General features: G+C 40.0%; 4 protein-coding genes across 4 annotated transcripts; 2 read left to right on the plus strand and 2 right to left on the minus strand.

Annotated features, from left to right (window-relative positions):
- Window positions 1-17,523: 17,523 nt before the first annotated feature.
- LOC140230939 (tubulin alpha chain, testis-specific) lies at window positions 17,524-19,799 on the plus strand. The gene has a single exon (XM_072311080.1). The coding sequence runs from the start codon at window positions 17,665-17,667 to the stop codon at window positions 19,018-19,020; it is 1,356 nt and encodes a 451-aa protein (XP_072167181.1). The 5' UTR covers window positions 17,524-17,664; the 3' UTR covers window positions 19,021-19,799.
- A 16,404-nt stretch (window positions 19,800-36,203) lies between these two features.
- On the minus strand, window positions 36,204-48,709 carry LOC140230927 (tubulin-specific chaperone A-like). The gene is made up of 4 exons (XM_072311067.1): window positions 48,548-48,709; window positions 40,647-40,752; window positions 38,211-38,297; window positions 36,204-36,480 (listed from the first exon to the last, which is right to left on the minus strand). The coding sequence occupies exons 1-4, from the start codon at window positions 48,604-48,606 to the stop codon at window positions 36,394-36,396; spliced, it is 339 nt and encodes a 112-aa protein (XP_072167168.1). The 5' UTR covers window positions 48,607-48,709; the 3' UTR covers window positions 36,204-36,393.
- Window positions 48,710-66,036: 17,327 nt separating this feature from the next.
- Window positions 66,037-81,506, minus strand: LOC140230403 (U3 small nucleolar RNA-associated protein 15 homolog). Its single transcript, XM_072310550.1, has 11 exons — window positions 81,416-81,506; window positions 78,385-78,477; window positions 77,568-77,752; window positions 76,968-77,143; window positions 75,647-75,772; window positions 74,865-75,000; window positions 74,076-74,160; window positions 73,431-73,586; window positions 72,924-73,025; window positions 67,079-67,271; window positions 66,037-66,439 (listed from the first exon to the last, which is right to left on the minus strand). The coding sequence occupies exons 1-11, from the start codon at window positions 81,503-81,505 to the stop codon at window positions 66,087-66,089; spliced, it is 1,695 nt and encodes a 564-aa protein (XP_072166651.1). The 5' UTR covers window position 81,506; the 3' UTR covers window positions 66,037-66,086.
- A 3,907-nt stretch (window positions 81,507-85,413) lies between these two features.
- LOC140230558 (tRNA-uridine aminocarboxypropyltransferase 2-like) lies at window positions 85,414-106,949 on the plus strand. The gene is made up of 6 exons (XM_072310702.1): window positions 85,414-85,558; window positions 97,381-97,566; window positions 98,568-98,775; window positions 101,718-101,846; window positions 103,771-103,876; window positions 105,277-106,949. The coding sequence occupies exons 1-6, from the start codon at window positions 85,434-85,436 to the stop codon at window positions 105,315-105,317; spliced, it is 795 nt and encodes a 264-aa protein (XP_072166803.1). The 5' UTR covers window positions 85,414-85,433; the 3' UTR covers window positions 105,318-106,949.
- Window positions 106,950-131,549: the final 24,600 nt, after the last annotated feature.

Here is a 131,549-nt window from a genome sequence, read left to right on the forward strand (position 1 = left end):
CGACTTACGGGTACTGCGAAGTACCTGCGTTGGAGTTGCCTGCGAGGTGCTGCCGTTAAGCTTGGGTCGCCTACTGGTGTTCTGCGTGTACCTCTGCGGGCAATCCCCCGCGACTCACTCGGAACAAGTTTTGAGCATGCTCAAGGCCTTGTCATACCGTATCTGGGGAAGTTTTGAGGGTTGACTTGCGGGGAAACAAATTTGGTACCTGGAGCTCTCCGCAGTTGGTCCGCACCTGGCAGTACCTAACGCGTATCTGGCCCGTAGTTGCCCGGAGGTGCGCACGCAAGTCCGATTTGCCCCCAGCCAAGTTCTGAGCATACTAGCATGACCAAAACTTTTTCCGGGTGAGTCGCGGGGATTGCCCGCAGAGGTCCACGCAGAACGCCAGTAGGAGGCCCTTAGCGGCAGCACCTCGCAGGCAACTCCCACGCAGGTACTACGCAGTCCCCGTATGCGGCCAAGATAATGACATTCTGTGGGACTTATGCCATTCTTTCAGAGGAATTCCTCCACTGAGTTGTCAGCCCCCACGCTCCTGGCACGCAGGTCACAAAGAATACCCGCAAGTATAGAACTTAAGTAGAACGCTTCCAGCAAGTAAAACACAGGCAAAACTCGCCAAAATCCGTGTCCGCCCTCAGAAATTGTCCGGTGTGCTGGAAAATCCCCACACGCAACAAGCCCGCGTAGCTTCCCCGGAAAGGTGTGACAGGGCCTGAACATGGTTACATGGTTAAAGGCCGTGTCACACCTTTCCGGGCAAGCCTTGCGTGCGACTTGCGAAGAACAATTTTTACTACCCGGAGGTCTCCCCACATGACAGTACCTAGCACGTATCTCACCCGTAGTCGCCCCGGAGGTGCGCACGCAAATCCTTTTCCCCCGCAACTACTCGGAATACACGCAAGTAGAAGGTAAGTAGCACGCGGATAGAATGTGTTGATAAAGCATGCCTACTTTTTTTTTTCTGAAGGAGCAATCTTCTTCTACGTGTATAGATGAATGTAGACTTTGGGATCATTAATAAACGAATGGAAAATTGTGTTTTCAGCAGTTTTCTGGAACTTTTTAAAGAGTATTGTGATTAGGTAGTGATAACTCAGAGGCTCCTCTTCATTAATTCTTAAAATCCTTAAATACTCTTCACTTCAACAACTCTAATAACTTTTGAAAGAATGATGCTACTGCTTTAAAGTTGGTATTGGTAATGAATAGAATGTGCTAATAAAGCATACTTTTACTTTCATCTTAATCTAGTAATTCCTTCATTGTTACTTCTATATAGGGCATTTTATACCCTGTCTATATCCCATTCACAGCATAGCTAACAAGGCTTAGCAAGATTAATTCGCATGGCCGGCGGAACCGTGGGGGCCGTGGGGGCTCGGGCCCCCACACTATACAAAGGAATGCATAAGGTGTCATCACTTTGGGCCCCCACACTTTTTTTTTTAAACCCGGGAGTACGTAAGTGGCACTAAATATTTCCACTGAAGACCTTTTTTTTTTTTTCCTTGTCAGCTGAAAAACTTCGGAAATGGAATGGGAGAGATGAGCTGCGGACCCCTTTTTTTATTTTTATTTTTTTTTTTTTGCTTGTCAGCTGAACAAACCCGGAAATGGAAGGGGAGAGATGAGCTGAGGACCTTTTTTTTATTTTTTTTTTTATTGTTAGCTCATGAAACCCGGAAGTGGGCCCCTACACAGGTCCTACCAAAGAGGTTCTATATATATATTTACATATAGAACCTCTTTGGGTCCTACACACTTTTCAAGAGCTTTCTTTCCAATATTTAGATAGGTCAGGAGAGTCCATTTGAATTGAGTTACACATCATTTTAAAGCTACATGTTTGCTCTTTCAGATTCCTCCCTTATCCATCATGTCTATTTACTTTTGTTGGTTTTGTGACAGAGAGTCATATACCCGAGTCTCTGTTGTATCGAGTTACGCATTGCCATTATATCGGCAAATTTTCGTAAAATCATGCACTGTCTTGTGGATCAAACTATGGTAGTCTCGGCGATTTTAAAGCAATTCGGTTGAAATTCGGCACATGTGACTATAGACCTATGTATAGTGTGCGTGAAAGACACCTTTTTCGTGCGTGCTAAGAAATTTAACTACAGCAACAGCAGTTTGTAAACAAATCCTCATACAAAATTTGGTGAATCGAGCTGCGCTCTCAGTTTTTGAGTATGGGAGTTGGAGCTTGGGACATAATAAACTGTGTGTGTATAATATGCATGCATTGTTTCTTGTTACAGTATTCACACTTGCTACACATTGCTAATTGAACATTGATGCAATCTGGATATTGATATGTTATGTTAATTACGTATCACTTTCGTACTATGTTGACAATATGCTTCATCGTAATAGTAAACAGATATTTACTCAACATACTAGTAGATATATTTTATTGTGATTGATCCACGGGGTGGTCAGTTTATATTACACACATTTCTTATGCATAGTATAAATAGTGTGAGGAAAATGCTGTTATCTCCCCCCCCCCCCCCCCCAAAAAAAAAAAAAAAAATACAACACATGTAGTACAATGATAAAAGCAATGTTGATATTGTCTTTGGATACAGGCAATGTGTTGATAATTATCTCAAAATTGTTGACGTTGAACATTGGAATGTGAATAAAATTCAGAGAAGTACAAAACAACAAAATTTAGGCTTTTTACACAAAATGAATATCATAGTAAAGAAGATTTTATTGAAGAATATGTGTAGTAAATAATGAACAGTGATGATAGAAGACTAGCAGGATGCACACGTAAATGACAATGTGTAGACGCTAGCTAGGCTACATAGACAATTGCACAGCGTATGTCGTAGTTACCGTATCACAGAATGTCAACAGACGAATTCAGAATTTATGACATAGGTTTTGGCTCTTGTAGATCTTTTTGGTATACAAGATCGAATATTGGAAGAAACTTAAGTCATTTGAATGTTTTTACAAGTATAAAATGAGACTATGTGGTTTTACTGTCAAGTCTAAAATCAACCGGCAACGGCGAAACCCGTGTGCTAATTATAGCTCAGTCAGAAAACATAGAATAGTACATGTGGGACTGAGGTAAGATCGAGTGCATTCACGTACGAGAAATGGTATTAAGAAATGTGTAATTTCACTGCTTACCTTTTATACTGAAGAGAAATAAGTTGGTGAATAGCCAGAATTCGTTTTGGGAGTGTAATGTCCAAAGATGAGAGTGTAATTTTTGTTGTATCCAGGTTAATTCCCCGGCGAACAATGGTCGCTGCAGTGTACTTCCCAATTGAATTTGCCGCTGTGCGTGACGTAAAAACTTTTAGCCAATCAGCGTTCAGAGGCGTATTGTCTGCACTTTAGGACTCCGGGTCAAGGGGTATAAAAGGGGGCCCGGGAAGCTTGAAATTTTACCCTGGCTGAGAATTTCGTTGATGATCTTGACCCTGTACATCCTTGATGTCTTGTTGATGCTACATTTGTGATCTGATAAAGTCTGAGGCTATAAAGTTAGAGCAATTAGAGATGGCGATGATGCAATGCAGGGTCTGGGACCCTGGGATAGGGGGTCATGAACGATGTCTCCTAGGATAGACTCAGTCTAATTATTGTTGTTACCCAAGTTGTTAACCAGTTTGTTGTTAGGAAGTTACCCAGATTGGCAACTAGTGTTTGGAATTTAAACTGTGTTAGGATTCTAGTTAGTGTCGTCTAGAATCCAACTTAGTCATTTTCAGAGAAGTGTGACTTCAACATTTTTGACAGTGTCAGCACTTAGAAATTTTTCAAGGGAAGTGTGAACTTAGAATATTTTATGGTGTCACTAGTCAGCACTTAGTCATTCTAAGAGAAGTGTGACTTAGAAATTTTTGACAGTGTCAGCACTTAGAAATTTTTCAGAGAAGTGTGACTTAGAAATTTTTGACAGTGTCAGCACTTAGTCATTTTTCAGAGAAGTGTGACTTAGAAATTTTTGACAGTGTCAGCACTTAGAAATTTTTCAAGGGAAGTGTGAACTTAGAATATTTTATGATGATAATGTGATGTGCAGTGGATTGTAGTTTAACATCTTATGAAGACATGAGGTGGTACCATAGTAACGTTAGTGCTCTTTGCATTTGAATACCGAATAGGTTACACAGATATAGGTGTAGGTTGTGATGAGTGTTGGGCAGATTCCCCTTCCCCTTTCCCCTTCCCCCCCCCCCTTTCCCTTTCATTCCCTGATGAGGCGAAAGACTGACGGCAGATTCTACAGCTTGATGAGTGACGTGTTACCATGCCAAACCAGCAGTTGTGATGTTTGCAGTGTCGGAGACTGGGTTCGAGATGAAAGACAAGTTTGATGCTTTAGCTGAAGGTTGAGTCTCGATGATGCTGAAACTACAAGGGCTTAGGTGCAATCTGGCAATTGATGTCCTACTCCTAGCGTGATGTGGTCATGGCAAGCTGCTGTTCTTTCCTCTCCCCCCCCCCTTTTTTTTCCTCCTTGTGTTTCTGTCCTTTCACTCATTACTTTTAGTAAATTTAACAAGTGTCAAAATCGAGTGTGCCTAGGGCAGGCCTGACTAGTGCACAGTAACGATCGCGGTGCTGATTTAGTGTCAGAAGATAGTTATTTGAAAGCGGTGTTTGTGTCCCACCAGTGATAGGTAGGAGTGTGACCCACTTGATGTCTATGCTATCACCGAGTACCGGGCAGTGAGATACCTAGGTTGCAGGGTCTGACACCGACAGAGTGAGTGCAGAACTTGCAAGGAACTGTTGACAGGGCCTAGAAATGTATTTGTGGAGTGTGTGCTGGTTAAAATCCCGGCGGGGTGAGATCCGGATAGTGTCATGAGACTAGTGGAAAGACGTGTGTTATTTATTCTTGTTGTTTGCGTATTTTATTGAGCCGTGCTTTATAAAGGAGAAAACCAAGGAAGACTGCTTGCAGTCTAGATTTGGAGACAAATGCCAGGAACAGAGCTAAGTAACATCTAGAATGGAGGACCGGTAATTCAATTTCAGTTAAAGACACTATAAGTATAACCAAAACTTGATAAAATCTAAGTTCACACTGAGTGTAGCGTTAATAATACTTAGAAACTGAAGGTGATTTAGTAAGTTAGTATGTAAGTAAAGAAATGCACTCATACTTCTCCTAAAAGGTAATAATATAAGAATTGGGGCACAAAGTATAAGTATCAATACTAGATTTTCTAAAATGGAAACAATCCGCGTGTAAATGTTTGAACTGTACAATACTGTAACGTGTACAGACCGTCAGAGTATTACATGTAACCACACTTTGCGACAATGTACATAGAAGTTTGGAATTAAACGTTCAGTGTTGTTGTGAATTCAATTCCTGCTTGAACAGACTAAGTTACGAAGAAAGTCAAGTGTTGTGTGACGAATGACTGCAAGTCTGTTTAGTGATCTGTGGTTGCAGTTGTGATAGTGAAGTAATTTAAGAGTAGCAGTAAAACAAGACCATCATCCCACGACCGCGTCCATATACTGTGGACAAACGAACCCGTCATCGACGCTCGAGCCAGTTTAAGTAATCAGTTTGATAAGAACTTTGTGACTGAGAGAGAAGGGATTACTAGTAGTTAGGATACACTGTAGGAATGCCAGAATGTGGGTGCCGCAATTTACAAGTGAAATGTACATGACAGTTAGGCCTGTTGACCTTACGCTCGAGAGTGGTTGAGAATGCTTAGCATGCCAGTCTGACTGTGTGTGTGCTGGAAACACGTGTGGCGAAATTGTCGCTGTATGGAGTGTTGTGGTGCAATGACTGAAACGTGCACAGCTGACTCGTGGTATTTAAATATCAACACTAGCTATTCTGACAGTCACGATTATGCACAAAAACACTAAATATCGAATTATCAACTCACCTATATTATGCTGAATGCTTGAATGATGAGATTGTTAGAAACTTGGCATAGAAGTCTTGTTGAAACAGGAGATTTTGGTGCAAAATCACGAGACTCATTGTATTCGAGTGCTTGTAGCAATGGCTTAGTAGGACTGTTTGGCGGTCAAGTCAGTTATCTCATTTGCATGTACGCACTTTCAACCAATAGCACATACAGTGTGATAGTGGCATTCAGGGTCGATTAGGCACTTACAAAGGAGCTTTCCTATTGGTCAGTGTTTGTTATGAATAGAATCTAGTTATTCTCCCTCTCTCTCTGTAGTTCTGCTGACAATAAGAAAGTTATGTTGTTGGCAAGGCGTGGTTTACCTGAACAAACCTGGTGGCAGCATTACCTTCGAATGAGTGATACTTGATGAGATTTGATTGATTGAGCTACCGTTACGGAGATCTAGCCGTGTTACTGTTTGGTGGCAGATAGGACAAATCTTTTAAGATCGCCACCCCAAATTGGTACATGGTCACGATCAAATACCGTTACATATTTTTGGTGGCAGCGGTGGGATGGTCACGCATACTTTCAGAAGTTAAAATTTTTGTAAGTGGTGGGATGGTCACGCTGCACTAGTTCAGATTAAAATTTTTGTAAGCGGAGTGATGGTTTAAGTCTTTACTTCAGAAATTATATAAGCATGTGAGCGGTCTGATGGTCTATTGTAAAGGTCTAAGTCAGACATTTAGTTAGTGAATTTTGTATTAGGACAGTAGAAGAAAATTTGTTGGTATGGTTACAAACAGGTTGTTAGTTTTGGAAATAGTACTTAGGCTTATAGCACTAACAAGTACTTAGTGGTTAAAAGTGAAGTACAGAATATGAGGTGATTGTGCTATCTTGGACGCTGGTATTACATGACAAATCGTTGGAGTTTTGGAGAACTTATGCTGTTGTGGAGATAAGGCAATGTAGTGACGTTGAAGTTGTGAGTTAGTAGTAGGTGAACAGCAGGGAGCTGTGAGACCTAAGATATTGATGTGGAGAAGTTACAGTGACGTTGATAGTGAAGTTTGAGGTTAGGACAGCTGGTCTGTCGAGAGGCTCATGTAGTACCTGTGCTCTGAAATAGACTGAAAATTCTGAGTACCAAGTAATAAAGTACTGTTCTTTAATTTGGTTGGGAGTGTAGGAGAGTATGAGTGCGTATTACCAAGTATTAATACAAGTAAGATAGTTGAGTATCAGTAAAAATGCACACTTCTACCTTAGTGTAAGTTACAACTCTATTCACAAACTGGTTAGTTAGAGTTAAAGTGAAAGAGTAGTACATAGGTGACTAGTTGCATAGGGGAGCTTGCTCCTGATTGTTTGTAAGAGACACGTTCACAAACCCCATTTCTACGCTAAAAATAAAAAGGCGGTCATGACTGAAGCTAGTCCAGTGAGTCCTGTGACGATGACAGAGGGTACTGGTGGGGGTGATGATGTAGTCACTAGAAGTTGGGCTGTTGATGGTACGGATCCAGAGATAGCTGTCGGAATGAATGAGTATGGTGATAGCATCCCGCCAAGAAGACGACGTGAATATACCGCTAGTCAGTTTGATGCCAACCCCCGCTATGTTGCGAGTGATGTCCCAACTGAAGTGATGATGCGAACCACAGATGTACATCGCAAGGATGTCATTCCGGACAAGTTCAGTGGCAAGATGCCGTGGGCTGATTATCGCCGTCATTTTGAGGTTTGCAAAGAGTTGAATTCGTGGACTGACTCTGAGGCTGGGCAGTATTTGGCGACTCGTTTGCAGGGACCTGCTTTGAAGGTGTTGTCAAATTTGCCTCCTGGTGCACCCATTTCTTACAAGGACTTAGTGAAGCACTTGGAACATAGATTTGGTCCAGGGGAGCATGCTGAAAATTTCTTGATGGAACTTAGAATGAGGCGTCGTGGGAAAGATGAGACTCTGCAAGAACTCGGCCAAGCCATCCGTGATTTGACTGCCTTAGCTTACCCCGAACTGAGTAATGATGCACGTGAGAGATTGGCGCGTGGACATTTCTCAGAAGCAATTGATGACTCAGAGATTCGTAGTGGCATATTCCGTGCACATGCAACGACTTTAGATGAGGCAATCCGTGCAGGGCTCGCGACAGAATCCTTTTTGAAGGTAGAGAAAGCTCGCGAGAGATGTAGGCCAACTCGATACGTCAGGACAGTGGAGAACCAGGTCCAGGCTGCACCTGTGAATGACAAAATGAGACATGAAATTGATGAGCTGAAATCTACTCTCAAACAGTTGACTGAAGTGTTGAGACAGAGTGATGTGAGACCAAAGATTGATAGATCTACTGTCACATGTTTTGCTTGCCAGCAGGTTGGACACTTTAGTAGGGAGTGCCCAAATCGTGGAGCTCAGCAGGGAAACGACAGGAGGTCTTCCCTGTTGGCCAGGGGACGGCCCAACTACCAGCGATCAGGCCCACACAACTAGATGATGAACAGCAGAGTAACAGAACTAGAATTTGCACTATCAGTGATGTCAGTTACACTATGTTCATTCCCGTGATGATTGATGACAGACAGTTGCATTTCTTAATTGACACTGGAGCAACAATTTCATTAATTTCTCATGATGTAGTCAGCACAATGCATCAAGCAAATATGTGTCGTTCTGCAGTACAGCTTTCTCAGGCAAATGGATCTGCAATTAGAGTGTATGGAGAGATTGAAGTAGAGATGAAGATTGGAAGTAGAGTACATGAAGTTGAGTTAGTGGTAGCAGATATTGAGCAAGATGGAATTTTGGGGATGGATTTTCTCCAATGCACCAATGCGAGAATAAACTGTGAAGAGGAGTTAGTTGTGATGGACAACGAGGTTATTTCCTGTGCCAGTATGAGTGATGAACGAAGTCGTGTTCAAAGAGTTGAAGTTAGCGCTGATGAAATAATTGATGATGTACCCAAACACTTGAGAGACTTGTATATCGAGGCAACAGCCAACATTGATGAGCGACAGCATGCCAAAATAGCCGAGATGTTAGCTGAGTATGGAGACGTATTTGCAAGAGGAGACAATGACATAGGTCGAACTATGATGATGTATCACTCCATTCACACAACATGTAATGCACCACTACGACAAGGGCCAAGACGTCCGCCTATGGGTCTAAAAGATGAAATCGACAAACAAGTGAAAGAAATGTTAGAACGAGGCATAATCAAGCCATCATGCAGCCCGTGGTCTTCCCCTGTTGTACTTGTGGATAAGAAAGACGGTACCAAGAGGTTTTGTGTAGATTATCGCCTACTCAACAAACACACTGTGAAAGACTCGTTTCCCCTTCCAAGAATAGACGAGTCGATTGATGCTCTTGATGGTGCAAAGTATTTCTGCACACTAGACTTAGCCTCTGGTTACTGGCAGGTTCCCCTTGATGATGATGCAAAGTTGAAGTCGGCTTTTGTTGTGCCTGGAGGTCTTTACCAATTTGAAGTGATGCCTTTTGGGTTATCAAATGCACCGTCTACTTTTGAGAGATTGATGGAAACTGTGCTGGCAGGACTTCATTGGAAGATACTACTCATTTACTTGGATGATGTTATTGTATTCGGCTCATCAGTGGAGGAGGTGATCGACAGACTCAAACTCGTTCTAGATCGTCTGAGAAGTGCTAACTTGAAGTTGAAACCCAAGAAATGTCACCTGTTCAAGAGAGAAGTCCTCTACCTCGGTCACATTGTGTCTGATAACGGAGTACGCACAGATCGTGAGAAGATAGAATCCATCAAATCGTGGCCTACACCTGCTAACACAACTGATGTCAGAAGTTTTCTCGGCCTGGCATCATATTATCGCAGGTACATTAAGGACTTTGCTGAAATTGCAAGACCACTTCATGTCCTCACTCAGAAAGAGAAGAAATTTGACTGGAGCTCAGAGTGTGAGACAGCATTCCAGACTTTGAAGGAGAAGTTAACAACCTCCCCAATTCTAGCCTACCCAAGAGAAGGAGTACCATTTCTTATGGACACTGATGCAAGCAAGTATGCTATCGGGGCCGTGTTATCACAAGCACAAGATGGGCATGAGAGAGTCGTAGCCTATGCAAGTCGAACTTTGAATCGAGCAGAACAAAACTATTGCGTGACGAGACGAGAGCTGTTGGCAATCATTCACTTTCTGAAGCACTTTCGTCATTATCTCTACGGTCAAGAAGTCCAAGTTCGAACAGATCATGGCGCACTGACATGGTTACTCAATTTCAAGAATCCTGAAGGTCAGCTAGCTAGATGGTTAGAGATAGTTACTCAGTATCGCCTTACCTTGGTTCATCGCGCTGGAAGAGTTCACATGAATGCTGACGGACTGTCAAGACGCCCTTGTTCCCAGTGCGGCCGCCTAAATGATGCCTGTGTAGGAAACAGAGACAGTGAATTAGATACTGATGACTAAGCGTGTCGAGTAGTTAATTGAAATGGTGGAGTAAACTACGAAGTTATTGAAGTTTCAGACATTTGAATTTTAGTGTTGTTGTTGTTGTTTCTTACTTAGGTACAAGTTATTCATGGATGATGGCTGAGAATACAGCTTTTGATGTAGATGAGTTGACAGAGAGAGTTGCTGCAATTACTTTGCTTCCCTCTGTGACGTTTGAGAGAATTAGACGAGCACAGCAGCAAGATGCTGACATCAAACATGTGTTGAGATGGAAAGAGACAAATGATGTGAAGCCAGAATGGAAAGAAGTGTCTGCCCTTTCCTCTGCAGTGAAAACCTATTGGGTGAACTGGGATTTACTTGCAGTGCGAGATGGGGTATTGATGAGAAAATGGGAGTCTGTTGATGGTAGTGATGTGACTTGGAAACTTGTTCTCCCTCGTACATTACGACCAGAGATTTTGATGGAATTGCATAATTCTCCGACAGCTGGACACTTAGGGGTACATAAGTTGCTTCACAAAGTACAGCAGAGGTATTATTGGGTAGGACTTGCAAGTGATGTGAGGTCATGGGTGAGAAAATGCAACACTTGTGCCATGATGAAGAATCCGCCCAAGAGACTTCTTGCCCCTTTGCAGCAATATGGAGTTGGAGCCCCATTAGAGCGTGTTGCGATGGATATCATGGGACCCCTACCTAAGACTGATAGAGGGAATGTCTATGTGCTTGTCATCGGAGATTACTTTACTAAATGGATTGAAGCTTTTGCCATTCCTAATCAAGAAGCTGTGACGGTTGCTAAGGTCTTTGTTGAGGAATTCATTTGTCGATTTGGGATACCCAAAGAGTTACACACTGACCAGGGACGCAACTTTGAGTCCACACTGATGAAGGAAGTATGTAAGTTGTTAGGAGTGAAGAAAACTCGAACTTGTCCTTACCATCCTAAGGGAGACGGCTTCGTTGAGCGATTCAACCGCACTTTGACGACTACACTAGCTGCATCACTTGACCCTGATCGTCATCAGAGAGACTGGGATGAGAGGATACCATTCGCTATGATGGCCTATCGAACGTCAATCCAATCGTCGACTGGTGAAACTCCCTCTATGATGATGTTGGGAAGGGAAACTACTCTTCCGGTAGATTTGACGATAGAATCACCAACACCTGATGATGAAAATGACAAAGATGATTATGCATACAGGTTAAGATGTTCGCTACAAGATGCACATGAGAATGCGAGATCAAAACTGAAGTTAGCAGCTTCTAAGCAGAAACAGATGTATGACAGAAACACTGTGATGCGTACATTCAAGAAGGGTGACTGGGTTTGGTTGCAAAGTATCCAGAGGAGAAGAGGTCTATCACCTAAGTTGATGATGAAGTGGCTGGGTCCGTACCTTGTAACCAGTAAACTGTCTGAAGTAGTGTATCGTATCCAACAGTCACAGAGGACCGCACCAAAAGTGGTACACGTTAATAGACTTAAGACCTATGATGGTTCCCCCCGCAAGAATTGGCTTGATGAGACTGTGAGACGCAATCCCCATAGAGTTAGACTGCCTCCACTAAGATTTAGGAAGGATGATGAGTAAATGACTAACCAGATGATATTTGTTTTGTTTCTACCCACCTGATTGCTTCACAGATGAAGTGCCGTTTCTGTTCCTCGTATTACAACACGTGGGAGGTGTATCGCCAACATCTAAACAATCATCATGAGACAACCATAACGGGGAGATGTAGGATCTGTGGGAGGGAGGTGGAGAATCAGCGAGCGCTCGATCTCCACCATGGAACACACCATCCCCATCGACGCCTGCCCACCATCCAGTATGGTGTCGCTAGCGAGACGTATCGCAAAAACTGGATGAAAAGTAGGTCCCGGATCGAGTTGAGGGGGGAGCGGATAACAAAGAAGGAAAGGCGAGACAAGGAAGAGAAGAAGGAAAGGCGAGACAAGGAAGAGAAGAAGGAAAGGAGAGACAAGGAAGAGAAGAAGGAAAGGAGAGACAAAGAAGAAAAGAAGGAGGAAAGGAGAGACGAGGAAGAGAAGGAGGAGCTAAGCAAGGGAAATGAAGAAAAAGTAACAACAGTTGAAGTGGAAGACGAAGGCGAGTGGGAGGAGATCTTCAGTGATGGTGACTCCAGTGATGAGGGCAGCAGCCACGACGACTCTGACAGCGACTCTGGCAGCAACTGTAGTGATGACGATTGCAGCGTTAAGAATGATGACGACGCTGGCAGCAACTGTAGTGATGACGATGGAAGTGCTAAGAATGATGACGACGCTGGCGGCAACTCTAGCGATGACGATGGCAACGTTGAGAATGGAGACAGCACCCCAGCAAAGCCCAGTACAGAGACATCGAGGAAGCGCACTATTGATCTGCGGGACGACAGCGATGATGAACTAACCATTCTTCTGAAAAAGCCGTGTGTGGGGATCCGCGTAATCACTCGCATCGAAATCAGGAGCAAGGTTTATGTGACAGCACATGGACAGACCCGGCTCCTGAGAGAGACAGTGGATATTGTTCACCCAGAATCAGACCTGTGTGAAGTGAAAGAAGAATAGAGTGTGATATGAACTGTATATAGTTACTGTTGTTGTTGTAAATAAGTGTAGATATATGAGATGTAACATATGTCATATATTGGTGTTGTAGGATATGAGTAGGAACTTTATTAATTCTGCTCATTCAGGAAGATATTAAAAGTTATAATTTGGATCTGTAGGTGGTGGTAATAATCACTGGGACAGTGATTGTCGAGGAGGGGGATAGTGTGAGGAAAATGCTGTTATCTCCCCCCCCCCCCCAAAAAAAAAAAAAAAAAAAATACAACACATGTAGTACAATGATAAAAGCAATGTTGATATTGTCTTTGGATACAGGCAATGTGTTGATAATTATCTCAAAATTGTTGACGTTGAACATTGGAATGTGAATAAAATTCAGAGAAGTACAAAACAACAAAATTTAGGCTTTTTACACAAAATGAATATCATAGTAAAGAAGATTTTATTGAAGAATATGTGTAGTAAATAATGAACAGTGATGATAGAAGACTAGCAGGATGCACACGTAAATGACAATGTGTAGACGCTAGCTAGGCTACATAGACAATTGCACAGCGTATGTCGTAGTTACCGTATCACAGAATGTCAACAGACGAATTCAGAATTTATGACATAGGTTTTGGCTCTTGTAGATCTTTTTGGTATACAAGATCGAATATTGGAAGAAACTTAAGTCATTTGAATGTTTTTACAAGTATAAAATGAGACTATGTGGTTTTACTGTCAAGTCTAAAATCAACCGGCAACGGCGAAACCCGTGTGCTAATTATAGCTCAGTCAGAAAACATAGAATAGTACATGTGGGACTGAGGTAAGATCGAGTGCATTCACGTACGAGAAATGGTATTAAGAAATGTGTAATTTCACTGCTTACCTTTTATACTGAAGAGAAATAAGTTGGTGAATAGCCAGAATTCGTTTTGGGAGTGTAATGTCCAAAGATGAGAGTGTAATTTTTGTTGTATCCAGGTTAATTCCCCGGCGAACAATGGTCGCTGCAGTGTACTTCCCAATTGAATTTGCCGCTGTGCGTGACGTAAAAACTTTTAGCCAATCAGCGTTCAGAGGCGTATTGTCTGCACTTTAGGACTCCGGGTCAAGGGGTATAAAAGGGGGCCCGGGAAGCTTGAAATTTTACCCTGGCTGAGAATTTCGTTGATGATCTTGACCCTGTACATCCTTGATGTCTTGTTGATGCTACATTTGTGATCTGATAAAGTCTGAGGCTATAAAGTTAGAGCAATTAGAGATGGCGATGATGCAATGCAGGGTCTGGGACCCTGGGATAGGGGGTCATGAACGATGTCTCCTAGGATAGACTCAGTCTAATTATTGTTGTTACCCAAGTTGTTAACCAGTTTGTTGTTAGGAAGTTACCCAGATTGGCAACTAGTGTTTGGAATTTAAACTGTGTTAGGATTCTAGTTAGTGTCGTCTAGAATCCAACTTAGTCATTTTCAGAGAAGTGTGACTTCAACATTTTTGACAGTGTCAGCACTTAGAAATTTTTCAAGGGAAGTGTGAACTTAGAATATTTTATGGTGTCACTAGTCAGCACTTAGTCATTCTAAGAGAAGTGTGACTTAGAAATTTTTGACAGTGTCAGCACTTAGAAATTTTTCAGAGAAGTGTGACTTAGAAATTTTTGACAGTGTCAGCACTTAGTCATTTTTCAGAGAAGTGTGACTTAGAAATTTTTGACAGTGTCAGCACTTAGAAATTTTTCAAGGGAAGTGTGAACTTAGAATATTTTATGATGATAATGTGATGTGCAGTGGATTGTAGTTTAACATCTTATGAAGACATGAGGTGGTACCATAGTAACGTTAGTGCTCTTTGCAATTGAATACCGAATAGGTTACACAGATATAGGTGTAGGTTGTGATGAGTGTTGGGCAGATTCCCCTTCCCCTTTCCCCTTCCCCCCCCCCCCCTTTCCCTTTCATTCCCTGATGAGGCGAAAGACTGACGGCAGATTCTACAGCTTGATGAGTGACGTGTTACCATGCCAAACCAGCAGTTGTGATGTTTGCAGTGTCGGAGACTGGGTTCGAGATGAAAGACAAGTTTGATGCTTTAGCTGAAGGTTGAGTCTCGATGATGCTGAAACTACAAGGGCTTAGGTGCAATCTGGCAATTGATGTCCTACTCCTAGCGTGATGTGGTCATGGCAAGCTGCTGTTCTTTCCTCTCCCCCCCCCCTTTTTTTTCCTCCTTGTGTTTCTGTCCTTTCACTCATTACTTTTAGTAAATTTAACAAGTGTCAAAATCGAGTGTGCCTAGGGCAGGCCTGACTAGTGCACAGTAACGATCGCGGTGCTGATTTAGTGTCAGAAGATAGTTATTTGAAAGCGGTGTTTGTGTCCCACCAGTGATAGGTAGGAGTGTGACCCACTTGATGTCTATGCTATCACCGAGTACCGGGCAGTGAGATACCTAGGTTGCAGGGTCTGACACCGACAGAGTGAGTGCAGAACTTGCAAGGAACTGTTGACAGGGCCTAGAAATGTATTTGTGGAGTGTGTGCTGGTTAAAATCCCGGCGGGGTGAGATCCGGATAGTGTCATGAGACTAGTGGAAAGACGTGTGTTATTTATTCTTGTTGTTTGCGTATTTTATTGAGCCGTGCTTTATAAAGGAGAAAACCAAGGAAGACTGCTTGCAGTCTAGATTTGGAGACAAATGCCAGGAACAGAGCTAAGTAACATCTAGAATGGAGGACCGGTAATTCAATTTCAGTTAAAGACACTATAAGTATAACCAAAACTTGATAAAATCTAAGTTCACACTGAGTGTAGCGTTAATAATACTTAGAAACTGAAGGTGATTTAGTAAGTTAGTATGTAAGTAAAGAAATGCACTCATACTTCTCCTAAAAGGTAATAATATAAGAATTGGGGCACAAAGTATAAGTATCAATACTAGATTTTCTAAAATGGAAACAATCCGCGTGTAAATGTTTGAACTGTACAATACTGTAACGTGTACAGACCGTCAGAGTATTACATGTAACCACACTTTGCGACAATGTACATAGAAGTTTGGAATTAAACGTTCAGTGTTGTTGTGAATTCAATTCCTGCTTGAACAGACTAAGTTACGAAGAAAGTCAAGTGTTGTGTGACGAATGACTGCAAGTCTGTTTAGTGATCTGTGGTTGCAGTTGTGATAGTGAAGTAATTTAAGAGTAGCAGTAAAACAAGACCATCATCCCACGACCGCGTCCATATACTGTGGACAAACGAACCCGTCATCGACGCTCGAGCCAGTTTAAGTAATCAGTTTGATAAGAACTTTGTGACTGAGAGAGAAGGGATTACTAGTAGTTAGGATACACTGTAGGAATGCCAGAATGTGGGTGCCGCAATTTACAAGTGAAATGTACATGACAGTTAGGCCTGTTGACCTTACGCTCGAGAGTGGTTGAGAATGCTTAGCATGCCAGTCTGACTGTGTGTGTGCTGGAAACACGTGTGGCGAAATTGTCGCTGTATGGAGTGTTGTGGTGCAATGACTGAAACGTGCACAGCTGACTCGTGGTATTTAAATATCAACACTAGCTATTCTGACAGTCACGATTATGCACAAAAACACTAAATATCGAATTATCAACTCACCTATATTATGCTGAATGCTTGAATGATGAGATTGTTAGAAACTTGGCATAGAAGTCTTGTTGAAACAGGAGATTTTGGTGCAAAATCACGAGACTCATTGTATTCGAGTGCTTGTAGCAATGGCTTAGTAGGACTGTTTGGCGGTCAAGTCAGTTATCTCATTTGCATGTACGCACTTTCAACCAATAGCACATACAGTGTGATAGTGGCATTCAGGGTCGATTAGGCACTTACAAAAGGAGCTTTCCTATTGGTCAGTGTTTGTTATGAATAGAATCTAGTTATTCTCCCTCTCTCTCTGTAGTTCTGCTGACAATAAGAAAGTTATGTTGTTGGCAAGGCGTGGTTTACCTGAACAAACCTGGTGGCAGCATTACCTTCGAATGAGTGATACTTGATGAGATTTGATTGATTGAGCTACCGTTACGGAGATCTAGCCGTGTTACTGTTTGGTGGCAGATAGGACAAATCTTTTAAGATCGCCACCCCAAATTGGTACATGGTCACGATCAAATACCGTTACAATATAATGGAGATGTGTTCATTCTAGAGCAGAAATCGACAGTGCTCGCTATCGATACTTCCCGTAGGTGTATGGAAATTATATTTTACCTATGGAAAAATGGTTTCTCATTCTCATCCTGCACATTCCCTAACTAAATGAGCCAAAAGATCTCATCTTATGCACATTTATTTGGGTAGTAGAAAGATCCTACAGATCTTCGGTAGTAAGTGGAAAGCGTGGGAATTATCGGAGCACAGCATCATCACACGTCCCCGCAAACAGGATGTCAGCATAGCAGCAGCTAGAGATCCATGGAAACGTCACAACATTTTGTGCATTTCTGCCTTAGCTTGCCATCGGCCAACAAAGCAACCCCGTCTCTATTTGCGCATTCTAGAAAGACGCGCATCGCCGATTGGTTCCTGCCATGCAGAATGCGTGATCGCGTGGCAACAAGCGGTGGCTGGGAGGTAAAGTTAGTGACAAAATGCGCGTTTAACGCTGAAAGCAGACATTCGAACTGTTAGCGGGCTTCTTTGATGGTCTAGCGTTGACGGCTCTCTCAAAATCTAACCGATTTTTACCTCATTTTAGAACATTATTTGCAGTGCACGTAGACTAGTCTGAACAAACTACAAAATGCGTGAATGTATCTCTATCCACGTTGGACAAGCCGGAGTCCAAATCGGAAATGCCTGCTGGGAATTGTATTGCCTGGAACATGGCATCCAGCCGGACGGACAAATGCCATCTGATAAGACCATCGGAGGTGGAGACGATTCTTTCAACACCTTCTTCAGTGAGACAGGCGCTGGCAAGCATGTGCCTCGCGCCGTCTTCGTGGATCTCGAGCCTACCGTCGTCGACGAAGTCCGTACTGGTACCTACCGACAGCTATTCCACCCTGAGCAGCTCATCACGGGTAAGGAAGACGCAGCCAACAATTATGCTCGAGGACACTACACCATCGGCAAGGAGATCGTAGATCTCGTGCTGGACAGGATCCGCAAGCTCGCTGACCAGTGCACTGGACTTCAGGGATTCCTGATATTCCACAGCTTTGGTGGTGGAACGGGATCAGGCTTTGCATCGCTGCTCATGGAGCGCTTGTCTGTCGACTATGGTAAAAAGTCTAAGCTGGAGTTTGCCATCTATCCAGCCCCACAGGTTTCTACCGCAGTCGTTGAGCCGTACAACTCCATCCTCACCACTCACACTACGCTCGAGCACTCCGACTGCGCTTTCATGGTCGACAACGAGGCCATCTACGACATCTGTAGGCGCAACCTTGACATTGAAAGGCCCACCTACACAAACCTCAACCGACTCATCGGACAGATTGTGTCTTCCATCACAGCATCGCTTCGATTTGACGGCGCCCTAAACGTCGATCTTACCGAGTTTCAGACCAATTTGGTTCCATACCCTCGCATTCACTTTCCACTGGTGACCTACGCCCCGGTTATCTCGGCAGAAAAGGCCTACCACGAGCAGCTCAGCGTTGCGGAGATAACAAACGCATGCTTCGAACCTGCCAACCAAATGGTGAAATGCGACCCTCGCCACGGGAAGTACATGGCATGCTGCATGCTGTACCGAGGTGATGTTGTCCCCAAGGATGTCAACGCTGCCATTGCCACCATTAAGACCAAGCGTACCATCCAGTTTGTCGACTGGTGCCCGACTGGTTTCAAGGTCGGTATCAACTACCAGCCACCGACAGTGGTACCTGGCGGCGATCTCGCCAAGGTGCAGCGCGCCGTTTGCATGCTGAGCAACACAACTGCCATCGCCGAGGCTTGGGCTCGTCTCGACCACAAATTCGATCTGATGTACGCCAAGCGTGCCTTCGTCCACTGGTACGTGGGAGAAGGTATGGAGGAAGGCGAGTTCTCGGAAGCTCGTGAGGATCTCGCGGCTTTGGAGAAAGATTACGAGGAGGTCGGCGTAGACTCTGTCGAAGGAGAGGCTGAGGAGGAAGGAGAAGAATACTAGAGATAATTGAAGTTGTTGCTTTCCCTTACAACCTGGACTAAGTAGAAAGTTAGGAATGTAGAATGTTGTTTTTTGTTGATTTTAATTCTGCAACTAATTCTGTGACTGTAACGCTTGTGAAATGTCGCCCAACTGTTGACTGACTTGATACCTTTAATTTCTAACCAGGGGCCCGTTGCATAAAAGTTACAATTATGGTAACTTTGCCATCCAATGGTAACTTCCATGGAATTCTTGATTTTGATTGGCTGTTGAGTATTGTTGCCATGGTAGTTACCATTGGATGGCAAAGTTACCATAATTGTAACTTTTATGCAACAGGCCCCAGGAATTGGCCTAAAAAAAAAAGCAATAAAACACGCTAACAATAGAGGTTTTCTAGTATTAGCAATATGGGGCTCGACTAACATGTTAGATATTCTAGACAACTTTCTACAGACGTGGTCATTGCATGGGGCATAGATATGGGTTCTAATCTGAAAAAGAAACAAATATTACTTCTACTCTAGACAAATGTATTCTAGACATTTTCTAGATCAACCAGAGAATCATTTGCAATTGTTTCCTTGAGAAATAGTCTTGGCATTGTTACATTTTTTGCTGTGTTCAGGCACTTTAAATTCGTTCTATCTCATATCTGTTTACAACGTTGGGAGTGAAATACCACAGAGTTATGGGTTTTCACGACCACTTTAAATAGAATTGCTTGATGATATTGTTTGTGATAAAACTCTTCAAAGGAGTGACAAATGAATTCATTAAATTCGCTGTAAATTTCATCCATAAATGTTCACAGTATTCCTTTTAAGTTTTGTTTTCATGCACTCTTTGAAAGGAATTGAGAATGTGATTGTGTGTGTTTTTTTTATGTATGTGTGACTGGCTAATTGTGTATTTCAGTCGAAGTGAGCTCATTTGTTGTACATTACCAAAAAGGCTGTAAAATTACATTTTAGTGTGTGTGTGTGTGTTTCGTAGGGGGTCTAGTAGTAGTAGGTCTACTACTCATAACTAGTACACAGTTCAGTAGTACAAGTACACCGTACCTAAAGATTCAGAGTAATTTCCTGCAATATCTCACACTACAGTACAGTAGTTTTACAGACGTTTACATTCTTCTGTAACACTGTCTGCATTTTCACACTGATATGTGTGTGTGTGTGTGTGTGTGCGTGCGCGCGCGCGCAAGTGTGTGTCAGTGAGATAGGCAGTATTCACAAATACAAGGTGTCGGGAGTAGAGATAAAACGTTTGTACCCATGCCATAGAGATTGCCTCCGGGTGAAGTCCCGTTTCAGGAAACCAAAACCTGTTTGTCTTCATGTATTTAAAATCTTAAGCACGCGTTCGACTATCTCACAAACCGAACACATTCAACTATTTATACAGACAAAAAAAAAAAAAAACAAACAAACAAAAACATTAAAATCAGAATCAAGCAGACAAACATAAAGTTGCATCGGCACAGCCAGTTATAACTTATAGATAATTCATTTAGATTGAAGAAATGAAGAATATTTGACATAAGATACTCAAAGATTCACAGCTACCTGGTCTATGTCTACTCCTCTCGAGAACACCATTTCCGAATTGTCTTTATTTTTATATTCAAATTAATGTCTAGCTCAAATATCAAGAAGGTAAATGAATGGTTCTAACTGTGAGTGATTTGATTCAATTTGTGGGCATATACAAATCAATTCAAAGATAGGACTGAAATTATAATACATGTACATAAAAGTGCATCGAACGCCTAATGGAAACGAAATTAAGGGAAATGTTTTGACTCAAATTATACATTTTCAGACAAAAGTAGTTATGTACATGTACTAAAAAAAACCCACCTTCTATATTCAGAGGTATAAACTACTGTGTGTTTTCAATGATCTCTACTCTGCACAATATGAAAAAAAAAATCAATGTTAGTGTCTAGAACATCGCCTTCAAAAGGGTGAAATAATGATAGAGGGAAATCATTTCTGAGGGATTTCATTTCAAAAGGAAATTAATGATTTCCTTCCAGGTTCTCCCAGTATACTTTGTGTGTGTGTGTGTGTGTGTGTGTGTGTGTGTGTGTGTAAAAACGAAACGTTCCTGGAAACGAGCGTCTGGGATGCAGCCCCATTGCAGTACGTACTAGTATTATTATTATTATTATTTTAAGGGACTGCGCCTGAAATGTCTTCTTGTTTCATAATACTAGACTTTTTCTCTTTTTTTTTGGGTTTTCTGTTTCACACAAACACACATCACACACACACACACACACACACACACATTCACTCACATACATATAGACATTATATGTAAGTATAATTTTGATTTGAGGATTTGGAGGTTTGGGAATTTAGTCTACGTATTGGTTCCAGTACACAAAAGATGAAAAGAAGAAATAATATTGTAATGCATTATCATTGTCCAACCACTTCTTACTGGTTCATTTTTATGATGAATGTGTACTTTCGGAGACTGTTGTAGGAATGAACTCTCCCAGGATACGATCCATGGTATGTAACAGCACGGTTTCTAGGGATCGTGCGCGTACGTGTAAGGAGTGCGCAAAATTTAAGGCTGCTGTATGTAGAGTTATTATGATGACATTACTGTTTATGTGTATACGCTTGTCATCCACTTGTTGCGCTTACCTTAAAAATTTGCGCATCTCATACATATTTACGCGCACGGTACTCTAGTACAGTATCCTAGAAACCGTGTTGTCATGTACCACACAGTGCCGTATAGCACTGACCTGTACCGCCTTGCCTGAGCATGTTATTCGGGGAGAGTTCTTCTTCTTCTTCTTCTGATTAAGTCTGCCTCCTTCAATAGACTGAAGATTCTTGCAGACTGGTGCTATTTACATTATAATACAATTTATTTGTATTATAATGTTCATCCCTGGTTGAACATTATAATACAAATATTATAATACAAATGTTCATCCCTGGTTGGTCTCCTACTTCGTAGCTTCCCCAGGCCGCACAACATTTCAACTCAGCGAACCATTCTCCCAGTGACTGAAGATCTACTTGCTTGGCGGAGGTACAAAACGGCAGAGGAGAGAAAGCGGGTCGAACTCTAAACCATCATCCGTGGGAAAAAAATAATTCTAAAACGACTTCAAAAAATAACATACATAGCTGACCAAGTAATACACGTCAATGACTCTGGAATTTATAGTAGTGATAAAATTTGAATCATATTCACGTAATAGGTATAAACATATTGGAATATTGTAGAAGTACTGGATGGCTTCTTCGTTTTTGTTTCATTATGCATAACACAGCATAATTATTTGAATATCCCGCACATCGTCATATAAATGGGTTTGTGTGTGTGTGTGTGTGTGTGTGTGTGTGTGTACATAATTTGTCTACACTATACATCACTGAAATTATTTGAAATTCTGCTCACATCAAGGAAATATGCTCAGGATTTAAATAACAAATAAAAACTTCAGTGATCGATGCCGAATTTCTAAGCTATCGTAGTGAAACGCGAGCGATGTCATTTGGTTGTGCGCTAAAAATAGGGCCACCGCGCGCCCCCATAAAGCACGTAAAAGGCGCGCCGAAGGACCGTGATCACGACACCACATTTTTTTTTTTTTTTTTTTTTGGTAAAAATAAATCTAAGATTTTCAAGAAAAACTGACTTGTTCTTGCCTCATTTGTTCAGTGGGCTTTGTAGCCAGTTCTTCATAATCTTAGATTTACACAAGAAATTTGTGGTGCGGGTTGAAAGGTGAAAGTTTATCATTCTCGATAACCCGTATTCTGGGTACCGGAGTCCAATGTAAAAACATATACAAACTGAGTTGCAAATATATAAACAAATAAATAATAAAAAAAAACAAAGGAAGGAAATTGTGACTATAAAGAGAGAGATAGAGAGAGGGAGGGGAAATGGAGATCAACAGGGAATTAGAGTGAGAAGGACGCACAAAACTGATGACAAAATACTTGTACAAAATCTAACAGTAACAACAGAAATACGAATGAGAAAATTGAGAAAAAAAGACACAAAGATGTATATATATATATATATATATATATATATATATATGTATGTATATATCTATTATACAGGAATACTTACATATGATAAGTGAACAAAGAATGAATGAAATATGGAGAAGAAAGAGAGAGGAGGAGAAATGGAGAGGAAGACGGAAGAGTGAAAAAGACGAACAAGTTACAAATTAATTGTAAGGAAGGCACAGCCTGCATGTAGAAAAGCTTAATATGGTAACTAAGAAAAGGACAAAAACAAAAATTTTAGATACAGTAATCTAACCATCTTCTTCTTCTTCTTCTGGTTAAGTCTGCCTCCTTCAATAGCCTGAAGATTCTTGCAGACTGGTGCTATTTACATTATAATACAATTTATTTACAGATATTTACAAGCACATAGAAAATTTGACGAAAACAACTAGCCACTGTGATCAACCGTTAGACGGTTTCGAAATGATCCCACAGATGGCGCAGAAACAATGTCTGACGACAGGGAATTCCAGTTCCTTACAGTTCTTGGGAAGAACGAATGGCGATGCGATTCAGTTCTCGAATATGGTACGTGATAGGAGTGTGGTTGCGAGGCTCTCGTTAACTGAGTAGCCTGTTTGATAATATAGTCCTGTGCTGAAAGAGGAGTAAGATTATTGTGTATTTTGTACATCATAATTAGCCTGTCATTTTCTCTGCGCTGTTCCAGAGTGGTCCAATCAAGCTCTTGTAGCATTTTGGTGACACTTGAGGTGTTATGGTAGCGATTTAAAGTGAATCGCGCAGCTCTTCTCTGGACCATTTCCACTTGGTGGATTAGGTTCTTGGTGAATGGGTCCCAAACTGTAGAAGCATACTCAACAATTGGTCGAACCAACGTTTTGTAAGCTGTGGCTTTAACATCAGAAGATTTTATGCGAAGATTGCGTTTTAGAAATGCAAGCACGTTATTGGCTTTATTGACAGTATTATTGATATGTTGGGTCCACTTCAAATCAGAAGTAATGGTTACACCTAAGTACTTCACGGATTCAACAGATTCAAGAGGGGCGTTATTTAGATGATACACGTGTTGCACCTTACTTCTTTTCCTGGATATTGTCAAAACCTTGCACTTATCTGTGTTCAAATCCATCATCCATTTTTTCGCCCAGTCACCAATTTTGTTTAGGTCCTCTTGAAGATTTTGCGTATGATGTTGATTGTCGATGGTCATGTAAGAAATTGCATCATCGGCAAAAAGGCGAACCTTTGACGCGAGACCATCAGGTAAGTCATTGATGTAAAGCAGAAAGAGGCAAGGCCCTAGAACCGATCCCTGAGGCACTCCAGATCCTACCGCTACTGAAGAAGATTTAATACCATCCAAAACAACCCTCTGACTTCTTCCATTGAGAAAACTTTGAATCCATTTCAGATTTTTCCCCCTGATACCGTAGTAGTCCAGTTTACGTAAAAGCCGCTCATGTCCAACCTTGTCAAAAGCTTTTGAAAAATCCATGACTATAACATCCGTTTGACGACCTGCATCCAAGTTCCTTTGTAAATCGCTTGTGAAACCAAGTAATTGTTGTTCACATGACATGTTCTTACGGAAGCCATATTGTAGGGGAAAAATGATGTTATTTTTGTCCCCGTGCTTCATAATTTTGCTGGCTAAAACGTGTTCCATTAGTTTACAGCAAATACATGTCAGCGAAATTGGGCGGTAGTTTACAGGAGTAGATCGATTACCTTTCTTGTAGACTGGTACAACGTTTGCTTCACGCCAATCATTTGGTATTTCACTTAATTCATATGACAACCGGAATATATTGCAAAGAATTGGAGCCAGAATTTTTGCCAGCTGCTTCAAGACTCGTGGAGTTATACCATCCGGTCCAGGGGCCTTGTATGTCTTCAAACCACAAAGCAACTTCTCTACACCCTGTGTCATAACCATGTGTCATTATCATTGTTAACGATCGCCCCGTCACTGTACAGGCATGCTAAGCAGCAATCATTAAACTGCACATTACGTTAATATGAGACCATTCTGAAGCAAATAATTTTCACACAAAAATAGATATATATTGTACTCCTATACGAATCCCACAAGGATTGGAACAATCATCCCCCAGCATTCCCGCTGGGGTGCTATTTTAATGCTGGGGTGCTATGATTGCTCAATCATATTGTGCACAATTATGACGTCACAATGATGCGCATAGATTCTTGCGCACCCCGTCATCATGCGCGCAAAATATCGTGACGTAATTCATTAAAATTAAAATTTTGTTGTAGAGGTGATCATGCTAATATACTAATCTCTTCCTTTCTTGTTATATGCACAGTCGATTATGCTAAGATTGTGCATGTGTATGTGCGTGCGTGTAAACTTACACGATAGGCTTCCTTTATTTATCTTTTCTGCTTAGCAGTAAAGATAAGAATTTTTCTTTCAAAATTGACCCGACAGGAAAATATCATTATCATCTATAGACTTGAAGATCAGTTTAAAATTTTATATCAATTTGTGATGGTTGTACTATACGAGTATGTATTTCAATAAATTTTTTTTTTCTTTTTTTTTTTAGTATCTCTATCAGCTGAAGGGTATATGTACCTCGCACCATCAAAATTCAACTTGATCTCAAACCACTGACTTACACATGAAATGGCAGATCAAGGGTATATCTATAAGCAACTAAAAAAGAAATTCGGTCTTATCTATAAGAGTAAACGTTTTAAACGTTAATCTACCATATCATACATAAGAACTAACAATAATACTATTTCTATTCAATATTTACCCCCTCATGAAAGAAAAAAAAAACAACAACATATTTTTCACATATCCCAAACAATATTTTCACATTACATACTTCAAAAAGTGCAAATTTTGTCCGCACATTGCATGCAACATTTCATGTCAGTGGATGGGACATGATAGATTGTACGGTCGGACCTGGATTTATTAATGTTTCTTAAGACAAACAGGTGTCTTCTAGTACATGACTATTCTATAAGGGATCGTGAAATATTGCTTAATAAAGACAGGTAAATGGGAGGTGAATTCCGCCTCGGAGAATGTAGAGCAAACGAAATTCTACATAATACATATAGACCTGTATTTTTTCTTACGTGTTTTTTTTTTCGGGGGGGGGGGGGACTGGGGTTGTTCCATGTCAGGGAAATTTTGATAGGGGCGATTGGGTATGGTGCAAAGGGACGATACTCATCAAAATTGTTTCGAGGCCAAGTTACATGAATTGAGGGCAAATCTAAAGCGGTTAGACGACTTACAATACATGCAAGTGACGTGCAGAAATCGAGCCACCTCAATTCATCGAAGAACATTTACCTGGGGTAGTATGTGTAGTACAGACGAGCATACCTGTGATATTGAACTGAATTTCCCCTAATGCGTTCATAAAGGCATTTAGAAATTTACATTAAACTTTAAGCACTTTTAGTCGTACTGATGTATAATGTTAAAGAGCCTAAGTGCGTTTTACGTTTCCCTTTTTATCGCCCACTATCGAGTTCTTACACCCTTGACATTCATTTTGCATCATAATATTTTGTGAAATGATGGATTTATTAGGAATGATTTTCCATCTCTTGATCGAGATACACAATCTGATATTGGTATTGTTAGATTCCTATGGATTCTACAGACAACTTCCCCAATCAGGCCTCGTTGAACGAAATTCCATTGCTCATGCGGCGGTGATAATCCATAATTTGTCAGGCAAAACATGGCATCTTCACAATTTCATACAGCCTTAGAAAAAGATGATATGAAGAATCATCATTTCATTCAACTGACGCCAACGGTATTGACTGTAAATGGTCTTTCCTATGTAGTGTGTTGGCGATCCATTTTCCAAGTGTAACTCGAAGGATTGAAATATGATGATTGAATTCTGCCAATTTATAACGAGTATCACACACTACGCTTCGAAAACAACTGCTGATCTAAAGTGCATTGTTCATGTGAATTCCGGAGTAGAAGGGATATGAAACTACCATCATGCTGGTGAGACTGCCTGCGTATCTTTTTTTTTTTTTTTTTTTTTTTTTGGTGCTTTATGTGTTTTTACTAGATGCTATTTAGGCCTATTATTGCGAGGAGATGTCGCTCAGGCCATAACCTATATACTGATTATGATTGAGACATTTGGGATGACGTCATAGATACGACAATGATACTAATTTCGAAAATAGTGATATGAAATCTTAAGATTATGAAAGAATATGATTAAGATTCTATACGGTCCCAGGGGAATCAATCCCCCCCCCCCCCATCAATCTGTCCAGTAAAAACAATGCTATCGTCTGTGTGACTCGGTCCTGTTGCATACAAAGGTGCAATCAAACATAAGTAAAAAAAAAATCAAACATAAGTCAGGTATCAGCCAATCACAATTCAATGTTAAGCGACTTATGTTTGATTTTCTGACTTATCCTGATTATTAGATGTGTTTGCATGAAAAATACAATAGGCAGCTGATAGGATTTGCCCATCTTTCAAACAAGGTTCAGCAAACCTGGTGATGTATTGATATAAACAGCCGAGCTACGCACAGTAGTGAATTAGCATGCAAATGCAGATCCCTTCTCCCGTCATCTTTACATTGATCAAAATAATCAGTACCCTTGTCATTAAAGAGGAATTTCAGTCCAGTTCATTTCAGTTTAGTCCAGTTAGTCAAAAGAGACAGTGAAGTCTTGTGAGTACTACACTGAGAATTTGATCAAATTGGATTAAAATTAGGGAAGCTATGATATTGAGAAGTTTCACTAATTTCTGCAAATAAGTACATAGTTGATATAAATATGCAAATAAGTGAGCTGATGATGTCATCACCTCATAATATTCCATTGATCGTGTAAAAAAAAAAAGAACTGAAGAGAATTCAAAGTTTCTGTTATTGTGATGTTATTATTATGTTATTCCTCGCTGAATAACTTCAAAATAATGAACAGTAATTCTATCAGAATTTGAGACTGGGGCATATTGGGGCGGCGGGAGGTGACTGCAACTCTTTCGAAAGGGTTTGAAAGCGTTCACTAGCATCAGCTAAAAAGGAAAAAAAAAAAGAGAGAAAATTTCGAGAGACTTTGCGTTTTTCCACAAGTAGCAAGCTGCAGCTGCCAGTATATGCATGCTTCTATACATGTACCAAAGCACCTCCTTCTTTTATAATCACTATAAAAGATAGCGTGCATTTCGTGTTTTATATCAAAAATGTTCACGCAGGGAAAATCAACAACAAAAATTAACAGTCCTAAATGTGAAGAATTCAGAAGGAAAGGGTGTTCAGCCTCAAGACGAGTTGCATTTTGGAGAGGAACTCACATTTTGATTAGGTTATAATCAGATCTATGATATAACAGGCATTCCTGATCTTTACAATTGTACTGCAGTATACACTGTATCTTGTGTGACACAGATCAATGTTAATAGGGACGGCAGAACCGGGGTGTGTGTGTGTGGCGGGGAGGGGGGCCTCGGGGAGCGCCTCCCCCCCCCCCCCCCATCACCATGTTAAATACATAACACACACACACACACACACACAAAAAAAACCCAACAACAACAACAAAAGGTTCCGAGGCCCCCGGTGTCGTGATGGAAGCCCTGGGGTGGAAGAAATTCTCACCCATTATTCATGGGTGAGACTATTGAAACAGCAGACATTCCGTGTCCGAAAGATGGCGCCATTCCAGGCAACTTTCAAGCCTTATTCAGTTTTCTATTACTATCATGGGGAGAGAGAGAGAGACAAATCGCACGAACAGATTGGATGTTTCCATCAAATTCGGAATATTATATAAGAAAGTTATGGAATGGTGAATTTTTCTATTTGTATTGTTACTCCCGACCACTTTAAAATGTAAAAAAAATTGCAGAGGTAATGATGTCATGACCTCAAGTCTTTATTCCAATGAACTGCTAAAAAATCTCCACGAAATTCCCTTCTCGGCACGAACTCCGTATATAAGACATATCCTTCACATGGAATTATTCTAGTTTTGCAATAACCTGGCTACAATGACTTTGTTGGGGGAAAGAAATTGCAGTTGTCAAAATTATCAACTAAAACATGACGATAACATTTCGGCCCGTGTATTACCAATAATGGGAAACTTGTGCGGTGACGACATAATCGCCTCTTCCAATTGCGACCAATATACAATGTTAAGTTGAAAACATGTGCAACATTAATATTCTAGATTTTTTTTTTGTTCATTTAATATCTGATTTGAATGAAGTCTCTTTACCATTCCCACGTGTGTCTTTCCTCTATTTATTGAAGCCAACTTGAACAAAGGGTGAAAAATTATCCTCACCGACGACAGTATAAACATGCTTACTGAAATGTCCAGTGCTAGAGTAGGTCGTTTTCAGCATCCAAGAAAAAATACATGATGGAATGTGAAACCATTAACAACTAAAACGGATGGAATAGCTTATGTGCAGTATACACATACATTAAAGGACAGGTTCACCTTCATAATATACATGTGAATTGAGAGAATGCAGCAATAATATTAATAGAACAAATTAGTGAAGGTTTAAGGAAAATAGGACAATCCAACCAAAAGTTATGCAGTTTTGAAGTTTCAGTGCCGTCATCACTGAAAAGATTACTACATCTTGTGATGTCACATAATGGGTAGAAAAATAAAAATAAAATATAAAGAAAATTTAACATATTTTCAATTTTATCGCATAATAAAAGAACACTTGACTTGCCTCTTTTAGAAGGCAGGGGGAATAATATTACCCTTAATAATATACGTCACTGACATGTCAAGGAATGTATACTTTTTCAAAAAGTAAAATTTTGTAAAATTCTCTTTAAATCTTCCTTATACTTTGTACTATATCGTTCTATGCATGTGACATCATAAACTGTAGTAGTCTTCTCATCCAGCAGTGACTGCACAGAAACTGCGAAAATTCATAACTTTTGAATGGACTGATCGATCTTCCTCAAACTTTCACTGATGTGTTCTACATTTTACTAAAATTGCTGCATTTACTCAATCCACATGCAAATGAAGGTGAACTTTCCCTATAACACTGTCTTATTGCCTCACATCATGTCCAAAGCATATCTACCACCTCTTAGAGGCAATTTGTTAGTACTTTTTATAATGCCTTCATTCACTTCAATAACTGGATAGAGAGTGACCTGCTTTTAATGATGTTCATGCAATATTGTACAATGTATTCATGGGTATTCAAGTGCATATTTGCATGGGTACCAGTTTGACATCCAACTCAGTTAAAAAAAAAAAAAACAACAACAACAAGAAAAAGCTTAGAAACAATATCAATTTCATTTTTCTTTTGGACATATAGTTTTAATACATGTTGCATGACAAAGCAGAAGATGGAGCAAATTCAACAGACAGGATTATCATAAGTTCTTCTATGATAAATTTGGTGACTTGTTTGCTTAAGGTACACAGAAATGTCACTGGACAAAGGATGCAGAGTATAACTCAGCACTCTTGAACTGATGCAACTGATCTATCAGTAATGGATAAAGTGAAATGGTCTCTTCAATCACAGAATTTATTTGCAACACCCTGGTGAGAGAACCATACATATGTGATTGCACAATGCACTGTGGACTCCTTGTGATACTGATAGGTGAAATTTGGCGGCACATTTTCCTTTACAAATTAAAAAGTGGCACAGAACAATGTGCGAGAGCAACTATAGACAAAATAGTACAAGAAACCGAGTTTAGAAAGAATGTGCAGTGTTCTTTCAAGGAAATTAGAAAACTTTAGAAAAATACTACACAAATACTGGAGCAAAACAAACACATCCAGATGTACAACTTGTTTAAAGAAGCACAATTTGTTGTCAATATGGGTCAGATGGGGTCAGTGTCCACATATGTGCGGAAAAGGCATTTTACCAACCTTCTGAATCAGTTGACCAACATTCATGACACTGAGTGGACTAGTCCACATTGAACACACAATGGCACTCCATGTGAATTCGAACTGAACTATAAAACCATATGTACTAAGTCAAGGAATGTAGAGGAGGTTATCTAGAGATAATGTGCTGTCCATTGTACACTACAGCTCTTCACCAATTAAAGTGTTCACTGATAGCTTGTGATCTCTTGCATTTCATACAAGTGACATTCCTAAAAGTTACAAATGATTCAACAACAAAAGAAACATAGCATACTCATAACATGGGTCACATGCATCTCCCTCATCATAGTTTTTTTTTTAACAAGAGACCCGCGGGTCTAGCGCTCACCTGAGTATCGCAAGTTCACCTTTCACGCAGTCACTAATCTAAATTATTCACAGCTCTACCAAAATTTGACCAGGCATGCTCAAGAAGAAGATGAAACACTGTACAATAAGGGCCCAAATTTTTTAAGATTCCTTAATTTGGGGGGATTGGGGCCCCCTGGGGCGCTCTGGGTGGGGCATGGTGCCCATTTTTATAAATTGAGATCCTGACCCCCTTGGGATGCTACCTGCCAAGTTTGACGACAATACATCATGAGGTTTTCAGGAAGAAGATGAAAATGTACAATTCAGGTCCCCATTTGGACCTTCCCAACCAACCCCCCCCCCCCCCCCCCCCGGCCCCAAGAGGGGCACCCCTTGATCTCCTATGAACAAACTTGAAAATACAGTCATTAATGTACTCGCTCATAGTATTACCTTACCTCTATAACTTCTGATTCTAGAGAAGATTTTTAATGATTCCTTCATTTTGGGGGTTTGGCGCCCCCCCCCCCCTTGGGGGCCCCCTGGGTGGGGTATGGTACCCATTTTAAGAAATTGAGATCCTAACCCCCTATGGATGCTACCTGCCAAGTTTGGTGAAAATGGGTCATGGGGTTCTAAAGAAAAAGATAAAAATGTACAATTTAGGCCCCATTAGGACCCCTCCTCACCCCCCTCCCCTGGGTCCCAAGGGGGGCACCCCTGATTCTGCCATGAACAAACTTGAAACTACAGTCATCAATGTACAAACTCATAGTATTAACTTAGCTCTATCACTTCTGGTTCTGGAGAAGAAGATTTTTACAGATTCCTTAATTTTGGGGCGTTTGGGCCCTCTAGGGGCCCCCTGGGTGGGGCATGGTGCCCATTTTAAGAAATTGAGTTCCTAACCCCCTAGGGATGCTACCTGCCAAGTTTGGTGAAAAATGGGTCATGGGGTTCTCAAGAAGAGGATGAAAATGTACAATTTTGGCCCCATTAGAACCCTTCCGAAGGGTTCTAATGGGGCCCCACCCCCTCCCCTGGGTCCCAAGGGGGGCACCCCTGATTCTGCCATGAACAAACTTGAAACTACAGTCATCAATGTACAAACTCATAGTATTAACTTAGCTCTATCACTTCTGGTTCTGGAGAAGAAGATTTTTACAGATTCCATAATTTTGGGGCGTTTGGGCCCCCTGGGGGCCCCCTGGGTGGGGCATGGTGCCCATTTTAACAAATTGAGTTCCTAACCCCCTAGGGATGCTACCTGCCAAGTTTGGTGAAAATGGGTCATGGGGTTCTCAAGAAGAAGATGAAAATGTACAATTTAGGCCCCATTAGAACCCCTCCCCACCCCCCTCCCCTGGGTCCCAAAGGGGGCACCCCTGATTTTGCTATGAACAAACTTGAAACTACAGTCATGAATGTACTAACTCATAGTATTAACTTAGCTCTATCACTTCTAGAGAAGAAGATTTTTACAGATTCCTTAATTTTGGGGTGTTTGGGCCCCCCTGGGGGCCCCCTGGGTGGGGCATGGTGCCCATTTTAACAAATTGATTTTCTAACCCCCTACGGATGCTACCTGCCAAGTTTGATGAAAATCGGTCTTGGGGTTTTCAAGAAGAAGATGAAAATGTAAAAAGTTTACGCACGACGCACGACGCACGACGCACGACGGACGCCTGACGAAGGGCGATCGCAATAGCTCACTTGAGCCTTTGGCTCAGGTGAGCTAAAAAGCATATCTATAGTTAGATTTGCATTCACGTTATTACATAACAAAATTGGTACGTTCCTCACTGCATTTCTACAAAAGATGACAGCAATGGATATGGCCTTGCTAACATGACATGGTGGTGGATGGAACTAACACACGGGAGAGAGAAGAAAAAACAAAACAAATGTGATCAAGGGAAGAAAGAGAGCAATGGCAAATCAAAACTACCTTTGCAACCCTTGGCGAATAACTGCTTGGTCTGTTACGTTATTTGTGTAGAAATCCCCACAAGCTTTGGACAAAAGCAAAAAGAAAATAATAAAGGGAGAGATGAATTCACATAAGTTCATCTACCTTGTCTGATCTGCTTTAATACATACTTGATACATCTTGATTAGCTTCATGAAATTAAACTATTGACAGCAAGTGATATCTACATTTCCCTCACATTACATGGAAGAATAAGTGCTTCTGATGTCATGTCAGTAGAATTACACGTACACTGTATTACTAAGAGAACGTCTACTTCTCTGCATCCAAAGTATAAAAATCATTTGGTTCCTTGTCTTAATCATATGCACTAGCTGACAGACAGGAAAAACAGCTTGATATATAATGTCAGACTAGTTAGGAGTATAAAAGTCTGACAAATACCTTGTATGTTCTCTCACGCTTTGTCAGTTCACCAAGCCAGTCACACATTGATTTATCAAAAGTGAAACCACTTTTAACAAACACAAGTACAGTAAAGTATTAAAAGTACTTGCACAAGAAGACATGAAACTCTAATTGCATTCATATAGATGTGATTTCAATATTTTCTTTGTTGCACAAAATCACAGACACATGTGTAACATTCATTACAAGAATGGGTAAACAAATTTATTATCAAAACCATATCATTTTTATGACACAAGCTTTAATTTTCTCGTCAGGTTGATAATCTCTCCCTCTGGTTTATGCCACTTGAGGAGAAACGCCAAACCTAGAACAACTGAGCAAGAGAGAAAAACATGATTTCTCTGAAATGATTTGTATCTCTGAAACTTCTTCCCTTGCTACCATCCCCGTATTAAACATGAACAAGTGAGAGCAGCTCCATCAGCAATAACTGAAGCAACAAGCTGTGTTTACACTGCTCAGATAATGACTTTTGCCATGATAGTGGTTGTGGCTGGAATCAACAGATATGAGAAGATCAAACATTGCAGGCTCTATCTCCCTTACTGAGCATAATCTATGCAATTTTGATGTCCTGCCAAACCATTAATTACAAGATTCATTCAACTCCGCATAATTCAATCTTAACAGGACTGCGGAAAACATATCAACCTAAGGCAATGTTTGACTTCTACGAGTACAGGGGAATAACAGACATGAGGCCATGAATGCAAATTAGGATTTTCTACTTTTGACTTTGCCGATTATTCAACATATGGACCATTGACTTATATTACGTGGAGTTATTCGCATACACTGAAAGTCATCTGGTCATTACTGAATCATTATTTCAACATTACTTTAACCTTGTGTTTACACCTTTAGGTCCAAATTCACAATGGTGGTACAAATGAAAGCATGGTTTAAACCATGGACAAAAACCATGGAGCGCCAAGTGTCGCACGGAATATTTTGTTGCGAAATTGGTCATTTCGTCGACAAAATGACCGTTTCGTTAACGAAATTATCATTTCGTGGACAATAATGTTCATTTAGTTACAAAATGTTGTCATTTCGTTACAAAATAATCATTTCATCAACGAAATGACTGATTTCGTAACGAAATATTCCATGCGACACTTGGCGCTCCATAGTTTTTGTCCATGGTTTAAACCGTGGTTTCATTCGTAACCCCTTTGTGAATTCGGGCCTTAGAGTCCTACACAGAAAGGCTGGTCGCTATATACGACACATTGCCTCTCTCAAGATGTAATACGTATTGGACCAACATGCCTATGCCGGCTTTACTTCACGGAACAAAATAAAATGCTATCCAATGTTCTTATTGTGTTAAACACAGAATAATCCAAAATAAAACAGAACACATGATTTGGGAAATACTGCTCTGATTACAATCATATTGTTGGAGCCATATGTCAACGCAATATTTGGTTGGAAAGACATCAGAGAAATGTTTTGAGGGCTTTTGCCTCCAGAAAACCACCACAAGAGAAAGCTTGCCTTTAATTCTTGCAGGAGCATGTGAAGTTTTAACATTCATGGTGAGTAATGGAGCATAATCATGCAGAGTCAAAACCCATTGCTACTGTAGCATGTACTGGAGAATGCTCTTTTGATTCTCTCTGGTACAGTGTAAACACAAACACACACATGCACACACACACACACACACACACACACACACACATGTACACAATTATAAAATGAATAAATACGGAAATCATGACAACCCTTGTAAATTAGAAATGTTGGCAGGATGTTTCTACTGCACTCCGACAAAGACGTAGGATGCAATTTAACGAAAATCACATTTTAATGACATTATTGGGATGTATTTGTCTAATTACTCTGAACTACTAAAATAAAGAAGAGGTCCCATTTTCTTGGCATTACTGGGAAGTAGAATTCATGTTAATCTGAATGTAATCAATCTTTCAGTGAATCAAGCTCCTGCCTAAGTGGAAACATAGGGCACTGATGGCAACAACTCTTTGCACACTGCAGAACATTTCTGTGTCTACATGCTGCTTTCATCTACTAATGCCATACTGAGCAACTGTCCAAGGTGGGCACAGATATGAACTCATAACTTAAGACTCTGACTCAAGTACGACAATGTTCAAAACATTTTTTTTTTCCCTTGTAAAAACTCTAACTGTCAGACTCAACTCATACACTATATGCACAGGATCAGGGAAACCTTTTTGATATAATGTACATTGTATTTGAGATCACAAAAGATGGAATTTTAATAAAATACAAATCATTTGTTCAGAGAATTAAAAATTCTGCATGCCTTTATATCACTTTAAAATTGTCCCGGTAAGGTCTATGTTGGCCATTTGTACACTTTGCGATTTGGTTATCATGAAAAAAGAAAAAACAAATTCTTCAGACTTCTCTTACTGCACATATATATAAAAAAAAAAAAAAAAAAAATGAAAGTTGCTTGTCGCATTTTTCTCAACAGATTCATGGAAATGAAGAAAAAATAACAAAACAAATAGAATGAAATAATATAAAGACACTTTCTTGTCAAACACTGCAGTCACACTTTTAGGTTCAATTAGGCTCCTGTACAACATCAAGTTTACAAGTTTACAAGACCAAAAAAAAAAGAAAAAAACACTTTTTAGAATGAATGTATTGGAAAAAGGCCCCAGCAGCATCCTTGTTGGAGAGGCAAACAAATGAGAAAACAAGAAGATAGAACGGCTGTACATCTCACTGTTGGGTTGCTGCCTCACGTTCCTTTAGTAATGTCACTGCAATCGTGTATTCTTCAGTCTCTGCTAGCTCCTGCTCTTGATCCTGTACATATGAAAATAAAAAAAAACAGCTAAATTAATAAAAACAACATGTTTTAAGTCATCAATTCATATCTCTTTCACCCTTCAACACCTCTATTACTATAAAGGCTGAATATGATTTTCTGCTTACTTGTCTGTTTGTTTTGAGAGTGGAAACTGACTCCAATCTTGACATTGTAGTCCCTTTGAGAGCATGCACCCTGAATGGCTACACACACACATTTGTATAGGAACGTGTAAGCATAATGTTCCATTGTTCACATCAAAACTGGTCCCTCACATAAAGGCCCTTTGGCCATCTATACCAATAAGGCTCAATGAGCTTACACGTACATGATTTCTTAATGCAGTAGCATTGAGTATTACCCATAAACTTAGCATATTACTATGTATGTAGTGTGCCACATTATGCTGCTACACGTACTGTAATATGGTGTGAAAAACATGCATCACTATTTTGGCACTTTCACCCAATAGATCCTTGCCTCTTAGCAACTTCAAATGCCAATATAATGTATAGCACATTTGAAATATTTGTGAATAATATCTAAGAAAATGCATGAACTGATATTCTTTTTTTATATCTTTGCCTTTGAACCATGAACTTCAAAAATACACTTCCTTCCTTACTTGTAAAATCAATTCAATCAATTGCCAACTTATCCTAGAGCCATGCACCTAAGAGAGAGGCAACCGCCATAACTTCAGTGTTTCTTCAATTACTTGAGTCTATTCAAAAAGCAATTATAAATTGCCTTGACTTTTGATCCCTAGCCATCACAAGCTATTGCCCAAAAATTTAAACAGCAAATTATCTTACCAAACAACATATAACTGTTAGGATTGATTACTTCACATCTAGTGCTCCTTGAATCATGGTTGATTTTTATCAGACTTTGCTACAATTTCATCCTGATCACTGTGTGCACAATGAACATGCACACACACTATCAAATGCAAACATGGACTGTCCCACATACCAGGAGACTATGTCCAACTCATTTAGTCTGTGGCACTTCAAAGAGCCTGTTGTTTTAATTTCTGCTGCTGGGATTCTGATTTCATGGAATATCAGTTGAAAGCCTATCCATATGACTCCAGCAATCACAGTAGGAAACATGGCAAAATGTCTTCTGTTGTACTTGGTATGGTTGAAAACACACTGATTATCATAAATACTGTTACCTTCGCTATGGGAGGAGGTTATGTTTTCATTACCGTTGGTTTGTCCGTGTGCAAAATAACTCAAAAAGTTGTAAACGGGTTTGGATGAAACTTGCAGGAAAGATTGAAAATGACACAAGGAACAGATGATCAAATTTTGCTAGTGATCCAGAAATTTTTCTGGATGTTATGAAGGGTTTTCAATATTTTGGCAGGTAGGGTCAATGAACTTGGGAGTTCAAGCTGTGCATTTTGAGGTTTTCATACGCACAATAAAGTGCGTGTTCTAATTTCTGCTAAGGCGAGGCGCACCGCGCAGCTGGAAGTTGATGATGTAACAAAAGGTTTCAATATTTGTAAATCGGGCGATTTCAGCATGCATACATATGGGTGGAAATCACTGATCTCTATGGAAGAACAAGATTATTGGTGGAAACTAGCTGCTTGGCGGAGGTCTGCGCTCTCGGAGTGCTTCTCTAGTTCAGTATGTATACCCTGTCATTTGAACAAAAGATGCTAGAGTCAGCACTGGCTTATGAAACCTAAGTTCGCACACAATGCACTTACAATCAAATTTTTAAGGTCAGTGTATGCTGTTTTTATCCTTCGTTCACAGTCGGGAATCATCATCTTTGACTCTTGTAGTACTTCAATCTGTGAAAGAAGAAGAAAAAAAAAAAACAGATCAGACAATCAAACAAGAGATCAGGAGGTCTTGCGCTCACCTGAGTTTTGCAAGCTCACCTTCCATGCATTCTTGCAGACTTTTACCTGAGAACATTAGAAACTTGAGGGCGGGGGGTGGGCGCAGCTTTAAGGGCCTCCAGGGGGACATGGTGTAAATTTGTATTTTCTATGACACTGGCAAAATACCTGCTAAGTATTTAGACAATTTGACTATAAACATATGCAGTTTCAAACAAAAAAACAACACCAAAATTTAAAAACTAACACCAATTTGGTGTATGGCCAAGCCCTGGATCTACCTTAAATAACCTCGGAAGTACATTTACTAATGTATTTACTCAAAGTATTTCTGGTTCTAAATAAGATCTGTACCTTTTTTTTTCTTTCAGATTCTCTAATTTGGGGGTTCTGGGGTGCTTGTATCTAATATATATGTCATCCCAGTGATAACAAGGAAAAGTAGAATTTACGCGGTGCGTAATATATGTCCCCGCCGGAAGTAGCATTTTGTAGCAAAATGTACAATACAGGTCACAAATCAAGGTCAAAGGTCAAAGAAATCAAAGGTCAAAATTCTGTGTAGAAGTTTTGAAGCCCTCACCTGCTGCCATCACATAAAGCAAACGGAATCGAAATCGGGTTAGAAATGGTGAAGGAGTAGCATTTTGTAGCCAATGTACAATATAGGTAAAAAATCAAGGTCAAAGGTCAAAGAAGTCAAAGGTCAAAATTCTGTGTAGAAGTTTTGAAGCCCTCACCTAGTGCCATCACATAAAGCGAGCGGAATCGAAATCGGGTTAGAAATGGCGAAGGAGTAGCATTTTGTAGCAAAATGTACAATACAGGTCAAAAAATCAAGGTCAAAGGTCAAAGAAGTCAAAGGTCAAAATTCTGTGTAGAAGTTTTGAAGCCCTCAACTAGTGCCATCACATAAAGCAAACGGAATCGAAATCGGGTTAGAAATGGCGAAGGAGTAGCATTTTGTAGCAAAATGTACAATATAGGTCAAAGGTCAAGGTCAAAGGTCACAACTGAAATTCTGTGTAGAAGTTTCAAAGCTCCCACATAGTGCTATCATATAAAGCAAACAGGATCAAAATTGGCTCATAAATGACAGAGAAGTAGCAAATTGAAGATTTTGATCACACACGGACGCACACACGGACACACGGACACACGGACGGACACACACACGGACACACACACGTACGGAGCCCGTTTCATAGTCCCCTGCTCGAACTCGTTCGGCGGGGACAATAAATACCTGCCAAGTTTGGTGATGAATTTGCCAGATCATGTATTTTCAAGAAGAAGAAAATGTGAAAATTAGGCCCAAATTTGGTCCCCCCCCCCCCCTGCATTGTGCCTCTGGAGGCCCCCTAGTGGCAAATATTATGTCCACTTGAACAAAGATATACTCTACACCAACACCTGTCAAGTTTGGTGAAAATCTGACCATGCATTTGTCATAAGACAAAGATTTGAAAATTGGACCCAAATTTGAAATCCCCTCATCCCTGATATGTCACAAACAAACTTGAAACTACAGTCACCAATCTACCAACTCATAGCACTAAAGATTCCTCAGTTTTTGTTTTGTTTTGTTTTGTTTTTTAATTCCCTCCCACTCCCCTGGACCCCAATTCGTACCCCCGCCCCATGGGGGAACCGCCGGAGCTGCCATGAACAAACTTGAAACTACAGTCAACGATGTATTTCCTCATACCACTAACTTACCTCTATCACTTTTGTTGTAGAGAGGGAGATTTTTAAAGATTCTTTAATTTGGGGGGTTTGTTCCCCCCCCCCCCAGACCCCAGGGGTCATTGAAACAAATTGAGATCCTATCCCCCAAAAGATGATACCTGCCAAGTTTGGTAAAACCCATCATGAGGTTTCCAAGAAGCTGAAAATATAAAAAGTTTACGCACAATGGACGACGAATGCCAGACGAAGATTGATCAGAATTTACCCCTGTATGGCTCAGGTGAGCTAAAAAATAGTGGTAATGATTATAAATTAAAACAGAATAAAAAAAAAATAACAAAACAAATAGATACATACATTGATAGATATTGATGGCTGCAATATATGTATTCTATGAATGATGCTGAGGCCATCTTTTTATTTTGCTTGATTACTCTTCCTGTAAGGATGTACATGTAGATCCTAAAATATCTATGTCAGTAATAATATGCCATTCTATGGGACAAGAGAAAATGATTTTGTAGGGTAGGCCCTATCTAAAAGTGATTCTAGAATGATTTCATCTTGAGTTTTCTTAGCATAATATACATGCCAGATATGACTACTCACCTGTTTTTTAATGTCATGCTCATCCTTTCCTTCGGTTTTCATTTTTTCCACTTTTTTCTCCTGATCCACTGCTTCTTTCTCGTACATTGTCTTCTCCTTCATTAATCTGAGCAAAGATTAAAGATCAAAGTTAACCTTTCAAGCAGAATCCACCAGCAATCTTATTACTCAGCAGTTATTGATGTGATCTAAATAAATCAAGATTTTTGTTCAGGTTTGTAGAGAGAACTAGAAATGTCGCTACGGCGACTGGTATGCCTCCGCCATAATACATTGTTCTTCTAATAGGTCTATAGTACAATGTCTTGACAATGTGTGATGACAGTTTCACATAATTGGCAAAATATTAAAATGACAGGTTTGTCACAAATGTGCTGAATGTTCACTTTCTTTGAACTAGGTTCAATTGGATGAATGACTAAATTGTCAGAGTGCAGGTATTTGGGGATTTGAGGATTTTTACGTGGCTTTTGACCCTTTTATAAGTTTATGCATTTAGTAATCTTCAAGGTATGGGGAAAAAGTGTAATTTCAGTATTAAATGGTAAAATAATAGCATTTAAACCTGGCCTTTGACCCTTGACCTTTGACCTCAAATTTCAAGAGAGAATCACTGTTAGGTAGAACATGCATAAATATGTAATAAGTTTCATGATGATACCTTGAGTTACTTTCGAGATATGGAGGAAGAAGTGAAGTTTAGCACTTTCACTTGACCTTTGACCTTTTGACCTTTGACCTTTTGGCAAGAAACTTCCCACATAATATCTATTGGGTAATACATGCATATATCAAGTTTCAAGAAAAAATCCTGCAGGCATTGCATAAAAATGAGCGAAGTAGTGAGACTTTGACGGGTTGACCTTGACCTTTGACCTCTGCCTCATGACCCCCAACTTCCCTAGGTAATCACTGCCCATCAGTACATGCATATATACTAAGTTCCACAAAGATACCTTGAACCATTTGCAAGATATGGAGAAAAACATGAAATTTCAACCTTTTGACTTGACCTTTGACCTCATGACCCAAGAATCTCTCCGGAGAATCTTTATTTGGTAGTTCATATATAAACAAAGTTTCAAGAAAATACCTTCAGGCATTGCATGGATATGGGGGAAATAGTGAAATTTTGAGCATTTGACCTTGACCTTTTTGACCTTTGACCTTGAGCATGTGCCCCTAAAAGTTGATAGGCACAACTTCGCCCACTCATACATATACATGCAAAGTTTCATTAAGATTCCTCAAACAGTTTTTTAGTTACGCTGTCCACAAAATTGATTACGGACGGAAGGACGGACGGATGGACGGACAGACGGACAACCCGAAAACATAATGCCTCCGGCACCACTTCGTGGCGGAGGCATAAAAAGGCAAATCTTATCTATATCTTGGTGAAAGCGTGATGAACCACAGCTTTACCATCAGAGCCGAAACTTATAACACCTTACATGGAACAAATCACATAGCAAATAAGATATTAGAATGACAGCAGTATTGATGGCTCAGGTGCTTCATATATATCTCTTGAAAGGAAAAAAGAGCAAGTGTAGTGGCAAATACAACACTTCCATAGGCCTCTTTTATACAACCCTATGTATACTTGCTATTGTAGTGATACAGTCATTTACTAATTACCAGTACATTGTACTCGAATCACTGCCTTATAATTTATAAGATTACATAATGATAAATGCTTAATTTACTTGCTCAAGGTATGATGATTTTGGACAGGTCAAGCAACAATGTCTACTCATTTCAGTCACTATCAGCAAAAGATCAACTGAAGCTCCTTCAAGTAATCATGTTTGTGCTCTCATGTGAGCATATATGGTGAGCAATACAACAGAAGAAAGGGACCTAAATTTAAAGCACTGTTTTGCACTCCAGTCAGAACCTGAACTCAACAGTAAAAGTCAACTTTTTTTTCAATTAACGGTATACCAACCCAGTTTTGATCAAAGCATCGAAAGGTCAATTTGATACTGTTACCTACCTATAAAGCAATTAAATTTCAAGGAAAGATCAATTCATGGCATGTTTTATAACAGTGACAGCACACTGAACACTCCTAAAAACACTGGTACAAGACTAAAGGAGGTCAGTAACAGTGACATATGTCATTGTGATGTCATCACATTGTGGTAATGCATTCTGTGAAGTCATACAAGACAGAGTGGTGTATTGTCTTTCAATACATGTACTTTTGAGACAGAACCCACTCTCACTCAGTGGCTACATCAATAAGAGTCACTTAGATATCTAGTTTATATCCACAGATTCATTTGTGTTTGGGTCTCATCAAATAAAACCAGGAAAAGTTATAAAACAACCAATACATCTTGACCAGAACACGAGTTCATAACATTAAAACAACCTATTGAAGATGTCTGGTGGTATTAAAACTTATAGCACTTTCTTGGAATTAACTTTCTAATAGTTTGCTACCTTATGTGTACTGCCTGTTGGGTAAATATGCAAAATCTATTCATTGTTATCTTAACCCAATGAGGACCATCTGATTTTTACATAACACATGCTTCCCATAGACACCTGCCTGAGTGTACTTGGGGCTAGTCTCCAATGGGTTAATCAATTCTTCCATCTCTGAATGAAGCTCCTATGCTTGGTAGCCATAGTGTATTTGTTTGGCAGATTATAAAACTCTGCTAACAGAATTAACTTTTGATATACTTCTTCAGGAAACGGAAAAAATTTTATTTTCTTTTTTTTTCCACTTGAAAGAAAAGCACTGCATGTATTCAGAATCTATATCTGTGATTCAATGTATCTTCACAATCTGATTTATGAGACAATATAATGAACAGAGTACCCAAAGACACATGCTCATTGATGCTGTGTATATGTGACCTGCGACAACAAAAGGATCCTAAAGTCGCTGATGGCTGAGCCGAGAAAATCGAGTTTAAAGTCAGATCATCAAAATCGGTCAAAACTACCGGTTTTCTGTTCTTTGCATAATTTTGTAGTCTAATGTATCGTCTATCATCTGTCAAAATTTCGAAGCTAAATGGTCAAAGGAAAGGCAAGAAAATAATGTTTTTCTGGGCCATGATTTTCCGACTTTCAACGGAACAGAAACGTGTCCGAAGATTTGGATTTACCACCGCAGCTAGACTCCGCCCCTAGCAACGAGGGAGTGATCTTATTGGTCAGTGCGTGGCATCCTGGTTACTGATTGGTCGTGCGTAGACCGCTGGCGCTAAGCTTGAATGAACATCGTGGAGGTTGCTAAGAACATATTTCTATTGTCAAGCGGTGAAGACTGTCTTGCCTCCCCTTGCTCTTGATAGCGTCGGAAGGCAAACTTTGAAGGCGGTTTTCTCGAAACGCTGATTTCCTAAACCACGCGATATGCGCTAATAAAATCATTGATATCTCAGCAACAGAGTACTTTCATGAGTCATGTTATATATGAAATTAAAGTGGAAGAGCAAGGGAATAATATCAAGTCATTTTCAGAAAATTGTCCTTCCCCGACTTTCAGATCCTTTTGTTGTAGCGGGTCACATATTTCATACTCTTCAAGACAAGAAGAGAACACAGCATGGTGTGCAGCATGTCTATGTTGCATACTGCATACAGCACATGTCTAAAACTGCGACCAGCCTGAACGCAAAGTGTGTTCGGGCTGTGGATATAAGGATTTAGTGTCTTATATATGGTGGCTCTGCCCGTGAAATTCAACATCAAAACTTGATTTATTTTAAATTTGAATATTATGTACTGATGTAGTTTAATTGTTGACAACTCATGCCATGCAAAATTTGGTTCTTCCAATAGACCCTTTTTGTTCTTGATTTGGTCAATCATAAACCCGTCCATACTTTAACAACTGATCCACTTGAACCTGTGCACATACTGTACCAGCGCAAAGGTTCCAAACCCTTCCAGTTGTTGTTAAAACCAAGGTCCTCCATGCAGCACCATGAATGAGAAATGATAATACATCTTGACCAGAACACGAGTTCATAACAATAACACCTAGAGCATACCTGCCAACATTTCAAGATGAGATATCTTACTCGTGGATTGCAAAAATCTTATTTTATATGCAAACTGAAGTTAAAAATCTTACTTTCAGTCAAATCTTCAGAAAATACACATGAAAGGTATATCTAAATATTTTTGAAAAATCTTATTTCTCTGACAGAAAATCTTATTTTGCTATTTTTGATATAAAAAATCTTACTGAATCTGATAAAATCTTATTAGTTGGCAAGTATGCTAGAGTAATTATCCGCTTCAGACAGGGTGCCTATTTGCATTGCGGCAGGGGCAGTTTTTTATTCATTGATTGATAAAACAGCTAAAGAGCGTCAAGTGTGCTCATTCCCACTTTAGAACAAAAGCAGGAGATACTCGCAAGTGTTATGGGAAGTGAGAGTACTCTCACACCTGATTGGACCTTTTCATCAACGAATGAAATGGCTCCTGCTGCCACAAATAGGCACCCTATCGCAAACAGGGATGATTACTCCACCATCTATGTAATGAGATGTTACTTGGAGATCTTGCAAATAAGGTATACATGTAGAAGGTAAAACATGTTAGACTCCAATTCTTGAAAGAAGAGAAAAATCAGTGCAAGTTCTAGGGAGGATCCGGGAATTCCATAAAGGGGAGGCCCTTTTACAAAATGAAAGGGGGTGCGCACGAAAGTATGTACCAGAAATATCTAGACAGTGATAGCGACTACATTAGAAGGCCAGGCCTTGACCATTGACTGCTGATGTCTGAAGATATACTGTAATACAACAGACTCCTTACTAGATGATGGTCAATCAACTGAGGCAAATTTGAATTTTGGGTAACTGTGTTCAATGCACTTGTCAATGTAATGACGCCCTACTAACCCTCCTACTACCCCTGGACATGGGTGCGTCATGGTCATTTTTTGACCGACCATACATGGTTTTTGACGCACACCACAGTCACTTAGTTCAAGAATGAGATTTATTTCTTAGTTTCATGTGTGTGCACAGTATTTATCATTCCCTAAAGAATTAAAAAAAAGGGTTTGTATTCTGATTATTTGTTATTTCGAATTTGAAAAGAGCAAAATCCCTGTGCCAATGTTTTTCTTCCGAAAATGTCACTTGCAGCATTCATATTCTAAAAATAAAAAATAGAAAAGTTTCGTTAATCTGAAAACGAATTGTAATTCATTTTCAGATTAACTTTATTATTTCTTTATTGGCTTAACGAACCTTCAGAATAAAGAAATTTCAGAGAAACAAACAGTAGTAAACATTTTTTTTTTCTCTTTCTTCAATCGAGCAATAGGCGGACAATTCAGAATCCAGAAGTATTTAAAACAGGAAAATAAGTTATAGTTTACGTATTTCTTTTATTGGTTAGTACAGATAATTCTGATATGAAATGGAAAAAAAAATGCCAGATAAATGAAAGAAATAAATAATCTTAATGTTTGTAAGCCTGGCTGGGTCTTCGCCCTGGGGCTTCGACTAGAGCGAACATTCTTTCCCAGTTCATCCCCCAGGCCCCAGACTGTTTATGACCTCCGAGAATGCGCCAGTACGCACGGTTTCTTTTGTTGAATACAGCAGTCTCTTCGTTACCTACCCCCTCCCCCTTCCTCAAGTCCGGCACCTTGCCATAGTGGGACTTTTTCTTTTTTTCTTGGTAAAGTTGGTGTTTAAAATCCTGTACTCTTGACTGCATGTTAGGGACGTGTTTTTCATTTCTATCCGAATTACGTAGAGTCTAACGTTACTGTGTTCTACACCACATGGAGCATAATGGAGCACGCTGCTCACAGCGATTCACACACCTCACTCGACTTACCTGCTACTGCAGGTACGCCATGGCAGAAAATGCGAGCAGAAAATGGCATGCGGCAGGAAGTTTCTTCTGCTGCCGCTTCTTTCACTGTCAAAAATTCGCCACAGAATATTATTTAGACGCACATTGTATTGGAATAAAGAGAACTTTCTTCAATAGCAATGAGTGTTGGTGTTGCATCGCAATATGCAATAACCACTATAGGGCTTATTCAAGTAAGTGTTCGACAGTAAGGTCGAAATTGTTACATCGCTAAACAGTCGTTCAGGTTTGAGCTTGCGTATGCATGATTTCATGGGTTTGTTGGAGGGAAAATGTGAGGAAAAAGGGTGGCTTTTAAATTATTTGCTTGCCAGATTCGGGCAAGCATTTTCCCATCTTATTCCAAAACGCTTCCCCACTTTGATTGTCACTTGCCTTGGGAAAGTGCTCATTGTAATTTCACTCGCGGTACGTGTATCCGGTACTGGTAGCGTGCAAAAATGCGTGCAGTTTTCCATACACATAGTCAAGTGACGTACTGTAACGCACCCACCCCTCGGTCCAGAATGTTGCGTGTACTTTTCCATAGCCAAGTGACGTACCATATCTAGCCTGACCAGACCGCTGTGCAAAGCACAGCAGTCTGACATGTACTAGTGTTTAAACGTTGTAAACGACCGTCGCTTTTGACGGCAAGACCACAAAAAATGTCTTTTATTTTGTTTGATTTTAACAGTAATACCACCCACCTATATCGTATTTTGCTGATGGTTGAGTTGAATTTGGTGTTTTGTTGGTATCCAAACCTTATTGTTGAATTTTTCGGAGTAGATTGTGCGATGATTCACAAAATCAACGAACTACCACGAATGCTCAACCCGAGGTACCGTGGTAGCATTTTACAGTACGTACGCCCGTGCGTTTCGTGTGTTACGTAAAGCTTGTCTTCTTCTACGTACATGTATTTCTGCGCGTGCTGCTCTCATGATTTGACGTCATTTCCGCTCCGACTAGCTCATCCACTTCCGCTCCGACTACAATGTAGCTACGTTGTAGTATAGGAGAGTGATTGCCATTCAATAACAAGCAGAAGATGAGGAGTGAAGCAATACGGACGCTTACAGACCTGATTTTAAGGATGGATTTCGGTGGGTTTTTGACGTAATTAAAAAAAAAATACGCATACCGATTATTGAATGATTATCATAGATTACGGGGATTCCTTATATTTTAGTTTTACACGATTAATAAAGATATTCATGAAGGAAACGTACACCCACCGCTGAAAAATAACAACATCTGCGAAGGAGTAGACGTGCAGAAAGCGACAGCGGCTGCGTGTAGTTAGTACCATATCATGACACACCCCTCGGTCAAAAATTTGACCAACAATAATGGGAATTTGATGCACCCCTCGGTCAAAAATTTGACGGACACACCTGGGAAAATGACGCACACCTGGGTCACAAATTTGACTGACCAAACGAGGAAATGACGCACCCATGTCCGGGGGTAGTGGGGCGAGTCATTACATTGACAAGCAAGTGCATAATAGCACTATCATCACTAACGTTAGGTCTATGCACATCACAACACTACACAATACTACATCACTAGGGCAATCAGTAGCAGACGACCAGACGCCGTGCTTCGCACGGCGTCCCCGTGCGCCAGCACAGCACAGCGACAGGGCTGTGTGTGTGTGTGTGTAACGTTAGTTACAGACGAGTGACAACACTCACATGGCCATAGTCCCACCTGTGGGAAAATTTGTTTCCTTGCACACAAATAGAGATGATGCATAGGGCCGTATAAATCGCTGATAAAACCCTACTACTGGTTCTGATCCTACGTAAGAGTTGATTGACAACAATGTTTTAGCTTACTATTAACGAGCATGTAATTAACGGTCGTTAGCTGAATGACCACTGATAGAACAAGCCCCCTAACTTTACTACTTTACTCACTAACGTTAGAATCTAGTCCACACACACGTTCACACACTACACTGACACGGCATAGATCTAGCTCCTGATGATCCGGATCTTGCCCATTTCGAGGACAGCGGTGGTGCACACCAGAATACTTACCTCTTTAGCACACCGGTCTTAATTTTGATGTTTCGGACTCTCGGATCTGCACTTGCCATATTAATTAGACGGTAGTTTATAACCTATGATTTGCTGAATTAGTGAAGATAGCTGTCCTTCCACTTGTCTCGGCTAACGTCTTTTTCCGCGTCGCGGGCGTAAATGATTAATCCTGCTATGGGAAGCCCCAATCGTGGCGCTAAAATCGCCCACAACTAACTAGTCACCACCCTGCACTTGTAATCTCGAACCTATTGACGCACGGAGTTGCGGAGTTGGGAAGAGAATCGTGGTTAGAACAGATCGTGGTTCTAGTAGGCTTGATAAGGGCGAAAAAAAGGGGTGATCGCTGCATTTTATAGTACAAAATGTCCTATTTGGCACACATGTCTTACAATTGGAATTTTTTTCATCTAAAGACACAATCTGTATCTATGCAAGTAAGCCTTAATTTGCATAATCTATGCAAAAATACATTTAAAAAAATACATACAATGTGCATCCAGCAGAAATACCTGATTTTGTAGAAGTATTCGATAATGTGGAAACAATTCCTGCAATGTCACACCTAATATGTAAATAAACATAAAATTTGCATAATCATGAGAGTTATGCAAATTGATTTGTAAATAATGAAACCCCCTTAAATCTCATCCTAGATAGATATAACCCGTTAGAAACACTCTATGAAACAAAATTAGAAAAGAATTTGAATAATTGAACAATCTTTACCAGCTAATTTACATATTTACTAAAGAAAATAAAGTAAAAATATTATCTTTAAAGTTTTCCTTACAGTCTAAGAACTGCATTTTATGATAAAAATTACCAAAGTACCAAAGTAGTATGCATATCCTTTATTAGTCAAAAGGAAATGGTTTGTAATACCAAAACACTATACTTCCTATGCAAATACCACCTAATTAGCATATTGTGCATATTAATACCCGAATGTACCAAAAGTCAATGGTCAACGTCGACTGAAGAAATTGTACTAGTTTACGCGATAACTCAAGACTGGATTAAGCAAATTTCACCAAACTTGGTCCAAGGATGACGTATGATGGGGCAATTAATTAAGCTGTTTTAAGTAAAATCGGCAAGAGTTCAAAGGTCAAAAAGTTCAAGGTCAATGCAAAAATTTCATTGTTTCCCCCATATCTATGCAATGCCTGAAGGTATTTTCTTGAAATTTAGTGACTGCATACATGTACTACCAAAATAAGATTCTCCAGAGAGTTTGAGGTCAAGAGGTCAAAGGTGAAAGGTCAGGTGAAAATATTAAAATGTCACTTTTTCTTCTCTGTATCTCGCAAATGGTTCGAGGTGTCTTCATGGAACTTGGTACTGGCAGGGATTTTCTAGGGAATTTAGGGGCCATTTGTCAAAGGTCAGGGGTCAAAGATCAAGGTCAATTGGGCCCTCAAACTTTTACTATTTCCCTCATATTTTGCAATGCTTGTAGGATTTTTCTTGAAACTTAATATATACATGTATTACCTAATGGGGATTCTCCGGGAAATTTCCTGCCAAAAGGTCAAAGCTCTGATGAAAGTGCTATATTTCACTTTTTCTTCCATATCTTGAATGTGAATCAAGGTATCATGAAACTTGGTACATATTTGTGCATGTTCTACCTGACAGTGATACCCTTGTTGATTATCGAAAAACGTTAAGCCCTCCCCTCTCAAGTGTTTTTGTTTCCTCTTGATACGTAGGAAAGGACATGGAATTCAGTGACATGGTATAGTCATCACCGTCATTGCATGTAATGTATGGGTCGCATGAAAGTTAATTTTGATGCACACACATGTATAACCTCTGACATTCTTACCTTTTACATTTTTACCTGTGTATTTTTATTTAATTTTAACCTCTGACATCTTTACACAAAACCAGTTAACATAATTATTATTATTATTTTTTTTTTTTTGGAAAAAGGTGCAAGATCATGTAGGTCATGATCATCTATACAGGTATTAGCTGGTATGTGGTGGAATATAACATTCTTTGGACCGTCAGGGAGTTACATTATCCCAAAGGAAAACAATGACAACCAGAGAGAATATGACATTTACGATCCTCGTAAATAACAGTAGCATGTGACAATCTGTTGACAAATCACATCCTATAGTAATTGTAAAGGCCATCAAATATACTCTTTTATGGCTAAGAACATATTATCTCTGCTTTGATTTATTGTTGAAATTGACTGATTTTAAGTCAGAGACTAAGATTATTTGACTTAAAGTATATCGTCTCCTATATTGTTCACATGACAATTTTTTGCATAAATTATTGCCTTATCAAAATGTTATTGTGTATAAATTTCCCAGCATAGTTTCCATGCCATAGCAGCTCATAGTATACTGAGGGAACTTTTTTTTTTCAGAAGCAGACTTTGTTTCTAACTCAAGCTTGTAAGTTCTTAATATGTGCAGATGCATCCACATAATTTGTACAAGTTTATAATCAGTTTGATGTAAAAAGCCTCTTATTCACTTGGTTGCCTACAAAATACAATGAAAATCAGAATTCACACTTTCACTATGGTAGTGTTTTTTTTTTTTTTTTTTTTGTAATGATTTTCCAACCATGACCTCAGTTGTGTACTGTTTGCAAGGGAAAAACAATCCTTTTGTAGGCTATTGTTCTGATTTGCATCTGTTCCTATGTAGGCCCTACTTTTATATTTGCATAATCATATTCAAAGAGTGTCACTATCGATTGCTAGTCCCCCCCCCTGCAAAGCATTTATGCAATGAAGGAAAATTGATAGTAAAAATTATTTCAAAGATCAACATGTTTCGAAATTTCACGTCTTGTATACTTATTTACATAATTTATGCATAAAATGCCTAAGTTAATTAAATAATATGGAAACAATTTAAGCAACTGAAAAGTGTTGTTGTGAGAATATTGTTTCATTCTATAACTTTTTGGATATTAAGTTCAAAGCGATTTAAGACATTGTCACATAATTTCATTTTGTTTGTTCTGATTATCTATGTGTAGGTATTGATATGCATATTATGCAAATAACATGCAGGTTGTTCGCATATAGAGACAGTTTGTCTCTTTAGATGACTCATTTACTTTTGACCCAAGGAACATCCATCCCAGGTTCAAACTTTGTACTAGAAGATCCAGTGCTTAATCGATTAAAAATTCTTTCAAAAATGCAGATTTTTTCACAATAACTTGCATAATTATGCAAATTTTATGTTTATTTACATAGGTATGAAATTAATTTTTACAGGAGTTGCTTCCACTTACTCCATAGAATACTTCTACCAAATTAGGTATTTCTGCAGGATGCAGATATATTCTCTAAAATAATTTTTATATGTATTTCTGCATAAATTATGCAAATTAAGGCTTGTTTGCATAGATGCAGAGTGTCTCTTTACATGAAAAATTTTCAATTGCCCTAGGGAACATCTGTGCCAAGTAAGACATTTGTACTAAAAAATGTAGCATTAGTGTTTACCCCCTTAGCAAGTCTACTATTCAGTGGTTAGGTATTACTGTGCAGCATCACAAATCCCAGTTTCATCTCAACTGACCATGCTACATTGTTGCTATTGGAAAGTAGAGACTCAAATGAAAATGGGAAGAGTCAATTAGCAGGCTCTGAAGGACTGTATTCAAATCATGGGCGTCGATCGATCCGTTTTTACGATGGGAGGAGGGGGAGGGAACTTAATAAATAATGTGTGAGGGAGTGGACAAGCCACCGAAGTGGGAGAGGGGGTATCCCCCCTCCTATAAGAGAGATTTTACATTTTTGAGATCTAAAATTTAGCGATCTGGTGCACACTTTTTATGAAATTTTGTGATTTTTTCCTATCAAAAAAAAAAGCAGCTAAATGAATATTCAAAGAACTGAATGTGAGTTACGGTAAATCGCGGTATCTCGATCAGCTCTTTTGATTGTTCAATGTTGGTGTGTCATCACTATGAAAGTTGACGGGGGGGGGGGGGGAACCCGTCCCACACGAGCGGGCATGTGGGAGGATTATATACACCGACCTCCCATTATGATGGTGTTTTTTCATTATTATGACTGCAATTCAACGATTTGGTGCACCTGGCTTTTTGGAGGAATAAGACCTATTTGGAAAATTGTCAATCCCCAAAGTGTAGCCATAATCAATGCATGGAGGGGAGGCTTTTCATAGCAGGGCCAGAGGGTGTGGAAGGGAGTGTCCCTTACCCCAATGCGAGGGAGCCTTTATGGAAAATCTCGTATTGGTTTTTTATTTTTTTTTTTTAAAGAAATGTGTCAATCTCTTGAGTGTATTTAATAGAGCCCTTACTAAGTGTATGGTAGGGGACCTATACGGGGAAAGGTGTGGGAGGGGTATTCCGCCCCCCTTAACATGCTTGAATGCGAGGGAGATTTTGCGTTTTCAGAGTGGTGGCCCTGGTGCACACTTTGGGTAAAATATCCGGACAATTTTCAATCCGGACAAATTTGATAATTTGTCAATCCCAATAAAAGATACTAAAGCTATGAGAGGAACCAAGTGAGGAAAGTAGTAAGAATCAAAAATGAAAGGAGATATCCCCTCCAACACGAGGAAACTTTTGCATTTTTGAACTGATGTGACGATCGTGTGCACACATGATTTTGAGGAAAAATGCAGAAATCTGTCAACATTAAAATGTACTACCTCTATAGGAAAGGACCGAGTGTGTGGGAGGGGGTATCCCTCTCCCACGCGAACGAGATTTTGCACTTTCAGAATTAATTACACAATCTGGTGCACATTTTGGGTGCATATTTTTTTTTTACAATTTTCTGTCAAAACAGCAAGAACATTTTCCACATCTCGGGAATTATGGGGGAGGCAAAATGATATGTTTGCCCCCCAAATATTTTCGGGGGGGGGGGGGAGATCAAAGTCTATAGTGTCGACGTTCCGTCTCTGTATCTGCAATGCTGTATCTTTAATGATGTCATTGCAGTTCCAGATATCATAGTTTAAAAATCCCTATGTTCAGGTATAAGGCCCAATATAGACCTCTTATACTTCAAGGGACTTCACTTTTAAGTGAGGAGGAAATTTAAGATATAGATTATATTATATTGTAATAATGATAAGAATAATGATTATATAGATATATATACATGTATATAATAACGTACGAAATACCAACATTTCAAATTAAAACCAACTAAGAAAAAAAAACCCCTGTGTGTTTGTTTTGTTTTGTTTTGTTTTAGTTTGTTTGTTTGTTTGTTTTTCTTTCTTTTCTTTTTTGTTTTTGTTTTGGTGTGCCCAAGATTAGAGGCGTTGTATACCAAAAGGAGGTGCTGTTTCTATATCAAAAAGGGGCAGTCGCTGTATTGATGAGCACGAGCTAACGCTATAGTCTCTGTGTTGCACCAGGGAGGTGAGGAGAAACCGTCTCATCTCCCTGGTTGCGCATCCATTCTGCACCAGTCCTCACCTCCGCGTTTTTTTCGTCCATCAACACGCGCATCTGGTCTTGGTATATACTGTCATGTACTTGTTTTGTGTCGAATATCTCCGTCGCAATCTCGGCTCGCAATATCTTACTACTTGACACCTCTACAAGCCTTGTTTTACCTGTTATTTAGTTGTTGCTCTATAGTTACTTCCAATCAGACAGATGAACCGATTCCAGGACGACCAATCGTTATCATCTTAACTAATATCTTGAATAACTCAAACACTTGGTACTTGGTTCCCACATGGAAAACACGGACTATCAATCGTCGGTGCCGTGCTCGAGGACACCACGGGATCCCCTCCTCTAGCCTGGCTCCGTAACTCCGCGGCTCCGTAGACGAGTAACCGATTGGTTAATTCAGACTTCTGTTTGCTGATCTCGAGCGACACTGCTGCTGTCTTCCACGATCTCCGTTCCATCACGGTGAGTAGGAAATCTTATAATTCTATTCGGAGGTGCTGTGTACATCTTCAAACAGAGGATCTGTGGGTGTTGCGTTCGATTGTTGTACGTCGATAATTACCATGGGGAGGGTCCACCCAACCATCCCTTTTATCTATTTATTTACCTATTTTCATTCATTTATCTATCTAGCATTCTGTCTATTTATTCATCTACTTATTCATTTGTTTATTTATTTTCATTTATCAATTCATTTATTTATTTATCTATTTATTTATTTATTTATTCATTTATTTATTCATTTATTTATTCATTTATTTATTTATTTATTTATTATTTTATTCATTTATTTATTCTCATTTGATATCTACGGACGTATCTCTGGTAGGTCCTACATAAGTCCTATAGTTCAAGAAAATACTTCAATTTTCAGCACTGGTATACGCCGCCGACGCCCGCCGACATGTCGCATTATGTGCGCAATACTGACAATGTTTCTCGATGGATTTTAAACTATTCGATTACGAGTTTATTATGGAGTTGTATCATTGAGATATCTAGCCGCCTTCAATTTTTGGTGGTAGCGCGTTCACTTATTAACAAAAAGGTTGGTTTTTATGGTCTGTTTGTGTGCGCTCTATTAGCCACATTTCTTGACGGATTTTGTGAAGTTTTGTACAAAAATTTATCATCGTCAAATCTGAACCTGCTTTATCATTTTTTGTGATGCTGCCATCAACGTTGCACAAAACGCAATGTTATATTTCTTGTGCCCGCTTCAAAGCATAATATTGATTCTCGTCCATTACCATTTTCTTCAAAAAGTCTCATGGCGGTGCATCATTAGCTGAGCTTAACCCGGCCCTTATTGTTTTTGGTGATGCAGCCTCAAATGTTCCGCTGTTATAGAGTCAAAGGTCATGTTTGGTTGGTAAGTTGTGTGTGGTCTGTGGGCTGCGTTTCTCGACTGATTTCATTCAGATGTGTATAATTTGAATTCAGTCATAATAATTATACAAATTTATTATTATAACATTCTTAACGCGATATATAATTATGAAAGTGTATTAATGTCTGACCGCCTGCCACATTTGGTGATATGGCGCCCTCGCTATCCTCATATACACAAAGTAGTAGATGTTTATACGGTCAAGAGTTATATTTTGGAGGTGTCATGACAGTTGTGCGTTATGCAGGGGGAGTTTTTTGTGGCGAATATTGTTGGAATTTTGTATTCAGATTATGATATCTAGACTCTTGTTTTGCGTGATGCTACGTACCCTCTTGTGTTCCGCATTTAATAGGGTGAAAGTTCATGTTAAAGTTGTTGACTTATACTCTGCTGTCCACATTCTTTTATAGGCCTATGCGGGTCCATCAGGTTCACTTTTGCATCTCTTGACCCCTATGTTGATAATGATGCTCAATATTTCGGTTTTTATAGGGTCAAAGGTCATGGTTTGGCTGTTTTGTCGTGTGCCCTCTTCAGATCCCATTTATTAATGGGCAATTTAGCAGTTGATAAGCTAAAGAATTGTTTGGTATTATGTACCTCGTTTTAGATAATATACAGACCGAAAGTAAAATCCCATAACCTATGTGTTTCCCAGACTTTGCTCTTCGCTCCTTCACTTCGTCCCATTGATTTTGAACAAAAGAAAAATGACCGAGGTAAATTTCAGTCACACTATTATAGCGTCTTCCGTGTATAGGACCTTCGGCTTATTAGGGCTGTGACCATTGAAATTGTGCTGTCAACATGACTTTAACGTTAACAAACATTTATGTCAAGAGATTTTCTTTTCTTTTTATTTGGTTTCTTATGTGTTCTGAGGTCCCATAAAAATCGTGGGGTATTATATTGACAGCTTACCTGAGATGGGGAGAGGACTGTTCCTGCAGTTTTCTGATGTGTCGGACATAATTGATACATAGACCCCGTTTACAGTGCGAGGCTCGGCCGCGACTCGGCTGCGGCTCGGCCCAGCCCCGCTTCAGTGTAAACGCGCAAAAGGCCAAATGCGGGGCCAAAATTGGCCTCGCATTTGGCCTCGCTCTGGAGGTGGTCTCGGCCGCGGCCGAGCCGCGGCCGAGCCCGCAGACTGGGCCAAATGCGCGGCCAATTTTAGTCTGGCTTCCAAACCCTCTGCCCGTACTATTTCGCTATTCAGGATATTAACCCCCTCAACGTCGAAAGCTAGTATAGTTTAAGGTGGTTTTGTCCTGTAAAGGATTTTTCCGTGAATAGCGAAATAGTACGAGCAGAGGGTCTGGAAGCCAGACTAAAATTGGCCGCGCATTTGGCCGAGTTTGCGTTTACACCAAGAAGAGGCCGGGCTCGGCCGCGGCTCGGCCGCGGCCGAGACCACCTCCAGAGCGTGGCCAAATGCGCGGCCAATTTTGGCCTCGCATTTGGCCTTTTGCGCGTTTACACTGAAATGAAGGAGGGCTCGGCCGCGGTCGAGCCTCGCACTGTAAACGGGGTCATAGACTTACAACTTGGTACCTTTCATTGTTTTGGACGGTTTTTACATGTTTTCACATTCTGATTTTCTCTCGTATATGAATGGATAATAATATCACAAAAGTAATTGTGTGTCGTGTTATGTATGATCCTAGATTGTCGTTGGAGGTGTTGTTATAATAAAATTATAGGCCTATATAGATTTTTTTTTTTAAATCACTGCAAGGAAATGACACCAAGTATTTTGCAATCGATTACTACAAGGGATAATGATGTTGATATTCAAATTCGTTTTCTACACCATAAACATGTGAGTTGGATTATGATACATGTATTGCGTCAATGGGTTTGGAAACTATATGTGAACCTATTGTACGTTGTATGTGGTATATGAAGACTGTGTGCCGTATTGGGTGCTGGAACCTTTGGTGAGGGATTTGTAATCTTATGAAGATTGTATGCATGTGTGCATGACATGCATGTGCATATTGGGTGACCTTGTGGTGATGATTGATATAATGAGATATGTGAGTGTTGCGTTCCAAGAGCAAAGGTGATGCGCCCGATTAACATGGCGACCACGGAAGAGTTTTCATCTGTTGATATAGGATGTTGGAAGAACATTCGTGCAATGTCGCTTCGCCTCTTTGCCTCTTTGGATGAATACGGAAGAGTGTGACAGCCCCTAGCCAGAGGGAGGGTTAAGACAAGATGCCATGTAGGCATTCAGCTTCTCATGTTCGAGTGGATGACGTCATGAACCACATTCCTATCGACCATTATAGCACGACACCAAGCTCGGAATGGTATTTATCGTATAAATAAATGCCATTAGACAGAGAGAAAAGAAAAAAGGCTTCAAATGCTCGCTGTGGGTCACCCATGCACCATCAATCTCTATCACGCATTATTCACAAACACGCATAAAACATACATGTCAAAAGAGAACTGTAAATTTATCCTTTATCTTATCTTGAATATCAAAAGATTTATGAGAAAATTTTCATTTCATTATCATTATAATTTTGTGTGTGCATGTACCGGACAACACGTACTGTTTTTATTCGTGATTAGCAGATGGTTTGATAGTACACAATGTACTACAACAACACTGTTCCTTCTTTATTATCATTGTTATTATCATTATTATTATTATTATTATTATTATTATTATTGTTATTATTATAATGATAATACTACTACTGCTACTACTACTACTACTACTACTACTAATGATAATAATAATAATAGTAATAATAATAATAATTATTATTATTATTATTTTCATTATTATTATTATTATTATTATTATTATTATTATTATTATTATTATTATTATTATTATAAATTTCCCATCCGCGCTTATCTACATTCCAACATTTGTTGCGCTGTAACATGAACAAGAGCAAACAACTCTTTCTTGGGGATTTCCAAGCATTTATTCACAGGAACCTGCATAGAAATCGGGAACCGCGGAACCGCCCTTTTCCACCACCCCCCCCCAAAAAAAAAAAAAATACACACATTTTTTGCTCTTAATAAATAACAACAAAGCCCATAACTTTCCGAGGGTTCCGCGTCTGGGGATTCTGCCCCGTAGAAAGGGGGAAAGGAGAAGGGGGAGGGGGCGAGGGAGAGGAAATTAAGGGGAGGGGTAGCAGTGGCGGATCCAGAGGGGGGAGCACCGGGCGCGCGCCCCCTCTTTATCTTTGGTTAAAATAAAAGAAATAAAAAGAAAAAATGGGGGGGGGGGGGAGGGTGCGTGCGCCCCCTTTAATTTTGCAAAGGCGCCTCCCCTTTACGGAATTCCTGGATCCGCCCCTGGGTAGGAATATCATTATCATTGACCTTTGATGCGTCTTCCGTGGGGGTCAGGGTGGTGGGGGCACCGGGTGCCCATTATACTTGTATGAAAATTCTGTCACCATGGTGAATAATGCCTGCCAAGTTTGGTGACAAATAATGCCATGTGTTTAAAAAAAAGAAGAAGATAACAATGTGAAAATTAGGCCCTTATTTGGTGTCTCCCCTCCCCTCCACTGCCCCCTCCCCGCAGCCCCACAGGTCCCAACAGCGGATCTACCATGAACAAACTTGAAACTATATAAAGTCACCAACTCATTCACTCATAGCACAAACCTAGCTTATCACTTCTGATTCTTGAGAGGAATATTTGGACTTTGCCCCATCCCCTCGGCATTGTGCCCCTGGGGTCCCTTTAAGTGGGGAATTGTGTCAATTTCACTCTAGCGTTGATACTTGCCAAATTTGGTTACAATTTTACCATGCGTTTTCAGGAAGATGAAAATGTAAAATGTGTCCCCCCCCCCCCCTCTCACCCACGGGGATTCAATGGGGGGGAGGGGGGAGGCGCATCCCTGGGTCCGCTATGAACAAACTTGAAACTACAGTCACCAATGTACTCACTCATACCACTAAGTTATATCACTTCTGGTTCTATAGAGATTAATTATTTTTTATTCCTTAATTATAATATGGGGGGGGGGTGGAGTCTGATGCCTATTCAAACAAACTGAGATCCTTTCCCCCAAGGATGCTACCTGCCAAGTTTGGTGAAAATCGGTTATGGGGTTTTCAAGAAGAAGCTGAAAACGTCAAGAGTTTATGCACAACACGCAACTCAAGACAGACGCCGGACGATATTGCAGTAGCTCACTTGAACCACGTACAAAATTCAGGAGCCGCATATGTTTTTGTTCTGTTTTGTTTCGTTCTGTTTTAGGGGGGTTCATGGTTCATTGGTACCTTCAATCGAGTATAATACTGTGATTATTAGTCTATGGTAACTTCATCATTGTCATTCCCTCTCCCCATCCCCCCCCCCCTGCTTTGACAGAAGTTTTGTTTTGTTTTGTTTGTTTGTTTGTTTGTTTGTTTTTTGTAAGAGCCAAAAGTGTTTGTGTCTGTGTGTCCACGTGTGTGTGTGTGTGTGTGGGGGGGGGGGTGCTGCAGCTCCAGTCGCCCTCACCCCATTCCATACTATTAAGTAGAATCTAAAATGAATAGATTTGTGTGGATTCCATTATGCAGCCATTGTCAAAATCCAATCTTATTCTTTAATGTGATATAGTGTAATACTGCATCAATCATTTTCTTTGTAGGATTTCTTAGATTAAAAAAGTCATAATTGGACTAACATTATAGTTGCTGTATTCATAATTTAGCAAATCAACAATAGGTTGATAGCACTTATGCCACAAGATTTGCCATTTCATCTCCATGTTTGATTTCGTTTAGTTAAGGGTAAAACATTGTTCTCAGAAGGACTCAATTTGCATCTTTTGCAATACATCGAAAGGGTCTACCAAGAAAATTGTCTGGCTGACGCGATTTGCCAGGATAATGATTTGTTTTGGAGCATTTTGAAAGTGCAAAATAACAAAAGTAGGTGTATCCGACTTTTGTTCCTGATGAGCCCACCCCATTCAGACCATGATCAGAGTTATGTTCTCAGATTGCACAACATACCTTTTGGGCTAATATCGTACATTTTTTTTTGTCTTTACCAAACTGAAATTGTGTAATATGTTGATAAAAATCAACTTTTTCTTTAAAAGTGTGGAATGTTTTACCTGTAAGACAAGCTAGTGCAGTTATTTTGATGTTGAGTTTGATTAACCCAAACTAGGCCTGGTTATTTAGGTAAATCATAGAGCCGGAGGGGGTCTCCAAGCCCCTCCTCCCCCCCCCCCCCCCCCTAGTTTGCAGGCACAAACCCTTGTTGGTCGTATAGGAGTCTGCATGCGCCAAGACTAATACACGCACCACTACACTGCAGCCTCTCCCAACAAGGGTTTGTACAGACTTCCAAAAACAGTTTCTCACGGTGAAAATCAAACTCCACCCTCTACCCATGTGATTGGTTGCTTTCCAATGTCCATCACCATCTCTGGGGACTTGGCTGGCAGCACCCAATAACTGGATAATTAGGAAGACAGATTAGGCCGATATCACCAGTCCATGGGTGAAATAAAAACAACACTTCCTCCATGGATACCAGTACACCAGATTCCAAGGGGTGTATCAGGTGACCGTTTCTCCCTATACTTTACACAGTACAGTAATCTTTTCCCCTTTAAATCTGGCTCTTCTGTAAACCATGGAGTAACGTGCAGACCTATGCTATGTGGATTCATGTGTAAACCATGAAATGACTAAAATGTAATGAGATATTTTTAGGGGCATCATCTGCTTTTCTGAACAAGATTTCAAGGCAACAATTAACGAGAATCCACTTATATGACTATCAAAAGAGCATAGGCCCCTACATATTATTCTATTTCTAAGAGGAATTAAAATATTGTTTGACGAAAATCAAATTTGAGATGGTTGAGATATCCCAAAACAAATTGGTTCTCATGAAATGTGGGAACTTTCTTTTATATCGACCACTTTGCTTTACTTTGTTTTTGGATATTCCAAATCCGACTTTCATCAAATAAAATGTTAACTACTCTTTAATATGTCAAGTAGTTTCTATCATGCAAAAAGTTAAAAGCTGAATCACCATCTCAACCAAAACTACCTTAAACGCCTTCTTTTTTTCTTTTTCTCGCTGGTATACTGTGTAGTCATGGGCCCACTAATTAAACACAAACCTAGGTTCATTGTAAGTGTACCAACCTATGTGATAATTTAAAATTAATACCCTTGAATTTCATTATGTATAGGTTCTGAATAAAACCTTAACTTTGAGAAAATCAAGGTTGAAAAGAAAAGAACAGTTCTGGTGCCTATGCAGGAACCAGACCCAGAAAAACATAAGAGGTTTTCTACTTCCAAGAGTAATCTTTAATAAGTAGAGTCAGAGATGGTCTTCTGTATATTAGTAACTTCTCTCCCTAGTTTGATCTCTCTCCTATTGCAAGTTCCGACAGTGTTTCAGATTCACTGTGAATTCCTTGTTGGGAGAAGCTTCAACACAGGGCCTATGGGACAGTGCCAAAGTGGTGCAAGTAGTAGTCTTGGCGCAGACTCCTTTACGACCAACAAGGGTTTGTGCCTGCAAACTACCCCCCCCCCCCCGCCCCCATCTCCCCCCCCCCCCCCCATCTCGGCCGTCAAATGCGCGATCACGACGAAAATTGACACGTGCATATTGCCTTTGACGTAATCTACAAAGATGTAAAGTTGATTTTTCAAAAATACCCATTAATGCTAAATTATGCTAATTTATGCATAAAATCAGACTACTTGCAATAAATTACTAAATAAAGCTCAAATCAGGCACATTTTTCGTGTAAATATTCTTTATAGTGTTCTTAGCAAATGTAAGCAAAAAATTGTGCCATCTCTCTCTCCTTCCCTCCGTATATGAAGAGTTTGTTTGCAAAAAACCAATAAGTCCATTTTTGAAGATTTTGAAGTACGGTCTCTAAAGTAAAGTACAAAATAATACCTTTTACATGATGTATTGGTTACTAAATAATCCGATAAAGGAACATTTTTGAAGTTATGGTCAAAAGAAACACAAATTTTCTTATTATTCTCTTTATTTTTCTTGACCGTTAATCGCAAATATCTCCATTTGGCAAATACGGACTAATCGGTTTTTGCGAACAAACTCTTCATATATATATATATATATATATATATATATATATATATATATATATATATATATACATATAAAGAAACCAACTGGTAATGCATTTTTGGCCAATAAAGACTGAGTTTATTCGACTCAAATTTTCGGCGTCCTACACCTTCTTCTGGAGTCTTGGCATAGGACGCCGAAAATTCAAGTAGAATAAAATCATTCTTTATTGGCCAAAAATGCATTACCAGTATATATATATATATATATATATATATATATATATATATATATATATATATATATATATATATATATATATATATATATATATATATATATATATATAATAGATATGGATATATACTTGATTGTAAGTGTACAAGTAGATTGTACTTGTGCATCTCTGGAGAGTCACAAACATGAATTGAAGCAGTCCATCACGGGGAAAAAAATGATATACCTGTACAAGTGTATATTATTTGTCACATTGGTTCTAATTCCATGTGCTTGTTATAAGTTATTATACCAGTGGTAGCACAACAAAGATGTTTATTTACATTATGTACTCCCATATACACTTTTATAATTTCTGGCTTTATAATGATTACTACTCATTACCTTGTTAAGGAGGTTATGTTTTTGTTGGCATTGGTTTGTTTGTTTGTCTGTTTGCAAAATAACTCAGAAAGCTGTGAAGAGATTTTGATGAAACTTACAGGAAAAGATGATAGATGATAGATGATAGACTACCAATTACTAAAGATTGAAGACTTCACAGAAACACAATTCAAGAAATGCAATGCAAATACAAATTTATACATTCTTTATTCGAAGACCATAAATCATATATTATGGTGGAATATATACCAATCACTGCATTGATATTATTACGAATACAACTGTGACATACAGTATGCAATTCGTAACTCCCAAACTGCACTTATTTTCAACACTCCTCTCACCTTTCCTAAATTTGAAGGGCTACTAACATTCGAATGCAAAGAGCGATCACGAAGATACTATGTATTACATGCAACTCAATTAAATAGCCAAAATTCTCAAATTAGGGAGGCTTTTGCATTCACATATTCAGGACAGGAAGAGAAATTGCAGTATTCAGGGAACCTCTTTACAGAATCAGAGAGACTTAGCAGCTCTGTAGGCCCTGGGTGGCTGCTCATTCACCACACATATCGTCACTGGGGTGACACGACCTCATATCTACAAAATGTCACATGTTTAGGACAGCTCAAACACATGCCACCCAAAGCACTATATCAAATAGGATAGCCTTTACTTTGACATGTTATGGTGGCTTCATTTTGGGGGAAAGACAGCTAGGATTTGGACAGGACAACACTTAACTGATTATCTGACCAGTAGTGCAAAAAAGTCATTTTCACCAAAATTTGAGACCTTGTCACCCCAGCAATGATATACTCCTTCATTTACATACTTTTGTGTCTGCATACATACACAGACACATTTTGAAGTTGGAAATTTGATTTTTGTTTCTGTGCAAATCCTCTATTCTCAGACACAAGACTCATACTACTACCCTCCCCCCCCCCACAAAAAAAAAACAACAAACCTAATGAATTGCATGACATGTGAGTAGTTGGTTGAGAGGTATGTATGAATGATAGAGCCTTGTACGTTGTACTGCACAAGCCCAAAAAAGTGTGGAGAGTTAGAAACAGCTCCCTGACAGGTAAAGCCATGGTGCATTTGAACACATGCAAAGACTCCAGCCCCAAGCACCTCCCGATTTGGAGATTCTCCCACCCTGAAACCCCTAGCAAACTGGAGACTCCAACTTGATGTTCGCGAAGCGCACGTCACAAGCATGAAGTCCCTTGTGGTCGGGGTCCAAGCTCTAGGGTTCTAGGTGCTCTCTCGTGCTATCTCAAGCTTATTTTTCAACATACAATGGCTACAAGTAATAATTCAATGATTCAAATCATAGGTGTTTGGGTGGGAGAAAGATCAGTTTAGGTGGGAGAAAACACATCTTAAGCGGCAGACACAGAGCGAGGGAGGTGGAAATTAAATCTCAAGTGGGAGAATGGGAGATTTAGCCAAAATGGGCTCTCTGAGGGAGATCTCCCATCGAAAGCAAGAGAGTTGGAGTCATTGCACATGCCAAAAGCCAATCCTAGCACTATGAGTTTTCACTTAACTGAATAACACTCACTGACACACAAGCATGAAGACTTTACCTACGGAATAAATAGAACAGCTCAAAGCCATGTCAATTGCCAGTGTCAATATTTTACTGTATAAGCTGTTTTTCGCATACAGATGTTTTTCGCAAATGAGCAGGTCACAGACATTCTTGCGAATAGACACCGAGGATATTGTTAGTGCACTATTAGCCTAGAGCGCTTGGCTTGGCAACATTTTTGCGTGTTGCTAAATGCGCGGTCCATCTGTGATTTGTGGAGTTTGGCGAAAATTAAACCCTTTACGAGAATTACAGCTTATACAGTGAGTACTTCCTCCATAGTTTATGATACCTCAGGGATAATCACTTTTCTCCTTCACAACACCCAATACTCCTTTCTCTTACGTCTAGTAACACAAATTTCTCTTTCTTTCTTTCACATAGCTTTTCATGGCACACTCAATAATTTTTTTCTTACACATGTTACATGGGTTACCCATAAACTTGCTGAAAAAAAACAACAACAAACAAACAAACAAACATGCCATGTCTTAGTCTCAGTCAATTACACAGTACAACATATTCATCATTTGCACTACAATAATTGATTTATTTTCCAGTGACAACAAAATGAAATCAACTCTCTTTTAAGTTTTAATTTTCTCATAGTGGACACATTCGTAGAACTGAACACATCACCAAAGTAGAATTAATATTGGTATTTTTTCTTTCTTTTCTCCTGCAACGTAAATATCTGTACTTCAAAATGATATCATTATTGTTTTAACAAAATATGTCACCCTTGCTTGAATGAAATATGTTACTTGACCACATATCAGGCTATTCTTATTGTAAAGGTAAACTGCCGACTTGCTTCTACCCACAGTGATAACCCTTACTATGACATGTAAGTTGATATCATGCTGTTGTATATGACCTCTTGGCAATATTGCCCTCAAGTCACCAACTCATCTTCTGTGACAAGGAGAAAGTTCCCCCCCCCCCTCTCTCTCTCTCTCTCTCAAGTTCTCTTTCTCTTCACTGTACACTTAAAGTCCCAGTAGCATGGGTAAACATGGGTGGCCCTATTCATTCGCTGCCCACTGGGGTACATTTGAAAACCATGAATAGCACTGGTCAGTCAGCGAATATGTACGTTGAAACGTACCCTCATTGGTAACGATTGACTCCAGTTAAGATTCTCCGGCTGTGTGTGTATCTACATAGAGATTAGTGATACAACCGCACACAATTCATTACAGGGATTCTTGAATACTACCAAACTGGGCCAGCTTTCCCACTCCATGGCATCCCCACACTACCAGAGCCCTGTTTTATCAAAAGATAAAAATCGATTTGAAACTTCCTTACTACACAGTCTGCCATAGACTTACAGTTAACAGGGCCTAGGTCTTTAAGCTGTAACTCCCCTTTACTAAACTCCCTATAGTCCACTAATGGCCGTGTGTCACCTGGCCCCATTCACCTGCCCACTGACACTCCCAGTCTCCTGCTCACGTGCTTCATCTCCTTCTTTGGAAGAGACATTGCCCATTGCGTTCCTGCTAGACATAGAACTGGGCAGCTCATCAGGGGAAGCACTCATGAGCCCTGTTTCTGCTGGTTGGAAGCCATTGCCCTGGGAGGGGAGAGTGGGTGGTGGTGGTGGTGGTGCCTGGGAAGCAGCCAGGACTGTGTCCAGCATGCCCCTAATCTCCTCGAGGGCAGTGTGATACTTTAGCTCCTGTTGTATGCCCAGCTGCAGGGACTGAAATCTCTTCAGCACCTCCTCGTTTTCACCCATCACCTCACCATAGATGTCTAGAAAAAAGATAGAGGGAGAGAAAAAGATAAGTTTTGTCAGTCACAAATACAGCACACATGTACTTCCACACAAGTAAGCCCGTTGAGGACGAGTCCCGAGTATACTCGGGGCAAGCGTCTATGGGAAATGCGTGTTGTAGAAAAATCAAACCGTCCTCAACGGGTTAAACAGCCACACACTGACAGGCAAGTGAGAATTCATATAATATTATTCTTCATGCTCCCAATAAGCATTGTAGCCACTATATTTTTGCTTGACATCTGTTCACTTGTTCCATCAGATCAATAAAATAAAAGTGAGACATATTCCAATTAAGAAAGTGGATAAATCAAAATACTTCCTTTTCATTTCTGTGCCAGGGACTTGAACAGTAAAGAAGACAGAATATTCATTAAGTTTTGAATCAAAATATTCCTTAGTGTCTGAAAGGTCACTTAATTTGCTTTTAAGTATCCCTTCTATATATATCCAACTGCTCTTACAGATAAATTTTCTGCATGGACATGGAATAAAGATACAGCATTACATCTCCAATCTCAAAATGTTCTCTCTGAGATAACCTGTTAACAGCAAATGTCTTTACTACTACAGAGATGTGTATCAAAGAAATGCACAGACTCTTGCAGACATCTTACCCAAGAGGATATCTGTGATGTCTATCACTGTAGATGTGTAGTTTGTGTCTGGGAGATGCTTCTTGAGGAAAATGAGGACGATGCACAGCCAACGGCGATCTCGGCCCGAGAGGGCGCTGTGTACAACCCCACGTCTGATCAACTCCCTGAAGATACTGAAGCTGATTTCGGGAGACCTGAGCCTTACATTGGGCTGCCACATAGATAACCAACATTGGAAGAGGAGAATAGTTAGCACAGAAATAATGAGGTTACGAATGGAACTCCAAGACTTGTCACTACAATCTGTGTCATCTGAGTAGGACTCACTTAGAGATACCAACTTTGTGATCACCGTAACATTATTCTGAGGGATGAAAAGGCATATTTTTTTTTGAGCGTGTGTTTGTGTGTGTGTAAAAACAGTATTTTCACCTTTCCTGCAATAGACAAGTGCACAATTTTGGAACAACAGTATTTTCCACGAAACCTGCAGTATACAGTAGACCTCGCCTAAGTCGACATTGCATAAGTCGACAACTCGCTTAAGTCGACACAATAAAAAAGTCCCGATTTTTGCCTTTGTTATTCCTTGAAAATTTCCTCGTCTTAGTCGACATTTATAAGTCGACAACTCGCGTAAGTCAACCTGATTTTTCAGTGCCAACTGAGCTGAAATACATGTTAATTCCCTCGTCTAAGTCGACATAATTTTTCGCTCAAAGTCTTATCGCCATTCTCTGAAAAAGAATTGTTTTCCCGCTCCAATTCGCTGCATTTCTACTCGGTAATTCGTTGTGTATGCGCGGTAGCGTTCGCACCATGCGTCCATTGTCTTGTATGCCAGAATAGAAAGGGCATACACTCATTTACACTGGAGTATTACATGTAGTACCCAAGGCAGTTCACTTTACCCCTTTTCTCCCTCTCGTTTTTCTCAAAATGCAAATTTTTTTTTTTACACTTAACTATGTCCCAGTAGGTATTCATTATCCGAACATGAGATGTTTTTGTAAATCCGAATATTCTGACCTTAATTATTCCGAAGCGACGTTAATTATTCCGAAGCGGTATTAAAACCTGGGCCCTTTCTAGAAAATTAATGCAACCAAAAAAAAAATAAAATCAAATGCAGGTGTATCAAATCACATGCAACTTTTGCATTTAAACGCAAGTGCATTGCTGAAAAGACTTGCGTCTCAGATAATCATATGAAACTAGAAAATAATTGTATGAACCTGAAACTCAATTGCGTTTAAACGCAACTCTAAAAATCAAATGCAAGTCCATCAAATCACACGCAACGATGTATTTAAACGCAAGAGCGTTGCAGAGAAGACTTGCAGTTTTATACGAAACTAGAAACTGCGTTTAAAAACATCTCTATACATCTACAGAAGTGCGTCATTGTTGAATAGACTTGCATTACTTTTTTATTTCGTAAGCAAAATTAGAAATTAAACGCAACGCTGAAAATCCAATGCAAGTCCATCACATTACACGGAAAGCTGAAAGACGTGCGTTTGATAATCATACGAAACTAGAAAATTGTAGGGAACTTTTTTTAACTGAATTGCGTTTAAACGCAACTCTAAAAAACAAATACAAGTCCATCAATTCACACGTGACGCTGTATTTAAACGCAAGAGCGGTGCAGAGAAGACTTGCGGTTTTTGTACGGAACTATAAGAAACTGCATTTAAACGCATCTCTAAACATCTACGGAGTTATGTTATTGTTTAAAAGATTTGCATTATTTTTTTATTTCGTAAGCAAAATAAGAAATCAAATGCAAGTCCATTATCAAATCACACGGCACGCTGAAAAGACTTGCGTTTGATAATCATACAAAACTAGAAAATTGTAGGAAAATTAAACTCAACTTCGTTTAAAAGCAACTCTAAAAATCAAATGCAAGTCCATCAAATCACACGGAACGCTGAAAAGACTTGCATTTGATAATCATACGAAACTAGAAAATTGTAGGGAACTTTTTTAAACTCAATTGCGTTTAAACGCAACTCAAAAAATCAAATGCAAGTCCATCAAATCACACATAACCCTGTATTCAAACGCAAGAGCGTTGCAGAAAAGACTTGCGGTTTTTGTACGAAACTATAAGAAACTGCGTTTAAATGCATCTCTAAACATCTGCGGAAGTGTGTTCTTGTTTAAAAGACTTGCATTATTTTTCATTTCGTAAGCAAAATTAAAAATCAAACGCAATTCTGAAAATCAAATGCACGTCCATCAAATCGCACGGAACGCTGAAAAGACTTGCGTTTGATAATCATACGAAACTAGACAAGAGACCCGCGGGTCTAGCGCTCACCTGAGTATCGCAAGTTCACCTTTCACGCAGTCACTAATCTAAATTATTCACAGCTCTACTAAAATTTGACCAGGCTTCTCAAGTAGAAGATGAAAATGTACAATAAGGGCTGAAATTTTTAAAGATTCCATAATTTGGGGGGATTGGGGGCCCCCTGGGGCCCTCTGGGTGGGGCATGGTGCCCATTTTGATAAATTGAGATCCTGACCCCCTAGGGATGCTACCTGCCAAGTTTGACGAAAATCCATCATGAGGTTTTCAGGAAGAAGATGAAAATGTACAATTCAGGCCCCCATTTGGACCTTCCCAACCCCTCCTGCCCCCAAGAGGGGCACCCCTGGATTTGCTATGAACAAACTTGAAACTACAGTCATTAATGTACTCGCTCATAGTATTATCTTAGCTCTATAACTTCTGATTGAGATTCTAACCCCCTAGGGATGCTACCTGCCAAGTTTGATGAAAATCGGTCTTGGGGTTTTCAAGAAGAAGATGAAAATGTATAATTTAGGCCCCATTAGGACCCCTCCCCACCCCCCTCCCCTGGGTCCCAAGGGGGGCACCCCTGATTCTGCCATGAACAAACTTGAAACTACAGTCATCAATGTACTAACTCATAGTATTAACTTAGCTCTATCACTTCTGGTTCTAGAGAAGAAGATTTTTACAGATTCCTTAATTTTGGGGGGTTTGGGCCCCCCTGGGGGCCCCCTGGGTGGGGCATGGTGCCCATTTTAACAAATTGAGTTCCTAACCCCCTAGGGATGCTACCTGCCAAGTTTGATGAAAATCGGTCTTGGGGTTTTCAAGAAGAAGATAAAAATGTAAAAGTTTACGCACGACGGACGACGGACGACGGACGCCGGACGACGCACGACGGACGCCGGACGAAGGGCGATCGCAATAGCTCACTTGAGCCTTTGGCTCAGGTGAGCTAAAAATTGTATGAAGTTTAAACTCAATTGCGTTTAAGCGCAACTCTAAAAATCAAATGCAAGTCTGTCAAATCACAAGCAACGCTGTATTTAAAAAACAAGAGCGTTGCAGAAAAGACTTGCAGGTTTTGTCCGAAACCATGCAGAAACTGCGTTTAAGGGCATAAAAATTTACGGAAGTGCGTTATGGTAGAAAAGGCTCGCATTATATTTTATTTCGTAACGGAACTTTCGCCGTGACCGAACTTAGTCTGCACTTGCAGGGGAAAGACATCGCAACATTCACACGTTTCAAACTGCCGAAACGCATGCTGCTTCACAAAATGTCAATGAAAAAAATGACAACGAATTATTGTTAAAGTTCGCTATGCCGAAGGTTTAAATCTCAGTCCAAAGTTAAATTAGTCCGACAATGGAAAGAGGTTTGTTCTTACGAAGGTTATAGTAGTCCGAAAGATGTCGTTTTCAAACAAACTTTTCTTCTTCTTTTTATTTCAGACGGGCCCGCGCCGTACAGAGCAGTAATGTTGCGAATCGGAGCGCGAGAACAATTCATTTTCAGAGTATGGCAATACAAATTTAAACTGAACAAATATGGCGACACATATTTCAACTCAGTCGGCACTGAAAAATTATCTCGACAGAATCATGCGAAATCACATGCACATCTTCGCAGCAACGCACTTGAATTTAAATCGCAAGGTTTAATGCAATTTTGGGGAATTTGAGTTTGATATTTCAAATCAAGTTTAAAACGTAAAGTGTCTAGAAACGGGCCTAGGTTTCTGATCCCGCTCTCTCAAAATCTCTCTAGAGATTTGGGAATTGTGCGTTGTCGTTACTAACCCGCGCGAGATTCATGCATGAACTAAAACATTATTGTTGCTGATGTCAGTAGGCATGTTTTGGCGGCAAAAGGAGTAAGATTTGGGTAGCGATCCGCATCGTGATCCAAATCTTACTCTGTACAGGGGAAATTAGTTTTCATTTATAAGTCGACAAAATGTCGACTTACGCGTAAGTCGACATTCGCGTAAGTCGACGTGTTTTGCTCAGTCCCGATTATGTTGACTTACGCGAGGTTGACTGTATTTGACCCCCATAAAGTACACAAGGAAAAGTAGAAATTACGCGGTGCGTAATATATGTCCCCGCCGGAAGTAGCATTTTGTAACAAAATGTGCAACATAGGTAAAAAATCAAGGTCAAAGGTCAAAGAAGTCAAAGGTCAAAATTCTGTGTAGAAGTTTTGAAGCCCTCACCTAGTGCCATCACATAAAGCAAATGGAATCGAAATTGGGTTAGAAATGGCGAAGGAGTAGCATTTTGTAGCCAATGTACAATATAGGTCAAAAATCAAGGTCAAAGGTCAAAGAAGTCAAAGGTCAAAATTCTGTGTAGAAGTTTTGAAGCCCTCACCTAGTGCCATCACATAAAGCAAACGGAATCGAAATCAGGTTAGAAATGGCGAAGGAGTAGCATTTTGTAGCAAAATGTACAATATAGGTCAAAAATCAAGGTCAAAGGTCAAAGAAGTCAAAGGTCAAAATTCTGTGTAGAAGTTTTGAAGCCCTCACCTAATGCCATCACATAAAGCAAACGGAATCGAAATCGGGTTAGAAATGGCGAAGGAGTAGCATTTTGTAGCAAATGTACAATATAGATAGATCAAAGGTCAAGGTCAAAGGTCACAACTGAAATTCTGTGTAGAAGTTTTAAAGCTCCCATGTAGTGCTATCATATAAAGCAAACAGAATCAAAATTGGCTCATAAATGACAGAGAAGTAGCAAATTGAACATTTTGATCACACACGGACGCACACACGGACGGACGCACGGACGGACGGACGGACGGACGCACGGACGCACAGACACACACACGTACGGAGCCCGTTTCATAGTCCCCTGCTCGAACTCGTTCGGCGGGGACAAAAATACTGCATAAAAAAAGTAAACTGAACAGTTGGCATCTCTGTAGAACATCAGTAATATGCATGACAATCTCATGTTGATTTTCTTTTCTTTTTTTTAATGGAAAGGGTAAAAAGCTGATCTTTATTAAACCTTCGAATAGTGCTGAAGGGAGAATTGTGAGATTACATCATCACTTCTTTACACAAGCATGTATGCTTGTGACCATGATTGCTGTTACACAAAAAAGATACAACTTTTTTCCTACATGTCTGATATTACTGTAAATTCTATAATTGTTTGTCTAATTTTCTCATACTTCTTCTTCTTGAAATAAACTTAACACTTTAATTACTAGTGCCACTGTCATGAAATTAACTTCAAATGTAATGACCTAAAACTCATTTTACTCTTTCTCTCAACATATACTGTATACACCATATATTTCGCGAATCGCGAATTCCCGACAATTTCGTGAGTGGTTAAATTCGCGATTGTGGAGTCCTATACTGAACAGAGAAGTGTACACCTGTACGTCACATTCACATCGGGATCAGAGTCAATATTTTTGTGTGTCTTTAATTTCGCGCAATGCACCCAACTCGCAAAATCCGCGAAAATAAAAACCTCGCGAAATATTCGGCGTATACAGTACATGAAAGATTAAAGTACAAATAGTAATGCTCACGTGAAGTGCAGCATCTAAAGCCTTGGAATGCTGGAACCTCTGCAGCATCCGGTCATATTTCTCTATGCGGGCCTTGGTGGAAGGTTTGACGATGAGATTTCCCTGCAGAAATTCAATATGAATTTGATATGATGAGTATTGCAAATATATACATGACGCCTTTATTGAAAAAAAAAGAAAAACACGACGGAAAAGTTACTCATCAGAGCCATTGGGCGTAAGAAATATTTCATCTCAACATCTGATTCAAAGGTAGAAACAAACATGAAATTTTCCTAATCCTTAAATGTACATAAACTCATATTTTCAATTTTACATTTCATGGTAAGAAGGCAGTCAATTCAGAGAGGCAAAGAGGGGAAGACATTTTGCAAATATATGGTGGACACTAAACAGCAACAGAGAAATTCTCATTTTTCCTCCCGAATGGCCTAGATACAACCCCTGAAATCTGGCAAGATGGTAACTGCAAAGAAAAATACATCTCAGTAACAAAATGTTCCTCACATTTTTTTGAGTGAAGACCCTGCCCTGCATGTAGACATTCCGCCTGCCTCTCTGTCGCTGTTTGGAGTGAAGTCCTTCCATCTCTTTGTCAGGCTTTCGGTGTCTGATCGACAGCAGTCCAGACGTAGCTCCCACAACAAGAGTCTTGTCATCAGGCTACACAGAAAACAAATACCACTAAAGATTAGCTGAGTACTTCATGACTAATGGGCAATGGCAAAGTCAATAATACACATGCTTTACCTATTGTTAATCTGTTGCGTGCACAGTGAAAATAGCTTCATTTACAAAATTGTAGATGGAAGTTAGCTCCTACATCACTTCGCCAGCTTGTGGACTACTGATGAGTTTTGGCTCAATCTAGGTATAACAGAACAATCCAATCTTATCAGTATCAGAATTCATGAGACACTATCAACATAATGCTTTCAATAGTTTGTTTGTGATAACAAATACAACTGTACAACCACAATCAAAATGGGACTGATATTTCATGGACAGCCATATATACTGCTCCAAATCAATAAGTTTCCCTGAGAATGAATACATACTTAAGTAAACTTCCACTATCTGTCACAGGCTGAAACATCAAATATTCATTTTGTCTGAATTGAGAATCAGTACCGTAAATAAATATGAACTTACAGAGAGGCCCATAGACAGGATGGAAGCTGGGTAACTCATGCTGGCGACTACTTCATATGTTGAGACATCATACACTTTGACATGTCTGCAAAACAATGTGATGAGGAAAACCAATCATGTCTTAAATGAAACCACTGTGCATTTATGACACAGAAGTGGATTTACAATGGGAAAAAAGACTGCTGTGGTAGAGCAATTGTGGTACAAACAAATTCCAAATAGGATGCAACAAATGCTTTGCAACACAACAGCTAAAAACAATAGATGCTTGCCTCTGATGCACCAATGTAGAGAACTTAAAAGCCATGGTGAAAGACCAATGTACATATGTGTGCCCATTGAACTTTGCACTAACATGGTCATGGACAGTTAAAAAGCTAAATCTATGCGAATGAATGTTTGTGTATAGTCCTATTAGAGAGTTGTAATGATGCTATTATTGCCGAGGCTTACTAAAGAGGGAAGCAAATATGTAGTAATTTAATAAGAGCTTTGGAAAATCAATAATCTCTGATTTGGACTCTCTAAACATATTGAGCTAAACTGTTCATCATTCTCTCAATCTGCACAAATATTTGGATAAATTTTTCTTGTAAAATTTGAGGGGAAAATATTCAGGTCTCATATAAAGAATTCATAGGTCCCCCCTATTTCAATTCTTTTATTTTCACATAGCATTACACATATATCTACAATTTTCCAAAGAGCCAAAACTTTGTTGATGCTATTGGTATTTCCAGTAGTATCGATATCCAAGCAGACGGGTGTCATGACAATAAGTCCGCTTACCTTCCTAGTGAGCCAGTCAAGAGTCTGGAGCAGTTTGCATTAAAGCACATGGCCGTGATTGTTTTGTGGTGGTTGCTGAGTGTAGCTAGCAGACGACCTCCAGCCAGGGCATCCCATACCTTCACATAGTTTCCACCTGGGGAAAAAGAAATAATGTGAAAACAGTGTGGAATAACATAACCAAAATGATTAAGCACAAGTGATGTCATCCAATGTTTTTGCATTTTTTTAAAAACCATTTTATCACAAACCAGTTCACTATTGGTCAAACAAGATGACAATGTGGAAATGGCAAGGCAACAGTGACACCAGCACATTGGTGTCAACTGTATTCACCTGTTTAAAAGTTCATTATAATTCAACTGCATTTCTGCACTGAATATAATGCAATTCTCTCTGCACAAGGGAAATAATGCATTACAATGTCGAATGCATAGTAAGTGACCATGCTTCTGATATATGAATAGTAATATCTCCCGACACAATAGAGAAGTACAAATTAATTTACTTCCTTTCTTAAACTCGGTAGCTATATTTGAGTAAATGAGGAATAACAGAAATGTTTTCTAACTTTTGTCTTACTTCTCACACAGTTGTTGTCTTTAATGCTATGGAATGATAATTTTTTCTTGTATTGATGTAACTTCCCATCACTGAGAAAGATAAGCATTAAGCAAGGAGCATTCAAATATACTTGTACATGTATACCAGCATAACTTCAATTTTAGCAATCTGTCAGGTCATAGAAAATGGAGATCTCAAGTTTGTTTCTCCATACATACCTGCTGACAAGAAGACACCCCCTGACGGGAACATAAGCACCCTCTCCACTGGCTGGCCGTGATCAACGCTTAGGATACTGGACCCTGTCCTAAGGTCATGGAGTTTCACTGAATGGTCATAGGATCCTGTGTATGACCACACAAAGGCAAAGTTTCATATTTAATGTCTTTTCACAGTGACGTCATCAAGTACTTGATGTCATTATTAGTTCTTTTAATAGAAATACTGAAAAATTATGAAAATATAAATTGTGTGAAACACAGACAGGAAAAAGCTTGAACATCTATCAAAACAAAGCTTGCACTTCTACAGCTACTACCTAATTTTTATAATGTTGACATATGATTGGTTGCATGCCCAACCTTACATTACAATATGTCTGTTGAGAATGAGAGGGGCATTAAGTTGTCTCGAACACTATGGCTTTAGTGGCACCTTAACACCCTTATCAATCTCACCTGACGAATAACTCTTGACTTTACAAAAGACTAATTACATAAACTCAAATCACAAATTATAATCCCATCTTTTCCACCTCTAAAAAAAGGGGGGAGGTGGAGGGGAATGCATTTTCCAGAGTGAACCACAATTCACATTCACAGCTTGTACACATCCAATGATCACAACACCGACTGCTGCTACAAGGAATGTAGTCATTATTCTGCATAATTTCTTGTGTTCACATAATCATCCCTATGAATATTGCAAAGCTACCATCCCGGCTGACAAGCATTTACACATGTAGTTTGAAGCTCAAGTGCATGTAAATTCAGTTGAAGGAATTATGTCACAAAAATCCTCCTGCAAATAATATATGCACCAATTTCTTACAAAATGCACTTCTGTTACATCAGTAAGAAGGATAGAATCAGAAGTTCCCAGACATTATTCACCTATTCTTTTTTGTTACTGATGTCAGCAATAATGGTTGGGTGGGGGCTTCCAAATCAAGAAGAAAAGATGTTTCAATGTTCACTGGGTTATGCAATGAGTCGCTTGCTTTGCTCTGTCAGTACATAAATCATCTATTAAGCATGCTGAAGCTCCCCAGTTGTAAAAGTTAAAATAGTTGAATGGCTGAAATACAAATTTACATAAAAAGCAGTATCCAAACTGAACAGGGCCCTGTTTTATAAAGCTGTTTGTAAGGTTACAAACGACTTACAAGCAACTGGTCATCAGTTCTTTTGCTGAATTATTGAAATTCTGGTAAGTATAGCACATCAGAACTGATCACCAGTCGCTCGTAAGTTGTTCATAACTTTACGAACAGCTTTATGAAACACCCCCAGGTCTACAATGCTATCATAATGCACAAACCTGTAAGCCACAGATCCTTGCTGCTTGGACTGACCACACCACATCGAACATAGTCCTTGTGGTCTGCAAACCGGACAACTTCTTCCTCGCTGGGGATGTCCCAGCAGCGGACAGTCTTGTCATCTGAGCATGACATCACCTGGTTGTTGGCTGCAAACTTTGTGACATGAACTGGTCTGTGGAGAAGAACATCCAATTCACACAATGGTTTGTGGATCTTTCTTCAGTATATCATTATTATGTCACATCCCCTGTCACATCAACGAACAGAACACCAACAAAAAACAATAGTGGTGCAAGACAAACTGATGTGATCCTTGCATCAGATTGTGTGGGATGAACTCATTAATGCCTGCAGTATTTCAGATTTTGGAGCATGTGGATAGATCTTTATGTAAAACTGTACAAGTTCTGAGAAGCTTCTCATCACACATGAATTATCACAATCTTTATTTACATCACAAACAAAAGACATTCAAACAGCAGATAGCCAAAGTACTAACTACTACTGAAATTAAACAGAAGTGCTGACTAATGTTAGGTGTTGAGTTGAAACTCCATTTCTTTGGTAATTATATTTGATATTGTAAAATGTCTCACCCATCATGTCCTTTGAATATTCGAAGGACCGCTCTTCCTGAGATGTCAAAGAGGCGGACATAAGCCTCCTCTCCACCAGCTATCATCAGCTTGCCATCATGACGGTAGCTTGCCCCATACGCCACACCCTTAAATCTAGAGATTGTCTTGTCAACTTGGTTTGTCACAGGGTTGTATATCTGCACCTGCAATAAAGGAGAGGACAGAACAGAAAGACTGTTACCCACAAAAAATGTACCATTTGTAATTGTGCCATTTTGTACGTATCCACTATTCCTGAATTACAATATGTACGTACATGTACAAGTAAGCCTGATTTCTGTCTTCAGTGATTAATACAGTGCTCTGTATGTGACTTCTAACTTCCAATTTCAGAGATGACAATAGACAGTTTACGTAAAATTTAATACTACTGATGGAACATGGATTGAAATCACATGAGCTATTGAAGGAAATCATTAGAGATGAATGGCAAAGTTCAAAATGTTTTACACAGAGTAACATCAAAGCATTAACCACTTCATGACATATTACTAAAATAATATGTCTCAAAACTTGGCACAAATCCACAATATAAGGAAAATATGACAGAGCAAGAGACTTGAGGACATGATAAGAGTGTTGTGAATCACTCTGACACCAAAAGAAACTTCAGAAGGGTAAAGGTTAAGAGAGGTTAGAGGAAAGGTGGTACCCAAAGTGACTGAACCCCTATGGTGTAAGCAAGACTTTAACATAGTATACGGTGTACAAGTGATGGGTAAAAAAGACATACAAATCATGGGTAAAGAAGACATACTACAGAGAGACCACTTACCCTGGTAGAACATGAAGCTGCAAAGCTGAATGGTTCCACGGGGCAAAAATCTATATCAGAGACAGCACCATACTCCTTGACTACCACAGGGAACTGTAATAATGAATACAGAAGAAAAGGGAGGAATGCTTGAATATATTGATTACATTTTGCAAGAGAAACGTGCATTTGAGTACCATGGTATTTGTAAAACAAAAGTGTTTCATAATGGGTCTCTTACAGCAGGCAAACAGCTACCATTTACCAGCACATGTAACTTCTCTTCTTCTTTTCTATTTCACTTGTTTTACAGGGCCATCAAAAATACAAACATAATTCTTGTACTTCTGATTTAGGTCAACATGTTACAGTAAACCTAGAGAGAGTTATCATTATACAAATTATGCAATCTCTCGTGTCATGGTACTCTAATAAATCTCAAAGATGACCAATAACATTAATGCAATATCACAAACGAATGAAATATATTTTTTGGTGTCAGTTGACAATATCAGTTAATTCACATTTCACAATTATTTTCATGGGTCATCCTTTGCCGAGAGCCTCCTTTTCTCTAACCTATATCAAAGGACTCACATACTTCGAGGGTCTTTCTCTCCCTAAACTTTCCCTTTTCTTTCTCTCCGTCAAAGTACTGAAAGGAACAACAGACAAACAAATACTAATAACACACCCACTTGTACATGCAAAGGTAACTGCTGCATTCACCCCAGTTCAGGAGCATTAAAAGCCACTACATGTATATTCTGGCAATTTTTCCCAGTAGCTGGTTTGGTTTTAGAAGAGAAAGCGCTCGCAATGTATGCTTGGCACACATGCTCATTATAAGCATATTGATATATGATTTGTATCATTGTAACTGGGGAGTAGGGAGTATCTCTAGTGACAGTAAAGTGATGTAACGGGAAAGTGGAGAAGCTGATGATGCATCATTCCTCTATCATGCAACAAACCCAGAGAGCAGATGTTCATTGTCCCTTTCACTTGGCAAAAATTATTAAAATGTGCAGAGAATAAGACATGTCAACAAAAATCAGTTTATAGCCTTCATTTGTATATATTACTGTAGGCCATAACTGTGAAATACAAAATCATGTGAACCCACGCATTCATGATAATAGCCGATACAACACACTATCTGAAAATGAGTGAGAGATTTGACATTCAAGCGCTACCTGGTGAATAAAATTAGAGGGAGAGTCTATGCATATACAGTTCGATCTCGATTATCCAGCCATGTCGGGACCGGCACTCATCCGGATAAGCGAATTGGCCGGATATGGGAGACACAGTGCACATAGCTGCCGTCCCAGTGCACTGGCAGCTACAATAGGCAGGTAGCGTACCCCGCAACGGTGGTGTAATCTATGCTAGCCTGCGCAAAATTGTAGTCCCTTCTTCGCAAAAATAAGGTATATCTTTATGTGAAAATCATACATGTTTCACCTCATTAGATATTGAGAAACCTATCATGCACATCTCATGAAATTCGTGAAATAGATCCATGAAAGTCACTGTTTTTTCTCAATTTTTGGATGAAAGAAAAAAAAGTCCTTCACTGCGTGAACGCATCCGGATAATACGAGATTTCCGGATAAAAGGAGGCTGGATAATCGAGGTCGAACTGTATGCGCAAAAGATGGCTTTTATCATGTTTATCATACAAAGTATTTACAAATACAATATGTACCTGGTAGTGTACCAGATAGAGTCTACACAAGACTAGCCCCGGAGACCCGCCGTTCTGCGGCGGGGTCCTGGCGGCTACCCCGCAGTTTCGTGCAAGTGAGAATCACGAACAACTCCCTATTGCCACATATACGGCAACTTCACAAATAAACCATAGCTAAATGTCCATCATAAACACAGTGACAATATGAAATGAAATATACACTACCCCATTGCCTTGGTCCTTCTCACCAATTTATCTGGAAACTGCATAATTTTCCACATTTTTTAGGAGTAGGCGGTCTGCCCTAGTGGAGAGCTTTGCTGCTATTTTGAACGTGTTTATCCATCAGTACGCATCTACGCATGCGTAAACAATGACGTCAACGTTACGGACGTAAAAGGATATGAATAATGCATCATCGCACGGTGAATATGCATCATGTAGCGAGTAATACAGCTGTCAATGCACTGCACTGAATGCATTGTGTGCGCATGTGCAAGTGATTGTGAGTTTTAGTGAGCATCGGTGAGCTGAAGATATTTGCCTTATAAGACAGCATTTTCTGCATCATAAGCAATGAAATGCATCAAACAGTCGCCGATAAGAATCATTTAGGTTTAGTCCACCCATGTAAGTATTGCCAGTAATTTTTGTTGAAAAATTAAGGAAATACAGCGCCGGAACGGCACCCGTTTGGTACAACATTCAAATATCGAGGCCAAAACGGCGCAGCCCCAACACTGTACGTTGTACGTTGGGGCTGCTGGTCGCAGTTAACACAAGACCATCTATAAACAATAAACGTACAGATCAGACTACAGACCGACAGCGACAGCATCATGGTCTACAGAAGTATTACATTGTCATTACAGTGATTTCTACTACAGTACTAGCCTATTTTACTCCCTCAAGATTTGAAAAAAAAAAAAAATGAAAGGATTTGTTCCATATAATCAGGGAGGTGCACCTCCCTGGCTGCTATCCAACGACAATGTAACATTTGCATGATTAGTTAATATCAAAATATCACCATGTTCCATACAGCAATAGCAAAGCCAGTAAAATGCTAAGCATTCGATTGTCATGCTACATTAGAACCTACGCATAAATTTGCACAAATTGCGAAGAGATTCCACTCCTTGTCTTCAAACACCTCCAGCCTCCCTCACATTCCCTGTGGGCCGAGCTAGAGACTGCATGCATGCATGATCACGCGTGAATCTACGAACCCGATACATACATACCGGTAAGTAAATTTAATGGAATGACTGCAAGGATCGATTGCCTTGGCTGGAATATCATTCAAAATATGGGATAGATATGTACGTCTCCATCAACAAACACTCGCAAAAAGCTTACTTCAAAATTCTTCCAGTATAGAGCCTCTTTGCTCTGTTGTCCTTTCGCAAAAGGGAATCTTTGAGTCACAGTTGGCTTAAACGTCGACATCGTGAGAGTCGCCTGCGCCTGCTGCTTGCTAGTATGCTCAGTACTGAGTATACAGCTGCATGCATGCACGTGTTACGACTGTTGTTCCCAGCTAGCTGGCACCACCAGCAGAGCAGTGGTACACATGGGCTAGGCTCGGGAAGCTACGGGCCGTTCGCTGGGTAGACAAACCACTATGCTTCTGCTGCATGCTGAATGCAGCCCAGCCGGGACCAACTCGGCTGTACACGACTCAGCCGACGTCAAATGCAAATCGAGTCAAAGGTAACATTACCTCGAGCAGCGAGCACACTGCACCTGGTCCAGTACAAAATCTTCAAATGTAATTGCTGTAGATATCACAGTAGTACTCTCAGAAGTAAACCAAACAATATATTATCGGTGCTATATCAATTTTGAGTTTACTAATTTGTTTTCGATATAATGCTAATAATAAAAAAACGGTGCAAATATCATGCTGTCTTGTAATGTTTTGGGGGGTATTCCGCACGTTAAAGGAATGTAAACAGTATTGGTGGAGCTGAGGATTTGGCTTTTAACTTTTTGCGAGATACCAAGAAACCACTTATGAAATGGTACAGAGCATGCCATTCTAAGAGGAATTCAAGGTTTATTTGATGAAAATCGGTTTTGGAATGGCTGAGATATCCAAAAACAAAGTAAAACAAAGCGATCGTAATAAAATGTGGGTCCCACACTTTTATTTATTAGTATTGCTCTATTTTGGGTATCTCGGCCATTTCATAACCAATTTTCATCCAAAAAATGTTGAATTCCTCTGGGAATCACATGCTCTTTCATATTTCATAAGAGGTTTCTCATTATCTCACCCAAAAATGTTAAAAACCTGAAGTTAGGTCTCAACCAGAACTATACAAGCCCTTTAATAAAGATTTGCAAGAAAAAATAGTGAATGATCAAAATTGGATAAAAGTTAGGAAGTTGTGATTTGCTAATTTTTGCAAAATAGTTTTCAAACAGTTCATGGTGAATGTACAAATGAGTGAGCTGATCATGTCATCACCTCACAATTTTCCAGTGCTGTCGCCCCTGAAAGGTATACACACACGCCAGTGGCGTATCTGGGGGGGGGGGGACAAGGGCACGTGCCCCGGGCGTCACTCCTTGGGGGCGCCAAAAACGAAAAAAACAAAACAAAAGAAAAAACGAAGAAGAAGAAGAAGAAGAAAAGAAAAGAAAAAAAAAACCCAAAAACTCGCCCGGACTGGAGGAGGGAGAATGGGGGGGGGGGGGGGGGGGGCAGAAAACCAAAACAAACAAGATAAAAACAAAACATGATGACGCGGACAACATGACAATGTTTATTGTGTTCACACAAGAATTCCATGTTTTGTAAGCTGAAATACAAAAAATTTTCGGCTCGCTCGCTGCGCTCGCTCGCCAAAATTTATATATAAAAAAGATAAGAACAAAACGTGATGATGACGCGGACAAAATGACAATGTCTATTGTGTTCACACATGTCATTAGCAGGTAAAACGAAGCAGCGGCTGCAATTTCATTCGTTCTGAAGCGATCGCCGTTTGGATCAAACGAGGGCGCCAACGGTTTCGAACATACGGGGGGGGGGGGGGGAGGTGCGCAAAAAACCCCACAAATCAAACAAGATAAGAACAAAACGTATACAATGATGACGCGGAAATATACAAATTTCGGCTCACTCGCTAGTACTAATTTAGAGTATTTTTTCAAGTCCTCAGTTTGTTGGTATAAGAGTCGTTATCTAAGGCCGTCACTATGATTGTAAGACTAAATAATCAAAATATGACAAGAATTCCATGTTTTGTAAGCTGAAATACAAAAAATTTTCTGCTCGCTCGCTGCGCTCGCTCACCAAAATTTATCCCCCCAAAAAAGATAAGAACAAAATGTGATGATGACGCGGAAATATACAAATTTCGGCTCACTCGCGCGTACTAATTTAGAGTATTTTTTTTAAAGTCCTCAGTTTGTTGGTGTAAATCGTTATGTATAAGGCTGTCACTATATCTTGATTAGAATATTGTAAGATTTGATAAGCAAAAAATGACAAGAACTCCATGTTTTGTAAGCTGAAATAAAAAAAAATAAAAAAATCGGCTCGCTCGCTATCCGCTCGCTCGCCCGGAAAATTTATCAAAATTTATCAAAATTTATTACTTTTTAAATCACATTCAAAAAGACCCCTTTTAAGTGCTTGAAAAAGCATATAATGTGGACTTTTTTTAAAAGTCCCTACCGGGATGGGGTTGGGGTTGAACACTTTTTCAGAAATTAGAGGCGCAATTTTCGATTTTCGCGCTTGCATGCCCCGGGCGCCGTTTTCCCTAAATACGCCACTGACACACGCACACACACACACACACACACACACACACACACAAACGGTTGAAATTTCTATTTTCTGCTGTAGAAGTGTAGAACATTATGATATGCTGGCTTCGTAAGTTCAAAACAATGATCAGTAAGATATTTTAGAAATTTGCTACGAGGGCATGACATATGAAAAAAAAAAACCCTGGAAATTTCAAGATTGTGTGCACAAACTACAGGGTGTATTCAATGGAGATAACATCATAATCTTACACAACATTACAATTTCATGAATTCCCTGATTTTCATCCACTTTTGATCAAATTAACTCTTAAGCTTACAAGATTTTACTCTTTATTATCAGACTTTCAACTGGTGAAGACCACTCAATTTGCATTTGTCTTCTCTTAATTTAGTCTTACATCAAAACAAAAAAGAAAGTCTCCATATCAAAATTTGATTATGTTACACGAACCCTTTATAGTGAACTTGATGGGGCTACAAAGGGGACATCTAAATCATTGATGCACTAACATGAGTCAACAGTAATTAGCTGAGGTGATGTCATTGACTACCTCTCCGATTATTCCTGTACATTTGAAATAAATAAGTTATTTATTTCAAATGTGCAGGAATAATCGGAGAGCTCAGCTAATTTGCATTCTTTTAGTCGCGACTATCGCTATCACTATGAATCCGACTTACGGAGCACTGTAAACTTTGATGGTGCATGGCCGTGACTTGGGGGGGGGGGGGGGGCGTCCAAAGAAGAAAAGAAAACACTTTTAATGGCGGATTACGCAATGAGCCAGGTGCATGCGTCGCTACGGTAGTATGTCAATGCATACTAGTAAATTGTTAGGCATACATGAAGCCCCCATTATAGAAATCGGCCTACCATAAAATCAGTACTCACACCGAATTGGTCTATTGTCAGTTTAAGAAAAAAAAAAAGAAAAAAGAAGCCTCACTGAAATACATGTATGTACATTGTATCTTGAAGTGATTTTCTAGAAGAAAAAAAAATCTATGGGACATAAATGGCAGGGAAGGGTGAAAAATTGTTGAGACCAACGATCCTAGTACGGTCGTTTTTACTCATAGTCAACACCAATATACACAATTCTTCCAGTGCTCGTCCATCCAGCTTCTGTAACCAGAAACTCTCAAGGCAAAGTATGGTTTGTGGATCTTATTTGTCTTGGTTTAGCAAGCAGCTTTTAGAGAGACCACATAAATAGTGTATCTAAAATTGAGAAAGTGTTTACATGCACTATGTAGGCCTTCAAACACACACACACACACACACACACACACACACACACACACACACACACACACACACACACACACACACACACACACACACACACACACACACACACACACACACACACACACACACACACACACACACACACGAACGCGACAGAAAGCCAATGCGAAATGGCTTTTCGTTGGAGGCCGAGGTCGAGTTTTAATGAGGGCGAGTTATAGCCGGCACAAATACTAGTAATCCCGAACACGTTGTTGTTACCCATGTTTATGTGTACTGTATTATAACGTATGCGTGGACAGCACATAAGACGCAGATGCGAATGCCATAGGCGTGACAATGAACGACGGTGAATCATTTGAATCAGTCTACATGGCCGAGAATGAAGACGATGATGTGTTCACGAGTTTAGCAGCAATGCCAAGTGATCCCCCGGAAAAGAGAGACGTTTGTTCGAGATGTGGGTGAGTATATTGCTAACGTTAGGACTAGATCTATATACTGTCGGTGTATACACCTGTACCAAAGTTGTATACGGAGTGCCACGGGCCACCGACTCATCTAGTGATGCGTCAGTCTCGCCGCGCCGCCGAGCCGCCGCGCTCCAAAGCCCGGATGCCTTCACGGCTTTGGCGTGCGCTCGGTGTGTTCGGCAATCATGGGAACTGGGTTTTAGGGAGCTAAATTATTTTAAAAATTTAGGCCTCTAACTTCAGCACAGCCATATTTAAAGGGGATGGCTAGTAACCAAAGAGATTATACCTATATAGAGTAAGTAGTCGCCATACGCGTGCGTACAAATAGTGCGTCCAAAATTGAAGAGGGAGCGCACACTCAGCTCCTGGCAGCGATTTTTTTTTCCGTAACCCTAACGCGTCGAAATTGCCAATTGTGGCACTTGAGCAAAGACTATCAGAGTACTAGTTGGTTGCGATACTTGTGTTGCTTTGTTGTATACAGTACTGTACCATGGTCCTCTGCCAACCACAGAATCAGATTAGAATGTGAGAATGGCACGCCGCCTTGTGAACTGTCATAACAACGGCTTTGTGTGTGTGTGTGTGTGTGTGTGTGTGTGTGTGTGTGTGTGTGTGTATGTGTGTGTGTGTGTGTGTGTGTGTGTGTGTATATGTGCGTGTTTTCATTTCGCCATCGGCATCGCGTTCTGCTTTGCCGTCTGCTGCATGGTATTCCTGTGGTTTTGTTCGCCGTCTGCTGACACTTTCCCTTTTGTCTCGCAAGACTTGCGTTGTTAATGATAATAATAAATATCATTTATAAAGCGCTTATTACAATGTTTCTAAGCGCTGAGCGTCTCGATGAAACATTAGAAAAGAGAAATTCAGTCATGGAGTACAAGATGCAAACTCGAAGTTTTCATCAATATCTTGCAAAAGTAAATTGGAAATCTAAGCTTGGAATGAATTATGATATAAGTATTATATAGGCCTATGTAGGCGTACAACTGCAGCAATTGCTATTGTTAACTTTGATCATGTTTATTAAGCCACGCAGAATCAGATTCGAAGTGGGCATTATGTCTAATTGGGTAACATGAATACACTACTTGGTTAATTTGGGTTTATACTTCTCCAACCTCACGATGATTGTGCTTTAAAAAGAAATGATTCAGAAAGGCGTAGTATAGGCTCCTTTTTAGTTCAGGTTCATGTAGATCAAGATATGATTAAATTCTCATGCACTAACATCCAAGATGAAGATGGGGGAGGGAAGAGAAGCTGGGGGAGAGTAATCATTGATTTCGATCGATAAAATCTCTATATGATATATTAATTCAATCAGCTTTATAAAGGCATTTTGAAACAGCATTTATAAAGCAAACAGCAACTCATTTTCATTTAAAATTCTAATATCACGTACGGTTTGCATCTATCAATATAAATATATAGGTCTATATTTTTGGATGTTCACTTTATCATTGCCAACCCTATAGTTCTCCTCATCAAGTGCCTCGTTACCTCTACCAAAACGACCATCAGTGAAGGAAACCCAAACCCAAAGAGAAATGTGGATTGAGTGAAAGCCGCAACATTAGTAAAACACATCAGTGACAGTTAAAGGAAAATCGCACAATATTGTAAAAGATGCAAAGTGATGTTGGTACAACTGGATAAGGGGATACTTGAGTTCATTTTATATGTGGACAACAACATAAAGAAAATATAAAGAAAATCATAAAACATGTTTTCACTTTTCTTGCGTAATGAAAGAACATTTGACTATAAAAACCGCTTTCAGAAAGTAGGGGGAATGATTACTGTCTTTAACATAACTTATGTCAGTATCAGTTAAGTTGATGGAATGTGTAATTTTCATGAAAAATGATTTCTTTGTAGAATTCTCTTCATGTTTTCTTTACATTGTTGTCCACACATGACGTCATGGACTCTAGTAGTCTCCTAATATCCAGTGATTACAACACCAAAACTAAAAAAAGGAATAATTTTTGCATCGGTTGTCGGATTTTCCTCAAACTTTTACTAATGTTGCTGCGTTCACTCAATCCATATTTCTCTTTTGGGTTTTGGTTTCCTTTAATATCAAGCAATCATCACGACCATCATTGCTTCAATTAGATTATAAAACTGAGGGATCGATCACAGAAAAGAGTTCTGTGGGATCGACCATAAACATCATTACTATCATTTCACAACTGGATGTCATCTTAACATCATCATCATCACCATGATTGCTACTCGTATTACCATCGCATACATATTTCCACAAGCAATTATATCCTCCACCATATTGCACTATCAATACTTTTTTTTTTCCATGTCACCAATCCATCAACAACTTCACGAAATCTCTTGCATATTTTCAGCTTCATCATTATTATCAGTCTAAAAAGCATTGCGACTATCAATATATCCTACTCGATCCCTCCCTTTAATGCCCACATGGCCTAGCACCCTTATTGTAAGTCGATTCAATGAAATGATGAAGATAATTCATGATTGAATATTAAAACACTGATTTGTTTGTTTGTTTGTTTGTAAGAACACCAGCCGCATTCACACGTGTTAGCTGGTTACCGAGCGCGCTCCAAAACTCGAGTTCTTGTTATACTCGTAACGTTTTATGAAACTTCATGATCGATATATTATAGAAACAATCACCTGGCATTAACTGGTATCAGATTCCCAGGTGGGTTCATGAGTTTATGAGTAATAATACACATTAGTGGAAGCGACTTGAAACGATCGTTTTATAATGTGTTGTTATTTCGCACAAAATTAATTAATTTCATTTATTCTAATGGTGAAGGATAACCAAAAGAAAATTAATCTACCCGATATTAGCCAAATTTAAGGTCTTTTCATTAAGTTGGAACATCAAGCATCTGTTCAGAGTCACAGACGCTACTTACGCGTTATATGCATTTATAGGAAACTGATATGATAGCCATCATATTATGGTCACCTATATAGCTCCATACCAAGCCTGGACAAAAGTACGGAATCTATCAGCAATGTTGCAATGTGTGTGTGTGTGTTTTCTTTGCACCGAAAACTCGAGGGCGGGCGCCTGAAAGTGCAATGATTGCACCTTCCATGCACTTTGTGTGTGTGTGTCTTTGTGTGTATGTGCGAGTGCGTGCAATGTGTGTTTGTGTGTTTATGTGTTTGTGTGGGTGTGGTAGGTGTGCAGTATATCGTTACTTGCAAAGTTTTGTGTATGCTAACGTAAAAAAAACGTATGATAATCAAGAGTTATTCTGAAAGAAATTGAAAGCGAGGTCACAGCTGGTCGTTGTTCACGTCTGAAAAAGTAAACATTCTGGTCATAATCATTAAAGTGTCAGAATTTGTGCACTCTATTGTTAAAAAAATGTTTGTTATTCAAGCTTCAGCGTGATATTTATATATTTCAAGATTGAGCCTGCTGTGACCCAGTTTAGTAACCATGTCATAAAGCATTACAATTTTTTTCCCTTAAACGTGATACAACAGTGCTAGCAACTATATATGAATAGGTGGTAGACGTAGATGTAAGGCTTAGGACATTTGCAGGAGTAGGGTAGGTTAGATTTTTATCATGATTGTACCTTGAGGTGCTCACAAGCGCTTTATTAGATCTTAAACTGAAATACTGATAAACCAACTGGCCACGACTTCAAAATGACGTCAAAATCACGTCCATTTCCCTTGTTCTTGAAGAAAAGGCGTCTTTCAGATGTATTCCTTGTTTTCTTTTCCAATATACGTTAAAAAGTCATGAATTGACGTGTAAACGACGTGCTCATGACGTTCTGACGTACATCTTGTCTTTAGAATTGTGATTTACACGTCATTAAGACGACTCTTATATGACCACCAATGACGTCTTTTGGACAACTTCCATTTGAGCAAAAATACGACATATTGACGTCAGTTTGAAACGTTTATATGACATCCAGTATCTTTGTTTATTTTCGTCTAAAAGATTTTTTTTGACGTCAGTCTCGTCTTTAAATTAGTAATTTACACGCCTTTATGGCGTCTTTGTATAACAACCCAGACGTCAGAAAGACGTCACAAATATGTCGTCTTTTAGACGTCATCCATTAGAGCAGAAATACGACTTTCTGGCATCAGTTTAAGACGTCTAAATGATGTCTGCTTTCTTTGCTTATTTACGTTAAACAAACGACAATTATTGCGCCTTTCTGAAGTCTAAATAATGACGTCATTTTTATATCTTCCATTTGAACAAAAATTCGTCTTATTGTTGACAGTTTCGACGTCTTTCTGACGACAGTAATGACGTGAAAATGTCGTCATTCTGACGACAGTATGTCGCATAGCTAACTGATATAACTCTATAAAACTCTAAAATTAGTAGGCCTAACTATATGACGTTATAAAGACGTCGAAAAACTTACGTAAATATAACGTTAATATGTCGCTTATATATAATAACGTCATGAATACGTCGCAAAACAACGTAAATTTAACGTCATAATAGTCATTAATATAACGTGATAAATACGTTGCAAAACAAACTGATATAACTACAAAACTATAATTCGTAGGCCTAATTATATGACGTCATGAAGACGTCGCAAAACTGATGTGAACATAACGCTCACATGTCGTTGATATAACGTCATCAATACGTCGCAAAACAACATAAATTTAACGTTATAATACGTCATTAATATGACGTGATAGATACGTTGCAAAACAAACTGATATAACTACAAAACTATAATTCGTAGGCCTAATTATATGACGTCATGAAGACGTCGCAAAACTGACGTGAACATAACGCTCACATGTCGTTGATATAACGTCATCAATACGTCGCAAAACAACATAAATTTAACGTTATAATACGTCATTAATATGACGTGATAAATACGTTGCAAAACAAATTGATATAACTACAAAACTATAATTCGTAGGCCTAATTATATGACGTCATGAAGACGTCTCAAAATTGACGTGAACATAACGTTAATATGTCGCTAATGCAACGTTATAGATACGTCGCAAAACAACGCAAATTTAAAGTTATAATACGTCATTAATATGACGTGATAAACACGTTGCAAAGCAAACTGATATAACTATAAAACTCTATAATTCGTAGGCCTAATTATATGACGTCACGAAGACGTCGCAAACTGACGGGAACATAACGTTCACATGTCGCTAATATAACGTCATATATACGTCCCAAAACAGTGTAGCCTAAATTTCACGTTATAATACGTCATTAATATGATGTGATAAATACGTTGCAAAGCAACGTAAATTTTACTTCACTTATGCGTCGTAAATAAGACGTGAATAATACGTCACAAAATTGGCTTGAATTTTACGTCTTTAGTTCGTCGCTAATATGACGTCATAAATACGTCTCAAAACTGAAGAAAATTTCACGTTAATACGTCGCTCATATGACGTCATAAATGCGTTGTAAAACAAAGTATATATTACGGTATTAAGACGTCATTTAGATAACGCTATGAATACGTTCCAAACCAACGTAGATTGCGTCATTAATACGTGTTAATGACGTAAAAATTACGTCGCAAAATTGACGTAAATTTTACGTCATCAATATGTCACCAATATTAGGTAATAAATATGTCGGAAAACTGACGTAACACATCAGGAGGTCCATAGCATGACGTGATAAATTCGTTTCAAAGAGACGTTGAAATCACGTCATTTTCTGGTCATTCTAAGACTTGCGACAACTTTGACCATGTAGTTGCAACCAAATTGAGACGTCTTTTTGACCTCCGTCTGCTAGCTGGGATGTTCATAAAGTTTGTTCCATCCCTTTCTGCCAATTCAACCGCTCATATGACTATTAGTGCTATATGTTTTTCCTAACCAATTTCTGTGCATTTTCTGCACGCATCCTAATGCATCCAGGCTGTAGAAATCGACAACTTTTGCTGATCTGAGATACAACGTCAAACGTTGAAATAGATGAATTTACATGTCTGTGTTTGAAACCTAAAGTAAGGGGAAGTCCAAACTAAAGATAACTTCTTAAAAAAAAAAAAAAAAAACCTTGGCAAATAAGAAAATATTATTGGTTAAAGATTGAGGAAAACTTTCTTAAGAAAGGCATCATTCTAATTTTCAACAAATTATAATCGATCAAGAAAATCAGGCAATCTGTGACGTTTCCAGCGACTTCCCATACAAGAGAATAGAAAAAAAGTACATGTATGCAAAATTTCATATTCTAACGTAAAGGCATCATTTCCTTTTGCATATGAAACAAAAACCCAGCATTGGCGCTTCAAAATAGTTCTTAAATGTGCGTTAGGGATAGAAACAACCAATGTAAATATTTGAACCATTATCATCGATGTTATGTATTTTTAGATATACAAAATGTGTACAATAGTTATAATAAAAACGTTTCCAGATTAAACCGTCTACAGTTATGGTTTAGTGAGAAAAATAGTGATATCTCCTTATATTTCATGCTTTATTGAAAACGTTTTATATGGTGGGATGTTTTGTGATACAACGAAATGACCTACACATAATATGCATCAAAAGTGATATCTTGAACATTTTTTAAATCACTGTTCTCAACGGTAAACAGGACCTTTAAAATACATGTTTGTATTCCACTATAGTAATCACTCCAAATATTTTACAAATAACCTCTGTGACATCAGTTCTATTACTTCATCAAAACATCATGGAAAATACATTTCAAATAAATTTCTCAATGATTTCTTTACAAATTATCAAAATACTCTTCATAAATTAAGTGACGAGCACATCAAAACACCACTTTTCTGCGGGGAGGGGGGCAGAATGAATTTTTGAACACTGTGTAGGTGATTAATTCCTAGTGGAGTCAACATCTTGGTTTCGAACCAATGTTGGCTCAACCTTATACATGCACATAGTTATGTCGTGCCACGCTGGACTTACCATTCATGTAAACGTCACATGGATCGATCTTGGCACAATGTTTTACTGAATACTGTTATTGCTTTTAACATCTTTAAACCGTAGATTTTTGATGTTATACAACATAATGCGATCCTATACACTAACCCTTCACAGACAGCTGTTAACGCCATCCTAACAGTCGACTAGCAAATTACTATATCATACAGCATCTTAGCTGTTGTAAAACAAAAGCAAAAGAACAATCGTATGGATGTAATTTATACGGTTTTGTCAAAAAACATAGACTTACATTTTTGTACGTTCACACACGTATACACATATACACGCACACACACGCACATAAATAGCCTTCGAGACTTTTAATACCATCACTTACCTAGACGTAAAGATGTATTGATTTATATTGTTCAAAAGTTTTATATAGTTATTATAAATCTGATACATGTTTACACACTTGTGTATGTTAATGCACACCACACCCAACACAACGTTGATTTATACAGATTAACATTTCTTTAATGTTATATATTTCTGACAATGACATTGACATTGTATTGCTGTATATCTCTTGCGTGTTTATCATGACATTGTGTATCCATGTTAAACGTGTGCTCTGTATATTGTATGTATCGATGTAACTTGTATGCATGCTAACAAAACAAATTTCCAGAAACGGACAATAAAATCGAATTGAATTGAATTGAAATGAAATTTCTTTTACCTCACGGCCTATGTACACATCATTATATCAAGCAGCACTATTATCCTACTCCTCCCCCCCCCCCCACAAAAAAAAAAAAAAAAAAAATCATTCGTGGCTTGTCAACGGACACCACCTGAAGCTCACTCCACTTTTGAGGCTGCCGCGTAAGGCAGCCCATAAATAATCTGAACACAAGTGATCGCTGTCAGTGAAAGTGACCAGTGATTTGTAACTTTGATTGAAAAAGGCACCCTCCCGTGTACCAGGGAGGTGAGAGAATTTTAGTCTCACCTCTTTGCTAATATACCAGCAAGGTGAGTCACCTCCCTGCTTATGTTGTACACGATATACCGAGTGCTGAGTTTTGTAAAATGATATACTTGCTAAACGGCTTGCTCATGTGAAACGTCTTCGAATAAAGCTCCAATTTACCATGTACGACTTGTGTCCTCACTTCTCATTTTCGTCTGGAACTTCGATTAATGGGAACGTGTTACTGTTGAGTGTATACTTGCAGTGCCAACAGAATAATACACAAAAAAACTTTAAAAAAATTATATTCTTTATTAGAATTTCATCGATATCAGGCCCATGTTTACAATGAAATTAATTTGAACAAAAATAAGCAGCTGAATTCTTATCTCTTGTGCTTCTAAATCATATTTTTCTCACACACAGTATACAATATAGGCCTATATATACAAATCATACCATGCGTAGCGTGTTGCTTGACATTCTGCATGAATATCTCCGAAAAGGCTTTCTGATTACTTAGTAACTTCAAGCCAATCCATATCTGCCTCACGCACACACTTGTGCTACTGAATCACCTTCTTTTTTAAACACACACACACACACACATACGCACACACACATACACACACACACACACGCACACACACACACACCTACACACAAACCCGTTGTTATGTTTGAAGGGCGTGCCATTCACATTCGAATCTGATTCTGTGTTAGCAGACGACCATGCCACTGGTATATGTGTACATACTGTTTTGCAGTACAGTATGCATAACGAAGTCCAAGCGCATGCGTACAAAACCAACCACTACACTGATAGTCTTTGCTCAAGTGACACAATAGGCAATTTCGACGCGTTAGGGTTACGGAAAAAAAAATCGCCTCCTGGCACTGGATCTAAGTCTACGTTCAAGTCATATCTTCTCATATAATTATCTGGAGTGATATGTTATTCTTCATTACACATTTTCATTTTCAGAATCGCAATGTGGTTAATTGTTTAAATATTAGTTTCTACGATAATACCATATCATTTGAACCATTTAGTAGAGTCCAGACCTTTTTGTTGTTCGCAAAATTAACAGTGGGAACTTGGGTGTAGACTAGACAGTAGTTGAGCACTATGACGTTTGTTTCGTGTACATTCCCACTCACGCCATAAAATCAAACAACATCAGCACCATTATGACGCTTAAACATGACCATTGTGACGTCACAATAAAACAACGCAAGGTCATTGCGCCGAATATTCAATCAAACAACATCAGCACCATTATGACGCTTAAACATGACCATTGTGACGTCACAATAAAACAACGCAAGGTCATTGCGCCGAATATTCAAGTCGAGCGCATTTAACAGTGCGCTGCCATCTACTGTACTGTACAGGATCCGTGCAATGGCGGCTCCCACAACGCAAAATGGCAGCTCCCTCGCGCGGCTGCCTCTCTATAACTGGACTACGCCCTCTTGTGGTATAATCTCTTTGCTAGTAACTGATCAACGGGACTGTACAGTAAATTTACTGGTTGAGGTGGGGATTCATGTTTTGAACATTCCTACAGTAAAGTGAGATATGAGAAACCTCTTATGAAATATGAAAGAGCATGTAAAGCCCTACAACTTTAAGGATTCAACATTTATTTGATGGAAATTGGTTTTCAAATGGCTGAGATATCCAAAAAAGTGATAATAATAAAAGACGACAGGCCATGCCTTTTAAAGTGATCTCTTTGTTTCACCTTGTTTTTGGCTATCTCAGCCATTCAAAACCGATTTTCATCAAATAAACTTTTGATAGAACTCTAGGCCTACCCCTAATTATTAGAATTGCATGCTCTCTTGACATCTCATAGAGTGGTTTCTGAGTATCTCGCAAAACGTTAAAAGCTAAATCCTCACCTCAACCACAACTGTACACACCCTTTAAGAGTACATGTACATTATTTCTTTTTTTTTTATATCTATTTAATGTTGTGTGAAAATTATTTGCTTCAGAATGGTCTCATAATATTTAAGTAATGTGCAGTTCAATGTTTCCAGGTTAGCATGCCTGTACGTGACGGGGTGATCGTTAACGGCCTAAGTTGGAACACGCGAGGAGAGCCAATAAAGTTTTTAAAAAAATTATGAAAGACTCCGCACAGACAGATTTTTCTGTCTACACAATGATATGTTATATTTAAAACTAGTATAAATACATGTAGGGCCTACTAAGGAATTTTTTTGGATTTTAAAACACTTTCTTTAACTACAAATACAATTTAGGCAGTTCAAAGTTGCTCTCATATCCATTACACAGGGCTGCACACTAACTCTTTTTTTTTTTCTTTTTTTTTCTGCTGGTCCAACCTGTCTGTCTGACCAGTAGGTACCCAGTTTTTCCATTTTTAGCTGGTCCATTCCTGAAAAAGTTGGGCCTACTGGTCCGACAGTGATTTTTACTGGTCAGGGACCGTCGGACCAGTGCCAGTGTATTGCGTTACAACTGTACGTGGACATCATGCAATTTGTTGATCCAACCTGATGGACTGACCCTTATGCTACATATACTGTACTTTGCAGGCTTAAAGATAATAAAAAGTTTGGGTACCTCAAAAGTGTCCTTGAATTTCCTTGTCTTAGTTTGTGTTTCAGGTTAAAGTACCTTTCATATAACTAACACTGTGAGACTTACTCGCCCCAAAGTGCTCTCATGTCTTAGTAATCATGCAATTAACTGCGATCAGCAGCCCCATACGCATAGCGACCAGCAGTCCCATACGCATAGCGTAATCGGGCTTCGCATTGTAGCATTCAGGATCATGACAGATTTAGTATCGCAGGGTAAATGTCAACTTAAAATCCCATAAATTCTTCAATTTGAAGACTTACCAATTAACTTGAAGTATTGAAAACAGGCTTCGGGCAACGTTTGGTTCTGCCTATAGTCCCTTTCTGTTCGAATTGATGACTGAATGTGACTCGGTCGACAGGACCTTAGGAGAGCTACATACAGTACACTGAATATTACAGCCAGTGCATGCGAACACATCACATGCACACAAATTTCAAATCCATGAACGGATAAGATGTTTGTGTGCGCATGCGCTGGCCATGGTATCCAGTGTATGTAGCTCTCCCAAGGTCCTCTCGACCGAGTCACATTCAGTCATCAATTCGAACAGAAAGGGACTATTGACAGAACCAAACGTTGTTCGAAGCCTGTTTTCAATTGGTAAGTCTTCAAATCGAAGAAATTTTTGGATCTTAAGTTGACATTTACCCGCGATACTAATTCTGTCATGATCCTGAATGCTACAATGCGAAGCCCCATTACGCTATGCGTATGGGGCTGCTGGTCGCAGTTAGCTATGCGTACAATGGGCTGCACGCTGCTGGTCGCAGTCAGTGGTTTCGTACAATATTTATCGACGCTGGACAGCGTCGGCTCTGGTACAAAACCATTATTGCATGATTACTAAGACGAGAGCACTTTGGGGCGAGTAATTCTCACAGACAACGTACTTTAACCTGAAACACAAACCAAGACAAGGAAATTCAGGGAAGCTTTTGAGGTACCAAAACTTTTTATTATCTTTAATGTAACAAAGAGAGAATTTGAAATTTAGTTTGTCTCATTCTGGTGCAGATGATATCGTAGACAGCATACTAAAGAGATCATAGAACTCTATACTTCCAGACAAACAAATGAGGCCAGCTTGAAAAAGAACCCTTCAACTTTCAAGCATAACAAGTCTTTACTTTAGAATTATTCAGTGACAGTCAGGTTTTGTTTGCTAATAAAATACATCCAAGTTCTTTCTGAAAATAATGTCATAAGGTAGGCCCCCTACCTACACATGTATGTTACTGTATATGCAAATGGAATTACCCTGTGAAGACTTTTAATGAAATGATAGTTTGTGCCATTGTCACACAATCACAGGCGACCGGTGAGTGTTGGGTTATGCAAGTACTTTCCTAAGGAGCGGATCAACGTATCTTCCACTGTGTACATCATCCAACACCCTAATGAGGAGAAACGTGTCCTGCGTACTGCTCCCATCCTCACCGCGTGTCTTCCCATAGGCAAATGCCATATCATCAGAGGAAAGAGATTCTCTGAGAAAGGGTGAGTTTTTCAGTCTCCTGGTACTGTAGAAGTGGAAATTGATGCGCATTTCGTGCAACCAGACACTGGGGCAAAAATACAAGCATGCAAACATTTTTGCTTGCCATATGTTCCAGTAGTTGATGCCTTGATTCTGTGGAATTAAAAACATGCGATACTTGAATTACTTGAATGTGCGAAAATATCCACTTTTACAGTATTAGAATATTGTTTGTAGGTCCCCCCCCCCTTCCCCCATTTAGGGCTTGCTTACAGTATATGTAATATGGCAGTTGTGGCTATCATCACTTGCTTTACTGTAAATTTGTGTGTATATTTAAAAGCATTTCAGATAGTGACCTCATGTGTATCTTTAAGATAATAATGGTAAGGGTATGGATAAAAGTCTGATAAGAGTTTGCAGGGCTTGACTCTAACTTCTTTCTCTGGTGGCCTGAAAAAGAAATGTAGTTACCCAAAATTAGAAAAAGTATTAAAAATCATTTCAAATTTTAGCTGCCTCATTAGGCCTCCAATGAATAGCCCTTTAGGAAATTTGGTGGCCTGACATCAATTTTCAGTGGCCCTGAGCCACTGGGCCACCACTAATGTCGAGCCCTTCATTTCATGATGCTTTTATTAATCCGCTGAACATGGGGCTGTTACAAAGAGGCAAAGTGAGCAGGTATTCATCTGAATTTTTTGCTGGAGAATATGTTTGATTTGTCATTGTTGATACAACTGCACTTTAGATAATGATTTTAGTGTGTTTTATGATGAGAAATGACAAAATTACAGATTTATGTACAGGCCTTTAGCTATTAATAAATAAGCATGCTGCAGTGTGAGGTTTCTACAGAAAAGCAAAATGCACGGTCATGATACCATGACAGACATCACGTATTATATGGTATATTACATAATACAATTAATATTATTACACGAAAGTGAAAAAAAAAAAAAAACCATTATTTGCTTTCCATATTTGTTTTGTGTTTACTCATTCATTGTTTTTATTCCAGCCACCCTGATCTGGCTAAGGTGTGTTCCAGTCCAGACACGTTAGTCTTGTTTCCGGGACCGGAAGCAGTGGACATTGGAGACGTACCAGTCCCACCCACAAGTAGCAATGGCTTAACGCAAGGCTATAATATCATCATCATGGATGGCACATGGCATCAAGCAACAAGCATCTACAAGTCAAATAAGATCTTCCATGTTCCTCAACAAGTAAGCACATCAGTTTATGGTATTTAATTGTATTGATGATTTTATTTTGATGTACATGGTGTATAAAGCAGTACTCTGCACCAAGATATGCACTCTTTAAAGTCAATGGGACAGCCATTTGACTAATGGAATAGAATGAAATTCTTTCTTCAAACATATTTCTCAGCCATACTGGTATTCTGTCCAGACACAGGTTTTGCAGAAACTTACTGTCTGTTTAAGTTTCATTCATTGCATATTGTGAGTCTTTTTTTTACATCTTGTCTTCATGAGAATGCAAAGGCACAATGCAACGTACTGTGGGCCCTATCATGGGAATAATCCCTATAAGGCTAAGAGATGAACCTCAATCTCAACAAAGTTAAACATCACAAGTCTGTTTAGAAATTGGTTTACTCAAAGGAGCCATATACAAGCTTTAGTAGCAATTTGAAATGGCTTGTTTGATGCAGATATTCAAATATTCATGTGATTGTCTACTTTGACATGCAGGTATATGGAAGATTACTGTAGTTTCTGCTGTTTGCTGGGCCTTGTACCAGGAGGAAAACTGATTATGTGGTTGGTCACCTTGTCAAAACATACAGGTCCTTGTTGACTAAGCCAAGTGTGCAGAAATCATCTAAAAAGAGTAATAGAATCTCAACTTCTTTACATGAATACCTCAGAGGAAGGGCCTAAATCTTACAAAAAGGAATGAAATATTATTGAACATTCTTTTCCCTTACATTTTCCTGAACCAGAAGTGCCAAGTTTTCATCAAGTGTTTGTGTCTTGGTATGTTTAATGAGGGAACCAAATCCCAAATATGAGTGTGATTTGAGTGAAGGCAGCAATATTATTACAACACATTAGTGAACATTTAAGGAAAATTGGACAACCCACTCAAAAGCTATGAATTGATAAAGTTTCAGTGCCTGCATCACTGGATAGAAATACTACTACTACAGTTTGTGATGTCATTTTGGACAACAATATAAAGAAAAAATATGTTAAAGGAGAATTCCACAAAATTTAATTCTTCATGAAAAGTACACATTCCATCAACTTGTTACTAACGCATGTTCCCCATGCCTTCTGAAAGAGGTAAGTAACTTGCCCTTTCATCATGCTAGAAAAGTGGAAATATGTTGAATTTTCTTTATATTTTCTTTTATATTGATGTCCATTTGATGCCATGAAGTGGTCTCCTTATCCAGTGATGATGGCACCAAAACTTCAAAATTCATCATTAACTTTTGAATTGATTGTCTAACTTTCCGAATGTGTTCCAATATTGCTGCTTACATTCGGTCCACATTTATATTTGCGCTTTGGTGTCCTGAAAAGAAATATGTGTAAACCAGGTATGGCTGGCCAAGGTATGTATCACTTAGTTCCATGATAAGCTACACAAATGCAAAATTTTATTATAAGCCATCACAAGGAAAACAGAGGTATGACACTTTTCTGACATTCTTCATTATGTTTATAACATCTATGCATGGCTTATTGCTATCCAGACGCAGACATGTGAAATAACTGTTCATGGAAATGTCGAGGGAACTCAAACATATGCCTAGTATATGAGCCAAACCAACTCCTTTCCAAGCATGATATACTGCTTTCATTGCCATGCTCTGCACATTGTTAAATGTCCTAATCTATGGCAAATTAAAATGCCAGGTATGGGTATAAATGTAAAATTAAGGTCATAGTGCATTAAAGGTAGGGGATACCTTTTACAGAACTCCCAAAATGCAGCAAAACATTGAATATGAACCTCAGGGGACTTGTTTAGGCCACTGCTGAGAAATTTGGAAGTCAACAGTTATCTACAATTTGAATAATGCACAAAACTCAACTACTCAGTAGTTCTGTGTGTCAGCCACACTTAAGCCTTTTTGTTGCAGTCTTCTGTATTTTTTATCTATAAACACAAATCTAAAAGTATAAGAGCTGATGTAATAACATATAGAGTGTGTGGCAAGAATGTATATAGAAATGTTTTTAAGTTTTGATGAACTTTATTCACAAAATATACGTGATGGACACACATGCAGTGCATGGGTCTGCAAAGGTAGCCTAGTAATGTACTGGAATTTACGGTGAGCCCCGAAAAGAATTCAATTCAAAATCTAACGATCAATAAAAATGTACTAAATGTTACCTTCCACTTTCAATACTTTATGGGAGTTTCTAAAATGATACTCTCTTCAACATACCACTGTGTTTATACAACTCTTCATTTAAAGGTAGGGGATACCTTTTACAGAACTCCCAAAATGCAGCAAAACATTAAATATTAACCTCAGGGGACTTGTTTAGGCCACTGCTTAGAAATTTGGAAGTCAACAGTTATCTACAATTTGAATAATGCACAAAACTCAACTACTCAGTAGTTCTGTGTGTCAGCCACACTTAAGCCTTTTTGTTGCAGTCTTCTGTATTTTTTATCTATAAACACAAATCTAAAAGTATAAGAGCTTATGTAATAACATATAGAGTGTGTGGCAAGAATGTATATAGAAATGTTTGTAAGTTTTTGATGAACTTTATTCACAAAATATACGTGATGGACACACATGCAGTGCATGGGTCTGCAAAGGTAGCCTAGTAATGTACTGGAATTTACGGTGAGCCCCGAAAAGAATTCAATTCAAAATCTAACGGTCAATAAAAATGTACTAAATGTTACCTTCCACTTTCAATACTTTATGGGAGTTTCTAAAATGATACTCTCTTCAACATACCACTGTGTTTATACAACTCTTCATTTAAGGCATGCAAATGGATTCCCTACCTTTAAGGCATGCAAATGGGATTTCCTATGCAGGTCCCAACCTATTGACATTAAGTTATGGTTAGTGTTTGTTTGTTTGACACAATCATTAAAAACATAATTATGCATTCAGCATTTTTTTTTACATACTTTGGTGCATCTTTTTTCCTTTGTACAACAGGTGCAATTCCAAAATGCTGGCTGCAGTGAGTATACGATTCGTACACAGCCAACCGATTCGTCTGTCTCTACTGTGGAATCAGCAGCTATAGCCTTGTCAGTGTTGGAGAGAAATCCTGCTATTAAGGAAGTGAGTGCATTAGGTAGCCAGTTTCTATCCACTATCCCCACTTTCATTGAACCTTCATTATTGGTATTCACCTAGTTATCCTCCCCTACCAATATCCCACCAGATCTTACATGCACCTTTTACTACCAGTCTCCACCCACTCTCCCCATCCACTCCCTCCCCCCCCCCCCCCCCATCCTTGACTGGCCTCCTCCTCCTAGTTGTCCCCCTCTCGTTACCAGTCTCCACCCACACAACTTTCCTAAAAATCCCCCTTCTATAGGACAGGGCAGAGGGCACTACTGGACAACTAGTTAGTGGCCAAAAAGTGGCAAGATTTCTCAATAGTCTCTCCAAACCCCTAGAGAAGTTATCCTGGTAAATATTCTCTGGAGATCCTTCAGCAGTGAGTTTTCAGCCATCTTCATAACAGCGTTTTAGTGGTTTCTATCGGATTTTTTCTTGTCTTAATGCAATTACATCTCACATGTGTCTTGACCACAGTGGCAGATTCAAGATGATTCAAATTTATCGCATTTGTTGACAGATATCTGATTGGATAACCAGTTATGCCCTTGAGCTGTGTTTGTTAGAGCTTACTAAGATTTCATTTAAAGCCTGCTTTCTTCAGGAACCATTTAGTCTGTCTTGAACCAGTTAAAAACATAATCAAGACCATGCCAATCATATTATACTGTATGTTAGAAGGTTACTGAGAATTCATAGAAGATCTAGGAGATCATTTGGCGCCGTAACACTAGGCAAAACTACACATACAACCTGTAGTTTGACAAATTGCCCTACATCGACATAAATAAGCACTGAATTGATCAGTGTTTTAGTAGTAGCCATGATAAAAAATCATGGGCGTACATAATCGAGCAGGATTTGAACCTACAACCTCCTGATCACCGGACAGGCGTCATCTCCACTAGACCACCAAGCTTTCGCCCGACAGCAAGTGTTGGTTCTAATCCTTATAGCATGCATACATCTCGACGGAAGAATTTCATGAATTTGAATACACATAGTTTGCTTCCTGACAACTTCCAGAAGTTTCAGCATGCGGTCACACTACAGACAAAGTTAGCGTGCATAGTTTCAGTATAGAATAGGAAATTACTCATACATTTGGTCTCTCACAAGAAATAAATGCAAACGTGCGACAGTTTAAAAAAAAAAAATATATACAATGTGTGTCAACACCATGTATGTATCTATTATGGCGTCACAAACTTCTTGAAGTTTCAGCTGCATTCACACTACACAAAACTACTGTACACATAGTTTCACGAGAAGTGAGAAATTTCCCAATTGCATTCAGGAAGTTTCCCAAGAAGTTCGGTGTCACACTGCCAAAACTAAGCGTAGCAAAATACCTGGGTAGTGAAGTGTAGTGTGATCGTGCCTTATTTAGCGCTCACTGGAAGACCATTGAAAGATCTGTCAAATTGTTTGGACACTTGATGGTTGTTCGACAGTCGCGTGAACAGGAGTTATAACCTCTATCTTATCTGATGCTACTCTTCATGAATGTGTTCACCTTCAATACCCTTCCCCATGTGACATTCACCCGCGTTTAGGCAGTTTTCCCCTTGCATTCATCGACTGATCCCACCCACATACAGACTATCGTAGTACCAGGACTGCCAAATCTCCCTAATCTCACAGGAAGTTTCCTGAAAACTGAACATTTTATGTTTGGTAAGAGAATGTACTGTAAGTACCTTTCTTATTTAGCAATGATTATCTCTTCTGGAGATGCATTTAACAAGAGGATAATATCTTTAATGCTGCATATCAGCTTAGATAGAACAAGTAGTGAACATTTTTCATCCAACATGACAGTGGTGAGTGTAATGATATGGGACAAAACAAACAAACAAACAAAAACTACAGCAAACTTACAGAGTCATCTGTTGTCTTTTCTTTAATGCATCTTTAGGTGCTTGCCCAACCACTCCGTGCATTGTGCCAGTACCAGTTGAACCATGGGGCTGTCAAGCATCACAGCAAGGAATTCCTCAAGGATCACCCAGAACTTCCACAATGTAAGCCTTGCTCATATCTTGCTTTAATAGCATCCTCATGAATGAGAGTGTTCTCCTTGTTATTGCTCTTGTGTTTGTTTTGATTTTTCATTTGGAAGCATACTGGATTACCATATTCCCATACTCTTGACTAGACGTAGCTCATAAGCTTTGAATATGTTGAATATGAAATGAATAGTGGGAAATGAACCTGAATTGGTAAAATATTACAGTAACAGCTAAAGGAAAGAAAGAAGAGATTCTTTGGCAGCACCTGTCCAGGGATCCACAAATCATGCTACAGGTTTAATATGTTGAGATGTGGATCTCTTCATCTGATCAGGGTAAAGTGCATTAAACTCTTTACAAGGAATAACTGCTATTGAAAATATTTTTGTGATCATCAAGAGCTTATCCATACATGCCACTCATTTTAAAAAAGAAAAGAAAAAGGAAATCAAGAAGTATTGTAGATTTTTGTCCCCGCCGAACGAGTTCAAGCAGGGGACTATGAAACGGGCTCCGTACGTGTGTGTGTGTCTGTGTGTCCGTCCGTCTGTCCGTCTGTGCGTCCGTGTGTGATCAAAATGTTCAAAATGCTACTCCTTCGCCATTTCTAACCCGATTTTGATTCTGTTTGCTTTATATGATAGCACTACATGGGAGCTTTGAAATTTCTACACAGAATTTCAGTTGTGACCTTTGACCTTGACCTTTGACCTATATTGTACATTTTGCTTCAAAATGCTACTCCTTCGCCATTTCTAACCCGCTTTTGATTCCGTTTGCTTTATATGATGGCACTAGGTGAGGGCTTCAAAACTTCTACACAGAATTTTGACCTTTGACTTCTTTGACCTTTGACCTTGATTTTTTACCTATATTGTACATTGCCTACAAAATGCTACTCCTTCGCCATTTCTAACCCGATTTCGATTCCGTTTGCTTTATGTGATGGCACTAGGTTAGGGCTTCAAAACTTCTACACAGAATTTTGACCTTTGACTTCTTTGACCTTTGACCTTGGATCTTTTTACCTATATTGTACATTTTCCTACTAAATGCTACTTCCGGCGGGGACATATATTACGCACCGCGTAATTTCTACTTTTCCTTGTTGTAAATAAAATGGAAATGTCCCACACCCAATTTATGTAATAGCTAAGAACAAAAATGTTAGTATAGCTGAGTTTATTACACAATTATTGTTTGACATCATGATTTTAGAATTTGCTGGGTCCACAGTGAAAACACAAAGGTCTGCAAGCTCCTTTATATATGACATCCATTTCAGTGAATAGTCGGGTTGGATATATGTTCTGCTCAGATGAGGTTCTTGAATAAACCAATACCTTCTTTATAAAGAAACCATGAAATTAGTGGACAGTCATTACCCACATAAAATGTATTTGCCTCTACAGACAGGATCTTCAAATCAAAAACCAGGACAGAGCCTACATGACATAGAAACAGACTCTGCCACGTCAAACTTGATGAGGATTCGCTGACAGCAAAGCTTAGGGGAGGGACTGTGCCCCAACGTCACAGGTGATAGTGTGCACTGAGATGGCCAGAACAAGCTTGTGGACTGATCCAAGTGGTGATATAGACAGGCTGAGGACAACGCTGCTTGATGTTTCTTGAATGAGGCTTCTATGGATTTGTGAGACTAGTCATAGCTGTATGCCCCCCAAAAAAGAAAAAAATACACCAAGTCATACAAATTTTAGCTAACTTTTTGGATGTGATGAGTACTGCATTCGTTTTTTTCTAATCAACATCAAGTGTAGTGTGACTTATATATGTGCAAATGTCACTTTTCTGTTGCCCTGTAATGGTAATTGTGTAAAGGTGAAAAAGATGTTACTGAAGTGATAATGTGTGGGGCTTTTCCCAATCTCAACACCAAGTTTCATTACATGTTCCGAAAGAATCTGGGAGATTTTAACTTGTTTGTGTACAATTCATATCGGGCCTTGGTGGCTTTGTTCCTGCAAAAACTTCCAATCACTATAACATAAAGCAATACTTACTTGATATATCCCGAATGAGAGCTACCTAACATATCCCGTGTCTGCCCTTCTTGAACTCCAATTTCAGACTACCCCTTTCTGAAATAAATGAATTCATTAATTAGTTTAAAAAAAGATCGGTAACCCTCCACAACTTTAAACCCACTACCTGTTGACTTTTTATCAGGGCAATTGTGTTATAAATCAAGACAAGAAGTTATACTGAATACAAGTTTTTATATTTTTTAGTCTAACATTGAATAAAAGTTGTTCTAGAAAGACTGCAAAATGGGTGGACTTCCCCTCACTCATGGCCTTGTAATTCGTCTAGAATTCAGCCACTTACTTGATGATGTCACACGTTGAATAACACATCCCCTGGCGTAAACACGCCGGCTGTTTGCATATGAGTTTGTGTGCATTTTCAGTCGGGGTGAATGAAGTTTAAGCAATCTGATACTTTTATTGACGCAAAATGGCCTTGGACGATCTCGACATCAGTTTTGAAGTCGATGAGGATGAAGACAAGAGTAATCTTGAAACCAGGAGTGATGACAGCGACAAATATGATGGAGATTAGGAGGAGTTAGTTGTGAAAGATGGTGTGCTAGCGGCAGAAGTAAGCGGTGGTGCCGCAGCCCGGCTAAGCTAAGGTAATTTTTTTCAAAATATGACTACTAATTGATTTGCATGGTGTCAAATTACACTCATAAGCTAAGTAGCCACACACAACCTCTAATAAACTGAGAACGGGTACAGCTTTCTAAAGAATGAATCATTATTTGATGTAAACCTATAAACCACACATTCTGGCAAAATTTCAGTTAAATTGAACCAAAATTACAGAAGTTTTTAGAAAAAAATGTGACAAAAATGGCAATTAGAGTAAAACGCATGTAAACATTAAGTGCCATTTTTGCTAGCATTAACTCGCCACCACGTAATAATCCATGTGATATCATCGCTTTGGGGACCCGCAAAGATTTCGAAGTTATTACAATAGTAGTGCCATGTATATCCATGCTTCTAGAGATATTTCACACAGTTATCTTTATCAGAACTATTAAAATCTTGATCATAAATTACAGAAATACAATAATGAGTAAAAGAGCATCTCTCAATATGAGACTGTGTGTGCATTATGATTTATTATGTTACATGTTCTCGCATGAGAATGGTAGCTTTTGAAGTCTAAATTGATACTCTTAACTCAACAAGTGGCAGTGAACACTCTCTTATGGGAATTCCAAGTTCTAAAATAACAATTGAAAACAATGAAGGAAAGTAATGGTAAAAATAATAGAAAAAAAAAGATACAACAAAGGTAAACAGTTCAAACATTTTGTGCACTACGTTTCATGTGTGCAACGGCAAACATCCGACAGATCACTGTCTCTGATTGGGTACATGTATACTCTTAGAAGCCTCTAGACTCAAAGGTCTCTTTGCGTTTTCAGTTCCTGCTCTACAATCTTCCTGTACTTCATGTGCTTTCTTTTTTCTTTTTCTCTCTTTCAGTCCCATCCTCCTCAACACCTCCTCTCTGCTTCTTGCCCCAGGGTTCCATTCCAGAACTGCTAATGCCACTGCAGACCAAATTGATTTCGGGCGAACATGTCTCTCCTCTGGCCGCCTCATCCAAATTATGTGATTGAAAGATTCATTCTGATTCTGCGTATACCCTAGCCTATCCAATAGGCGACAGGCTGTATCGATACTAGACTGATCGCTATATGGAGACGGACATGCAAGGGCTTCAGCCCGAGCGCCTATCATCACTCATTTTCGAATCATTATTCATGATATGCTTATCGTATGCACGGCGCATATTTTTATGCATGATTCATAAGACAGGCCTTACTGTTTGTGGTCATCGACCTCATCGATTAAACTGTGGATATTATAGGCAGGGCTTGACACTAACGGTGGCCCGGTGGCCCAGGGCCACCAAAAACACACGTCGGGCCACCAAAAACACACGTCGGGCCACCAAAAATTTGGAAATGAAGATTTTGGTGGCCCGATCGGGCCACCAAAAAAAGTTGGATGTTTGCCTTTACTTTTGGAAATGAACAGCGGTAACAATCGGCTGCGTAAGATGCTAAAATATATTTCAGATGTTTGTTTTTGATTTTGGAACTGAATTTAGACATGGGTACCTGTACAGTGAAACCCCGTTATAACGAGGTCCGTGGGACCGGCGATATTACCTCGTTATAACCGGTACCTTGTTATACTGTACGAGCTGAAATTTTCGCGTACAGATATTTTCGCGAATTGCTACTTGGAGGACATTTGCACGTGTTGTTAATTTCGCGGTTGCGACGGTCTAACTGAACGTAACTATTTGCGCGTTGTTATTTTCGCGGTTCAAAGGCGATTCGCGAAAATAAAACCACCGCGAAAATTTCAGCTCGTACAGTAACCGTACGCATCAAAAACAAAGAAAAACATAAGCACGACGTCATATACCCATCAATGAAACTTAAGAACACCCTTTGCTGTGTAATTACACAATTACGGATCATTATTATTGAGAGAATAAAGGGAAATTATTTGTGAATTAGACGAAAAAGTAGGAGTTGAAATGAGTTAATTCTTTATTTTTTTTCCGAAAATCTCTTCGCATAATACTTGCACATTACGTTCTTGGGAAGTATAGGCCTATTTCATTTTCGTAATTCTTTCTACACCTATCTCTTCTATTTGTGTTGAACCATCCGTTCTTGAACTGTTAAATGAGTTTGTTTCTTTTTCTGAACACTGATTAAATAGGTGAACATGCGTTATTCAACTATTTTTACGCTACTTTCACCTGAGGAGATCGCGATGATTCAGAGTAACATGCATGCGTTGTTTACCGTAACTTGCGAGGTATTTTACGCTGTTGGTGCCCAGCGGGAATTCGATGATTTCATGAATCATTTCGGCTGTTATATTATATACAATGTATGATCGTTGCACCCGAAGGGATAAAAAATGCGTTCTTTATTTTCTTCCGAAAATCTCTTCGTGTTTTGTACATCCGTTCTTGAACTGTTAAATGCGTTTGTTTCTTTTTCTGAACACCGATTAAGTAGTTGTGCTATATCTAGTCTCATGATCTTGCAATCTCTTGGAGAAAGCCAACGGTTGCCATTCGTTATCCACGAGCTGGTGAACGACCTCGCCGACGCCAACATCAGATGTATCAACTGAAAGACTGAGTGGCGTATCTGATTGAGGGTGAGCTAGGAGAGTGGCGTCCACCAGTTCGTCCTTGGCTTTGTTGAACGCTGAGAGTTCGCGATCATTCAACTCAATGGATTGGTGTTTCTTCTTCCGGTTTTTGAGAAGATCAGTGAGAGGTTGAAGTGTATCGGCACAATGGGGGATAAACCTCCGATAGAAGTTAATCAGCCCAAGAAATTCTCTGAGTTTGCGAAGAGAAGTTGGTGACGGGAAGTCGCGGACGTGTTGTACCTTTTCGTCTAATGGTCGGATCCCGTGGTCGTCGACCACGTGGCCGAGGAAGGTAAGCAACGAAGCACCGAACACACACTTGTGTGGATTAATGACAATGCCGTATGATGGTAGCCTGTCAAAAAGCTGACGTAAGTGTGACTCCTGTTCCTCCTTGTTGTTGCTCGCGACTAGCAAATCGTCCAAATAGACAAACACAAAAGACAACCCCCTGACAACTTCGTCCATCAGACGTTGGAAAGACTGTGCGGCATTTCGAAGGCCGAAGGGCGTTCGTTCGCGGGATTGCGGCCCCGACTACAACCGCGGCTACGATCCCTGCCAGAAAACCTGGCCGGTGAGCGACCACGCCCTGGCATAAAGGTGATTGGCCGCTTGACCACATAAGAACATGTTGATTGGCTACGGTTCCTGAATGAGGTGACGGAACACACCTGTTACTGATAAATTTAACTGAGATCGCCGAAAACAAAAGGAATCTATATTTAGGCAGAATACGAGTCGCTACAAAACCAATCAAATATCATCTCCAACTGCATATTTTTTTGGACGAATCCATGTTTGTTTGGGTAGGTTTATAAGAACTACTACAATGTTTACTTTTGCTTTAAATGAAAAATAAAATTCAAACTTATAGGGCTCAAAATATTTTAAAAAAATACCATAGGCAATAACAAAATACAAACTTGACAGCTTTTGCACCAAAATTTATATTTTACCCTTGAAGTTGACACAGGTTTCTGAAATTGGACCTCCCAATATTTACATACTTTACACAATTATGGTGCCCTACCAGAGTACTACATCAAAACTCAATTAAAAAAATATTGTCACGACATGCACTTTTCACTTGTTGTGAGCAAACTCTCCATAATGAGTGGTACACTTGTGCTCCCATTCAAGAATTATTCAGAATCTGAGGGAAAATGGATGACTCCCTTTTGAACATGGTCTTCAACATCTGATAATTCAGCTTCACGGTACATGTAAGTGGAAAATGCACCAAATTCTGGTTCTAATTCTTGGGATTCAAGTGCTCGCCCAGATTGTAATATAATTTCCCAAATCTTCGAGGTTTCCCTGAAAATTGGAAATGATGATTCAATGAATTCTCTTGTCAGTACCAGTGGACCAGTACTTCAACAGAAGCAATCAGGCGGTCTAGCGCAGCAATCGACAGTGTTCCTGTGAGATCCTCTCCTGAATAAAGAGTTGACTCCACCGCTTGTGTCCGACTTTCATCTCGTAGGGCTAAAAGTCTCCTCTTAACATCAGCCTTTTCTTGATCACTCAGGATCCATACGCGCTTTGGAGATGTATCCTCGATGTTGATAACAAATTCCCCGTAAGAAGGATCTTGGTAGGTGTCCCCTCTACATCTGCACTTCTTGGCACATACATCACAACACTTATGAAGTACAGGCTGAGGTGATGGAGCAATACCAAATGGTGCCATGAGTTTGTTTCTTCTACAATCTTTGTCATTTTGGATGTAAGCCTTCATTTGATCACTGATTTTGTGCCTCATTGCTCCGACATATTTTACAAGAGTGGCAAAACATGGCTCCCCATGTCTCCCTCCCCTACCACCCTCTTGAACATAGTCTTCAATATCACTTGATGGGCCAAAGTGATAAACTCTTCTTAGATCTTTGGAATCAATGCCCATACCAAATGCAATGGTACAGAAGAATATCCTGATGTTGTCGGTTTCAGATTTGAAGGATTTCAGTGCCCTCTCCTTGACAGAGTCCTCAGTTGTTGCATGGTACATGCCAAAATACTGCCTATAATCATCTCCAAGACAGTCAGCGAAATACTTGTACAGTTTATGGCATTGACGATGAGTTCTGCAAAATACAATTGTCCTTGGGAACTCTTTTTTCTTCTCTTTCAGTTCTTCCACTAGGGAACTGAAGATTGCTGGTGTTTCTGGTAGTGCCGTGTTTTTGGCCGGTCTGGAATGCTAGATATCACCTTCGATGCAGTCAAACACAGAAGCTGATCTCTCATGGCAATGGATGATGTGGCTGTCAGGCTGACCATTGGTACAGCGTGTGGAACGATGGATCTAATCTCTGATATCCTCCGAGGCTCCCATAACAGCTACGAAATGCCTCTGTCTTCTTACCAGATAGACCCCTATGAAAGAAGGAAAAAGAGAAAAAACATAAGAATGATACAATAACAAAAAAATATGGCAGAGAAAAATTAAATTCCAATGGGGTTAAGTGAAAAGTCCATGAAGAAATACAACGTACACCATTAGTCTAATGGTGTATGCTGTATTTCTTCATGGACTTTTCATTGAACCCTATTGGAATTTAATAATTACGTAGGCAACAGGTTATTATCGAAACAATCAATGTACACACAACACTGTCAGTTTTCGTATGTCAATGAAGTTGTACTTGGGTAATCCTGCATTTTAGCTCTGAGAAATTGTTGAATTGTTGCCTGTTGCTAACTTCAGCATGCAGTTTATTTCATGAACATATCTACTGACGGAATGAACTAAAGACATAGTACTAAACTACTAAAGAAGGGTTAGCAACCTACCATACTAGACATTGTCTACAGCAATTTAGTATTTTAGACCCTTCATCATACATGGACCGTAATTTCTTGATCTGATTATTTGTAAATCTGTTTTAACATTTCAAAATATATAACTTCCCGTGCATGTAATAATAAACTGAAAATAGAAAGTCTAGATAGTGCAACATAATAGTGATGATGCGCTCAGTCAGACTCAGAGTGCATGTGCAAACACATGCACATGCCCCCGGCTTTGTATAGTTTGTAAGTTTGTTGAGCCCAAGATACCGTGCCCCCTTCCTTAATCTGCCTAAACCTACCCTTACTAGGCCTTAGCTAGTCTTAGACAACTTTGCTCATTTCTTTTTCACTTACCATTTGTACACACAATGACTCTCATCAATGACGAGTTAACACAGATTAAGCTGCCAAACATCACACTCCAACAGAGCAAATCCTCGAGATGAAAGTGCACTTTCAGGAGACATAAATACGATGGAATAATGTCCATTTCGAATGTTGTTTCCTCTTCCGATCCTTCCTTTACATCTCCAAAGTACACAGATTCCACACCAAGTTTGCATAGGGTGCTGGCTAGGTCTCTCATGAGAGAAATTAAGAGAGAGATCACAAGGGCGATGCTGCGTGGCCGTGGAGCTGGAGCTCCTTTCAGCATCGTGGGGTCTTTGCTACCCGGTCCGCTGGCCGAGTCCGTGGGCGCGGGGTCCGTTGGCGTTGCATAACGGAGAAAGTATCAACACAACGGCAAAGCCTAGTATATGGCACTCTTGCCAAAGCCAGTTGGCAAACTGACGAAAACATCCTCGCCTTTCAGTAAGTAGGAAATGGCTGAAGCCTGCAATTCCTTAAATTCATCTGTTTTCAGCTTCTGTGCCGCATATCTCAAGCTTTCCTCAATTTGTTCAGGTTTGTACACTCTCGCGAACGCCATTTTCCCCGACATATGACGTGACGTCAACAAGTTATGCATATTCAACATACGTACGTACCAGTTTTTCGTATAATATTGTAACTGCGACTTATATTTGTCGAAGATGGGCAGAATGTAATTCCGATTCTGAGAAAGTCCCAAAATAAAGTCCCGCTATATGTTAAAGTTCATTGTCGAAGGATGCCGAGGGAAGGAAGAAATTACAGTCATCAGGCAGAAATCACGGTTAAAGAAGTTTATTATGAAGAATCACTCGAACACATTTACAGGGATGGATTTTGCGGATGTCTCGCCAGGCATGAGAGGTGTGATGCGGTGAAGGGCTTATGACTAACTAATACAATAAGCTAACATAACTGGAGACCGTTTCTGGACCGGTTGACTCTATCTCTTTCGTTGGTTACTCTCTCGCTGTTCAAACACGCGGGTTCCACTCTTAACTGATACACACTTTACTCCATCTTCTCCCGATAACTTCCTCCAAGCAAGTGAACTCCGAGATAAGCATAAAAGTCTGGCTTATATACCACTTTTAAACAAGCTCCTCTCGTTCGAGAGAGATAGAGAGGACCAGTCATGAAGGTCACGAGAAAACGTTTATCGCACGGCGGAGTATATAGGAGAAGGACGTCTTTGAGCACTGGAGCTCAAAGTCATAGCAAGGAGAGGATACAAGGCCCGGAGAAAGTCAAGATAAGAAGCAAGCACAAGGGGCTGAAGGACAGTGAAAGTCAGGGGGAAAGGGAGCAAGCTGAAAAGGCTGAAGGACAGTGAGTGTTAAGGACGTAGGGAGCAGGCTGAAAGGCAGTGAGAGGCAAGGGCGAAGGGTAAGGGCAAGGACTCTGAAAGTCAGGACAAGGTTGAACTGAGGAGAGCAAGGCAAGAGTTCTGAAAGACAAGGCAAAGTCAAAGTGAGAAGGGACAAAGCGAAAGTACTGAAGTGAGAGCAAGGTCAAAGCGAGAGAAGGACAGAATGACATGTAAAGGTCAGAAGAACAAGGTTAGTGAGCACAAGGTCAAAGTGTGAGAGTATAGAATAGACTTGTGAAGGTCAGAAGAACAAAGAAGATGGGCGAAGAGAGAACTCCGCTGTATGCAAAGCAATTGAGATTGAGCTAGCTAAACCAGTAATTTGCAATAGTGTTGGCGAGACATCCTTTACATAGAGTAGTACAATAATCATGAAAGCAATGACAAACATGTAATGCTATGTACATAATGTTACATCAAACATCTTAACCAAAATGCGTGACAATATCTACGAAAACTAATGATTCGAAAACGAGTGCTGATATGTGCTCGGGCTGAAGCCCTCGCATGTCTGTCTCCATACAGCGATCAGTCCAGTATCGGGCTGAAGCCCTCGCATGTCCATCTCCATATAGCGATCAGTCTAGTATTGATACAGCCTGACGCCTATTGGATACAGTAGGCTACGTATACCCTGGCATACACCACTCAAGCAGCTTGGGGTCACTTAGGCGCTTGTACGTGGGTAGCATGTGATGCAAGTATGAATACGGCTGCAGATTATTCGCACCGGAGTATATTGTAGTATTCTCCTTCTCGTCGACCTTATGCCAAAAGGGCACTAATAGTGTACAAAGTCAATGATGTTAAGGGCCTTTTGGCATAAGGCAGACATTCTAGTCCCTCTTCAGTTTTGCATGTTTGTCATTCGGTGACTAAGTTCTCTGTTTTCTTGAAGCAGCTGTTGTATGAATTGCATTTGTTTCTGCCGGAGGTGTATCAGTGCAAATATCCCCCCCCCCCCCCCACTGAGGACAATTTAAGAGTAAAGACTGGGGTTAGGGTTGCATTAGTGTTGGGGTTAGGGTTAGGATTAGGTTCAGGATCAAGCTTAGGGTTAGGGTCAGGGGAAGGGTCTGGGGAAATTGCACAGGGGGTATATAATTGCCGTAGACCTGCTGAAGGAGGTGCATCTCATAGATCCTTGCTCAAATTGTTGATGGTTGGCTGTTTGTCTCAGAGTTAGATTTGGTATCCACTCTGTATGAAGAAGCTCCCTTCTTCTGGTGCTGCTCCTCTGTCACATGCACCTCATTCCGGATTTCCTAGAATGTCATGTCTCTCGGCTTCATCAGTGTGAGGTGGTCCTGACATCTCTGTCTGGCTCGGCGCCCGTGCTTAAACTAAGTGGCTAGCATCCTGTCTCGTATGAAGGGATATGTGTATTTTTGGGCAATTTTGCTTTATGAGAAAGGTTTGCCTCTGTATCATATTAGCGAGTGTGTTCTTCCCCATCAATGTTCTAGTGTGCCATGGGTCTGATTTTGAATGTGTTTGAAACAAAAAAGGTCACATTTATCTTTCAATTTAGACAAATTTGTCGTAAATAAAGAAATTTTGATCACCTGATAACACGGCTTACATTCAAGGTCAATGATCTCTAATTGAGGAGAACCACATCCGCTTTCACTGATGGTGATGAAGATGAACTTATAATCTGGTTGCCTTCTTATTTCTTCTAACAAGACTCTTAACCCTTTTTTTGTGCTAACCCAGAAAAAGTATAAAAAGGAAATTAGTTTTTCAGCACAAATAAACTTTGTTAATGCTAAACACACATCTTGAGCGTTTTTTTTTTTTTTTTTTTTTTTTTCCTGAAGGCCTCTGATTGGCTAAGATAGCACTTTGCAACCAAATGGCTACATTGTCCCATAATGGTTCAAAATTCAGAAGTTATTATTTTTTCTACAGTGTTCTTTTTTATGCTTGTCATCATCTTTTTCAGGTCTGAGTCATAGTCTTTTTATTCATATTCATTTATTTACTCTTAAGTGGCAGTTGCTTTATGAAAGTCAAGGAAGCAATTCTGGTCCTGTGTGAAACAGAAGGACAACTTGCACTTGGAGCATTTTGTCCTTGTCCAGCCTCCTGGACAATTTCTGCATCTTGCCTTGTCTGCATGAACTGGCCAGTGTCCTATCTGGTCATATCTCACGTCATCTGTGGGTCTAGGAGCTACTGGTTGTCTTATCATCTGAGTGCTTCAGCATCATCCAGTGAGGGACGTCCCCATTTCAGCATAGTGCCTTGATGGTAGAGACTTTTGCCAACTTCAAGTCTGAATTCCTTGAACGACTTCTCATACTTGATGTGCAGCATCTTTTAATCCCGCCTTGCAAGTAGCCAAGTATTGCAAATGCATAGGTCAGTGAGGTAGGCAAATGTTCTGAGGTAGTACCTCTTTGACCTGAGTGGGGTCCTGTAGAGAGAGATCAGCAAGGTCCACCCCTCCCATGGAAGGGCTATCATGCTACCACTTCAGTGTAAGATACAGTCGAGAGCCGCTGTCAATTCGACGAAGCAACACAATGAATGCCAACGATCCGCATCAAGATGCAATACCACATACTTCATGAAAGCATATGACAGATATTGAATACACGCAAAACATATGAGTTTGGGGACACAAACGTATCCAAAAAAAAAAAAAAAAATGAAGAGAATGAGACAAGATAGCATATCCACATTAAATCACATGAGAAATTGTCAATGTCCCTTCTGGTCACACAAAAGTTCATTGTCCAAAAGGAGAATGTATCATTGGCATTTTTGGTTGCAATGTAAAGTGTCCTCATATCGTTCGAATGATATAACGCAATGCTGTATATCCATGCAGAAAATCCTGGAATTTCATGGATCGAAAGGTGCGCCGTACAAAACAAAAGAGCCTGAAAAAAAAAATGCCAAAAAAAAAAAAATGGGCTATAGGGCAATCTTATAGCACTAATATAAACATTCCAAGGAAATTCCGGATTGCGAAGAGAGATGATCCGCGCATAAGTTTCCGGCAACAAATTCCGGTGTAACAAAAGAACACACATGAAAAAAAAAACCATGTAGAATATTTCCCATTGGAGAGAAAGGCACAACAATAAGTAGTTATATCCAAGTTACATCCATCGGCAAAAAGCACAGATCCTTCACGTAATTGTGTCGGTTTAGGATGATGAGCTGGAGGATGACGGCGTTGTCAGCAGCTCCTGCAGTATGGAGGTTGCCCGCTGAACCTTCGCGCGCTGGGAACCAAGCACAGTGGCGAGAGTGTTGATTCCGTCCCGTAGATCGTTCTGGAGATGCTGGGCGCAGACGCGATTATCATCATTGCCAGCATCGACCCTCTCCTCTAAATTAGCAACAGCACTCCGGAGACCGGCTACCTCGCCGCGGATGGAGGCAAGCTCTACTTTGATGTTGTGTTCCAGGGAAGTGACCGCCTGGAGAACTGCACTTTCATGGCCGCTGTCCGCAGCCTCCCCTCCTGCCAGGTACTGTCGTTTCCTTGGTGGTTGTGAATTCCTCTTGGGAAGCGGGGTCGGCTGGAAAGCCATCCTAGCCTGAGTGGTGACGGGTCGTGAGGGGCCTGGTTCCGAGTTGGAATCCCCAGCGGATGGTGGTGGGGAGATGGGGGAATAACCCGCTTGCAACACGGGCTCTTCAAACGGTTGGTCTATTGGGTTTTCGATGGAGTGTATTATTGGATGCCTCTCCTCGTCTGCTAGCGGGGTACCCGGGTTCAGAGGTGAGAAAAAGCTGTGGGTATAATGGTTACTCGACGACATCGTCTCAGCAGGCAAGGAAAACGTTTTGGCAATGTTCCCGTGGCGAAAGCTAGAGACCAACTGATGACGATTCTCACGAACGACCGCATCTCATCAGACTATATCTTATCTTGATTGCTATTCTACTGGAGGAATGTAGGGGAGGGGAAGCAACACGTGTCGACCGTATTTCGCTCACTTGTTTTCACAGGTGTAGCCTGTCATACCTTTTGGACATGCGAGCTGACCATGAGGGGGTATACAGATAGAGAGAAGTAATCAGCCATAAACCAGTCTCTCGGGGGGTTTGATATTCCTTCCGGAGCGTCGCGGCACGACAAGATCCTTATCTCTTGTCTGCGTACTGACATGACGCTTCGCAGGGTTGCCTATCAGCTTCAATTTTTCGGAGAGGTTTTTGGCCCACGCCGGAACTTCAGCCGACGTGTACGGTTTCAACCGATCGTGGTGTAACAGTTTAGTTCTTCCCGCCTGTTTGATCCGAATTTCAAAGTTTAGGTCACTTAACTTCCTAATTGCTGCACAGGGACCGACCCATTTACAGGGATTTAGCTTTGGAGAAAGTCCCTTTTGTTTTGTGGAGTCTAGTAGGAAATACACTAAGTCACCGGTTGCATAGTTATTTACTGTCAGTCTCGCATCATAGTTCTTTTTCTGTCTTTCCTTCGCTTCGCTTATGTGTTCCCTCGCTATGCTCAAAGGTTCTGTCATGGTTGCAACGATGTCGGCGGCGTGATCGTGCGGGGCATAGCGTTCGTAGTCGTGTTCTGGGCGATCAATTCCGAGTGACACTTCGATCGGTGTGCGTGCCTCCCTTCCCAACATGAGAAAATTTGGGGAGAAGCCGGTTGTCTCGTGTATGGTGCCCCGGTACGCAGATGTTAATAATGATAGATTTTCGTCTCAGTTTTGTTGTTTCTTGTCCACATATGAGGCAATCATGTCAACCAAAGTCTTATTGAAGCGCTCAATCATCCCATTTGATGACGGATGGTACGGAGAGGTCCTGGTTTTGGATATTTCCAGTAATTTGCATATGTCCTGAAAGAGTGCAGATTCGAATGTCCTTCCCTGGTCAGTATGTATTTCCAGGGGTGTCCCGAAACGAGCTATGAATTCCCTGACGACCACGTCCGCGATGGTGGTGGCCGTCTGGTCGGGTATAGCGTACGCTTCAATCCACTTCGTAAAGGTGTCCCCGACTACAAGAACAAAGCGATTCCCATCGTTGCTTATAGGGAATGGTCCCATAATGTTCATAGCGACGGGGTCCATTGGGGCACCCGAAGTATATTCTCCTAGTGGCGCCCGCAGTTTCGACGACGGTCTTTTTCTCACTCCGCAAGTCACACAGTTTGCGAGAAAAATATGAACTGTCTCCTTCATGTTCAGCCAATAGAAGCTACGCTGTAGCTTGCTAAGAGTCTTCTTGAGTCCCAGGTGGCCAGATAAAGTCGATGCATGGCTTGACTTCATTACACGATCACGAAGTTTCTCTGACACAACGAGCTGCAGTCCCGCTGTGAGCTTACTGTTCGTGTAATTTCGCTTATATAACAATCCATCGACCATTTGCAATTGTTTCCATAACAACCACAAATTGCGAACTGCTGGGCTCTTGTCGTGGACACGGTTACGAGTTGGTCGCTCCGTAGACTCTGCTATCCACCTGTAGATGATTCCGATGTCGGGGTCCTGTTTCTGCATTGCGATCAGTTCTCCACGGTCGAAGTTACCAAGAAGAAGTCTCTGCGGCCTGGAAACATTTCCAGCGACGGCGTCTGTGTCGGAGACGCAGGACAGATCATTGTTCTGTGCAACGTCAACAGTGTTCTCGCGATCATGTTGTGCCTTACTACCACGTGACTTTGACGCACTTTTCACACTAAACATTCTCAAAACTACATTCGGGGCTGGCCATAATCCCCGTCCCAAAAACTGCTTTGCGTCCCACACATTAACTAAATACACGTGTACTCCAACTAGGCACATTAAGCCACATAGTACCAAACATCGCGCTTCCGTGATCGACAATGAAATGAGAAATAGGACAAAACAAAGGGCAATGACTGCATGAACAGTTAGACCAGCACATCTTCTCAACATTCCAGGGCGTGTAGAAGTCGAAGTCTCATGAGTTTGGCTTTCGCGCTCTTCCTTCAGAGGAGTGTGACACACTTCCACTCTTTTTGCTGAGAGAGGAACAGTGTCGTCCTCGTCAAAGAAGTCGACCCACTCGCGATGTCGTCGTCGGCATGTAGAACATCCACCACAAGGTAGCTGTTCGAGAATCAAAGTCCCATCAAAACAGTCACATGAATCGGGGTCACACGGCATGCGCGATAGCGAGTCTGCATTGCCATGCTTCTTCCCCTTTCGATGCTCGATGACGAAATCGAATTGTGTTAAGATCTCTAGCCATGGGGCCATTTGGTCAGTTGGTTCGCGGAAGGACATAATCCAGCGAAGAGAGGAGTGGTCAGTTCGAATAAGGAATTTCTGCCCAAATAGAAAGTGATGGAAATGGCGGACGAAGACGACCACGGCCAGGAGCTCCCTCCGTGTTGTGCAGTATCTTCGCTGAGTTTGTGTCAGAGAACGACTAGCAAACGCAATAGGACGCTCGACCTCTTTACGGCTATGTTCGTCCCACTGCATCTGCGACAAGACTGCCCCAATTCCTGTCGCTGAGGCGTCAGTGTCGAGAATGAAGAGTCTCTCGTCTTGAGGGTATGCCATCCCGATGTCGCTGGTGAACGTCGATTTCAGCTGTTCAAATGCATCCTGGCAGCTATCATCCCAGTGGAAACGACCTTTCTTCTCCAGCAGTTTGTTAAGTGGGGCAGCAATTGTAGAGAAGCCCCGGATGAAACGCCGGTAGTAAGAGCAGAGGCCGAGGAAAGAACGGACATCAGTAACCGAAGTCGGAGTCGACCAGTCTTGAATTCGAGCGACCTTTTCGGGATCATGCATGACCCCATCTCGGCTCACGACGTGTCCGAGGTAAGCGACTTCGCTTTGCAGTAGGTTGCACTCACTCGGCTTCAGTTTTAGGCCTGCTTCCCCATGTCTGGTGAGGACTTCGTCGAGACGGTCGATGTGTTCGTCGATCGACGACCCCATCACGATGATGTCGTCAAAATAAAGTATGATCGTCTTCCACTGTAGGCCTTTCATTATGAGCTCCATCGCCCTCTTAAATGTGCTTGGTGCGTTACATAATCCAAAAGGCATCGTCACATATTCGTAATGTCCCGATCGCGTAGAGAAGGCAGTTTTCGGGCGATCCGCTTCGTCGATTTCAATTTGCCAATACCCCGACTGCAAATAGAGTGTGGAAAATATCTGAATTCCACTCAGACAGTCGAGACAATCTTCTATGCGGGGCAGTGGGTAGGCATCTTTTCTGGTCACATCGTTAAGTTTCCTATAGTCGACACATGGTCTCGTCGAACCGTCTCTCTTTTTCACATAAACGAGAGGGCTGGACCATGCGCTGGTCGACTCCCGGATGATGCCTGCCTCAAGTTGGGTTTGAATGATCTCTTCCTCATCATTCATAAAAGCACGAGGCGGTCGGCGTGGTCTCTGCTTTATTGGTGCAGCATCACCAGTCTCTATCTTGTGCTGCACAATAGATGTCCGTCCGAGATCGGTGGAGGAAGCTGCAAAAGATGAGCGATGTCGATGGAGAAGTTGCCCGAGACGATCGCGGTCAGCTTGCGATGAGAGTCCCTCACAACTTCTCTCATACAGAGCTTTCAAGTCTTTGCTCCATAAATCCATGCACGCAGCACTCCAACGCTCCTCGCGTTCAGTCACGTTTACACTCCTGACACGGGAAAAACTACTGTCAATGTCAGCGTTAACACGGTCACGATCATATACACTATCAATAGGGTTAATCACAGCTAACCTTCTCCCCGCGTGTAAGCGCACATCTTCATCAGTTAAATTGAGGACACGAATGGGCACCTTGGCTACGGTATCGTTTACGCTGACGAGGGAATGAGCGACGTAAATTCCTTGCTGTGTACGGTGCTCCACGGGCAGGGGCTCGACAAGGGCGTGTCCATCATATGCATCAAACGGTAGGGGCTCACTTAGGGAGCCATCAACGATGTTTTCGGAGTTGGCACCAACAGTAACGTCTGTTTTCGTTATCAAATAGCACACCCTATCGAACTGTATTTCACATGCAAACAAGCGATTGTTTATACGCACCCCATGTCTGGCCTCAAGCGAGCAATTGTAGTGGTGCATAAAGTCAAATCCTAGCAATCCCTCGTCATTGATATCGGCGACATAAGTGTCCCACTGAAAGTGCTCGTTGCCTAGTTCGATCACAGCCTGGAATATGCCGTGTACCGTGATGTCTCCGTTATCTGCCGCTTTCAGCTTAATGTCCTCGCACAAAGGTCATAGTTGTGGTCGCGTGTCCCTAGGCATGGCATGATACAGCCTCGATGAAATTATTGTCACGGCCGCTCCCGAGTCGACCAAGAACTTGGCATTAGTCCCATTGATTTTTAGTGGGAGAAGGGCAGAATTCCCACACTTTTCACCAATACGAATGATATTTCGCCGGCTGAGTCTGTCTTTGTCGACGTCTCGCTCGTGATCGACGGGGGCGGCCAAATCTAGTTTCCCGATCCGCGAGCATCGAGAGGGGCAGCTCGATGCTGTTGACTGTGGAGGAGGCGGAGGTGGAGGCTGTGGTGGCCCTGTTTGATGGTGTTGCTGCAAATGTTGTGGAGGTGGCTGCCACGTGTACGCAGGAGCTGGCTGTGGCGGAGGTGGAGCCCGCGTCTCTACAGGATACTGATGCTGTGTTTGCCATTGCGGAGGGGGCTGCTGTCCATAATAGTGGCCATTTTGAGGGCAAAATTTGGCGATATGCCCCTCCTTATTGCAGTTGAAACATCGTAGTCGAGAACTCCCTCTGCCGCCATTCGACCTCCCACGCGACCTGCTTGGTGGAGGGGACGAAAGCTGAGCTATTCTTGCTTCCATTTCCACAAGACGCCGCTCTAGTGCACGCATGGCCTCTTCCATGCCGGCTGTGGTCGTAGAGACAGCCCGAACCGGCCGGGTAGTCGATCGCGATGACTCCTCACGCAGCTGCATATATCTCTCTGCAATTTCACGAGCCTCGTGGAGCGTGGTGGGCTCGTGCATACCGATAGTCATTGACATGCTCCCATCCCCGAGGCCGCGAAGAAAGTGGCGAGTCGCTATAGTCTCACGCGTCGCTAGGTCAGCCTAGGGGTACCCGAAAGTCGTCAACCAACGAATATCGGCAGCGTAATCAGCGACTGTTTCCTTCAGAGAGAGACGCCGGGACTCTAGTTGAGACACAAATGTCGATGGTGATGGCTGATGGGCAAACCTGTCCCCGAGAGCGGTAACCAACCGTTCAAAATCTTGCCTGACTTCGGAGCTTAATTGCTGAAACACAAAGTCTGCTGCATCTCCCCTCAAGCAGGCCAGGAGCCGGAATCGCTTTTCGTTGTCATCCCATCGACAGGCAGACGCGAGAGTAGAAAAAGATGAGATAAAACTTCCCCATGGTCTGCCGTTGCCATCGAACTGCTCTTGGAGTGGGAGTTGCACCGACATGGGATACCCAGGCAGCTGCGGTACCTCTTCGACGTCGCCTTCCTCGAGGTCCTCCTTGGCCGTGTGTTTTGTCGCTTCCTTAAGCAGTTGACGCGTCTCCTCCAGATGCAGATGGAGCTCCTTAACTTCAGCCTCTAACTGGCTCTTTCTCTTCTTTGGTGACATTTTGAAGTTGATGTCCTGTTTCCGTCAAATTGATTCGTGTTTAAGTCTGTATCCCACCGCTGCCACCAGTGTAACGAAAGTCGGGGGATAATTCCTCTGCATCTGGCCGGCGTGAATGCAGATAATTAACCCTGAACATTCGTTATTAGTTAGTGTCTAGATGTACTGCAAAGTTTGGTACACACACACACAGCATTCAGTTTAGTAGACATCCAGTTGAGGGCTAAACAGGCAGTATGAAGTAAAATGGACACGATATCTTCCGGGCATGACATGATAGCAAGTTTATTGTCAAAGTCCAATCTCGCAGTGTCACAAACCAGAATCTCATCTCGCAATGTTACAATTCAAAACAGAAGTGAATCCCAAATCGCAGTTTATACTCTAGACTCGCGGACACGTAGTCTGTCTGCTCTGCTCTCTTCTAATCATCCCGATTTAGTGATACCAGTGGTATTCATAACGGTGGGTTGACCTTGATAAGGTCGGCGGCTAAATCCACTCGTCCCTGGTCTTACGTAACTCAGGGTCGCACATTACAGCAACGACCCTGAGTCGCACGCTGCCAGACCATGCCAGAAGGCTGAGAGTGAAGCCACAATAAACACTTCCAGGCAGCAAAACACGTGTTTCATTTCAGAGCTCGCTTGGACAGCAAGGACAGACAGAAGTGCAGACGTTGCAATGTAAGGAGATATGCAAGGGCGGAGCGAGGGCGGAAGAAAGGATAGAGACGCAAGGTCGAAAGCAAGACCACTGGAAGAAAGGACAGAGACGCAAGGTCGAAGCAAATAGAGCGAGGATGGAGCAAGGCCGTAAGTCGGTGAAGGATGAAGCGAGGACAGAAGCAAGGACAGGAGGAAAGTTACGTAACATAAGCAAGGCAAGGACGAGTTGCAAGAGAGAGGAGAGCGCAGCAATTTCGCTAAGGCAGCAGTTCTGAAAGCGAAGAGAGCACAGCAGTTTACATTCGTAACAGTATAAAGTTTATGAGCCATTTGCTTCCTTTATCAGTGGCACAAGGAAGCAGGTTGATTTAAAGAATTTGGATGCATATTCAATATGTGGTGTACTTGTAACTAAAACTACTTAGAATCTCATGGAGTGCACATACCGAACTAGGAGCAGCTATATTTTGCATAGTCTTTGCTTTCAGCGTGTTGTGTGTTGCTGTCGTTGGTGAAGCTGTTACAGGGAAATCAATGCATGACATAAATAAAGAAATTTGCATTTTCATGGCACTCTTTGACTTGGATCTGGGCCCCGTTTTATCAAAAGATAAAATTAACTCTATGTCAAGATAATCTATGATTAACCTCTCAAATCAACTCTAAGTCCACTTAATCTATGATTAACTTCCAAATCAACTTCAAGTCTGTTTTATCAAGAGACCCAGAGTTGAAATCCACTTTAACTTCCTTCCAAATCAACTTCAAGTTTTCTCAACCGCTCCAAATCCATGGTAACTTTATAGTTGATAGAATATTAACTTTAAGTAGAGACAGTCTGGGTAGACTCAATTGTAAGGCAATTTACAGAAGAAAGATGACTGTCACACTTTCCTAGTCTAGCTGGGGTCTTGTCACAAATGTTTGTCTGTTCACTGCTCACTTTCTCTAACATTTAGTTGCGTTTCTTTCATGTAATTATGGTATTTTCCTCGCATGAAATTCACGATCGGCACGCATTGCTTACGCGACTGCTGCACGCAAACACCCTAGACAGCAGTCTCAATCCTACCCTGCGCGCCCGGCGCCTCGGCCCGCCCATCCGCCCATCAAGCCATCGCCAGCAAGGGCAAGTAACCGAGTAACTGGAACCGCGTCTGTGTGCAATGCATATCTTGCCAAAGAACCCATATGCGAGGAAACCAGTGATTTCTGATGTGCGTAGGCCTACATAGAGCTAGTTTGTCAATAGATACTAATTAAGAGTTTAGTAGGCCTATACAGAAAAAAAAGTTTAATTCTATAGCACCGAGTACGACAGTAAGATCTAACCAGTGAATAGGCCTAACGTCGAGTAACGTTAGGCCTAAGTAACGTTACAGCGAGTCGTTTGTACTTACCGTCCTGCAGACTAGAGCGTCTACTAGGTCTAGAATTTCGACGTGTAGACTGCGCCGTAGAGGTAAAAACAAGCTACTGTAGTCACCACACTCTCACAAGTTTCCATAATCCTACACGTAAACACACAAGACTTGAAACAATGCATACACGACCTTCACCTAAGACAGTCAGTTACTGTACGTTTATATCCATGTCAATGAATACTGTTATAACGTTAGATTTACTGAGATCCTACGTAGTGTGCGGGATCTTTACGATACGCGCGTACGCAGATTTTCGTTGAGCTCGAGATGTACTAGATCTATCGACCTACTTTCTTCAATACAACACAAAACGGCATATTTTGCGGTTCTGTTGCAAACATACTTCTAATTCAGCGGCTGTAGCGCTAATAATACTGTGTCGCACTAGCAGACTATGCTTCCGTGGCCGTGGCAAACAATCATGTATATGGGCAATTCCGCAGTTAGGTGGACATGACATGGATAAAAGAAATGTGCCTCTTTATCTTACCCTTTTATCTAGATATCAACTAATGCCATGGATGTTCACCAATCATTAGGGTCTTTCAAATTCAGTAGATTTTATTTTTCGTATTTATTGATTTTGCGAGATCTAAAACCATCATTTAAAATGTACATGTGGGGCTGGGGACGCTGAAATTCACTTAAATGCAAATTACAGTGGGTTCCTTTGAAATTTTTTCCTCAAAGTTTTGCTAAAGGGTAAAAGATGAATACATTTAAATACTCCAGAAGTCATGTGACATTTTGTCAATTACAAAAGGGTGAAATGACCTGCGGAATTACTCCGGACAAATGTAACGTTACTAACCGTAACGTTACTAACCATGCTTTTGGGGGTCTAGCTAAAAAATTATCGGTCGAACTGCTAAAAAAATTTGCATGAACATTTGTCATGATGCAATAATTGAAATTAATGCAACACTTTGTTTGAAGTAACTTGAATTTTTGCACACTTTTTGTTACAAGACATTGATTTTTTTTGTCATGTCCTTTTTTCGTAACGTTACTAACCAGCCCTTTAAGTTGCTATAGCAATTCTAATATTTCTTGGATTGTGTTCATTCTTTTCTGTATCATAAACCTGGGAAGGATGAACATATTTTTGACATAATTTTGACTTGAAATGAATAAATGGTAATTTAGTGGTAAAAACAAATATCTAAATTTGTTCAAATGTAACGTTACTAACCGCGGAATTGCCCATATACATACGTGTTTTTGTTGTTTGTTTTGTTTATGTATTGTATTGTTTTTAAGCAGACAGTAACGGAAACCAGCCTCGTCCTGTGTTTTTTGTTTTGACTAAATCAATAATTAAGTCATGGTGATCAGCTATAACTTTAATCGACTATTAATTCTCTTCGTAAAACGGAAACTTCCAGTTGATTTAAAGTTATAGCTGATTCTAAGTTGGTTAAAGTTAAAGTTGATTTCACAATCAACTCTAACTTTATCTTGATAAAACGAGGCCCAGGTGTCACATAATGCCATTGATTTTCACAAATCACATGTCAGCAGTCTGTCACATTCATACAAAATACTACTAATACTCTGGTTTGTGCAAGACCTCAATCAATCATCAATAATGTATATCAGGATGGCCAGGAGACAATGCAAATTACTTTAATGAAAAATATGAATACAACAGGATCCTCCCTATACACTTTGCCAAGGAAAAAAGATACAGACTATATAGATGTCTTATAATCTATGACATATTAACAAATTACAAATGGTGAAATGACCTGCAGAGTTCCTCTGGCCAAACTGTCACACTACGTGTTTAAATGGTATTCATTCTCTCCTACCAGGATATTGTAAGCCAAGGAAGAATGAACATACTGTAAAGGAACATACTGTAACATATACTTAAAACAAATAGCTGTTGATTCACTAAAGTGAAAGGAAACATAAAAATATGTTTAATTAAAATGTAATATTACTTACCATGGGATTTGCCAAAATGTGGTATATTTTTTAATTTCTCTTGCATTATCGAAGACAGCGCTGCCTTCTTTGCCCCATCTATTGCCAGCGTCTGCTGCTTCTGTAATGAAATATAAAGTTCACTTCAAATGAATTATTTGGTGAAATAAACTATTTACACAAATGAAATAAAAATTCATCTTCAGTCTGAATAAAAATTTTGAGCTAGCGCGTTAGTGGGCCATTGTCAAGTTTTGTTACTATGATTCTCATCAAAATAATATTATGTGCACTTGTATTTTAAATCATGTGAAATAATGGGTCTAAGGCAATTGCCCAAGGCCCATCCCCAACCCTACCCTAATCCTAATCCTGAGCCTAACCCCAATCCAAAATCCAAACTCCAAACTCTAAACCTACATGTAACCCTAATCTCAACTCTAACCTTCACTAACCAGTAATTAGCCGGGGAGTAATTGCCCTGATATGGAAATCATACTGCGACTTGGTAGGTGTTCTGGAGAAATACAGATCTACATCTTTCATTTGAATGTGTAAAACATTTTTATCTCATTTTTTATCATTTCTTTTCTTTCACATGGATACATGTAGATTATTATAACAGAATTTCTCACAGGAGACAAAAAAAAAAAAAACATGCAATGCTGCAAACTTTACAAACCTTGGTAAATCGGAGCCGATGACATTTTTCATGGCATGAAACTTACCATTGGCATTGTAAAGACTGATGATACCTTTTGTGTGCATTTTACTCTCGAGTGTCTTAGCTCCACACAAAATTTCCAAGTTTCATTTAAAAAGACAGTGTTACAGCATACAAATTGCACATCCCATCTCCCTCATCAAACTACTTAAACTAAAGGAGAAGTTCACCTCTCAGGTAGGCCGAAGTGTGAATGGAGTGTATGCAGCTTTATCTGCAAAACATAAAAATCAACATCATTTTTTTTAAGGGAAATATCAGACAATCCATTCAAAAGTTAGGAACAGCCACTGCTGGAGAAGACTATATGACACTTTGTGATGCAATGAGCATACAACAAAATAAATCAAATAAAAACAGAAAAAAAAAACATACACATACTTTCACTTCTCGTGCAAAGCAAACTGGCTCTTTTTTGCCTCTTTCAGAAGGTAAGAGTAATAATATTACCCTTATATTTCAGTAAACTGTAAAACTAAAAGAGGAAATTTTCGTGCAATTTGCGCAACCAGACACTTGCATCAAAATAAAGCATGTTAATATATTTGCTTTCCACATGTTCGAGTCATTGATGTCTTCATTCTGTAGAATTAAAAACACATTAAAGTGAACATAAATCCAAAGAGCAATGTGGATTGAGTAAAAGCATTAACATTAGTAGAACACATCATTGAAAGTTTGAGGAAAATTGGGCAATCAATGCAAAAGTTATGAATTTTTAAAGTTTTGGTGTTGGAACCACTGGATGAGGAGACTACTAGAGGTTATGACATATGAGTGGACTACAAAAGAAAATATATAAGGAATTCCACAGGAAAAAAAAAAAATCGCTTTTCTTGCAAAATGAAAGAGTACTTGACAAACCACTTTCAGAAAGCAGGGGGATGAAGTACTACCCCTAATATGTCAGTATCAAGTTGATGAAATGTGTAATTTTCATGAAAAATGAATTTTTATTGAATTCCCTTTATATTTTCTGTATAGTAGTCCTTTCATTCGTCATAACCTCTAGTCGTCTCCTGACCCAGCAGTTCTAACACCAAAACTTTAAAAATTCATGAATAACTTTTGCATCGATTGCCCGATTTTCCTCAAACTTCCACTGATGTGTTCTACTAATGTTACTGCTTTCGCTCAATCCACATTGCTCTTCGGGTTTGAGTTCCCTTTAAACTCTTCTTACTGGCCAAGCTCGAAAATATCAATGTCTATTGTATTATAGAATGGGTGGCGAGATTCCTGCGATCTGATTGGTCAAGACCCATGTGTTGATTTTTACTGGCCGCATGCTGAGTCTTGTAGCAAGAGTATGCGTACTTGTAACAAAGGTTCACGGACTAAACAAGCGCACTCAGGTTGGCCATGCGTCCAGTAAAAACAAATGCACGGCTGGCCGTGCATCCAGTAAAAACTGATGCATGCTTGTTTACGGCAAAAGGAACTGCATCCAGTTATTTTGTCATCACGTAACACGATAAAAAAATGGGCTTTTGACAAGAAAATTACCCATTCTATAAATCAGATAACGCACATGTCTCTTCGTGCGTCACTCGTAATATAGTGTGCATGCGGTAACTATGGAATTTAGCCTAAACCCACTCGGCTTCGCATTGTGGGTTAAGCATTCCATAGTTACCTTATGCACACAATTCCGACTGACACACTCAGACCTGTGTGTCATTTGTACTGGTACGGCGGTAGTCAGGATGTCAATATTGTCAGAGGGAATATGTACTTTTCATACTATAAGAATAACATTTTGTAAAATTTCTTTGATTATTTCTTTTTATTGTTTTATGCTTCACAAACTGTAGTCATCTCCTCAGTTCCTCCAGCTATGGCCCTGGGGTACTGAAATCTCAAAAATGTAGACCTTTTTATCGGATTGTCTGATTTTCTTCAACACAAACTTTCATTGATGTCTTGTACTGATAATGCTGCATCACTCACTTCACACTTCTAATATCTAGACCAATACAAAAAGGATTTAAAGGCAAAACTTATCATCAAATACTTGTAGTCAAGTGTTTCACATACCAACTTCTTTTGTGCGCCATCAACATCTCTTTTCGTTCCTCTAATTCCTTGATCTGCGCCAACGTTACCATCCTCGTCCTCTCCACAGCTGATGGACGAATCATATATTTTGGGGATCCTGAGGCGCGATGAACTGTTTTGTATCATATCCCTTATTTCATCACGACTTTCTGTAACGAAACAAAAGCCAAGTGTTCAGAAGAGAAGCTGTATTTTTTCCCCCCTAAATATAGATTTCTATACCAAATACTGCTGGTGAGCCAAAATAGCCGACATACATTAGGAAACCTCTCTTTTTGTGTAAAATGACAAACTCTAGAACTACCGTACAGGGTATTGATATTTTACATATCTGAACAGCTAATCCACTGACCAACAGACATGAATTTCAATAAAAAAAAATACATGAGACAATTAAACTAACATGTGTACTGCAGTGTAACTGTTAGTAGGCAATATGTATGCTCTATATCTATACCTATTCCTATGGAAGATTCTGAATGCAGGCTGAGCCTCTGTATTTAGATCCAAGTTTAGTCCTTGAGATGAGCCGGGTCGTGACCAGGTGGCGTGGCGTCGAACTTAAATTTTATGGGTTCATTGTCCCAGAATTTATCCAGATCAACTTCAAAACTGAAGACACTGGGTGCATCTATTATTTTTTTTTTGGTAAACTATTCCATGGTTTCCTGATATGCATATAAAATTAGTTTCTTCTTGCAGTGGTACAGTGTATGTGATTTGAAAAATATATAACTTTTTACTTTGTCCTTTTGTGCATTTTTTTTTATTAAACCCAAATCAGGCACTACTTCCTGATCATATTTGGGAAATAATTTAAAAGCTTCAATCATGTCAGCACTCTCACCCTGCGGTATGGTAGAGTTGAAAGTTGAAAGGTCCTTGCATGAATCTACATGTGAGAGGTAATGTAACTATTTCCAATCTTCATTATAGTGTAATCACACAAGTTGTCTTGGTTACCAACCATGAGAACATGAAGCCACTTGTTTGACCAAAAAATAAGACAATAAGATCTTTTTACAGTATGACTCTATGATGACTATTGGAAGTATATAACAATCAACATGTTTAAAAACATTTTCATGTCATCAGCAAACAAATATTACTAACGAAGTTACCTGCTCGGGAAGGTCATTAATATACATATTACAAAGAACATTAGGACCAAGGACACTTCCCTGGGCTGGGGAATACTGTACGCACAAAGATATCATCACAATATGAAACAGCCCCATTAACACGCTTCCTCCCAACTGAAAGGATTACAGCCAATCAAGCAAAGAAGTAGCAATGCCGAAAGACGTTATTGGACTCGACTTTTGCTATTAACTACCAGACGTTAGATCTAACAAGCTAGTAAATTAGTATAGAGTCTACGAGTACTAGTACGTAAATTTTACTACCCTACAAGCATCTTCAAGGGCTCGTACAGTTCTGGTTGAGACCTACTTTCAGGTTTCTAACATTTTTAGGTGAGATAACGAGAAATCTCATATGAAATATGAAAGAGCATGCAGTTCTATGAGGAATTCAACATTTATTTATAAAAAT

This window comes from Diadema setosum, chromosome 7 (assembly GCF_964275005.1).
Source record: "Diadema setosum chromosome 7, eeDiaSeto1, whole genome shotgun sequence".
Lineage (NCBI taxonomy): Eukaryota > Metazoa > Echinodermata > Echinoidea > Diadematoida > Diadematidae > Diadema > Diadema setosum.

Bases quoted from the DNA above. Each gene is read 5' to 3' on its own strand.
- LOC140230927 (XM_072311067.1), bottom strand. From the start codon at position 48,606: ATGGCAAGTGCAGATCCGAGAGTCCGAAACATCAAAATTAAGACCGGT. The intron at 38,298-40,646 runs GTGAGTAGTCAT...CTTCTTTCACAG, and splicing joins AGCATGACATTAAAAAACAG to ATTGAAGTACTACAAGAGTC. The intron at 36,481-38,210 runs GTAAGTGCATTG...TCATATGTACAG, and splicing joins CTGACCTTAAAAATTTGATT to GATCAAGAGCAGGAGCTAGC.
- LOC140230403 (XM_072310550.1), bottom strand. From the start codon at position 81,505: ATGTCGACGTTTAAGCCAACTGTGACTCAAAGATTCCCTTTTGCGAAA. The intron at 78,478-81,415 runs GTAAGCTTTTTG...TCATTATTACAG, and splicing joins TATACTGGAAGAATTTTGAA to TTCCCTGTGGTAGTCAAGGA. The intron at 66,440-67,078 runs GTAAGATGTCTG...TCTTTTTTCTAG, and splicing joins CATCACAGATATCCTCTTGG to ACATCTATGGTGAGGTGATG.
- LOC140230939 (XM_072311080.1), top strand. From the start codon at position 17,665: ATGCGTGAATGTATCTCTATCCACGTTGGACAAGCCGGAGTCCAAATC.
- LOC140230558 (XM_072310702.1), top strand. From the start codon at position 85,434: ATGAACGACGGTGAATCATTTGAATCAGTCTACATGGCCGAGAATGAA. The intron at 97,567-98,567 runs GTGAGTTTTTCA...TTTTTATTCCAG, and splicing joins AAGAGATTCTCTGAGAAAGG to CCACCCTGATCTGGCTAAGG. The intron at 98,776-101,717 runs GTAAGCACATCA...TTTGTACAACAG, and splicing joins TCTTCCATGTTCCTCAACAA to GTGCAATTCCAAAATGCTGG.